We start from the raw sequence: 144,179 nt of genomic DNA, 5'->3' as shown, positions 1-144,179 counted from the left end.
GGATTTGATGTTGGCTGCATCTGGTTTACAGATGAAGCACACTTCCACCTGAATGGATCCGTGAATAAGCAGAACTGGCGATTTTGGGGTTCCGAAAAGCCATATTGGTGTGAATCGAAACCCCTGTATTCTCCTAAAGTTACTGGGTGGGCTGCAGTATGCAGCAGATGCATTATTGGCCCTTTTTTCATTCGAGAAACGGTCACTGGTGCACGTTACGTTGCAATTTTGGAACAATTTGTCGTCACACAGCAAGCGTTAGAGGATCGACCAGGTACTGAATGGTTTATGCAAGATGGAGCCCGACCACATCGGACCGAACAAGTGCTTCGCTTTCTTGAGGAATATTTCGGGAATCGATTCATTGCTTTGGAATATCCCAAATTTACTGGCGCAGGCATGGATTGGCCTCCATAATTGCCGGATTTGACTCCCTGTGACTTTTTTTTGTGGGGCACAGTGAAAGACATGGTCTACCCGAAGCATCCCGCCACGCTGGACGAGGTTGAATCGGCGATCTCTATGGCATGTGAATCCATTTCGGTTGAGACACTACGAAATGTGATGGAGAATTTCATTCTCCGTTTGCGCCACCTCTGTAGTGCCAATGGTGAACATTTTGAAAACATTGTGATGTGATTGTTTGCAAAGATTGTTTTCATACGATTATTTCACTTATGTATGCTGATATGAGCTGTACCGCGTACAGCGCCATCTGTTAGCATCTTTTGTAACTTATTTCAAACTGCTGTATAAACTTCTTACAGCTTTCACAATAAACATACCGTTTACTGCATTCCTCTATCGATCTTTGTTTCCGAGATATTTAATTTTGAAATCAGGGAGTCCTTTTCTGGACACCCTGTATGTTTATACTACTCAGAAGTTCGTTATGTTGAAACGTGTGGTATGCTCGTATTATTTTTGGATTAATTTGTCCTTGAAAATTTGAGATTTGACATACTATGTGGTGTCTAATGACCAATAAGTCCTTTATCTTGTCAGGAAATGAGTAATGGGGGCGTGAGTCCGTGCGCGTGGTTTCTTCTAAATAGCGATGTGCTAAAGCAAGGCTGGTACCTTGCAATGCAACCACAAGAGAAGACAATCGCTGAAAGCTGCGTTGGCGTACACATGGCCAGAGAAGTTTCGCTACCCTGCCGCAGCTGCTCTTCTACGTACACCCAGCATAGGACCGCTCAGGCCAGTCCACGACCATCGAGTAAGACGACGGCATCGACCCCCTGGTAGGCTGGTTGTGGGATCAATTTATTTGGCAGAACTTCACATAAAAGTTATTGTCAAAACTACCAGCGAGAGACTCATATTTCGTCTGTATCACGTGATACGTTAATGTTCAGAGACAGTTGTAAATAGACATGACATTCTTGTGGAAATCGATTATGCGAAGTTGACATTGTTATAATAAAATGAACTAATATTTTATGGGTTATAGTATCCACTAGGCCGCCTCCCGGAGCAAAGCAAATAACCCACTGTTGTACCGACGAGTGTATTTTCGTCCAGTATAACCAATGGCAGCGAGTTCGGTATTTTCTATAGACTTGCCTTGCCCGCTAGTAAAGTGTGACAGTGTGCACGTGCCTTAGTTGCTTGGGGTTTGTCTTGCTGCTAATTCCATTTTTCTCTGTTGCTTATCAAGTGTTTAACCATGTGTGACCCGTCATAGGCAACGACCCTACACGAAGTTGTTCGGTTTCAGGGGCAGCAGATTGAACGACTGCTGCTCAGTGTACAAAAGGCGACTTTCCTCCTCTCCCAGCAAGCAACACCACTACCGCCGCCAGTCGTTGGACCTACGTTTCGTCCATTCAGTGGTACAAAAGAGGAACAGCCAGAAAATCAAGTGCAGTTTACGAAAACGGACTCGTGTCAGATTCGTACCTTAGCTCTGTTAAAACGTGCATTTCCTTCCTGTCCACATGCTAGTAACGTTTTTCGGTTTATAGCATACGTAAATAAAATCTACAATATCCATGAACATGTGATAAAACAGAAAGAAAGGACACATGTGCAGTCAGTATGGCCATTATCGTATATAAGACCGCACAGTTGGACAAACTCACTTCTGACATAACATAATATATTACGAAAATTATTTTTGCTAATTTGATAAGAAAGTCCCACAACCTTTAAGGACATGTGAAGATGAGAAAAAAGATCTGGTTCAAAATGGCTCTGAGCACTATGGGACTCAACTTCTGAGGTCATTAGTCCCCTAGAACTTAGACTAGTTAAACCTAACTAACCTAAGGACATCACACACATCCATGCCCGAGGCAGGATTCGAACCTGCGACCGTAGCGGTCGCGCGGTTCAAAAAAGATCTGGATACAGTGGGACACGAACACGCTCCGAAAGGTCGACCACATGGCTCCCTGACCAATTACGCTATACTTAACTGCAGCTACGAATGACCTTGTATTTCATGTTCTGTTCTTTTGATTGCTTTAACCACCAATGTTATTAATTATAACTAGTCCTACCGAAAAACCTAGCGAGGTGGCGCAGTGGTTAGACACTGGACTCGCCTTCGGGAGGACGACGGTTCAATCCCGCGTCCGGCCATCGTGATTTAGGTTTTCCGTGATTTCCCTAAATCGCTCCAGGCAAGTGCCGGGATGGTTCCTTTGAAAGGGCACCGCCGACTCCCTTCCCCATCCTTCCCTAATCCGATGAGACCGATGGCCTCGCTGTCTGGTCTCCTTCCCCAAAGAACCCAACCCAACCCTCCTACCGAAAACGACGCGTTTTTAAATGAACCTTCAATGTGGCGTTGCCTTGAAACGGCGTACTTTCTCAGCGCGTAAGCTAGCTCGTGGTGAGACATGCATGGAAGAGCTTTTTGATGTCTTGCGGGAAAATGGAACCGATGTGCTCCAGAGCGTCACTGAGTGGCACTTTCGTAAATAACGAAACAACATCAAAGCTGACCAGTATGTCGTTTGGTGCAAGTTTCACGTGGAATGGCGATTTCTACGAACAACTGGAAGGCGTCGCCATGGGTAGTCCTCTCAGTCCAGTGGTGGCCAACTTCTTCATGGAACAATTCGAAGCACAGGCACTGGACTCGGCGACTTGCAAACCTAAGGTGTGGTACAGGTACGTCGATGATACTTTCTTGGTATGGAGCCATGGTGAAGAACAGCTCGGTGGCTTCCTGAGACACTTGAACAGCCTCCATGCCAACATAACATTTACCATGGAAGTAGAAAAGGACAAGAAACTTCCATTTCTAGATTTGCAGGTCACGAGGAACGGCGAAAACCTGGGACACAGCGTGTATCGAAAGCCGACACACACGGACCGATACCTGCACAAACTGTCAAACCACCACCCGAGCCAGAAAACAGGCATGATTAGTACGCTCGTAACGAGAGCAGGACGAATATGTGAGCCGCAACACCTCAAACGAGAAATGCAACACCTGGAAACTGTTCTGAGGAGCAATGGGTACTCCACAAATTACATTAGAAGTGTAACAGAGCCAAACACTCGGCGAAGTTAGGAACCAGAAAAAGAAATGTCGGGTACGGCCTTTCTGCCATACATTCCCAGAGTGACGGACAGAATCGGCCGTATATTGCGCAAACATGGCGTAAAGACGATTTTCAAACCGACAAGGAAGATCATGGAGTGTCTTAGATCGGCGAAGGAGAAAAGAGACCCACTTGCAATGTCGGGAATATACCGTATACCATGCACATGCGGAAAAGTTTATGTCGGTATGACTGGACGATCAATTAACACCAGGATCAAATAGCATAAGCGACATTGCAGGTTGGGGCAGGTGGAGAAATCGGCCGTGGCAGAGCACGCACTGAATGAGACCGACCACGTAACAAAATTCGCTGACACGGAAGTTCTGGCTGTAGAGAAGCACTATCACACGCACTTGTTCAGAGAAGCTGTAGAAATACAAAAACACGCGAACAGTTTGAACAAGAAAGAGGAAAGCCTTAAGGTAAACGGATCCTGGCTTCCCGTACTGCAGCGAACGACCGTCGCAGGTAGCAAGAGGAGAACCGCACCGGCAATGACCGCGGAGAAGCCCTCGGACGTTGGCGCGCCAGGTACATACAGTCTGCGGCCGCGAGCTCGGCTCCAGTTCACCACTGGCAATGGAGGGTGAAGCTTCGACAATGCCAGCCACTCGTGCTGGCGAAAGGTCAGAAAAATCAATAGATGAACGTCGGCCGAAGAACCCGAGACAGAAGCCCATAGGCAGTTTGTCAACAAGTGGCCACGAAAGCCTTAACAATTTTGTATTTCCTAGCTGTGTTGGGAAAGAAACAGAGCTCCAAGCCCTAATAGAAAGCACCGAAGCTCATATAGTTACAGGTACAGAAAGGTGGGTAAAGCTGGAAATCAGCTGGAATTTTTTCAAACGATCGAACAGTGTTCGGGATGGATCGAAAAATACAGTTGGTGGTGGAGTATTTATTTTTGTGAGAAGCGGTTTGCCTTGTAGTGAAACTGAAGTAGATAGTTCATGCGAAATAGTATGGGTAGAGGCTACACTTGACAATCGGACTTAACTATTAGTTAGATCGTTGTACCGACCCCCCCCCCCCCCCTACTCATAAGATATAGTTGCTGAAAAGTTGAAAGAAAACTTGAATCTCATTTCAAATAGCCACCCCACTCATACAATTATAGTCGGTGGTGATTTCAATCTACCCTCGATATGCTGGAAAAATTATATGTTCAAAGCCGGAGGCTGGCATAAAACGCCATCCGAAATTGTGCTGAATGCTTTCTCAGAAAATTATTTTGAACAATTAGTTCATGAGCCCACTCGAAGCGTAAATGGCTGCGAAAGCATGCTTGATCTCCTAGCAACAAAAAATCCTGGGCAAATAGTGAGTATCGTGACGAATACAGGGATTAGCGACCACAAGGCAGATGCTGCTATGCTGAATACCGGAACACCTACAACCATCAAAAAGAGACGCAAAGTATATCTGTGTAAAAAAAACATAAAAATACTCTAAACGTCTTTTAAGAGACAGTCTTCATTCCTTCCGATCTGATCATATAAGCGTAGAAAAGTTGTGAAATGATTTCGAAGAGACAGTATCGACAGCAATTGAGAGATATGTACCACATAAATTAATAAGTGATGGTACTGATCCCCATGGTACACAAAATGGGTCAGATAGCTGTTGCAGAAGCAGCGAAAAAAGCATGCCAAATTTAAAAGAATTCAAAATCCTCAAGACTGGCAAAGTTTTGCAGAAGTTCGAAATATAGCGCTTACTTCAATGCGAGATGCTTTTAATAATTTCAACAACAAAATTCTGTCTCGAAATCTGGCAGAAAACCCAAAGAGATTCTGGTCATGCATAAAGCACACCAGTGACAAGACGCAGTCAATACCTTCACTGCGCGACAACAACGGTGAAGTCACTGATGACAGTGCCACTAAAGCAGAGTTATTAAACACGGTTTTCCGAAGTTCCTTAACCAAAGAAGACGAAGTAAATATTTCTGAATTCCAATCAAGAACAGCTGCCAAGATGAGAAACATAGTAGATATCCTCAGTGTAACAAAGCAGCTTAAATCACTTAATAAAGCCAACACCTCCTGTCCAGATCGTATAACAGTCAGATTCCTCCCAGAGAATGCCGATACAGTAGCTCCATATTTAGCAATTATATACAACCGCTCGCTCGCAGGAAGATCTGTACCTAAAAACTGGAAAATTGCTCAAGTCACACCATACCCAAAATGGGAAGTAGGAGTAATCCTCTGAATTATAGGCCCATATCACTAACATCGATTCGCAGTAGGGGTTTGGAACATATACTGGAATCGAACATCATGAAGTACCTCGAAGAAAACGATTCATTGACACATAGTCATCACGGATTCAGAAAATATCGTTCTTGCGAAACACAACTAGCTCTTTATACTCATGAAGTAATGAGTGCTATTGACAGGGGATGTCAAATTGACTCCATATTTTTAGATTTCCAGAAGGTTTTCGACACCGTTCCTTACAAGCGTCTTCTAACCAGACTGCATGCCTATGGAATGTCGCCTAATTTGTGCGACTGGATTCGTCATTTCCTGTCAGAGAGGTCACAGTTCTCAATAATAGACGGAAAGTCATCGAGTAAATCAGAAGCAATATCCGGCGTTCCCCAAGGGGGTTTATAGGCCCTCTATTGGAATGGATTGGGTTGTTTGGGGGAAGAGACCAAACAGCGAGGTCACCGTCTCATCGGATTAGGGAAGGATGGGGAAGGAAGTCGGCCGTGCCCTTTCAAAGGAACCATCCCGGCATTTCCCTGGAGTGATTTAGGGAAATCACGGAAAACCTAAATAAGGATGGCCGGACGCGGGATTGAACCGTCGTCCTCCCGAATGCGAGTCCAGTGTGCCCTCTATTGATCCTGATCTATATTAACGACATAGTAGACAATCCGAGTAGCCGTCTTAGATTGTTTGCAGATGATGCTGTCATTTACCGTCTTGTAAAGTTATCAGATGACCAAAACGAATTGCAGAATGACTTAAATAATTAGATAAGACATCTGTATGGCGCGAAAAGTGGCAATTGGCCCTGAATAAAGAAAAGTGTGAAGTTATTCTCATGAGTACTAAAAGAAAGCCACTAAATTTCGATTACGCGACAGGTCACACAAATCTGAAGGCTGTAAATTCAAGCCGGCCGGAGTTGGCCGAGCGGTTCTAGGCGCTACAGTCTGGAACAGCGTCACCGCTGCGGTCGCAGGTTCGAGTCCTGTATCGGGCATGGATGTGTGTGATGTCGTTAGATTTAAGTAGTTCTAAGTTGTAGGGGACTGATGACCTCAGAAGTTAAGTCCCATAGTGCTCAGAGCCATTTGAACCATTTGTAAATTCAACTAAATACTTAGGGGCTACAATTACAAATAACCTAAATTGGAACGATCACGTAGATAATATTGTGGGTAGAGCAAACCAAAGAATGCAATTCATTGGCAGAACACTTAGAAGGTGCAACAGGTCTACTAAAGAGACTGCTTACAACACGCTTGTCCGCCCTATTCTGGAGAATTGCTGTGCGGTGTAGGATCCGCGTCAAATATGACAGACAGATGACAAAGAAAAAGTACAAAGAAGGGCAGCTCGTTTTATACTATAGCGAAATAGGGGAGATAGTGCTACAAACATGATACGTGAAACGGAGTGGAAATCATTAAAACAAAGGCAATGAAATGATAATTAAATGGACACCCTAGCTGCAAACAGGCGTTGAAATACTTCATTGGGGACATGTTGAAAATGTGTGCCCCGACGGGGGCTCGAACCCGAGAAAAGCGGGTAAGTGCGCCTGCAGGGACTTATCCCTTGTACGCTCCCCGTGAGGCCCACATTCCCAACATATCCATACCACTACAGTCGTAGTGCGCCTAATAAATGTTTGCCCATCATACTCATTACTCGTGGCAGATTAATCTAGCAAGTCCCGTACGAGTTCGGGCATGGCGTGTGCGTTCGCACAAGAAGGTCAATGGCCAGGAAGCCATATTTTAACTATATATGACGGTAGTATCTGTTCCGGCAGGCGCACTGTTCTCTGTGCCCTCGGTGGCTCAGCTGGATAGAGCGTCTGCCATGCAAGCAGGAGATCCCGGGTTCGGGTCCCGGTCGGGGCACACATTTTCAACATGTTCCCAATGAAGTATATCAACGCCTGTTTGCAGCTAGGGTATCCATTTAATTATCATTTCATTCTAGCAAAGCTGCATGGTCATCGACGGTAGCTGTTCTTTCTGGAACAGATAGTACCGTCATATATAGTTAAAATAGTTTTTCATTACGGCGGGTTCTTCTCATGAAATTTCAATCACCAATTTTCTCCTCCGATTGCGAAAACATTCTGTTGGCACCCACCTACATAGGGAGAAATGATTATCACGATAAAATAAAAGAAATCCGGGCTTGCACAGAAAAATTTAAGTGCTCGTTTTTCCCGCGCGCCGTTAGAGAGTGGAACGGTAGAAAGACAGCTTGATGGTGGTTCATGGAACCCTCTGCCAGGCACTTTATTGTGAATAGCAGAGTAATCACGTAGATGTAGATGTAGACAATAATAGAAGTATTTGGCAATTAATAACAAAATAAACAGAATTTTTCCAAGAGATAATTTTTACTTAAAATTGGGAAAGTACAAATAACAATAAGAACAATAATAATAAGAAACCTAATCTAAGCAGATACAATATTTTGGAAGACTAATCTTATTCGGCCCAGCGCTACACAGCCGGTAACTGACCAAGAACAAATGAACAGAAACCACAAAATACAGAATTTTAGCTCGCACTAGCTTTATAAGTGGGCAACTACAATAATACAGTAATAATGCAATAATAATAGAATAATAATAACTGAACAACGTTTACAGGAAGAGTTACATTATACTACCAAGAACCTCCACTATCTACCCACTAACCTTATGCACAGCATGACTACACTAGCTACTTAACGTAGTAAGAACAGACAGCAGCAAAACACCGAAAATGTATAAGTATATACAATGACTCAAACTTGACCTATGCATGAAAGCAAAACACAGTACAGAAATCTCTTAATGCACAACCTGTAATGGTTATACATTAGTTGCAAACATTGAATGGCTTCACAAGAAAGCTTTACACCTGTCACCTGCCAATCGTAAGACGTGAGTCACAAAAGCACAACACTTTGTGCTCTGTACAATAAAGCAATAGCTAACCACCAGTGTTCAGTGTCTCTGGTTCAGGCTGCTACCTTATTCTGAAAAGCACAACACTTTGTGCTCTGTACAATAAAGCAATAGCTAACCACCAGTGTTCAGTGTCTCTGGTTCAGGCTGCTACCTTATTCTGGACACCGGGAGAGGACAGTGCCCGCTCTCAAAATGCGTCATGTCCACATACAACTTGGCCACATCTCGTGTTGAACCTTCTCACGCTCCACGCGATGGTTCGCAACACGGCACCCCACGTTCCAGATTCGTCCTCTTTCGGTTTTGCTTCTCGACCACCATCGAACTTCTGTTCCTCTCTGCCGAGCTGCGACCCATAGCGGAAACAGGTCCATCAGTGCTGAACCCAAAAGGAGTTCGACCTGCCCCAACACAGCCGGGCGCCACCCCGCGACTTGTCAGCCTATAGCCACTGCGGCCTTAGGCTGTTGTAAGTAGGCTGTTTAGGTTTTTATATTGGTGTCACCATGTAGCGCTCTGTATGAAAATCACTGGCTGTGCTGTGTGCAGCCTATGGCTGGTTGGCATTGTTGTAATATTCGCTACTCTAGTGTTGGGCAGTTGGATGTGAACAGAGCGTAGCGTTGCGCAGTTGGAGGTGAGCCGCCAGCAGTGGTGGATGTGGGGAGAGAGATGGCAGAATTTTGAGAGCGGACGATCTGTACGTGTGTCCATCAGAACGAGTAAATTTGTAATACTGGATACCATGAACTTTTTAAAGTAAATACATTGTTTGTTCTCTATCAAAATCTTTCATTTGCTAAATATGTCTATCAGTAGTTAGTGCCTTCAGTAGTTAGAATATTTTATTTAGCTGCCAGTTTTGGCGCTCGCTGTATTGCAGTAGTTTGAGTAACGAAGATTTTTGTGAGGTATGTGATTCATGAAAGGTATAGGTTATTGTTAATCAGGCCATTCTTTTGTAGCGATTATTGAAAGTCAGATTGCGTTGTGCTAAAAATATTGTGTGTCAGTTTATTGATGATCTGAATAAGTAAAGAGAGAAAAGTCTGTGCACGTTCAGTTTTGCTCAGCTGTTTGAAAATCAAATAACGTAAGGGCTTTATAAGCACAATCATTCATAAATTTTTCTTAGGGGAGGTTTCATATGTCGACCCTTAGCCGAAGATACCTCACTGGAATCTTCAGATTTTTTCTTGTAGTTTGTGTAATTAGTGTAGCTTTTGTTTATTGCTAGCGCGTAACTGTAGAGAGACTCTTCTTTGTTATTGTAGTCTTTCATTGTTGTACAGTAAAACAGTTGTGGCATGCATGTAGATTTGCACTAAGTATTTCGCAGCTGCGCTTGCGATTAACTAGATATTATTTTCAGTGCTATTTTAATGTGTTTTCTTATTTTACTCTTCAAATTGTGCTTTTATGTGTTACCGTGTGAAATATTGTGACAATTATGGCGTGTGAGAAACGTAATACTAGGCTCCAAAGTAAACCGAGAAATGACAGTGAAGACGAGAGTAGTGTGTTAGCGCCTCCTTGTAATGAATTAACTAATGTTCAACATTGTAACTTGGTAATTGTGCATAGGGAAATGGAGCGGCGGCAAATAATGGTGTAGACAGTGAAACAATTAGTGGCCAGGGAAGCATTATCGATCGATCGGTCGGCAACAGTTCGCCTCAGGATTCCGAAATGACAGGATACAATCTTGCAAATACTGTAGATTCAGGTTTTGCGTCATTACCCGTATCGCAATCAAGTCAAGACACATTTTCTGCTTTCCAAAATGCGAATGTTGCCTGTTATGCACTGCCGATAATCACAAAGGAACATGTTCCAGACACGAATACATTGTTATTGCAATTCACGCAACGAATGGAACAAAATCAGGAACAAACACAGCAACAGCTACACAAGTTAGGCACAATGGAACAAAATCTTCAAAAGTTAAACGCAATTGAGCAAACGCTTGAACAAACTCGTAAAGATTTAACTGCTGAGTTACTTAAAATCGAATCGAAATGTCAAAAAGTCTGTAATGACGTAAAGACACAAATTTGTGAGCATTTTCAACCTACGTTTTCGCGTCATGAAAATGCATTACAGAATCACGAAGCAGCCATAAAATAACTGCAAACTATTGTTCATGAAAATCGCACCTTGCAAGCTAAAATTGACTCAGTTGCATCTACCGATTCGGTTACGCAACTTGCAAAAACTCAAGGAAACTTAAAGGTCATGGTAGATACGCTTTCAACACAAATGGACAGTCTGAAACTTGGATCAGAAAAACACACTGAGGAAATCAGTTCATTATCGGAGAAAGTAGCCGAATATTCGGATCAGTTCACTAACTTATCTACAAAGGTAGATGATGAACTGAATGACACAAGACCGGTAGCCATCACTGACACAGTAGAGTATGAAAAAATTAGAAAATTCAAACAAAATCAAAATCAAATCAATACACAGTACAAAAGAGAAATCCGGGAAGTACAAGATCAATTGGCACAAGTAATACAAGAATTACATATTTCAGAGGAGACTCGCGCTCCAACATGGGAAGAGGGACTTAGAAATACGGAAAAGCCACAAAATAATAACACAGGGCATTTTGGAAATTATGAAAGAAATTGGCAAGGTACACCGAATTTTGAGATGGAACTGCCGAAAAGAAGTAACAATGACCGATATGATGATTTTGACTATAAGCTGTTCATTATTACACGTAAATTCAAAACATTGAAGAATTCTGGCAACGACATTCATCCACATGCATGGCTTCATCAGTTCTCTCATTGTTTTGCTTCCAACTGGTCATTGGAGCACAGGTTAGAATTTATGTGTGGCTACTTAGAGAATGAACCAGCTCTAAGAATGCGATCGGTCATTCACGATTGCCACAGTGGAGGAGAATTTTATCATGCCTTCCTCTCAGCACATTGGTCTCAAGCTACTCAAGACCGAGTAAAAAATAGCATCATAATGATGAAACATTTCAAACAATCTGAATTTTCCAGTCTTGTGAAATACTGTATATTGAAGACATGGTGCACAACAATCAGTACCTGTCAAACCCATACAGCCCCTCAGAACTCATCCACATTAGCTTAATCAAATTGCCTGAACATTTACGACATATTATTTTGGCAGGACGTTGCAAAGACGACATTGAAGCTTTTCAGGGACTCTTACAAGAATTGGAAGTCGACACTGACAACCGTGGTACGCGAAAACAGGAACACAACAATTACAGGTCACATCTGTCACAATTCCGCGATGAAAGAAATAATAACTGGACACGACAAGGCTATTCTAACAACGCAAATCGTGACCAAAACAGACACCACCCATATGACAACCACTGGCAGAGTAATAATACTCTCCGTGGTAATGATTATAACAGAGACTATCAGAGAAACACACAATATGGGAACCAGCATAATTATTATCAAGTGAGACAGAACAATTTCAGACGCAACGGTCCACCGCACAGTTACGATTCCGGCATAAATTCTCCACCACATGACCGACTAGAAAGAAACTATGGAAACTACCGACATGACGACAGACAATATAATCATAACGACAGACCTGAATTTCATTAGAATTGGCGGGACTCAAACAGTGCAGGGCCCTCTCGACAAGGTGAATTTGTAGAAGTTAGGTCTCCAAATCCCAATAACGACGCGCGCCAACAAAGAGATAGGAGGCAATGACTCACACCGCTGGCAGCCACAAAACGTGCTTATGAAGCTGACGACGTAGCTGCGGTGAATAGTAATTACGTAAAACTGGAAGACATTAGGGACATCTTACTCCAGGAACACGACGTAAAATGTAACAACGTTGCATATCCTGTAATTCACATTACAGTAAATGACGTAAAATTTACGGCAGTACTTGACTCTGGCAGTCCCATTTCAGTAATTAGTGAAACAGCCTTTAGCAAATGCAACAAATCGAACGATTGACCCACACTTCCATTACGTAAGATTAAATTACAAGGTGCGATCGTTGGAAAAAGTGTAGATGTACGCCAACAAACAAACTTAGAATTCTTTTGTCAAAGCCACAGTTTCTCTATGAACTTTCTTGTTGTTCCATTACTGCCGACGGAAATTATTGCAGAGCGCACCTATGTTGTGGCATTGTAGCTATCGATACCACATGCACATATACAGATGGCAGTAGTATCGGGCACACAAGCTATAAGAAGGCAATGCAATGGCCGAGGTATCATTTGTACTCACGTGATTCCTGTGAAAAGATGTCCGACGTGATTACTGCCACATGACGGGAATTAACAGATTTTGAACACGGAATGGTAGTTGCAGCTTGATGGATGGGTCATTCTATTTTGGAAATCGTTAGGGAATTCAATATTCAGAAATCCACTGTGACAAGTGTTTACTGAGAAAAGCAAATTTCAGGCATTACCTCTTACCATGGACTAATTAACGACCGAGAGCACTGGCGTTTGCGTGGAGTTATCAATGCTAACGCCGAGACCTTTCCGCGGTGGTAACACAGTTTCCCGTCAGATCATCAAAGTAAAGCGCTAGCACTTGAATGGGTCACAGTCCGGGTCTGCCGAGTGCTGTTGATAAGCGGAGTGCCCTTGTGAGGCCAATTGAGGAGCTCTTTGATTGAGAAGTAGCGGCACCAGTCGCGAGAACTGACAATGGCTGGGAGAGCGGTGTGTTGACCACAAGCTCCTCCATATGTGCATCTGGTGACACCTTGGGACTGAGGATGCCACGGCGGTCAGTCGGTCTCTTCAAGGCCTGTTCAAACGGTGTTTGTTTGTTTGCTTTTGTCAGTGCTAACAGACAAGCAACACTCTGTGAAATAACGCCAGAAATCAATGTGGGTCATATGACGAACATCTCCATTTGGACAGTGCGGCGAAATTTGGCGCTAATGGGCTACGGCAGCAGACGATCGACGCGAGTGCCTTTGTTTGTTAAGGTGGCTATAATTTCACAACTTACAAGCACTCATCTAAATACTTTGTCGGGAACTACAACCACAATTAGATATCAATTGATAGGTTGTACATTGTACATATGAATATTTAAAGGAGACTGACATTGTCATGTACACCTTGTAAATAATTGTTACCACTTATTGCATGAAAGGTGACTGTGTCTTTATTATCATACTAGTAGAGGTTGGAACAACAATGGAAATGAAACGGCAGGCGGAAATCATGCCCTGGGTGGAAGGCCCACACAGGTGTGTTGGTCCTGCTTAAACACAGGAAGTAGCAAGAGGGATGTTGTGACAGCTAAGCTCTGGGGCACAATAGAGTCGCGACCGGTCAGTTGCAGCCGGATGGGAAGCATTATACTTCGGCAAATACGAAAATCTTGGACGCAGCTGAGAGGAACGAGGAAGCGTCGCCTTGGAAACGACGCAGGCTGTATTTTTACTCAGAAGCGTACCATTGTATGAGTATAGGATTTTCCTCGGAAACTTTCGGCGCTGGACGACAAAAGACTAAAATATGATTGGTCGGCGTTTGGAAGAATCTGTAGAGAGGGAGAAGAGTCCGTGGTTTCGGGAATATGATTCGTTTTCGGAATTACGAGGGTGGGGAGCCGAGCCTTGCTGGGAAGACAGCGATGGAGAGACGTGGTCTTCCGTCGTGAGCGCCCGTGTGTGACAGTCGCTCGATATCTTCTTTGTTGGTGCAGACGGACCCGCTGCCTTTGCTCTCAGGAGAGTTTATAGTTAGAGCAGTTCGGCACTGTACTGTTGCGAACCTATACGATTCTGGACTTCACCTCCAGGTTGGAAGTCGTCGTTGAGTACGCAACGTTCAGTAATTGACGGCAATGCTTCTGCCTATACTTACTTTGAGACGAAATCTGAACTCCGTCCTTGTGGCTGGGTGTTCGCGTTTCTCGTCTGTAGAACACAGAGAGGAGAAGACAGTATCAGTGTATATTAGTCAGACGACCGCCTTCTCCCATCCTAGTACTTGGAAGATTTCATTTTGTGGCTGGAGTTCTTCCATCGACACAGATGTGTACGAGAACCAGGACGCTGATACAGCCGACTCAGTACCTACGGTGATATCGCAAATTGCTTCGGCTTATTAGGGCTATAAAAGCTAAACAGCTGTGATTACGATGGACCTTGCCCTTGATGGGGAGGCTTGCGTGCTCAGCGATACAGATAGCCGTACCGTAGATGCAACCACAACGGAGGGGTATCTGTTGAGAGGCCAGACAAACGTGTGGTTCCTGAAGAGGGGCAACAGCCTTTTCCAGTAGTTGCAGGGGCAACAGTCCTGATGATTGACTGATCTGGCCTTGTAACACTAGCCAAAACGGCCTTTCTGTGCTGGCACTGCGAACGGCTAAAAGCAAGGGGAAACTACAGCCGTAATTTTCCCAAGGGCATGCAGCTTTACTGTATGATAATGGCGTCTTCTTGGGTAACATATTCCATATTCCGGAGGTAAAATAGTCCCCCATTCGGATCTCCGGGCGGGGACTACTCAGGATGACATCGTTAACAAGAGAAACTGGCGATCTACGGATCGGAGTGTGGAATGTCAGATACCTTAATCGGGCAGGTAGGTTAGAAAATTTAAAAAGGGAAATGGATACGTTAAAGTTAGATATAGTGGGAATTAGTGAAGTTCGGTGGCAGGAGAAACAAGACTTCTGGTCAGGAGAATAAAGGGTTATAAATACAAAATCAAATGGGGGTTATGCAGGAGTAGGTATAATAATGAATAAAAAATAGGAGTGCGGGTAAGCTACTACAAACAGCATAGTGAACGCATTATTGTGGCCAAGATAGACACGAAGCCCACGCCTACTACAGTAGTACAAGTTTATATGCCAACTACCTCCGCAGATGACGATGAGATTGATGAAATGTATTATGAGATAAAAGAAATTCGTCAGATAGTGAAGGAAGACGAAAATGTAATAGTCATGGGTGACTGGAATTCGAGTGTAGGAAACGGGAGAGAAGGAAACGTAGTAGGTGAATATGGATTGGGGGTAAGAAATGAAAGAGGAAGCCGCCTGGTAGAATCTTGCACAGAGCATAACTTAATCATAGCTAACACTTGCTTCAAGAATCATAAAAGAAGGTTGTACACGTGGAAGAACCTTGGAGATACTAGAAGGTTTCAGATAGATTTTATAATGGTAAGACAGAGATTTAGGAACCAGGATTTAAATTGTAAGACATTTCCAGGGGCAGATGTGGATTCTGACCACAATCAATTGATTATGAACTGTAGATTAAAACTGAAGAAACTGCAAAAAGGTGAGAATTTGAGGAGATGGGATCTGGATAAACTGAAAGAACCAGAGGTTGTAGAGAGTTTCAGGGAGAGCATTAGGGAACGACTGACAAGAATGGTGGAAAGAAATACAGTAGAAGAAGAATGGGTAGCTTTGAGGGATGAAATAGTGAAGGCGGCAGAGGATCAAGTAAGTAAAAAGACGAGGGCTAGTAGAAAACCTTGAGTAACAGAAGAAATATTGAATTTAATTGATGAAAGGAGAAAATATAAAAATGCAGTAAATGAAGCAGGCAAAAAGGAATACAAACGTCTCAAAAATGAGATCGACAGGAAGTCCAAAATGGCTAATCAGGGATGGCTAGAGGACAAATGTAACGATGTAGAGGCGCATATCACTAGGGGTAAGATAGATACCACCTACAGGAAAATTAAAGAGATCTTTGGAGAAAAGAGAACCATTTGTACGAATATCAAGAGTTCGGATGGAAACCCAGTTCTAAGCAAAGAAGAGAAAGCAGAAAGGTGGAAGAAGTATATAGAGGGTCTGTACAAGGATGATGTATTTCAGGACATTATGGAAATGGAAGAGGATGTACATGAATATGAAATGGGAGATATGATACTGCGTGAAGAGTCTGACAGAACACTGAAGGACCTAAGCCGAAAAAAGGCCCCGAGAGTAGACAACGTTCCATTAGAATTAATGATAGCCTTGGGAGAGCCAGCCCTGACAAAACTCCACCATCTGGTGAGGAAGATGTATGAGACAGGCGAAATACCTTCAGACTTCAAGAAGAATGTAATAATTCCAATCCCAAAGAAAGGAGGTGTTGACAGATGTGAAAATTACCGAACTATCAGTTTAACAAGCCACGGCTGCAAAATACTAACACGAATTCCTTACAGACGAATGGAAAAACTGGTAGAAGCCGACCTCGGGGAAGATCAGTTTGGATTCCGTAGAAATGTTGGAACACGTGAGGCAATACTGACCCTACGACTTATCTTAGAAGATAAATTAAGGAAAGGCAAACCTACGTTTCTAGAATTTGTAGACTTAGAGAAAGCTTTTGACAATGTCAACTGGATTACTCTCTTTCAAATTCTGAAGGTGGCCGGGGTAAAATACAGGGAGCGAAAGGCTATTTACAATTTGTACAGAAACCAGATGGCAGTTATAAGAGTCGAGGGGCATGAAAGGGAAGCAGTGGTTGGGAAGGGAGTGAGACAAGGTTGTAGCCTATCCCTGATGTTCTTCAATCCGTATATTGAGCAAGCACTAAAGGAAACAAAAGAAAAATTCGGAGTAGGAATTAAAGTCCATGGAGATAAAATAGTTTGAGGTTCGCCGATGAGATTGTAATTCTGTCAGAGACAGCAAAGGACCTGGAAGAGCAGCTGAACGGAATGGACAGCGTCTTGAAAGGAGGATATAAGATGAACATCAACAAAAGAAATACGAGGATAATGGAATGTAGTCGAATTAAATCAAGTGATGCTGAGGGTGTTAGATTAGGAAATGAGACGCTTAAAGTAGTAAATGAGTTTTGCTATTTGGGGAGCAAAATAACTGATGATGGTAGAAGTAGATAGGATATAAGATGTAGGTTGGCAATGGCATGGAAAGCGTTTCTGAAGAAGAGAAATTTGTTAACATCGAGTAAAGATTTAAGTGTCAAAATGGTTCAAATGGCTCTGAGCACTATGGGACTTAACTTTTGAGGTCATCAGTCCTCTAGAACTTAGAACTAATTAAACCTAACTAAGGACATAACACACATCCATGCCCGAGGCAGGATTCGAACCTGCAACCGTAGCGATCGCGCGGTTCCATACTGTAACGCCTATAACCGCTCGGCCACCCGGCCACTCTATATATCGAGTATAGATTTAAGTGTCAGGTAGTCGTTTCTGAAAGTATTTGTATGGAGTGTGGCCATGTATGAAAGTGAAACATGGACGATAAATAGTTTGGACAAGAGGAGAATAGAAGCTTTCGAAATGTGCAGAAGAAGAATGCTGAAGATTAGATGGGTAGAACACATAACTAATGAGGAGGTATTGAATTGAATTAGGAAGAAGAGCAATTTGTGGCACACCTTGACTAGTAGAAGGGATCGGTTGGTTGGGCATGTTCTGAGGCATCAAGGAGTCACCAATTTAGTATTGGAGGGCAGGGTAAAAATCGTAGAGGGAGACCAAGAGATGAATACACTGAGCAGATTCAGAAGGATGTAGGTTGCAGTAGGTACTGGGAGATGAAGAAGCTTGTACAGGATAGAGTAGCATGGAGAGCTGCATCAAACCAGTCTCAGGACTGAAGACCACAACAACAACACAACGATAAACTCGACTGTTATCCGTGGGAGAGGTGGGTGGGTTCACAGCATTTCTGAGCAATGTTAGTACGTGGTGCAATGTTCCCTCACTCGAATGCAAATTTGAACCTGTCGTGGCATAAAATCGACCAGATCACTAAGCCATCCCTGGTCCAAATTACCCACTCTTTAATGGTGAGTGTAAGTCACACAGAGATTGTGATCATTGTAGACGCCCAAAAGCAGCTCGCTTCATGTCTGGCGGATAGGCTGGTCTCCCTGTTGTGGTGATCCTAGCATGCTAAAGGAACATCTTCACGAGAAACGCACGATGAGCACGAGGGGTTTCATTCATCAAGATGAAATTGTAACCTAAATATTGGATTGGCGATACGGTCCTACTATTGACTGCAGAATCTCGTCCCTGTATGTAGAGTTGTAAGCCTGTCCTCGACAACAATAACAGGCGGACGGTGGTCACATGTAATGCCATCCCCAGAGCATCGTTCCATCACCACCCTATTGCACATGTGGGACACAATGTTGGAGGCTTTCGATATTACCGGTTTGTCTCCAAAAATTTTATCTGCGATTGCCAGGGACAAACAGATACGTGTTTCGTTCATAGACAGCACTCAATGCCTTTCCTGCAAGGTGCATTATTCGTGATTTCTTGACAGTCTGTAACGGAGGCCATGCTGTGTTGCACAGCTTGCCTTGGTCATCAGGGAGAGAGATTCGCATCATGCAATTGTTTCCTAACAGTTTTATGCGATACAAAATATCTTGGAGCCTCTTCGAATGCTGGCGTCAGATCTGGAGCACTCAGCTAAAGGTTTCTTTGAATCAAAACACGTAGGTATCCTAGAACACATTCTAAACTCAAGGACTATGAAGTCCTAGGAGGAAAGATAGCCCAATGGTGAAAACGCTAAGTTTGTAATCTATACTTATTTTGTTCAAACCCTGTTACCCCTGCGATTTTTAATTGGTTACAGGCAAAGAATTTTTAGCTTAGGAGGCCAATGACAATTATAGAGTTGTAAGTACCGTATTCATAGTATTGTACACATTTCTGTATACGGATTTCAATACTCTCTGGAATAAGGCAAGAACAAACAGTCTCCACCAACTTTCGCATTATAAATACGCCTCAGTTTGAGGATGAAATAACCCCGCGCGATTAGCCGAGCGGTCTAAGGCGTTGCAGTCATGGACTGTGCGGCTGGTCCCGACGGAGGTTCGAATCCTTCCTCGGGCATGGGTGTGTGTGTTTGTCCTTAGGATAAAGATTTTCACAGCTATAGAGACTCAACATAGGCAAAATTCTTACGCAGTTAGATGGAAAGATCGACCCGGCTGAAAAGGTGCAGTCTTTGTTCTTAAACCTCTTCCTACCTGAATAATGAGATTTTATCGTTGGGGAAATTTACGAACGTTATTGCGTAAGATGTTCAACTACGTGACCGGCTGTCATTGGTTGTTTGGGGAGTGGAAGGACTGAGCAAAGGAGAAACTGAACATCTTTCATAACAACAACACAATTTATTAAATTGACCAGTGCTGCGGTAGAGATAACAAGATAACAATTTTGACAAAACAATCACAAAAACCTTCTGCTTCAATGCAGGAAGTCCACTTCTCAATGATACATCTGGAGCCAAATTCAAACCCTTACGTTGCCCACTAGTCTGAACGAGCCACAGCACACACCAGTCGAGTAACGCAAGCACTGTGCACGTCCAGGATACACATACACCAGAAAGCCAAGTACATGGCCCAACTCTGTTAATACAGCAAACCATTTAGAAATGAAAATATGTTGCCTTAAGTAGGTCTTCTAAAAGAACCTCAGTATTAAGATGATGTCATATACACTGACGGAAAAACCAAGAAATAATTAATTTAGAGCAATGAAATTTTGAGATAACATTTGTCTAGGTAACGTATTTAAGAGATTAAAATTGCATGACCACAGAATAACGTAAGTCCGAATAAGCCATTGCAAATGTGAAATGGTGGTAGATTAGTAACCAGTGTAGCAACCATAATGTTGGTTGCAAGTATGTAGATAAGTGCTGGCATAAGCTGTTGCCAGCACACTGGTCGGCAAAGGTGTAGCGGGAGGGTCAAATGGCTCTGAGCACTATGGGACTTAACATCTGAGGTCTTCAGTCCCCTAGAACTTAGAACTACTTAAACCTAACTAACCCAAGGGCATCATACACATCCATGCCTTAGGCAGGATTCGAACCTGCGACCGTAGCAATCGCGCAGTTCCAGACTGAAGCGCCTAGAATCGCTCGGCCACACCGGTCGGCAGCGGGAAGATCAATAGTAGGCGCTGGATCGAGTGGGCCTATCACGAGAGAGGCCAGAGACACACCAACAAGCATCATGCCGCCAACGTCCTCTTGACAGCAAGTATTTAGGCCGCAGCCGCTGACCTGAGGGCCTCAGTTGCTCACGTGGCACTGATGCACTAACTCACACTCCAGTGTAGCGTCTGTCGGTCCACTCATGCAGTGGTATATTTTATCGTTGGCTATGACAGTACATAGCGTCCAGATTAGTGACTACAGCAAGTTTACCGATATTGTCTTCAAGAGGACTGTTACTGATGAGCTTGTACCACAAACATGGACTCCCTTCAAGTTAAATAGCAGCTTCATGTAAATAAGGAACCGTGTGGGTAGAAAGAGGATACTGGGCATCCATAACATCATCCTCTCCCTTGCTTCCTTGTGGTGCAAGACTCTACAAGACGTGCATGCATTACGTTGTACAGGGGCCAGATGTCAGTTTGTGTGATGGAGTTCCATACCTGCTGCACTTCGTCGATCAATGTAGGGATGGTCGATGCTGTTTGTGGATGAAACTGGAGATGTCGTCCAATTAAGTCCACATATGCTCAATTGGAGACAGATATAGTGACAGAGCAGCCCAAGGGAACATGCTGACACTCTGTAGAGTGTAGCGGTATGTGGGCTTGTGTTATTCTGTTGGAAAGCACCCCTGGAATGCTTTTCATGAATGGCAGCACAACACGTCGAATCATCAGATTGATGTACAAGTTTGCAGTCAGGGTGCGTGGGACAGCTAAGAGTGCGCTCCTGCTGTCATACGAAATCGCCCCCTACAGCGTAATTCCAGGTTCAGGTTCAGTGTGTCTACCACGCAAACAGGTTGGTTTCAGGCCCTCAACTGGCCTCCTCCTACCTAACACGGCCATCACTGACACCGAGGCAGAGCCAGATTTTACCGTAAAACACAAAAGACTCCCACCCTACCCTCCAATGATCTCTAGCTTGGTACGACTGAAGTCGCAAGTGGTGGTGGTTTGGGTTCAGCGAAATTTAGGCAACAGGGCGTCTGGTTCGGACCTATCCGTGAAGCAATTGATTTGTAACAGTTCGTTGTGTCACTGTGGTGCCAACTGCTGCTCAAATCGCTGCTGCAGATGCAGTACGATGTGACGGTACGTCACATAAATGGACATTTGGAGAAAGGGAAAGAAGGTTTTTTTTATGAGACGTGTGAATTATAAATTATTTCAAGACTGTGTACGTGTGCGCGATGTATAACAAATAGTAAAGAACGTAAATTATTATTATTAAAACACAAATATCAATGTAATTAACAAAACACAGTTTTTTTGGTATAATCTCTGTGTAACACAGGCCATGAAGATCAGAGACAATCGTTTGATTGAACGATCTCTCCTGTTTTGTTTCGTCTAGCGGTAGGCCGTCACTGTAGTGCTGTCTGATAATTAACGTAAGTTTTATCTGTATTTTGAAAAAAATATAATAGAAATTGTTATTAGGAAGTGTGTGTTATTGACTTAGTTGTCACCTCTCATGATCGCAACCATTAATTATAATTAACCAAGTTTTTACAGAATTTCGCAGTGCAGGGAGCTCATCTCCCCTAACAGGATTTAGTCGGTCATTACGCTGACTGTATTGTTTAATTAAAATATCATGTCGTAATATTAAATGTAAATGCGAGAGACTTCTCAATTTTGATCTTTCATTAATTTCAAAGTTACAAAGAGTCAAAATAGATTTCGTTTATTAATATTTAGAATACTGACTGAGTTCAGTATGTTTCATTTTGGCCGCCTAACGGCAGACGAGATTCTCTCCAGTTTTGCCTTGCAAATAATGAATAAAAAATATTCCAAATCCTTACATTCCGCAATATCTCAGTTAATCTTTATGTAATTTGGTACATAAATAACCAGTAGCCCCTGAGACTCATATTAATAATTACAGTTTGCGTAAGAATACGCATATTTTCTTTTCTAAATAGCAGCGCTCACGCAAACTATTTATTAGAAGGCGGTGAGTCGCGCGCCGTTTTTTGAAAAATATTATATCGTACGTACTTCGGGGCAGCCGATGTCCGTACGAGCGTTATCGCGGTGTAAGTTAATTAAAAGTCTCATGCTAGCCCATAATATTTAAAGCCACCCCAACCCAAAATCATAAAATATATAATTATAAAAAATAAAAATATACACTTATACCGTGAGAACGATGTGCCAGAGCCGATCGAACACGATGATCTTCCCTTCCGGTAGTTCCACGGGCTGTCCGGAGCCCAGTATTCTTGCGAGGGTACATTCCCGTGATCACTACTGCCAACAGTCATGTACAGTGGTTACATTCCTGCCACGTCTTTCTACGATATCGCAGAAGGAACATCCACCTTCTTGACTAACATCAACTTACCACGTGCAGTCTCAAAGGTGACGACCCGATGTGCAACCTTGTAGTGACTTTACTAGCGCCACTCTTATGTGACTGACGCGAAATTTCAGTAGGGCTTTCAGATGTAGAAACACGCCTACCAACCTCTTATTATGTCGCACAACTCCTTCTTGGTGTTGCGATTTTTTTTCTGTCAGTGTAATACAATCAAAGCCCTTCCTTAACACTAATCAAGAGAATTCGAGGAACAGGTGTGTGCGAAGTTCACAAGGTAACGCCGCATCTCTACAGTTAAATTAATGAACCATAACAGTTCAGTAACGTCCGGGACAATCAACAATTAAACACAACTTATTAATGGGGCCATAATTTGCTGACCAAGCAGCAAAACGTAATTGGCGGGACACAAACTATTCTCAACCTGGAAGTAGTGTTGCATAAAAAAGTGCCACCCTCCTGTCCAGTGGAAGAGAGGTGAAAACAAGCGAACGTGTGTCTCGGTTTATCTGTAGCTACTCGGCCGTTTCTGAGAAAAGGAGGGTCAAAGTTTTTGTGGTAGTTTACATGCCTCTTTAACGCGTGGTCAGTTTAACCGAAGCGGTGACGCAGTGAGTGGTGACGCGGCTTCACACTTTCGCGTCCGGTGTTCGAAACACGTTTATTGTTTTTATTTTATTTATTTATTTTTTCGTTCATTCACCCACGTCCGTGGAGGGTTCGTACTCGAACGTTTCCCAACGGACGGTGGAACAACGTTGTGCGCTTATTCGTCTACTATCTGCCGGTCTGGTGACAGAATTAAAAAAAAAAAAAGAATGAGGAAATTATTTGAAATTGTTCCCTGTAGTGTATCTTGATTCATCGTCAATTGCTGGCGCCAGGTTCCGGAAAAATTACCCATTATGCGTGGTTTTCCACGAAATTATTGCCAACACGTTCTTCAGCAGTGTTAACGACGTTTCTATTCCGAGTGCGATTCATACGAAGAAATGTCGCTGTAGCGAACCTGCCTTGGCGCGATGTTCGTAGTGTTCGAAATTTCCGTGTTTCCAATATTTCTACGATCGGTATCAAAAATGGTTCAAATTGCTCTGAGCACTATGGGACTTAACATCTGAGGTCATCAGTCCCCTAGAACTTACAGCTACTTATACCTAACTAACCTAAGGACGTCACACACATCCATGCCCGAGGCAGGATTCGAACCTGCGACGGGAGCGGTCGCGTGGTTCCAGCCTCAAGTGGCTAGAACCGCTCGGCCACAGCGGCCGGCTGATCGGTATCGTCCAAGGGAATGCGCCAATTCTTACTGAGGAATAAACATAAGAATGGAATGTAAGAACCAATATAAGAATTGATATAAGAATGAAATGCAATAATATGAGAGTTTAAAGAAGATAGTAACCCGCCAAAAAAAAACAAAAAACCATACACATACATATTATGCAATAAATGTATAATACTTATTGTGAAACACAGTGGTGATTATACAAGTATGTAACGCCCTTGTACCCTACGGATTTTGGTAGACAAACGAAAGAAAATAAAATGAAATCAGATAAAAAACAATAATCGTGTTTCGAACATGGGGCGCAAAAGTGCGAAGCCGGTACGCTATGCACGGCGCTACCACTTCTGTTAAACTAACAGCGCGCTATGAGCCATGTATGTGCCTTTAAAACTTTGACCGCCGTTTTCTCAGGAACGGTCTAGCATCTACAGATAAACTGACACACGTGTTCGCTTATTTCGATTCCTCTCCCACTGAGCGAAGTTTCTGAGAAATCAGTTGATGGCACTTGCCTTGTTCTCCTCGCGAGTAAATGTTGTCAAATATCTAATAAAATATTGCAGACATAATGACTTAACTAACGCAAATAGCGTCCACAAGCACTTTGCACCCATTTGTTAGAAAAAAAAGGAGAAGATGAAATGGCTAATTCAAATTATATTCAAGATTACAATTTCCAGAATGAGATTTTCACTCTGCAGCGGAGTGTGCGCTGATATGAAACTTCCTGGCAGATTAAAACTGTGTGCCCGACCGACACTCGAACTCGGGACCTTTGCCTTTCGCGGGCAAGTGCTCTACCAACTGAGCTACCGAAGCACGACTCACGCCCGGTCTCACAGCCTTACTTCTGCCAGTATCTCGTCTCCTACCTTCCAAACTTTACATGTCTCCGCAATATCCTTTCTTTCAGGAGTGCTAGTTCTGCAAGGCTTCGCAGGAGAGCTTCTGTAAAGTTTGGAAGGTAGGAGACGAGATACTGGCAGAAGTAAGGCTGTGAGACCGGGCGTGAGTCGTGCTTCGGTAGCTCAGCGTGTTCGGTCAGGCCGGTTGGGCTCTACAATAAAAAAAAACTGAGTGGAAGGATCAAACACCGAACTTTAACAGGATGTCTTGCGACGTCCGCAACGACCAAACACAACGATCAATAACGAACAAAATGCAAAAAAAAAAAAAAAAAAAAAAAAAAAAAAAAAAAAAAAAAAAAAAAAAAAAAAAAAAAAAGTTGGTAGAGCACTTGCCCGCGAAAGGCAAAGGTCCCGAGTTCGAGTCTCGGTCGGGCACACAGTTTTAATCTGCCAGGAAGTTTCAAGATTACAATTATTCAAGCCCAAGCTAGTTGAAGGACAAATAAGTTAAATTTTGAAAAGGAAGTTAGATAAAATTATACAGTACAAAAATGAATTAAAGACTTAAAAATAAGCGCAAAAGAAAGATGCAGAATATGTGCCAAGAAATGTCAGACAGTAACCGAAAGTGAAAATCTTAGCGAATGATAAGACAATCTCACTATATGCCAATTCTTAAGTTTCGTGGAACTATCTACAATCGACAGCTTGAGTTCTTGCTCCTGCTTGTAAGAGGCGAACCCTGCATTTTACAATAGATATTTATAACTTCCCGTCTTTTGACGGAGACCTAATACAGAAAACTATGAACCTGCATTCATCTAAGACAGACTTAGTCACTCTGTAGAGTTCGCGAAGAAACCATCCAATTATTTTGTTCTGTGGTTTCCTTTCGTTATCTCTCATACTCTTTAAATCATAGCCTAGTAAATTTTAGGCATGCTTATAGACTTTGTACGGTCGCTAGTGTTCATTGGGATAGCTGGCACGGTAGCTCAGCGTGTTCGGTCAGAGGGACAGCTGTCCTCTGGAAAAAAAAAAACTAAGTGAACGGATAAACGATGAACTTGAACAGGTGTCATAGGACATCCGCCCCGAACAAAACTACGAATAATGAAAAAAAAGTGTCTGCGGACGAGTGGGTAAGCGCCAACATTTTTTAATTCCCACGTAATTCTAACAACAGATATATTATGAGTGTGGAAAATATGGATATTTAATTTATTGTGATTGTGAAAATTGTGGTTATTTAATGAATAATTTATTATTTTCCTTACCTTTATCCCGAAAAAAGGTCAATTTTTTCCTTAAGGAGATTGGAAATAAAAAATGATACATGAGAACTTTGAAATCAGTATACTTAATTTATATGTATTATTGGATGTACATTTGTGACAAGTGTAATATATACACTGACGTACCACAACACTGGGACCACCTTCTTAATAGCTTGTTTGACCGTATTTGGAACGAAATACATCACTGATCCTGTGTATCAGGGATCCGACAGTTTGTTGGTAGGTTTGTGGAGGTATGTACTTAAAAACTTTGTGTTCTGCCTTACGGCAGGTCTTGTCATGGGGTAGCTTCGTCAGAAAGGCCCTACGCATGAGCATCTTGGGAAGTGATTCCATTGGTGGTTACCCGTTGCCTTCCACTGATGATAATGAAGTGATAGTGAGGACAACACAACACCCAGTCCGTGAGTGGAGAAAATCTCCAACCCAGCCGGAAATCGAACCCGGGCCCCTTGGCGTGACAAGCCGCCGCGCTGACCACTTTTTTCTTTTCTTTTTTTGAATCTCATTTTGTTCTCTTTTGTTCGTTGCATCTGCTCGGGGCGGACGTCGTAACATATCCGTTTAAGTTCGTTGTTGGCCGATTAACTCAGTTTATTTTATTACAGAGGGCAGCTAACCCTCTGACCGAACATGCTGAGCTACCGTGCCGGCTAACCACTCAACTATCGAGGCGGCCAGAAGTATATGGCATTAAATGTTAACGCAAACTTCATGAAAATCGCGTAAATAACGGGCCGCGGGTTTGCGTACGCTGTGATGGCTCCAGGTAGCGACTCAGATGCGTTCCTTTGGATTTACATCATGCAAATTTAGTCACCGATACACCAACGTCAGTTCACTATAACGCTTTTCACAACTCTGTAGCAAGGTTCCGGCTCTGAGACAAGGACAATTATGCCGCTGAAAGATGATATCGCCGAACGGTTCTAGGCGCTTCAGTCCGGAACCATGCGGCTGTTACGGTTGCAGGTTCGAATACTGTCTCGGACATGGATGTGTGTTATGTCCTTAGGTTAGTTAGGTTTAAGTAGTTCTAAGTTCTAGGGGACTGATGACCTCGGATGGTAAGTCCCATAGTGCTCAGAGCCATTTGAACCATTTGATGACATCGCCGTCGGGGAAGACATGAAACATATAGGGATGCAGGTGGTTCGCAGCTGTCAGCGTTTCTTCGGTTACTATCACAGGTCCCATGAAAGCGCAGGAGAATGCCTCCCATACCATAATAGTGCTAACATGAGCCTGCGTCCTTAGCGTGCTGCACGTTTCGAGCATCCGTTCACCTCGAAGATGGCGTTTGTGTAGCAAAGTTGTGATTCACTCGAAGAGCCGACACGTTTCCAGTTATCGACGGTCGCATTCCGATGGTCCCGTGCCCACTGCAGTCGTAACTGACGATCTCGTTTGGTCACGTAACTACATAGGGGAAGTCTGCTCAGAGCTCCACGTTCAATAACGTACGATGAACAGAGTGTTCAAGAACACTTGCGCGTCTACCAGCGTTGTGCTCTTTCGGCAGCGATTTCACAGATAACCATCTGTCCCAACTTATAGAGCAGACAAGCCTCCGAACCCCACGCTCTGAAACGCCGTGGATGTCTAACCATTTAGCGCCTAGTGGCACTTTCACTCTCCTACCTCTTTCCATAGATGGTCACGGCGGTAGCACACGAACATTTAACCAGCTTTGCCGTTTTCGAGATACTCGTTCAGAGACCCTGGGTAATAATAACATGCCCTTTGTCAAAGTCGCTTATCTCTATGGATTTCTCCGTTTGCAGCCCACATCTTCCCTAGAGTGATTCCCCCGTCCGTATCTGCTCCGTTTACGTACTTCTGTTACCGCGCCACGAGCTCGCAACGCCAACAGGCGGCATACAACCTTTGAGGTGGGCAGTGGTCATCATATTTTGATTAATCAGCGTATAACCTATTAAGCAACGCACATCACGTCGATACTGATCGTAGAAACAAGGAAAACAATAATATTATTGCGATATATAGCGCATGTGATGGATCCTGAATTTTTCGGTGAGCATGGTGTTTTCAACGTTTCTGTTGCAAAATAAACTTGGTTTACGTTCATAAACGGTTTTCGGTTGTGACAAAAGTTTGCCGAGTATCACGCATTTCGAAGCATATCGCGGAATATTGGTGCAAAAAGCTCACAAAAAAGTAGTACCGGCAATGACATTCGAAACAGAGGCTTTACGCTTATGAACCTAAATGCTCACTTTCTCGACTGCGGACTCTGGGATATTGGCAATCCTATAATGTATAAGAGGCAACGGCCTTGCCGCAGAGGTTACACCGGTTCCCGTGAGATCACTCCAGTTAAGCGTTGTCGGGCCTGGTCGGCACTTGAATGGGTGACCATCAAGGCCGCCATGCGCTGTTGCCATTTTTCGGAGTGCACTCAGCCTCGTGATGCCAAACGAGGAGCTACTGGACCGACGAGTAGCGGCTTCGGTCAAGAATACCATCATAGCGACCGGGAGAGGTGACCCCACGCCCCTTCTATCCGCATCCTCCACGGAGGATGACACGGCGGTCGGATGGTCCCGGTAGGCCACTCGTGGCATGACGACGGAGTGCTTATAAAGTATATGAGAACGCCTAAAAATTTCAGTCTCGGTTTTCTCGAAAACGGTTCAAAGTTTCGTCTTCCTGTTTAATATGTAAAGGTCCAAGTCGTGCCCTGCACACACTGTCAGTATGAATCAACTCGGTCAGGGAAGGTTCGTGCGGTCCCGTTGTAAGAGAGCTCTGCCCCCCATCCCATAATGGTAAACGTTCTGGGGAGTAAAATCTGCGGAACACAAAAGCGTGGCGTGAACTATCGATCCTCGCGCACGGCTCAACAGTAAGCGATTTGTGAATCGAGTATTGGCCGCAATTCGCTGGTTGGAAGGAAAAGGCTGACTGACAAAGAGCTTACATTATTTTATTTCAATGATTACAAAATTAGGTGAAACTAATAATGAATTTGGCAGTGTGAGCACACTGCTAGCATCAGCATTGTAGCGCACTAAGTGGGACCTGAACTGATGCAGGGCCAGTTTAGGTCAGACATGAATAAAACTGGAAACCACTGCACTATTAAATTCTGCAAACTGTAAGCTTTGTTTCTCACGAAATTACTGCTACAATGTACTTATGGAACAGAATAACTCAACTGCGTATTCTCTGGCGAGAAAGAACAAAGAAAGCAGTATTCTCTAAATCAGATTGCTGGAACTGGTGTTCTACAGAGTTAGAATTTATGTTTGGATTCCATGTGTTATGTCGCCGATTCTGATGTGAGGTTTCCAGCTGTGCATATCTTTTATACACTGTTTAAATGGATACTACATTTAAAGTAATTTCGCATGAGTTTACTGCAACGGAAACAGTTGATCTTCCCTAATATTTTCCGCCCTATACCACTTGAAACATTTACGTCGACCAAGTCGATCACGCTATCTGGAAAGAATGACCATGACTTAACTGAAGACATTAACTTTATGAGGGTACGTCTCAGCCTTCGACATACCCATGTGGACGTCAGAATGACCTGCATTGGTTGGGCTGGACAATAATTGGACTGCACCCCATGGAGACGTATGCAGTTAACGAAACAGGAGTCGCACAAAGGCTATTTAACAAGACGGGGGTGACCCTAGCAATGAAATGAGACATGGATGCTGTGTCTCACAAAGGATAAACAGAGTATTCATCAGGCCATGAAATGAAGCTGTGCTCCACATTAATCCCTGTTTATTACGAAGTTCCCTACTCACATTCACGAATAACAAATTATTTGAGGATCAGTTCGATCTCGTAATACAGGAATGTACTTTTATTTAATTTTTTCCGACATCCATCACAGTTGCGACAATAGCCCTCTCTTTGTGGCGAGTGGTTTCGGAACATCATGTTCATTTTGAAACCATAGTCTTAAACGTAAGTGTAATCAAAGCGTCTACCCATGTCAATATGAGTAACAAATGTTCATATTCATCGTTAGAAACCATTAAATGAATTTGAACCATTACAAAATGTTTCAAATGGCTCTGAGCTCTATGGGACTTGACATCTGAGGTCATCAGTCCACTAGAACTTACAACTACTTAAACCTAACTAACCTAAGGACATCACACACAACCATGCCCGAGGCAGGATTCGAATCTGTAGCAGTCACGCGGTTCCGGACTGTAGCGCCTAGAACCACTCGGCTACCGCGGCCGGTTGAACCATTACATGAATATTACCATTTGTTATTCGTATGTACATGACTATTGTTTCAAGATGGACGTTATGGGCCGAAACTACTATCCGCAAAGAGATGGCTATTATCGCAACTGTGATGGATACTGGAAAAAATAAAAATATTTAATATCCAAGTTGAGACGTACCCTCCATTATGTTGGAACCTCATAAGCTATCAGTCGTTGACATGCGTTAATTCTAATTAACACGTGAATACATCCGCAAATATCTGGGAGTTCTGTTTAATGTGAGAAGTCCTTAATTTACACATGACTTATGGGAAGGTAACTCCATGGTCATCGCGTAGTGACTGTCTGAATTTGCCAGGAGAATAAAGGAACTATACTTGCAATTAACATTTCCGATGGTATTGTAATGGGTACGCCCGAATATCAGGTCACTGGCCTTGTCCACTGTATCTTGGTCGGCTTATCACGTCCTCCGCTGAACTGGAAAGAAAATTAGACAAAAAACCGTCACAAGGAAGACTTCCACTCCTGGCTATCAGTGAGTTATTCACTAGACTCGTTATCGATCTTAGTAAGAGACGGGAATAAAGTTCAGACAGTAATGTTCTAAATCGAACCTTTACTTTCGATACCACGTGAGGCCCATCAGGCTGGCAATTGACTGTCATGTATCAAATGTCTCCGATTTTGGAGCTGTCTTTTAGCGTCAGTTTTAGCTTTCTACAAGCGTCATTACTAAGTGGAAGTAAATGAAACAATGCAATGCGATTTTGTCATCAAGTGGGACGTATTGACGTGGAAGTAACGTACTTAATAAACAATTGAGAAGTATTCTATACATATGGAAGTAACTACATTTGCCGTGCGGGGTAGCCGTGCATTCTAGGGTGGATTGTCTCGGTTAGCGCGGCTCTCCCCATCGGAGGTTCGAGTCCTCCATCGTGTGTGTGTGTGTGTGTGTGTGTGTGTGTGTGTGTGTTTTGTCCTTAACGTTAGTTTAAGTTATTTTAATTAGTGTGTAAGCCTAGGAATCGATGAACTCAGCAGTTTGGTTCCATAGAACCTTTCCATAAAAAAACTGTATTACCTGTTATACGGAAACAGCTTCTAAAAACGACCAAAAAGCCATAAGTGCTTCTTGTAAGTACACCTGTAGCAGCAGGTGAATGAAGAAAGTGCTATAATAACAGCAGTAACATAACTATCTGGTAACTTCATACTCTGCGGCGGAGTTCCTCGAACTGAAGAATTTATTTAAATGGCTTCGTATCAGAGCTATGATTGCAAGAAGCGCAGAGCAATGGACTAGCATAATTTCTGTTTCACAAGCTTACTGATAGTTAACCAGTTAATAATGAGCTGGTTTTTCTTCATTCTGTCTAATTGTAAGCTTTTTAATTAGAGCGTCAGAAATAAACCTAACCAATTAGCAGATAAAACGACGCATAAACCATGAGTGAATTATGCGATTTGAGCAGGCATTGAGCATAGCCTGGGCATGTGGTGAGTATGGACGCGACCGAATAAAAATTTCAAAGCCAGGAAAAGAAGTCTGGAATCCGCTTCCATGGAGTCAAAGAGTCAGAATTCTCATACAGTACCGTGTATCTTCTGTTACAACCACCATGAGCCTGTCAAATGTATGCTTCAGTGGTCTGATGGACTGATTCTAGTTTGATAGGCACAAGATACAGGTGGGGCTACTAAAAGTGGCCAGGGCAAGTGGATACGATTGGAAGTGAATGTATGCATATAACCACACCCAGTGAACTGCATACCACGTGTACGCCCGCCACGTGATTCACGCTGTTTCACAGAATAGTGCGGGCTGTGTAAGTGTGAATGGAGCAGTGCAAATGAGACGATGGTACTCACAGTGGAGCAGGTGGTGTTCGTTGTGTAAAGTCACGTGACAGAAGTCATGAAAGCGCTGTGGTCAATTGTTTGCTGAGAAGTGCCAAAGTTCCAGCAAATAGTGACATGCAGCGCTTGGTCCGGAAATTGTGTCAGACTGGATTTGTTTTCAGAAAGTCAAGAAACATACCGGAACGTACGCGCACAGCAGAAAAAGTGGCTGCAGTGCATCAGAAACTGCTTCAGAGTCCTACGAAATCAACCTGACGCTTGTCGCAAGAAACCAACATAGCAAGTCCATAATGCGGACGAATACTCCACCTGGACCTGCACACGCACCCCTCTCGAGCGTTTGTGCTTCATGCATTAAAACAGCACATGCTCCACATCGCCTCCAGTCTTTTGACTAGCTGTTCACTGAGATTGCAATGAATGCCTTAGAGGAAGATCTGTTCGTTATGTCTGAAGAAGCCTGGCTTCACCTGAGTCAACTCACAGAATCACCGGTTCTGAGCAGCGGGGACTCCGCGTAACTTCCACGAAACGCCACTGCATGATCACCGTGGCGTGTGGCGTGCAGCGTCTGCACGCCGCAGTATTGGTCCCATCTTCATTATACGCTGACTTCGGCGTGTTACACTGCCAATATTTTGAAATCATTTATGGCAGCATTAACGGAGGAGGAAAAGACCTACAGCTACTTCCAACAGGATGGGGCAACTGCCCATATTGTGCCGCTATCAACGCCATCGTCCGCGCCACCACTTAAATTTCCCGCCGCGATGGGCAACTGCACAGAATCGCATCTCTGCTGGACGAATTCGCACCTGAACGAGGGCGTTGCCGTGGCCAGCCGCAGATCTCTCCGAGAACAGGAAGAACTCTCTTGGTTTGGAGTTTAGACCACCGAGTGGAGAGGTTTCCATCGGGGTACACAGCAATGATGCCGTGTTGGACTCTTCACCGTGCTTTTGGTCAATATTAGCGGACAACTGGCCGGAGTAAAGGAAAGACTGTTGTAGCGAGGTGTGCATAGGAATTGCGGAGTTTGTGGGAATCCTGCGTTGACACGTGACACAGGAAACTGAATAAAAGCAAAGCTAACTGTATTTGACGGATTGTTTATCTTCTGCCATTATACTTCAGGCAAGGGATACGTGTGGGCGCGTGGTATTTATGGATGTTTGCTTGTTGTCATTTTCTTGTAACTGGTTTAGTTTAAGGAGCGTGCTGAGTGTGAGTTAGGTGTTTGTAGTTGTGTTGCTTTACATCATAAGCTAAATTCTTGACAAATATTCATTGGCAAGTTCCCTGTTAACAATTGTGGGTGGCTTATGCCCAACTTCATAATTTTCCTGTCGGTCTATATCTCCGAGTATTTGTTCTTCGTTTATGGACGACAATCCGTTGTGTCATCAGGTTACCTTCCATTAGGAACGTGGGTGCACTCAGCGACTGTGATATGATTTATAAATTATAGAGCGTAGCTATGAGTCGCTCTTTTTTCCAGGTTTTATTTGGCAAATCCAGATTTCGGCTAATGCCTAGCCATTATGCACTATTTTCTAGTCTCAATGCATGTCAGTTCCCTGCTGTTAGGGTGTCATTCACAGTTCTTTGAATACTACTGTATAATGAAAGTAGGCTGTATGGAGACCACATTGCTCCATTGTTTTAATTTTGCTATAGAAGCTTGGTAATTTCTGAATGAAAATTCACTTAGAGGAGCAAGAAAAGTGTTCAAGCGTTCTTGGACTGTGCTAATGGCCAAATTTTAATAAATTTTTTTAGTGATGTGTAAATATTTCTGTATTTCCTCTCAACCCAGCACTACTCACACCTCTTGGGATTGTATCGTTGCTACACATACAACCGTGCGAACCTTGGAGCACGTTTACACAATTCTCACGCTTGACAGTTTGAGGGTCACTCTGGTCGCGGCCCTAGGTCCCACCCATGTCACCTGATCTGTCAGTGTGGGGAGCCCTCAAGTCTAAAGTATATCGGAACAACCCTCACGGTTTCAAGAAGTACAGCAGAACATTTTGGACGAGATTGCAGCTACTCCCGTAGTGAGACTTCGATCCACATTCAGCAGCTTGCTGACCAGGGCTAAAATGTGCCAAGAGACGAATGTTCACTTTCGTCGTCTGCTATAGTCAGATTAGTAGTGTATTTCCTTTCGTCTGCTGTGTTTCTTTGTACGCTGGAATTCTGTTCTCCGGGCCACCTGTATTTGCCCCATCCTGTTTTGGTTCAATTCCCATTTCTGACATCCGTCTTTAACAGGCGCATACCTTAACCGCCAGTACTGCCAAAAAACATCAGCTTGCCATTTAGTTCGGAATCCACATTAAAACATACACCAGAAAGCCAAGTACATGGGCCAACTCTGTTAATACAGCAAACCATTTAGAAATGAAAATATGTTGCCTTAAGAAGTCTTCTAAAAGAAGCTCAGTATTAAGATGATGTCATATAGACTGACGGAAAAACCAAGAAATAATTAATTTAGAGCAATGAAATTTTGAGATTACATTTGTCTAGGTAACGTATTTAAGAGATTAAAATTGCATGACCACAGAATAACGTAAGTCCGAATAAGCCATTGCAAATGTGAAATGGTGGTAGATTAGTAACCAGTGTAGCAACCATAATGTTGGTTGCAAGTATGTAGATAAGTGCTGGCATAAGCTGTTGCCAGCACACTGGTCGGCAAAGGTGTAGCGGGAGGGTCAAATGGCTCTGAGCACTATGGGACTTAACATCTGAGGTCTTCAGTCCCCTAGAACTTAGAACTACTTAAACCTAACTAACCCAAGGGCATCATACACATCCATGCCTTAGGCAGGATTCGAACCTGCGACCGTAGCAATCGCGCAGTTCCAGACTGAAGCGCCTAGAATCGCTCGGCCACACCGGTCGGCAGCGGGAAGATCAATAGTAGGCGCTGGATCGAGTGGGCCTATCACGAGAGAGGCCAGAGACACACCAACAAGCATCATGCCGCCAACGTCCTCTTGACAGCAAGTATTTAGGCCGCCGCCGCTGACCTGAGGGCCTCAGTTACTCACGTGGCACTGATGCACTAACTCACACTCCAGTTTGGTGTCTGTCGGTCCACTCATGCAGTGGTATATTTTATCGTTGGCTATGACAGTACCTAGCATCCAGATTAGTGACTACAGCAAGTTTACCGATATTGTCTTCAAGAGGACTGTTACTGATGAGCTTGTACCATAAACATGGACTCCCTTCAAGTTAAGTAGCAGCTTCATGTAAATAAAGAACCGTGTATGTAGAAAGAGGATACTGGCCATCCATAACATCATCCTCTCCCTTGCTTCCTTGTGGTGCAAGACTCTACAAGACGTGCATGCATTACGTTGTACAGGGGCCAGATGTCAGTTTGTGTGATGGAGTTCCATACCTGCTGCACTTCGTCGATCAATACAGGGATGGTCGATGCTGTTTGTGGATGAAACTGGAGATGTCGTCCAATTAAGACCACATATGCTCAATTGGAGGCAGATCTAGTGACAGAGCAGCCCAAGGGAACATGCTGACACTCTGTAGAGTATTTTGGGGTACAACAGCGGTATGTGGGCTTGTGTTATTCTGTTGCAAAGCACCTCTGGAATGCTTTTCATGAATGGCAGCACAACACGTCGAATCATCAGATTGATGTACAAGTTTGCAGTCAGGGTGCGTGGGATAGCTAAGAGTGCGCTCCTGCTGTCGTACGAAATCGCCCCCTACAGCGTAATTCCAGGTGCAGGTTCAGTGTGTCTACCACGCAAACGGGTTGGCTGCAGGCCCTCAACTGGCCTCCTCCTAACTAACACGGCCGTCACTGACCCCGAGGCAGAGCCAGCTTTTACCGTAAGACACAGAAGACTTCCACCCTACCCTCCAATGATCTCTAGATTGGTACGACTGAAGTCGCAAGTGGTGGTGGTTTGGGTTCAGCGAAATTTAGGCAACAGGGCGTCTGGTTCGGACCTATCTGTGAAGCAATTGATTTGTAACAGTTCGTTGTGTCACTGTGGTGCCAACTGATGCTGAAATCGCTGCTGCAGATGCAGTACGATGTGACGGTACGTCACATAAATGGACATTTGGAGAAAGGGAAAGGAAGTTTTTTTATGAGACGTGTGAATTATAAATTATTTCAAGACTGTGTACGTGTGCGCGATGTATAACAAATAGTAAAGAACGTAAATTATTATTATTAAAACACAAATATCGATGTAATTAACAAAACACTGTTTTTTTTGTATAATCTCTGTGTAACATAGGCCATGAAGATCAGAGACAATCGTTTGATTGAACGAGCTCTCCTGTTTTGTTTCGACTAGCGGTAGGCCGTCACTGTAGTGCTGTCTGATAATTAACGTAAGTTTTATCTGTATTTTGAAAAATATAATAGAAATTGTTATTAGAAATTTGTCACCTCTCATGATCGCAGCCATTAATTATAATTAACAAAGTTTTTACAGAACTTTGCAGTGCAGGGAGCTCGTCTCCCCTAGCAGGATTTAGTCGGTCATTACGCTGACTATTATTTAATTAAAATATCATGTCGTAGGTGGCAGGGGTAAAATACAGGGAGCGAAAGGCTATTTACAATTTGTACAGAAACCAGATGGCAGTTATAAGAGTCGAGGGACATGAAAGGGAAGCAGTGGTTGGGAAGGGAGTAAGACAGGGTTGTAGCCTCTCCCCAATGTTATTCAATCTGTATATTGAGCAAGCAGTAAAGGAAACAAAAGAAAAATTCGGAGTAGGTATTAAAATCCATGGAGAAGAAATAAAAACTTTAAGGTTCGCCGATGACATTGTAATTCTGTCAGAGACAGCAAAGGACTTGGAAGAGCAGTTGAATGGAATGGACAGTGTCTTGAAAGGAGGGTATAAGATGAACATCAACAAAAGCAAAACGAGGATAATGGAATGTAGTCGAATTAAGTCGGGTGATGCTGAGAGAATTAGATTAGGAAATGAGACATTTAAAGTATTAAAGGAGTTTTGCTATTTGGGGAGCAAAATAACTGATGATGGTCGAAGTAGAGGATATAAAATGTAGACTGGCAATGGCAAGGAAAGCATTTCTGAAGAAGAGAAATTTGTTAACATCGAGTATAGATTTAAGTGTCAGGAAGTCGTTTCTGAAAGTATTTGTATGGAGTGTAGCCATGTATGTAAGTGAAACATGGACGATAAATAGTTTGGACAAGAAGAGAATAGAAGCTTTCGAAATGTGGTGCTACAGAAGAATGCTGAAGATTAGATGGGTAGATCACATAACTAATGAGGAAGTATTGAATAGGATTGGGGAGAAGAGAAGTTTGTGGCACAACTTGACCAGAAGAAGGGATCAGTTGGTAGGACATGTTCTGAGGCATCAAGGGATCACCAATTTAGTATTGGAGAGCAGCGTGGAGGGTAAAAATCGTAGAGAGAGACCAAAAGATGAATATACTAAGCAGATTCAGAAGGATGTAGGTTGCAGTAGGTACTGGGATATGAAGAAGCTTGCACAGGATAGAGTAGCATGGAGAGCTGCATCAAACCAGTCTCAGGACTGAAGACCGTAACAACAACAACAATATTAAATGTAAATGCGAGAGACTTCTCAATTTTGATCTTTCATTAATTTCAAAGTTACAAAGAGTCAAAATAGATTTCGTTTATTAATATTTAGAATACTGAGTGAGTTCAGTATGTTCCATTTTGGCCGCCTAACGGCAGACGAGATTCTCTCCAGTTTTGCCTCGCAAATAATGAATAAAAAAATATTCCAAATCCTTACATTCCGCAATATCTCAGTTAATCTTTATGTAATTTGGTACATAAATAACCAGTAGCCCCTGAGGCTCATATTAATAATTACAGTTTGCGTAAGAATACACATATTTTCTTTCCTAAATAGCAGCGCTCACGCAAACCATTTATTAGAAGGCGCGCTGTTTTTTTGAAAAATATTATATCGTACGTACTTCGGGGCAGCCGATGTCCGTACGAGCGTTATCGCGGTGTAAGTTAATTAAAAGTCTCATGCTAGCCCATAATATTTAAAGCCACCCCAACCCAAAATCATAAAATATATAATTATAAAAAACAAAAATACACACTTATACCGTGAGAACGATGTGCCAGAGCCGATGGAACACGATGATCTTCCCTTCCGGTAGTACCACGGGCTGTCCGGAGCCCAGTATTCTTGCGAGGGTACATTCCCGTGATCACTCCTGCCAACAGTCATGTACAGTGGTTACATTCCTGCCACGTCTTTCTACGATATCGCAGAAGGAACATCCACCTTCTTGACTAACATCAACTTACCACGTGCAGTCTCAAAGGTGACGACCCGATGTGCAACCTTGTAGTGACTTTACTAGCGCCACTCTTATGTGACTGACGCGAAATTTCAGTAGGGCTTTCAGATGTAGAAACACGCCTACCAACCTCTTATTATGTCGCACAACTCCTTCTTGGTGTTGCGATTTTTTTTCTGTCAGTGTAATACAATCAAAGCCCTTCTTTAACACTAATCAAGAGAATTCAAGGAACAGGTGTGTGCGAAGTTTACAAGGTAACGCCGCATCTCTACAGTTAAATTAATGAACCATAACAGTTCAGTAACGTCCGGGACAATCAACAACTAAACACAACTTAATAATGCGGCCATAATTTGCTGACCAAGCAGCAAAACGTAATTGTGGGGACACAAACTAGTCTCAACCTGGAAGTCATGTTGCATAAAAAAGTGCTACCCTCCTGTCCAGTGGAAGAGAAGTGAAAACAAGCGAACGTGTGTCTCGGTTTATCTGTAGGTACTCGGCCGTTTCTGAGAAAAGGACGGTCAAAGTTTTTGTGGTAGTTTACATACCTCTTTAACGCGTGGTCAGTTTAACCGAAGCGGTGACGCAGTGAGTGGTGACGCGGCTTCACACTTCCGCGTCCGGTGTTCGAAACACGTTTATTGTTTTTATTTTATTTATTTATTTTTTCATTCATCCACCCACGTCCGTGGAGGGTTCGTACTCGAACGTTTCCCAACGGACGGTGGAACAACGTTGTGCGCTTATTCGTCTACTATCTGCCGGTCTGGTGACAGAATTAAAAAAAAAAAGAATGCGGAAATTATTTGAAATTGTTCCCTGTAGTGTATCTTGATTCATCGTCAATTGCTGGCGCCAGGTTCCGAAAAATTATCCATTATGCGTGGTTTTCCACGAAATTATTGCCAACACGTTCTTCAGCAGTGTTAACGGCGTTTCTATTCCGAGTGCGATTCATACGAAGAAATGTCGCTGTAGCGAACCTGCCTTGGCGCGATGTTCGTAGTGTTCGAAATTTCCGTGTTTCCAATATTTCTACGATCGGTATCAAAAATGGTTCAGATTGACTGAGCACTATTGGACTTAACATCTGAGGTCATCAGTCCCCTAGAACTTCTACTTATACCTAACTAACCTAAGGACGTCACACACATCCATGCCCGAGGCAGGATTCGAACCTGCGACCGGAGCGGTCGCGTGGTTCCAGCCTGAAGTGCCTAGAACCGCTCGGCCACAGCGGCCGGCTGATCGGTATCGTCCAAGGGAATGCGACAATTCTTACTGAGGAATAAACATAAGAATGAAATGTAAGAACCAATATAAGAATTGATATAAGAATGAAATGCAATAATATGAGAGTTTAAAGAAGATAGTAACCTGCCAAAAAAAAAAAAAAAACCATACACATACATATTATGCATTAAATGTATAATAATTATTGTGAAACACAGTGGTGATTATACAAGTATGTAACGCCCTTGTACCCTACGGATTTTGGTAGACAAACGAAAGAAAATAAAATGAAATCAGATAAAAAACAATAATCGTGTTTCGAACATGGGGCGCAAAAGTGCGAAGCCGGTACGCTATGCACGGCGCTACCACTTCTGTTAAACTAACAGCGCGCTATGAGCCATGTATGTGCCTTTAAAACTTTGACCGCCGTTTTCTCAGGAACGGTCTAGCATCTACAGATAAACTGACACACGTGTTCGCTTATTTCGATTCCTCTCCCACTGAGCGAAGTTTCTGAGAAATCAGTTGATGGCACTTGCCTTGTTCTCCTCGCGAGTAAATGTTGTCAAATATCTAATAAAATATTGCAGACATAATGACTTAACTAACGCAAATAGCGTCCACAAGCACTTTGCACCCATTTGTTAGAAAAAAAAGGAGAAGATGAAATGGCTAATTCAAATTATATTCAAGATTACAATTTCCAGAATGAGATTTTCACTCTGCAGCGGAGTGTGCGCTGATATGAAACTTCCTGGCAGATTAAAACTGTGTGCCCGACCGACACTCGAACTCGGGACCTTTGCCTTTCGCGGGCAAGTGCTCTACCAACTGAGCTACCGAAGCACGACTCACGCCCGGTCTCACAGCCTTACTTCTGCCAGTATCTCGTCTCCTACCTTCCAAACTTTACATGTCTCCGCAATATCCTTTCTTTCAGGAGTGCTAGTTCTGCAAGGTTCGCAGGAGAGCTTCTGTAAAGTTTGGAAGGTAGGAGACGAGATACTGGCAGAAGTAAGGCTGTGAGACCGGGCGTGAGTCGTGCTTCGGTAGCTCAGCGTGTTCGGTCAGGCCGGTTGGGCTCTACAATAAAAAAAAACTGAGTGGAAGGATCAAACACCGAACTTTAACAGGATGTCTTGCGACGTCCGCAACGACCAAACACAACGATCAATAACGAACAAAATGCAAAAAAAAAAAAAAAAAAAAAAAAAAAAAAAAAAAAAAAAAAAGTTGGTAGAGCACTTGCCCGCGAAAGGCAAAGGTCCCGAGTTCGAGTCTCGGTCGGGCACACAGTTTTAATCTGCCAGGAAGTTTCAAGATTACAATTATTCAAGCCCAAGCTAGTTGAAGGACAAATAAGTTAAATTTTGAAAAGGAAGTTAGATAAAATTATACAGTACAAAAATGAATTAAAGACTTAAAAATAAGCGCAAAAGAAAGATGCAGAATATGTGCCAAGAAATGTCAGACAGTAACCGAAAGTGAAAATCTTAGCGAATGATAAGACAATCTCACTATATGCCAATTCTTAAGTTTCGTGGAACTATCTACAATCGACAGCTTGAGTTCTTGCTCCTGCTTGTAAGAGGCGAACCCTGCATTTTACAATAGATATTTATAACTTCCCGTCTTTTGACGGAGACCTAATACAGAAAACTATGAACCTGCATTCATCTAAGACAGACTTAGTCACTCTGTAGAGTTCGCGAAGAAACCATCCAATTATTTTGTTCTGTGGTTTCCTTTCGTTATCTCTCATACTCTTTAAATCATAGCCTAGTAAATTTTAGGCATGCTTATAGACTTTGTACGGTCGCTAGTGTTCATTGGGATAGCTGGCACGGTAGCTCAGCGTGTTCGGTCAGAGGGACAGCTGTCCTCTGGAAAAAAAAAAACTAAGTGAACGGATAAACGATGAACTTGAACAGGTGTCATAGGACATCCGCCCCGAACAAAACTACGAATAATGAAAAAAAAGTGTCTGCGGACGAGTGGGTAAGCGCCAACATTTTTTAATTCCCACGTAATTCTAACAACAGATATATTATGAGTGTGGAAAATATGGATATTTAATTTATTGTGATTGTGAAAATTGTGGTTATTTAATGAATAATTTATTATTTTCCTTACCTTTATCCCGAAAAAAGGTCAATTTTTTCCTTAAGGAGATTGGAAATAAAAAATGATACATGAGAACTTTGAAATCAGTATACTTAATTTATATGTATTATTGGATGTACATTTGTGACAAGTGTAATATATACACTGACGTACCACAACACTGGGACCACTTTCTTAATAGCTTGTTTGACCATATTTGGAACGAAATACATCACTGATCCTGTGTATCAGGGATCCGACAGTTTGTTGGTAGGTTTGTGGAGGTATGTACTTAAAAACTTGTGTTCTGCCTTACGGCAGGTCTTGTCATGGGGTAGCCTCGTCAGATAGGTCCTACGCATGAGCATCTTGGGAAGTGATTCCATTGGTGGTTACCCGTTGCCTTCCACTGATGATAATGAAGTGATAGTGAGGACAGCACAACACCCAGTCCGTGAGTGGAGAAAATCTCCAACCCAGCCGGGAATCGAACCCGGGCCCCTTGGCGTGACAAGCCGCCGCGCTGACCACTTTTTTCTTTTCTTTTTTTAAATTTCATTTTGTTCTCTTTTGTTCGTTGCATCTGGTCGGGGCGGACGTCGTAACATATCCGTTTAAGTTCGTTGTTGGCCGATTAACTCAGTTTATTTTATTACAGAGGGCAGCTAACCCTCTGACCGAACACGCTGAGCTACCGTGCCGGCTAACCACTCAACTATCGAGGCGGCCAGAAGTATATGGCATTAAATGTTAACGCAAACTTCATGAAAATCGCGTAAATAACGGGCCGCGGGTTTGCGTACGCTGTGGTAGCTCCAGGTAGCGACTCAGATGCGTTCCTTTGGATTTACATCATGCAAATTTAGTCACCGATACACGAACGTCAGTTCACTATAACGCTTCTCAGAACTCTGTAGCAAGGTTCCGGCTCTGAGACTAGGACAATTATGCCGCTGAAAGATGATATCGCCGAACGGTTCTAGGCGCTTCAGTCCGGAACCACGCGGCTGTTACGGTTGCAGGTTCGAATACTATCTCGGACACGGATGTGTGTGATGTCCTTAGGTTAGTTATGTTTAAGGAGTTCTAAGTTCTAGGGGACTGATGACCTCGGATGGTAAGTCCCATAGTGCTCAGAGCCATTTGAACCATTTGATGACATCGCCGTCGGGGAAGACATGAAACATATAGGGATGCAGGTGGTTCGCAGCTGTCAGCGTTTCTTCGGTTACTATCACAGGTCCCATGCAAGCGCAGGAGAATGCCTCCCATACCATAACAGTGCTAACATGAGCCTGCGTCTTTAGCGTGCTGCACGTTTCGAGCATCCGTTCACCTCGAAGATGGCGTTTGTGTAGCTCTGAGCACTATGGGACTTAACATCTGAGGTCATCAGTCCGCTAGAACTTACAACTACTTAAACCTAACTAACCTAAGGACATCACACACAACCATGCCCGAGACAGGATTCGAACCTGTAGCAGTCACACGGTTCCGGACTGTAGCGCCTAGAACCGCTCGGCTACCGCGGCCGGTTGAACCATTACATGAATATGACCATTTGTTATTCGTATGTATATGACTATTGTTTGAAAATGGACGTTATGGTCCGAAACTACTATCCACAAAGAGATGGCTCTTATCGCAACTGTGATGGATACTGGAAAAAATAAAAATATTTAATATCTAAGTTGAGACGTACCCTCCATTATGTTGGAACCTCATAAGCTATCAGTCGTTGACATGCGTTAATTCTAATTAACACGTGAATACATCCGCAAATATCTGGGAGTTCTGTTTAATGAGTAGTCCTTAATTTACACATGACCTTTTTTTTTTTTTTGGTCATCAGTCTACTGACTGGTTTGATGCGGCCCGCCACGAATTCCTTTCCTGTGCTAACCTCTTCATCTCAGAGTAGCACTTGCAACCTACGTCCTCAATTATTTGCTTGACGTATTCCAATCTCTGTCTTCCTCTACAGTTTTGCCCTCTACAGCTCCCTCATGTCTTAGCAGATGTCCTATCATCCTGTACCTTCTCCTTATCAGTGTTTTCCACATATTCCTTTCCTCTCCGATTCTGCATAGAACCTCCTCATTCCTTACCTTATCAGTCCACCTAATTTTCAACATTCGTCTATAGCACCACATCTCAAATGCTTCGATTCTCTTCTGTTCCGGTTTTCCCACAGTCCATGTTTCACTACCATACAATGCTGTACTCCAGACGTACATCCTCAGAAATTTCTTCCTCAAATTAAGGCCGGTATTTGATATTAGTAGACTTCTCTTGGCCAGAAATGCCTTTTTTGCCATAATGAGTCTGCTTTTGATGTCCACCTTGCTCCGTCCGTCATTGGTTATTTTACGGCCTAGGTAGCAGAATTCCTTAACTTCATTGACTTCGTGACCATCAATCCTGATGTTAAGTTTCTCGCTGATCTCATTTCTACTACTTCTAATTACCTTCGTCTTTCTCCGATTTATTGACATGACATGACTTATGGGAAGGTAACTCCATGGTCATCGCGTAGTGACTGCCTGAATTTGCCAGGAGAATAAAGAAGCTATACTTGCAACTAACTTTTCCGATGGTATTGCAATGGGTATGCCCGAATATCAGGTCACTGGCCTTGTCCACTGTATCTTGGTTGGCTTATCACGTCCTCCGCTGAACTAAAACGAAAATTAGACAAAAAACAGTCACAGGGAAGACTCCCACTCCTGGCTATCAGTGAGTTATTCACTAGACTCGTTATCGATCTTAGTAAGAGACGGGAATAAAGTTGTTCTAAATCGAACCTTTACTTTCGATACCACGTGAGGCCCATCAGGCTGGTAATTGACTGTCATGTATCAAATGTCTCCGATTTTGGAGCTAGCTTTTAGCGTCAGTTTTAGCTTTCTACAAGCGTCATTACTAAGTGGAAGTAAATGAAACAATGCAATGCGATTTCTGTCATCAAGTGGGACGTATTGACGTGGAAGTAACGTACTTAATAAACAATTGAGAAGTATTCTATACATATGGAAGTAACTACATTTGCCGTGCGGGGTAGCCGTGCATTCTAGGGTGGATTGTCTCGGTTAGCGCGGCTCTCCCCATCGGAGGTTCGAGTCCTCCATCGGGCATGGGTGTGTGTGTGTGTATGTGTGTGTGTTGTCCTTAACGTTAGTTTAAGTTATTTTAATTAGTGTGTAAGCCTAGGAATCGATGAACTCAGCAGTTTGGTTCCATAGAACCTTTCCATAAAAAAACTGTATTATCTGTTATACGGAAACAGCTTCTAAAAACGACCAAAAAGCCATAAGTGCTTCTTGTAAGTACACCTGTAGCAGCAGGTGAATGAAGAAAGTACTATAATAACAGCAGTAACAGAACTATCTGGTAACTTCATACTCTGCGGCGGAATTCCTCGAACTGAAGAATTTATATAAATGGCTTTGTATCAGGGCTATGATTGCAAGAAGCGCAGAGCAATGGACTAGCATAGTTTCTGTTTCACAAGCTTACTGATAGTTAACCAGTTAATAATGAGCTGGTTTTTCTTCATTCTGTCTAATAGTAAGCTTTTTAATTAGAGCGTCAGAAATTATCCTAACCAATTAGCAGTTAAAACGACGCATAAACCATGAGTGAATTATGCGATTTGAGCAGGCATTGAGCATAGCCTGGGCATGTGGTATGGACGCGACCGAATAAAAATTTCAAAGCCAGGAAAAAAAGTTTGGAATCCGCTTCCATGGAGTCAAGGAGTCAGAATTCTCATACAGTACCGTGTATCTTCTGTTACAACCACCATGAGCCTGTCAAATGTATGCTTCAGTGGTCTGATGGACTGATCCTAGTTTGATAGGCACAAGATACAGGTGGGGCTACTAAAAGTGGCCAGGCCAAGAGGATACGATTGGAAGTGAACGTATGCATATAACCACACCCAGTGAACTGCATACCACGTGTACGCCCGCCACGTGATTCACGCTGTTTCACAGAATATTGCGGGCTGTGTTAGTGTGAATGGAGCAGTGCAAATGAGACGATGGTAATCACAGTGGAGCAGGTGGTGTTCGTTGTGTAAAGTCACGTGACAGAAGTCATGAAAACGCTGTGGTCAATTGTTTGCTGAGAAGTGCCAAAGTGCCAGCAAATAGTGACATGCAGCGCTTGGTCCGGAAATTGTGTCAGACTGGATTTGTTTTCAGAAAGTCAAGAAACATACCGGAACGTACCCGCACAGCAGAAAAAGTGGCTGCAGTGCATCAGAAACTGCTTCAGAGTCCTACGAAATCAACCTGACGCTTGTAGCAAGAAACCAGCACAGCAAGTCCATAATGCGGACGAATACTCCACCTGGACCTGCACACGCACCCTTCTCGAGCGTTTGTGCTTCATGCATTAAAACAGCAGATGCTCCACAGCGCCTCCAGTCTTTTGACTAGCTGTTCACTGAGATTGCAATGAATGCCTTAGAGGAAGATCTGTTCGTTATGTCTGAAGAAGCCTGGCTTCACCTGAGTCAACTCACAGAATCACCGGTTCTGAGCAGCGGGGACTCCGCGTAACTTCCACGAAACGCCACTGCATGATCACCGTGGCGTGTGGCGTGCAACGTCTGCACGCCGCAGTATCGGTCCCATCTTCATTATACGCTGACTTCGGCGTGTTAGCCCGCATCTCGTGGTCGTGTGGTAGCGTTCTCGCTTCCCCCGCCCGGGTTCCCGGGTTCGATTCCCGGCGGGGTCAGGGATTTTCTCTGCCTCGTGATGGCTGGGTGTTGTGTGCTGTCCTTAGGTTAGTTAGGTTTAAGTAGTTCTAAGTTCTAGGGGACTTATGACCACAGCAGTTGAGTCCCATAGTGCTCAGAGCCATTTGAACCAATCGGCGTGTTACACTGCCAACATTTTGAAATCATTTGTGGCAGCATTAACGGAGGAGGAAAAGACCTACAGCTACTTCCAACAGGATGGGGCAACTGCCCATACTGTGCCGCTATCAACGCCATCGTCCGCGCCACCACTTAAATTTCTCGCCGCGATGGGCAACTGCACAGAATCGCATCTCTGCTGGACGAATTCACACCTGAACGAGGGCGTTGCCGTGGCCAGCCGCAGATCTCTCCGAGAACAGGAAGAACTCTCTTGGTTTGGAGTTTAGACCACCGATTGGAGAGGTTTTCATCGTGGTACACAGCAATGATGCCGTGTTGGACTCTTCACCGTGCTTTTGGTCACAATATTAGCGGACAACTGGCCGGAATAAAGGAAAGACTGTTGTAGCGAGGTGTGCATAGGAATTGCGGAATTTGTGGGAATCTTGCGTTGACACATGACACAGGAAACTGAATAAAAGCAAAGCTAACTGCATTTGACGGATTGTTTATCTTGTGCCATTATACTTCAGGCAAGGTATACGTGTGGGCGCGTGGCATTTATGGATGTTTACTTGTTGTCATTTTCTTGTAACTGGTTTAGTTTAAGGAGCGTGCTGATTGTGAGCTAGGAGGTGTTTGTAATTGAGTTGCTTTACATCATAAGCTAAATTCTTGACAAATATTCATTGGCAAGTTCCTTGTTAACAATTGTGGGTGGCTTATGCCCAACTTCATAATTTTTCTGTCGGTCTATATCTTCGAGTATTTGTTCTTCGTTTATGGAAGACAATCCGTTGTGTCATCAGGTCACCTTCCATTAGGAACGTGCGTGCACTCAGCGACTGTGATATGATTTATAAATTATAGAGCGTAGCTATGAGTCGTTCTTTTTTCCAGATTTTATTTGGCAAATCCAGATTTCGGCTAGTGCCTAGCCATTATGCACTATTTTCTAGTCTCAATGCATGTCAGTTCTCTGCTGTTAGGGTCTCAGTCACAGTTCTTTGAATACTACTGTATAATGAAAGTAGGCTGTATGGAGACCACATTGCTCCATTGTTTTAATTTTGCTAAAGAAGATTGGTAATTTCTGAATGAAAATTCACTTAGAGGAGCAAGAAAAGTGTTCAAGCGCTCTTGGACTGTGCTAATGGCCAAATTTTAATAAATTTTTTTAGTGATGTGTAAATATTTCTGTATTTCCTCTCAACCCAGCACTACTCACACCTCTTGGGATTGTATCGTTGCTACACATACAACCGTGCGAACCTTGGAGCACGTTTACACAATTCTCACGCCTGACAGTTTGAGGGTCACTCTGGTCGCGGCCCTAGGTGCCCACCCATGTCACCTGATCTGTCAGTGTGTGGAGCCCTCAAGTCTAAAGTGTATCGGAACAACCCTCACGGTTTCAAGAAGTGCAGCAGAACATTTTGGACGAGATTGCAGCAACTCCCGTAGTCCGACTTCGATCCACATTCAGCAGCTTGCTGACCAGGGCTAAAATGTGCCAAGAGATGAATGTTGTTCACTTTCGTCGTCTGCTATAGTCAGATTAGTAGTGTATTTCCTTTCGTCTGCTGTGTTTCTTTGTACGCTGGAATTCTGTTCTCCGGGCCACTTGTATTTGCCCACCCTGTTTTGGTTCAATTCCCATTTCTGACATCCATCTTTAACAGACGCATACCTTAACCGTCCAGTACTGTCAAAAAACAACAGGTTGCCATTTAGTTCGGAATCCACATTAAAAGATAAGTGCCATTCGCTACCGGTTAGTTTAGTTTGGGTCACAGAGGTGGAAGTCACGGCAAACATACTTTCACTGTAAACTCACTAGAAATTCTCTTTAATGAACCAATGTTCATTTTTAACTTATTTTAGGAGAATCTTAAGGCGTTGGAAATTTTAGGGCTTGACAGGGATTCGAATTCAGATCCCACTTTCGCTGTAGTTGACACTTTCAGGACAATACAGTTCTAATGTTTCACTGCGTTCAGCAATATTGCAAATTCCTCTAAGGTTCCACGAAAGACAGGTACGAGTTCGAACCATAGTCCAGTACTTAATTTGAAGCTCTAGCACGTGCATACCGAACCGCTGGCGAAAACCAGTTTTCATTTACCAAATCTATTCATCTGTAGCAAATTATAACAAGAGGTGCTGGTTTCAGCTCAAAGTCAAACTTTTCACCACGTTTCAGGTTCAGAGTCTCCAATCCTAGCTACGGGTGAATGAGATTTTGATGGTTAACGTGTGTGACCACGTGTGCGTGAATGGACTCCCAGCTAGCACAGAACTTTAAGACTAATGTAACGAAAACACTTGCAGATTTCGATACTGGTGAAGAAACTCGATATGTAACGTCGATCCATAGAAAACGGTGATAAGTACTGGGTTAGAATCCCCATCGGAAAACATGTAACGATATTTCAGTTTCAAACATATGCCCGCTTTGTTACTGAAAATATATGCGAATTGCTCCGTTGACAGCGGCGAGGTAAGACTCTTGATATAATTCCTGCTTCAGTACACAAATTGTCATTTATTTCCACGTTCAGATTGGCTGAATGATACTAGTGGAAGCTTCTATATTTCAGGTCTCTTATGCCTACCAAGCATTGATCATTGCCGCGATCGAGTCTTAGTCAAACACCAGAGTTTTATTAAGGTAGCTGGGTTTGAATAGAGATAGAAAAAAGTTTGGAATGCCATTTAGAGTTCAAACACGTGCGCAAGTAACTATTCATGAATGTCTTAGATATTTAGTGTCAGCCTGAGTTAAACAACAAGGGCGATTGATGACTACCGAACTGCGCAGATCCATGTACCATCATCACAAGTGCAGTGAAATTACTGATACGCTGTAAATGTTACTGTTCACATACAGCACTTTCCACTATTGAAGGCTTCATTTCAATTAGTTCAATAACCATTTTGTGCAAACTTACTTGTGACTAGAATGATGGTTAGTAGGCGGTTGATAAGTTTTTTAGATAGAAAAAATACTTCGAGTTGTCATAAAACTTTGAGAGTCTAGATATTTTATCAAAATCTCTTGTCCATAAAAATATTGATGACTCAGGATTCTTGAATGATTTGTGAGGTACGAGTTAGTTGGCTCCGATTCAATTGAGTATGGAAATTGTTACGGAATGTCGCTTACTCCAGTTAACTTAAGCACAAAAGTGTAAAGAACCGTTCCTTCTCTAACAATGTAGTTCTTAAAATTTGCAACACCATTGTATAAATTTACGTTTCGATTTATTGTGATACGGTTCGTCACCTCAGTAAGACTGCTAGTGTAGTGCAGGAGACTACACAATTAACCCAAGTACATACAATAACTGTCTTTATTAGAGTACTCAAACACAACTTAGTACTGTTATATTTGAACACAAATAACATTCCTAGAACAGCTAACTTCCAATGAATAAGTCCGAAACTTAACATGCAACCCAAGTCCATTAGTTGTTCTTACAAGCATGAAGCTACAAAGTTCGAGATTACCTCCTGGAGGTCCACTGTACTGCCAGTGGTACAACTTGTGGTACTCCATTAACTATTCTATGCCTTCTTTACAGTTGTGTCAAGTGAAAGGTGAAAAGTGTGAGGAACTAGTAAAGTGCATACACACACACACACATATATATATATATATATATATATATATATATATATATATATATATATATATATATATATATATATATATATATATATATTTACACATATACACATATATACACACATATACACATATACGTATATATACACTCCTGGAAATGGAAAAAAGAACACATTGACACCGGTGTGTGAGACCCACCATACTTGCTCCGGACAATGCGAGAGGGCTGTACAAGCAATGATCACACGCACGGCACAGCGGACACACCAGGAACCGCGGTGTTGGCCGTCGAATGGCGCTAGCTGCGCAGCATTTGTGCACCGCCGCCGTCAGTGTCAGCCAGTTTGCCGTGGCATACGGAGCTCCATCGCAGTCTTTAACACAGGTAGCATGCCGCGACAACGTGGACGTGAACCGTATGTGCAGTTGACGGACCTTGAGCGAGGGCGTATAGTGGGCATGCGGGAGGCCGGGTGGACGTACCGCCGAATTGCTCAACACGTGGGGCGTGAGGTCTCCACAGTACATCGATGTTGTCGCCAGTGGTCGGCGGAAGGTGCACGTGCCCGTCGACCTGGGACCGGACCGCAGCGACGCACGGATGCACGCCAAGACCGTAGGATCCTACGCAGTGCCGTAGGGGACCGCACCGCCACTTCCCAGCAAATTAGGGACACTGTTGCTCCTGGGGTATCGGCGAGGACTATTCGCAACCGTCTCCATGAAGCTGGGCTACGGTCCCGCACACCGTTAGGCCGTCTTCCGCTCACGCCCCAACATCGTGCAGCCCGCCTCCAGTGGTGTCGCGACAGGCGTGAATGGAGGGACGAATGGAGACGTGTCGTCTTCAGCGATCTCCTACACTGGCCGTACACCACTGGTGATCATCGAGGGGACACTGAATAGTGCACGGTACATCCAAACCGTCATCGAACCCATCGTTCTACCATTCCTAGACCGGCAAGGGAACTTGCTGTTCCAACAGGACAATGCACGTCCGCATGTATCCCGTGCCACCCAACGTGCTCTAGAAGGTGTAAGTCAACTACCCTGGCCAGCAAGATCTCCGGATCTGTCCCCCATTGAGCATGTTTGGGACTGGATGAAGCGTCGTCTCACGCGGTCTGCACGTCCAGCACGAACGCTGGTCCAACTGAGGCGCCAGGTGGAAATGGCATGGCAAGCCGTTCCACAGGACTACATCCAGCATCTCTACGATCGTCTCCATGGGAGAATAGCAGCCTGCATTGCTGCGAAAGGTGGATATACACTGTACTAGTGCCGACATTGTGCATGCTCTGTTGCCTGTGTCTATGTGCCTGTGGTTCTGTCAGTGTGATCATGTGATGTATCTGACCCCAGGAATGTGTCAATAAAGTTTCCCCTTCCTGGGACAATGAATTCACGGTGTTCTTATTTCTATTTCTAGGAGTATATATATACACATATATACACATATATACACATATATACACATATATACACATATATACACATATATATACATATATACACATATATACACATATATATACATATATATACATATATATACATATATATATCTGACGACTTTATACTTTAGTTTTTCTTTAAGTGTAAGTTGTTTTAGGTCAGAAATACCTGCTTAAAAGAATTCATGTTCCTACTCAAGCATTCTGAGCACCCTGCATCACCCTTTGAAGTAAAGTCATTGTCATCAGGTTACCTTCCATTAGCAACGTGGGTGCATTCAGAAGCTGTTATCTGCTTTATAAATGATAGAGCACAGTTTTCCTTTTTTGCAGGTTTTATTTGGCAAATCCAGATTTCGTCGACTGCCTAGCCATTATCAATGCATTATTTTGAAGTCTCAACGCATGTCAGTTGCCTGTTCGGGTTTCATTGTTCTTTGAATACCAATGTGCTACTGTGATATTATCCTTACCGAATTACCACACCTGCTGATTATGCTACCCGTGACACCATGCCGTACGAAGGGCTATCTTCCGGCAGGCGCCGGGCTACTTAGTACGTTTGGTTACCATCAAGAACTGTTCTCTAGTGATCTCATTCGGTAACTTTTGTATAGTGAGCTGTACCGAAAAGATTAGAGAATCTGCAAGAAAGTCACGTTAAGGGGACTGCATGCAAACTAGCGAACTGCTTTTCATGTCTTTTCAATACTTCCAATACTTCAGCACGACAGTACATTTTCTTCTCGTTAGTTTGCGATTGAAAAAATCTCGTTGGTAACGCCTATACCGCAGTTTGGACTTTCTGGTAAGTCAACAGAAGTATTCATATTTAGCTTTATTGTTTGAAAATGCCCTAATTACTGTACAAGGAGCATAAAGTTATTAGATCAATTTGTACAGACTAAGTTAAAATTTCTAGTATCCTTTTCAGTGTGGAAGTCCAATAACAAATCCACATACAACTAAGATGATTTTTTAGATTACATTTTTTAGGCTAGTTGTGTAACTATTATGTCTGCAGAAAAGATGTTACGTTTACGTTTAAGCACAGTACTAGTCCAAGTAGTCAATTTTGACGAATATTATCAAGATTCATTTGCAGTCGTATCTCATCATGCACTTATAGGCAACATGAAGGATACCAACAGTTTAATATGAATAACAGTTTACAGTACGACCGAGCGTGGTACTGGTTTCATTTATACTGTAGAATTTCGGAAGCAGCTTGATATGTCCGTAACGAAATTCGAAATCTATTTAACAATAGCATTTAGTTCTCTTATTGCAGCATATAGCTACTGAAACTTTTTGTTAAGGTCGGGTTCCTCAGTTATTTTGCATAAAGTACCCTTTTATACTTCTGTCATTCGGCCATATGATATGAATGTGCTAAATACTTTATATTTCGAAGGTGTAACTCCGTGTTCTATTACTGTCATTTCATATTCTGAGATAAAATAAGGAACGTATCAACTATTTTCGTAGAATCTTAGCCATATCACAAGCAGGAAAGTTCTTTGAGCAGTTCCACAAAATCGGTTGTGGACGTGCCGAGGGTAACCAATAATCTTTATTTTTATTATACGGAAGTACTTTATTTTTTGTTTAGGCTATCTAAAAACGGATTGTAGCAGTATAGTATGTATTCTCTGAACTCGTCACTAGGACGAATTTTGGCTGTAGATGGAGGCAATTACTGTAACGTTGTAGATTTAAAGCAAGTATGACCAGTATGGGAAGGGACAGGAATGGGGAGAATGATTTAAGTGTGAAGATTTGCTAACCAGAGCAGAGTTTAATGGATTTCCAATTTAAAGACATGCTACAACTCACTATATGCATATGTCTAAAATATTTTAGAATTTGTTTTCTTGGGTCACCCGTATACGAAATCAAGCTTTCGTATGGAACTATATTTAATATGGATCATTCAGTTTGAACTTTGGTATATTAAAATTCCCCATCCCTAGAGGTTAAAATACTAATATCAGAACACTTGGCTCTCATCTAAGGCTAATACAATTTCTCATTTATACTTTCTCATTAATAATGGCACAATTTTATGCGGAAATATTTTAAAATAATTTCGGTCCAAACAGATTGAGGAGGAGCGACGCCTTTGGGGCTTTCGAGCTTGCTTTCTTCTTTTTTCTGCTCGTGGCATCTTCTGAGTGAGAGGTGTCCTCAGCAGCCAGCGTGTCCTTCGAGGACACAGATGGTACCGATGGTTGTGGTGGGGGTGGAGGTACGACGCTCATGGCCGCCCTCTCCGCCGCCTCGGTGGACAGATGGTGCTCAGGAGAGGCCGATAGCTGTGGCTGCATCACGGTCCGCGCTGTCCGTTTTCTTTTCTCTGCAGTTATCGTCGGCGGTTCTTCAGCCTGTGGACATGTTAGATTACGTGCGGCTTTGTGTGTGAGCTCAGCACTCAAATACAGTAGTGGAAGTCTATAAGAGCAAGGTTCCTACAAAAGGAGTACAATCTTTGAGGCACATATGTATGAAATTTATTATGATAGTACTAGATACAGGTAAGACAATCATGATGGAATTTCACAGTTTCGTAACAATTAACAAAATAAGGCGTCTACATTGCCTGGATGGAAACTGGTATAAAGGCAACCTCTGCCCGGTTGTATCATTGCAGTGTTAGTACTTTGTGTAACTTCCGTTTTTCCTAATTACTTCAAATTCTCTCAGCATTGACCTCATTATTAGTAGTTCTAGCAGTGAAATTGTCACCCGTTCTTTTCGTATCGCTCTTTTCAGCTCAAATAAGGCCTCAAACTACCTTCTATTGCGATAAACACGTTTTGGAAGTAATTAACGAAAGTCTTCCAAGAGGTTCAGATCCGGGCTACGCGCAGGCCACGGCAAGACATCGTCATCTATCTTCCGACGAATTTTTGTTTAGACGAGGAAATCGCACAGATGCATTCTCCTGTTGAAACTTTGAACTTTCGGCACCTAAGTCCTCATATATTGAAGTCCGTTCGGTCTGTAGCATCGTAGTGTGCAGATTAAAGTCCATTATAGTGTTCAGCCAGGCAATGCGTGATTTACCTTTACCGCAGAAGACTACGCAATTCATATTTCCACCAGCGAAATTCTGTTCTCCCTTACTGACTACTGTCTTCTCATAGCATGGCAATAATATGGAAATACATCTGACCCATCTCATCACTGAATATTACTATCCCATTCTGAAATCCATGACATGTTTTTCAGCAAACTCCAATGTAGCCTACTGATGTATGGATGGTAGAACGGACTGTGCAGTCGTTTCCTGAATGCAAGATGTTTGTCACGTCAAAATTTGTCGTACACGTCTGGCAGTTCCTGGTAACTGTGAATAAGCAACAAGGTGAGATTAACAGGTTGCGCCCGCCGCCGCCCCCCCCCCCCCCCCCCACTCCCTTTGTGCAAAATTTGCCGTTCAGATAGCTCAATTTTCTATCTTGGCCATATTTCCTGCTATTTCCGTGTCGTTCGCCTATCGCAGTTATCAATCACCTTACTTATAAGTTCACCTGTTTGATGATTTGACGATTAGAGTGACTCATTTCCTTGTATGTGCTGATTTTTACTTCATTACATGATAACGTTTTCCTAGTGGCTTTGTCACAATCGTGGTTTATGTACACAACAAACACTGTTCACTAATGGTGTGTTTCCTATCAGTAGTAAAGGGATGTACTCACATTAGCACTGCACATAGACTGCCTTTATGCCAAATTGCAGCCCCCTACAACCTTAGTCAGTGGCTGATTGGTTGCATGATTTGGAGGGGAGGGATCAAACATCAATGCAATGAGTCCAATGACCTAGGATGGAAGAGAGCAAGGGAGGAACACCACAAACAGCACAGTCCAGTTAAAAAAAAAAAAAAAAAAAAAAAACCACACACACACACACACACACACACACACACACACCATAATCAAGATACAGTGGGGACGACACCAGGTGAAGACAAAAAAGGAGAAACAGATCAGCACAATGGACCACATAAAAATGGAGGGGTAAGGTGGGAAGAACCTAGTTGGTGCAGAGGCAAGGTCAAGGCCTCTGCAAGCAACCTCTACGCTACCTGCGGGACTCGCTCGACTGGAAGACTCAAGGTACAAACCCATTTCACTAAGAAAACCAATAACGTACGTAACTATGCAAGGGTCGTGCTCTGACACCCAATACAAGGAAGCGGGAGGGCGTATTTAGTCTGTAGAGCTCTGCAACTACAGAGGTGGGCGGTAGCACATTGCCGAATAAAGAAACTACGAGTCAACCTAGTACAACCAGTATGAAGACGGCGGAGAATGGTAGATTCCGGCCAGAAGAGGCAGTAGTAAGAACGTCTCATGCACAAAGTTTATTAGACGAGGGGGTAGCCTACCAAGAGTTAGTCCACAACTGGACAAAAAGGGATTTTATGTAAATCTGGTTGGGGGGGGGGGGGGGGGAGAGGGAGTCAGAGTGGGGAATAAGTGGTCGTCCCTCAGCAAGATGATAGCAAGTTCATTGCCTGCAATGTGTGTTCAGGAACCTAAAGGAAGTCAACCAAATAAACATCACATAGATCAGTGAGTAGGTTGTGGATGGCAGATACCAAGGGTTGGTGGGAAACACCGAGCAACAGGGTGGATGGCACTTGTTGGGTCTATACGTAACAAAACTCGCGTGAGGAAACAATTTTTATTAAACGGAGGTCCTGATAGACGACCATTAATTGTGCAGTAAACACTCCACATGTGGCAAGTAAGAGATGGCATTCTGTGCCAACAGAAGTTGTGATGGCATATGCCGCATTATCAGCAGATGTAGATCCATTCGTGTATAAATCAATGGCATCCTAAAACTCCCAGAAGAGCTTTTGAAACCAACAACGAAACGCCTTTGGAGCGATGGACGCTTTCAGTCCCCAGAAAAAAATACACCCTAATCGGTGGCCGTGGAACTAACCGGTAGCGGGGGTTGGTCGGAGAAAAATGTGGAGAAGAGGATAAGGAGTGGCGACGGAAATTGTCATGGGGAAAAGTGAGGTGGAGCCCAACGAGTAAGTCCACCTGAGGGCAGGCAGCAGGTTGGCGACAGCCCGAATCTGCCAGGAGATTAGAAGATTAAGAGGGAGCAGGGGGGTAGGGTATCAGAAGGTGGGACTGCCAAATCAAAAGCAGAATGATCCCAGCATTAACTGTAAGACTATTGACAGGGCTAGTACAAAAGACATTGGTGGCTAAACGTACACTATGGTGGTGAACTGGATCCAAGAGGAACAACGAGGAAGGGACAGCTGATCAATAAACAACAGCATACTCCAGACATGACAGAACCAATGTCTGGTAAAGGTAGAGAAGACTAATGATCCACAACTCAATAGGTCTGGGAAGCGAAGCGAAGAACATCGACTTTTTTAAAACAGACAATGGATAAAGTGTAACCAAGTAGGCTTGTTGTCAAAAGCAGATCCAAGAAACGCAACTGGTGGACCAGTCACTTGTTGGGCGTCGAGCTAGAATTGTGGATAAGGATGGCCTATAGTATAGCGACAGAAATGCATCAACCTGTTCTTAAGAGGTACGTGAGTGTCCACATGGAAGCACACACTGGAGCTGTCGTTCTGCAGAGTCCACCGAATAGGAGCTAACCGAAATACAGAAATTCACATGAAGAGCAGGGGTGACCTACGTTTCGATAGATGCCCCAAGTCGATTGAGAGAGATTGTGAAAAGGATAGTTAATACCGAAGACGCCACTCAGAGCGCAAGGAGGATGTGATGGCGCCAAGCTGTGATTCAGACATTGCAAAGGCCGAAGAAAACTGCAGCAAGATAGCAGCACTGAGAAAGTCTTGCTGAAGTGCGGTTTCTGATCAAAGTAGATGATTGCTCGGAGACTGTCCCTCCTGAAAACTGCATTGGTAAGAAAAGGTTGCGAGATTCAAGGGCCCAACTGAGCTGACGAGCCACCATCTGTTCAGATAAGTTACAGATGACATTGGTCAGGCTGAAGCGCTGGTAACTACCGAAGGTCGACGGATCGTTGCTAGGCTCAAGGACAGGAACCACATTACTGAGAGGCCAAGCTGTCATAGCAGGCCTCTGGCGTGAGAGACGCTAGTGTAGGTGTCCTGGGACGGAGATCCATCACTGGCAGGCCCTGAAGAAGGGGGTGCACTTCTTCAGCTGGGAGGAGGGGAGCAGCACATGGAGTCGAGCGCGTGCGAACTGTAGGGGAGGGGGAGAAACAGAGGGCTGGGGTAAGGATGAGGGGAAAGGCTAGAGAGGCAAAAGTAGAAGACATCGATACTGGATGGGGTCGGTCACATTTTTGACGAGTCTCGGTAGTAGATAGACTATCAAGGGACTTATCTTTTCTTTCTTGTGAGGTGGGCAGTCTGGTGGGCTTTGAAGGGGCAGTCATGACAATTTACACACAAGTAGTGGAACACAAGCGCCTCCCCATGGAGTGGGTGTCCACTGTCATTACACAATGTCCGCCATGCAGTGAGAAGACACATGCGCAAAACGCAAGCACTGAAAGTACCTTATGGATGGCGGTATGTACGGCTTTAAGTCACATCACTAATACATAACCTTGACCACCCTCCGGCATCTCTCTTGAAAGCCAGAATAGAGGCTTCCATATTTGTGAGGGTTAATAGATACCAGGATGTGCTTAGACTAACAAGGACGAAGAGCTGCAGATTGGGGGCAGAAGAAGTCTTTATAAACAGTGGGCCTAACCGCATCTTAAATAGAGACTCCATTTCGCCAAAGTTGTCCGCGATATTTTTCCGCTTTGTGGCGGCCCTAGCGCAGATCAACAGGAAAGAGTTTCATCCCAAGTCGGCAAGACTGGCCCCCTCCAAGGGTGTAGCCAAGGGAAGGGAAGGCTGCAGGTTCGTATGAAGCAGCATTCAATGATTTGTTACGACTAGGAGAGCGGTTTGAGAACAGCCGGATTTATACACCTTGACATGCTTCATGCATCAAGCATCCTCCTGAAACCACCCACTCTGCTGACAGTTCACCAGCGCGTTTTGCCGTCAGAATGGAAACCGACCGCCTGTAAACGCAAGCCATCGGCTGATAACTTTAAGAAAGCACCACACTCAGAACGTTTTGTTGCTTAGACAAACCTTCTGCTTCAACAGGTAAGAGAAAGAAACGTTAATCCACACTGGAGCATGAAAAAACATGCTCTGGCCGCAATTCTCAAAGCACGAGCAAACAAAATTGTCAAAATCCAGATAATGTGGTGGATCGAAGTAGAAAACAGTGAGAACTGAAGGGGTGCATTTCCAGGCAAAGAGAAGCACCTCACTGGTCCGCGTTTGCTGCTCTCCGGTTCATCAAGACTGGCGAATACCAACTGTCAAGACGCGGCCGTCTCCGCACGTCATTCCGTCAAACAACCTTACAGCAAAACTCCCCCACTGACGGCCCGCAGCTCACTCCTTAACGGAACCAGCAGAGGGCTTTTTCTATGCTCTGAACTAGTACGATCTCTGACTTTACCCGCATCGATACAGATACACGGACGATTAACAAGTTCAATCGAGACACTTATCAAAAGCAAACCACGTTAAGCCGGACTAAAATCAGATTGAATAATTTATTGATTAAGAGGGGTTATGGCACCAAACGGTGGGGTCATCAGTCCCGTGATTCCAAAGAAACTAGTATCAGAACTAACCTGCTTGCAACTCTCAGCCGCAGGTTTAATTTTTTTCAATCATTTGCTCCAAATTAGGCTATAAAGTGCTTCTCCAATACTAGGGCTCTCCCTGGATTTATACATTGATACGCGAGTTGTAGGAAGATTAGAATGATACCTCGACTGAACTGGTACTTCTTAATCCACAACAGCAAGCTTTTAACACGATTCTCATTGAAAGAATTTATTTTTGGCGCTGTTAGAATAACATCTCTAAGTAATCCATACCCTTAACGGTGGCTTCAAAACCTACTGCTGGAAGCGCGTTCAACAATTCATCGTTTTAGGGCACTGGTTTATTGAAATTATTGACTGAGGCAAGAGTTGTGGCCGCAGAACTCTAAAATGCCAGAAGCACTGAATTCTCTAGCGATAATGACTTCTGATTTAAGACTCAGCTTTCCACTATCTACTTTAAGAAGTCTTAGTGCTACCGGGACTGAAAACCCTATTCCATATAAGATTGACATGTGTATATGCGGGAAGGCGATATCTCCACGTTGGTGACATCACATACTGGGATAACAAAGCATTTTTTTACCATCAGGCCAAAGAAGTAGTTGCAGTAGGGCACACAATAACTGAGCTCCAAATACGGGACTATTTAGAGGCATGATGCTTTCCATGTAAATGGGCGCAGACATACCTAGTCTAGAACTTAGTAATAATATGCGTGGCAGCTAAGTGATGTGTAAATTCGTCTGATCATAGGGTACGAGGCTGTTTTCGAGTACACTACCTCTACAGATATCCCTATTTGATTAATGGAGTACAGGTGTAGACACACCTTAACAGTAATTACGTGTGAAGTGTGAAGTGTAAGGCGTTCCAAACCTATTTTTGCAAACTTGGTAGAGTATATTTCCGCAATGGGAATAGGTAGAAACGTGCTGTTTGCGGAACTATCACGTATTATTATCTTTCCTTTCTCAGACGTTATGTCTGGTCAAAAATGGAAAGTGACGCGGACCTTGATCAAGCGTGACTTCCTTTTAACTGTACGGTATACGTTATATTGCATTTAGGAACCTTCGGGTGATTGAATATGTATCAATAATTACGGATTTCTGTAGTTGTATATACAAGTTTGGATGTAGCTGTATTGCATTGATGTACTGGTGCATATTGTGTGGTATGACTACTGTAGTTGATAGTATAATTGGTATAATGTCAACTTTATCCTGATGCCACATGTCCGTGACTTCCTCAGCCAGTTGGATGTATTTTTCAATTTTTTCTCCTGTTTTCTTTTGTATATTTGTTGTATTGGATATGGATATTTCGATTAGTTGTGTTAATTTCTTCTTTTTGTTGGTGAGTATGATGTCAGGTTTGTTATGTGGTGGTGTTTTATCTGTTATGGATCTGTTATGGTTCTGTTCCAGTATAATTTGTATTCATCATTCTCCAGTACATTTTGTGGTGCATACTTGTATGTGGAGACGTGTTGTTTTATAAGTTTATGTTGTAAGGCAAGCTACTTTTGCTACATTGTCATGTCTTCTGGGGTATTCTGTATTTGCTAGTATTGTACATCCACTCGTGATGTGATCTACTGTTTCTATTTGTTGTTTGCAAAGTCTGCATTTATCTGTTGTGGTATTGGGATCTTTAGTAATATGCTTGCTGTAATATCTGGTGTTTATTGTTTGATCCTGTATTGCAATCATGAATCCTTCCGTCTCACTGTATATATTGCCTTTTCTTAGCCATGTGTTGGATGCGTCTTGATCTGTGTGTGGCTGTGTTAGATGATACGGGTGCTTGCCATATAGTGTTTCCTTTTTCCAATTTACTTTCTTCGTATCTGTTGATGTTATGTGATCTAAAGGGTTGTAGAAGTGGTTATGAAATTGCAGTGGTGTAGCCGATGTATTTATATGAGTGATTGCTTTGTGTATTTTGCTAGTTTCTGCTTGTTCTAGAAAGAATTTTCTTAAATTGTCTACCTGTCCATAATGTAGGTTTTTTATGTCGATAAATTCCCTTCCTCCTTCCTTTCTGCTTAATGTGAATCTTTCTGTTGCTGAATGTATGTGATGTATTCTATGTTTGTGGCATTGTGATCGTGTAAGTGTATTGAGTGCTTCTAGGTCTGTGTTACTCCATTTCACTACTCCAAATGAGTTGGTCAATATTGGTATAGCATAAGTATTTATAGCTTTTGTCTTGTTTCTTGCTGTCAATTCTGCTTTCAGTATTTTTGTTAGTCTTTGTCTATATTTTTCTTTTAGTTCTTTAATATTTGTATTATTTATTCCCATTTTTTGTCTGTATCCTGGATATTTATGGGCATCTGTTTTTTTCCATCGCTTCTATGCAGTCGTTGTGGTTATCCAATACGTAATCTTCCTGTTTAGTGTGTTTTCCCTTGACTAAGCTATTTTTCTTACATTTGTCTGTTCCAAAAGCCATATTTATGTCATTGCTGAATACTTCTGTTATCTTTAGTAATTGGTTGAGTTGATTTGTTGCTGCCAGTAGTTTTAGATCCATGTATAGCAAATGTGTGATTTTGTGTTGGTATGTTCCAGTAATATTGTATCCATAATTTGTATTATTTAGCATGTTGGATAGTGGGTTCAGAGCAAGGCAGAACCAGAAAGGACTTAATGAGTCCTTGGTATACTCCACGCTTAATCTGTATTGGCTGTGATGTGATATTTGAATTTGTTTGGATATTAAGTGTGGTCTTCCAATTTTTCATTACTATGTTTAGGAACTGTATCAATTTAGGATCTACTTTTTATATTTCCAATATTTGTAGTAACCATGAGTGGGGTACACTATCAAAAGCTTTTTGGTAATCAATGTATGCGTAGCTTAGCGACCTTTGTTTAGTTTTAGCTTGATATGCCACCTCTGCATTTATTATTACTATTATTATTGACTTTTTTTTTCTCAGACTTAAGTCTGGTTAAAAATGGAATGTGACGCGGACCTCGGTCAAGCGTGACTTCCTTGTAACTGTATGGTATATGTTATATTGCATTTAGGAACTTTCGGGTAATTGAACATGTATCAATAATTACAGATTTTTGTAGTTGTATATACATGTTTGGATGTAGCTGTATTGCATTGATGTACTGGTGAATATTGTGAGGTATGACTCCTGTAGTTGATAGTATAATTGGGATAATGTCGATTTTATCCTGATGCCACATGTCCTTGACTTCCTCAGCCAGTTGGATGTATTTTTCAATTTTTTCTCCTGTTTTCTTCTGTATATTTGTTGTGTTGGGTATGGATATTTCAATTAGTTGTGTTAATTTCTTCTTTTTATTGGTGAGTATCATGTCAGGTTTGTTATGTGGTGTTGTTTTATCTGTTATAATCGTTCTGTTCCAGTATAATTTGTATTCATCATTCTCCAGTACATTTTGTGGTGTGTACTTTTATGTGGGAACGTGTTGTTTTATTAGTTTATGTTTTATGGCAAGTTGTTGATGTATTATTTTTGCTACATTGTCATGTCTTCTGGGGTATTCTGTATTTGCTAGTATTGTACATCCGCTTGTGATGTGATCTACTGTTTCTATTTGTTGTTTGCAAAGTCTGCATTTATCTGTTGTGGTATTGGGATCTTTAATAATATGCTTTCTGTAATATCTGGTGTTTATTGTTTGATCCTGTATTGCGATCATGAATCCTTCCGTCTCACTGTATATATTGCCTTTTCTTAGCCATGTGTTGGATGCGTCTTTATCTATGTGTGGCTGTGTTAGATGATACGGGTGCTTGCCATGTAGTGTTTTCTTTTTCCAATTTACTTTCTTTGTATCTGTTGATGTTATGTGATCTAAAGGGTTGTAGAAGTGGTTATGAAATTGCAATGGTGTAGCTGATGTATTTATATGAGTGATTGGTTTGTGTATTTTGCTAGTTTCTGCTCGTTCTAGAAAGAATTTTCTTAAATTGTCTACCTGTCCATAATGTAGGTTTTTTATATCTATAAATCCCCTTCCACCTTCCTTTCTGCTTAATGTGAATCTTTCTGTTGCTGAATGTATGTGATGTATTCTATATTTGTGGCATTGTGATCGTGTAAGTGTATTGAGTGCTTCTAGGTCTGTGTCACTCCATTTCACTTCTCCAAATGAGTAGGTCAATACTGGTATAGCATAAGTATTTATAGCTTTTGTCTTGTTTCTTGCTGTCAATTCTGTTTTCAGTATTTTTGTTAGTCTTTGTCTATATTTTTCTTTTAGTTCTTCTTTAATATTTGTATTATCTATTCCTATTTTTTGTCTCTATCTTAGGTATTTATAGGCATCTGTTTTTTCCATCGCTTCTATGGAGTCGCTGTGGTTATCCAATATGTAATCTTCTTGTTTAGTGTGTTTTCCCTTGACTATGCTATTTTTCTTACATTTGTCTGTTCCAAAAGCCATATTTATATCATTGCTGAATACTTCTGTTATCTTTAGTAATCGGTTGAGTTGTTGATTTGTTGCTGCCAGTAGTTTTAGATCATCCATGTATAGCAAATGTGTGATTTTGTGTGGGTATGTTCCAGTAATATTGTATCCATAATTTGTATTATTTAGCATGTTGGATAGTGGGTTCAGAGCAAGACAGAACCAGAAAGGACTTAATGAGTCTCCTTGGTATATTCCACGCTTAATCTGTATTGGCTGTGATGTGATGTTATCTGAATTTGTTTGGATATTAAGTGTGGTTTTCCAGTTTTTCATTACTATGTTTAGAAACTGTATCAATTTAGGATCTACTTTGTATATTTCCAAAATCTGTAGTAACCATGAGTGGGGTACACTATCAAAGGCTTTTTGGTAATCAATGTATGCGTAGTGTAGGGACCTTTGTTTAGTTTTAGCTTGATATGTCACCTCTGTATCTATTATCAGTTGCTCTTTACATCCTCGTGCTTCTTTGGAGCAGCCTTTTTGTTCATTTATAATTTTGTTCTGGGTTGTATGTGTCATTAATTTCTGTGTAATGACTGAAGTTAATATTCTGTATATTGTTGGTAGGCATGTTATGGGGTGATATTTAGCTGGGTTTGCTGTGTCTGCTTGATCTTTAGGTTTCAGATAGGTTATTCCATGTGCAAGTGTATCAGGGAATGTGTATGGGTCTGCAATGTAACTGTTAAATAATTTAGTTAGATGTGAATGTGTTGAGGTGAACTTCTTTAGCCAGTAATTTGCTATTTTATCATTTCCAGGGGCTTTCCAATTGTGTGTAGAATTAATTGCTCGGGTGACTTCATGTTGCAAAATTATCACTTCAGGCATTTGTGGTATCATCTTGTGTGTGTCTGTTTCTGCTTGTATCCACCGTGCATGCCTGTTATGTTGTACCGGGTTTGACCAAATGCTGCTCCAGAAGTGTTCCATGTCTGTTATGTTTGGTGGATTGTTTATTTTAATGTGTGTGTTATCCATTGTTTGGTAAAATCTCTTTTGGTTTGTGTTGAATGTTTGGTTTTGTTTCCTTCTATTTTCACTTTTTTGTATCTTCTAAGTCGTTTGGCCAATGCTTGCAATTTCTGCTTTTTTTCATCTAATTGCTCTATTGCTTCTTGTTGCGAGATTTTACCTAACCTTTTTCGTTTTTTGTCTGATATTTCATTTCTTATAAATTGTGTTAGCTGTCCGATGTCTTTTCTCAGTTTTTCTATTCTGATCTGTAACCTGTGTTGCCATGCTGGTTTTGTGCGTTTCTTCTGTGTGTTGGTTTGTTCTGATCTCTGCCTAGTGTGTATATTTAGTGTAGTGAGTGCTCCTATATAAACCAGTAGTTGTAACTCTTCCATAGTTGTGTTTTCATTTATTTTGTTGTGTATGATTGTGTTGATAGTTTTTATTGTTGTTTCGACTTGTGGGTTATTTGGCGGTCTATGCAAGAATGGTCTAATGTCTGTATTTGTGTCTTTGTATTCTATATATGTCAGCTGAAATTTCTCTTCTATATCTAACACGTGTCTCTCTTCGTGTTCTATTTGTGCTTGTTCTGGTGGCTGTCTTAAGGTTTCGTTTTCCTCTGATTGTTTAATTGATGCGTCTTGGTCTTTGTTTGTTTGCTCTGGGATGTTTGAGTCCATTACTGTGTTTTCTTCCTCTTCTGATTGCACATTATTTTGTTCCAGTATTTGTTGTACTTGTTGTTTGATGTTTTCTAATTCTGACTGGGGTATCCTGTTATTTTTGATTATTACACGGATCTGATCAGCTAGTCGTTGTTCTGTTAAAAATTTTAATTCCGGGTATCTGGTAATAAATGTTGTGTATACTTGTGATCTGTATCCAGTTGTGTTGGTTCCTAGGTTTGTTGCTTGGTAATAACAGAACATGAGGTGTCGATTAACTTCATCTGACCATCTCATCCTCTGTCTTTGTTTTCCTTCTAGGGTGGTTGCAGGAAGCATATCCTGCAAAACACCTCTATTCGGATTTAAATCCTTTTCCAGTTGGCTAGCTGTGTCGTTACCATTGTGGGCGGGCATAGGGTTCAAGCGTCGTCCCCGACCATGACGGCACTTGTCCGAGGCTTCTTTAGTTCTGTCCTGAACCAAGTAATCACACTAAAAGGGGGGTTAGCCCTATTAGTGGTTTGTTCTTTTCGTCGCCTTTTACGACTGGCAGAACATACCGGAGGCCTATTCTTTTCCCGGGCCTCCACGGGGTCTATTATTATTACTATTATTATTACTATTATTATTACTATTATTATTACTATTATTATTACTATTATTATTACTATTATTATTACTATTATTATTACTATTATTATTACTATTATTATTACTATTATTATTACTATTATTATTACTATTATTATTACTATTATTATTACTATTATTATTACTATTATTATTACTATTATTATTACTATTATTATTACTATTATTATTACTATTATTATTACTATTATTATTACTATTATTATTACTATTATTATTACTATTACTATTATTTATTATTATTATTATTATTATTATACACCAGAGAAAAACCGAAGGCAAACTTAACCATGCGAAAGACGTCTGGTAACTCCAGAGATGAGGAAGGTGGAATGGCAGGTTTCGTGCAAAATGCTAAAAGACTGGGGCAGTTCAGCAAAATATGGACCACCGTGAGGGGAGCGCCAATCTACAGGGGGGTGGGCTCATTGTGGAGTAAAAAATAGTGTTTTTCCTGTCTGGTATGGCCGATAGAAGGACGTCAGATGGTAGAGGGTAGATTCCCGCTGGGAGAGGCAGAGGGAATAACGCTACATGGTGGTAGTATTCTTGATTGGATGAAGTTTATTACACTGGGAGTAGCCTCCCGAGAGGCAGCCCACGATTGAGCAAAAAGGGATTTGTCGAAGTCGCAAATCCGCACCCAGAGGGGTCATCTAGAAAGGGGATACTTGGTCACCAGATGGTTGATTGTGGTTTGCTTTTCCTGGAAACCACACTGATAGGAAAAAAGACCTGACGACTTGAGAACCCAGTATAATAAGCGAGCAACCATCCTTTGAAGCAGTTTGCAGATCACATTGGTGAGGCTAATCGGTCGGTAGTTCTCCAAGGACCTTGCATTTCTGCCTGGCTGAAGTACCGAGACAATACTACCTTACCAATGACAAATAGCTTAAGACCCTGAGTAGTTGCAGCCTGTAAGTGACATTCATGTTTTTATCACCTAATCATGAATTGAATCAGCTTGAATTTATTGAGCTTGGCGGGGGTAGAGAAGGGGGGATATGATGGTGTCGAAACCGTTTCTACAGTAGATAGATACCGAGTTAAAGATACCAGTGCTGTTGCTAGCTGTATCTCACGGACCCTTCCAAAGACCTCTCTGAAGGCCAAGACCCAAAACAGTATTTGCTCGTTATTGGCCTAGAAGACTGAAGCTTGGTCCACACGTGAGATGGTGGATCCATTCCAAGGGAAGAAACACAGGACTCCCAGTATTCCTTTTCATTAGGTTAGAGAGCGAGCTTTTACAAAATGCTTAACACTGCAGTAATGCTGTTGACCATCGTCTAAGCAGGATGTTGGAAAGTAATCTTTAGAATGAACACACTAAATTTACAAGGCGAGTCTGGGACGAATGTCACCTGAAATACTGCGGGGCTCTTCGGCGATTCTGAGTATGTATTTCAGTGTCTTTGGTCCACCAGCAGCCAGTGGTGGAGGGGAAATGTCCGAAAGATCAGACACCATATCCATGTAAGTATTTACAATTCGTGTGGGCTCATGAACTAATTGTTCAAAGTAATTCTCAGAGAAAGCATTTAGTACAATTTCGGAAGATTTTTCTGTCTACCACCGGCACTGAAGATGTATTTTCGCCAGCAAATCGAGGTTAGATTGAAATATCTAATTGTAACTATGAGCGGCATACTTATTTGTAATGAGATTCAAGTTTTCTTTGAACCGTTCAGCTACATCATCTGAGTCGGGGGGTCGGTAGGAGGAGCCAATTGTTTTCGTACGGCTGTTGAATGTAACATTTATCCATAGTAATTAGCAGGAACTATCGATTTCAACTTTACTACAATATAAAACCTGGTAGAATTTTGCACAGAACATAACAATCATGAAAGAAGGTTGTATATCTGGAAGAACCCTGGAGATACTAAAAGGTATCAGATACATTACATAATGTTAAGAGATTTAGGAACCAGGTTTTAAATTTTAAGACATTTCCAGGGGCAGATGTGGACTCTGACCACAATCTATTGGTTATGAACTGTACATTAAAACTGAAGAAACTGCAAAACGGTGGGAATTTAAGGAGATGGGATCTAGATAAACTGAAAGAACAAGAGGTCGTACAGAGTTTCAGGGAGAGCATAAGGGAACAATTGACAGGAATGGGAGAAAGAAAGACAGTATAAGAATGGGTAGCTCTGAGGGATGAAATAGTGAAGCCAGCAGAGGATCAAATAGGTAAGAAGACGAGGGCTAGTAGAAACCCTTGGGTAACAGAAGAAATATTGAATTTAATTGATGAAAGGAGAAAATATAAAAGTGCAGTAAATGAAGCAGGCAAAAAGGAATACAAACGTCTCAAAATTATTTTTTTTTCTTTTTGTTTTTTGTTTGTTTTGGTTTTAGGGCGCAAAACTGCTATGGTCATTAGCGCCCAGTCCGTGACTTAGGAAACAGCAAAAAACCGAAAATGGAAACCAACAGCAATGGGAACGAAAGTCATAAAATTGGAGAAACTAAAAGCAGAAGGAAGGCTTAAAAATCCACTACAGAAAGGGGTTGGTTGTCCCCAAAAAAAAAAAAGCTTCAAATGACTGATGTCATTTCACTGGCACTATAACTCGAGAACGCGATCGGCTGAGCGCGTGTCATCTGCTAAAATCGACGATATATCAGGCGACAGCTGTAGACGGGAGCGTAACGGATTAAAATAGGGGCACTCAAAAGGTGTCTTACCGTCCACAGCTGAGAGCAGTGGGGACAGAGTGGGGGAGGATCGCCGCCTAAAAGATGTCGATGGCTAAAAAGACAGTGCCCTATCCGGAGTAGAGTTAAAATTACCTCCTCCCGACGACGCGTTCGGGAGGAAAAGGTCCAAGCATAAGGAAGAGCTTTCACGTCCCGCAATTTATTATGGGGAAGTGTCGACCAATGTGCGTGCCATAAAAGAACAACACTACGACATAAAACGCTCCGTAGATCGGCGACAGGAACCGAGTGAATAGCTGGCCGGAGAAGAGAGACTGCAGTCTTGGCTGCAATATCGGCCGCCTCATTTCCACAGATACCAACGTGTCCCGGGAGCCAGAGGAACGCCACCGAGACGCCCCCCAGGTGGAGCAAGCGCAGACAGTCCTGAATCCGGTGGACCAGAGGGTGCACAGGGTAAAGAGCTTGGAGACTGAGGAGAGAGCTGAGAGAATCGGAGCAGATAACGTACTGTATCCGCTGATGGCGGCGGATGTAGTGGACAGCCTGGAGAACAGCGTAAAGCTCCGCAGTACTGGTCGGGAAGCCGAAAGTGATTTGGGGTGTCGCCAACAATATAGGCACTCCTACACCTAACGATGTTTTCGAGCCATCGGTGTAAATAAATGTGGCTTCCGTCATTTGTGCACATAGAGCAGCAAATGCCCGACGATAAACAAGTGAAGGGGTACCATCCTTGAGAAATCGACAAAGGTCACGGAGCAGGCAGATCCGGGGACGGAGCCAAGGCGGTTCTGTACCCCAAGTTGTCAAGAAGGTTTTAGGAAAGTGGAAGGAAAGAATGGAGCAGTTGACGGAAGCGGACTCCCGGTGGTAGTAGGGAGGAGGGGCGGCCTGCATACCCTACATCGAAGGAGGCGTCGAAAAAAATGTCATGGGCTGGATTAGCAGGCACGGAAGACATATGGCTAGCATAACTACTCAGAAGGACTGCTCGCCGATTGGACAGCGGAGGTTCAGCAGTCTCAGCATAAAGGCTTTCCACAGGGCTAGTGTAAAAAGCTCCAGACACTAAACGTAATCCACGGTGGTGGATAGAGTCGAGACGCCAAAGAATAGACGGCCGAGCAGAGGAGTAGACTATGCTTCCATAGTTCAATTTCGAGAGCACAAAGGCGCGATAGAGGCGGAGAAGGACCACTCGGTCCGCTCCCCAGGAGGTACCATTCAGGACACGGAGGGTGTTAAGCGATCGCAGACAGCGAGCCGAAAGATAGGAAACGTGGGAGGACCAGCACAGTTTTCTGTCAAACATAAGACCCAAGAATTTAGCGACGTCTGAAAACGGAAGGTTGACAGGACCTAGATGTAAGGAGGGCGGAAGAAACTCCTTACGTCGCCAAAAATTGACACAAACGGTCTTACTGGGTGAGAAACGGAAGTCGGTTTCGATGCTCCACGAGTGGAGGCGATCGAGACGTCCTTGAAGACATCGTTCAAGAAGGCTGGTCCGTTGAGAGCTGTAGTAGATCGCAAAATCGTCCACAAAGAGGGAGCCCGAGACATCAGGCAGGAGACAATCCATAATTGGATTTATGGCAATGGCAAACAGTACAACACTCCGCACGGATCCCTGGGGTACCCCGTTTTCTTGGGAGAAAGTACGGGAGAGAGTAGTGTTCACCCGCACCCTAAATGTGCGCTCTGCCATAAATTCGCGAAGAAAAAGGGGCAGCCGACCTAGAAAGCCCCAAGAGAACAGTGTGCGGAGGATGCCTGTCCTCTAACAGGTATCGTATGCTCTCTCCATATCAAAAAATATTTCTACTGTTTGGCGTTTCCGGAGAAAATTGTTAATGATCTAAGTGGAGAGAGCAACAAGATGGTCAACTGCAGAACGATGCTTTCGGAAACCGCATTGGGCAGGTGTTAAAAGACTGCGGGATTCCAGCCACCAAGCTAAACGGTAATTCACCATACGCTCCAAAACCTTACAGACACTACTCGTGAGAGAAATGGGGCGATAGCTAGAGGGGAGATGTTTGTCCTTTCCAGGTTTCGGAACGGGAACGACAACAGCTTCCCGCCATCGTCTGGGAAAAGTACTGTCGGTCCAAATTCGATTATAAAGGCGAAGGAGGTAACGCAGACTATGGGTTGATAATTGCAGCAACATTTGGACGTGGATACCATCCGGTCCTGGGGCGGAGGAGCGAGTAGAAGAGAGTGCATGTTGGAGTTCCCGCATGGAGAAAACAGTATTGTAGCTTTCGCGATTTTGAGAGGAGAAAGGAAGAGGTCGCACTTCCGCTGCACGTTTCTTCGGGAGAAACGCTGGCGGGTAATTTGAAGAGCTCGAAATCTCAGCAAAGTGCTGACCCAATGAGTTAGAAATTGCGACGGGGTCCACTAATGTATCATGCGCGACAGTGAGCACAGAGACCGGGGAGAAACTAGGCGCGCCTGAGAACCGTCGAAGCCGACTCCAAACTTCCGAGGAGGGAGTGAAGGTGTTAAATGAGCTAATAAAGAATTTCCAGCTTGCCTTCTTGCTATCGCGGATGACACGACGGCATCGCGCACGGAACTGCTTATAGCGGATACAGTTGACCAAAGTAGGATGGTGCCGGAAAACGCGAAGAGCACGTCGCCGCTCACGTATTGCGTCACGGCATGCCTCGTTCCACCAAGGAACTGGGGGGCGCCGGGGCAATTCGGAGGTGCGTGGTATTGAACGTTCCGCAGCTGTAGGAATAACGTCGGTAATATGTGTAATCTCAGCGTCGACGCTGGGAAAGCGACGGTCATCGAATGTCGCTAGAGACGAAAAAAGTGTCCAATCAGCTTGGGCAAACTTCCAGCGTCGCGGGCGCATATATGGCAGTTGAGGCTGCAGTCTAAGGACACATGGAAAGTGGTCACTCGAGTGTGTGTCATCAAGGGCGAACCATTCGAAGCGCCGAGCTAGCGGAAGAGTACCGACCGCAAGGTCCAAATGAGATAAATTTGTCATTGAGGCAGACAAAAATGTGGGGACCCCAGTGTTGAGGCAACCTAGATCCACTTGGTGGAAGACGTCTAGCAATAGAGAGCCATGTGGACAAGGATGTGGAGATCCCCAAAGCAGGTGGTGGGCATTGAAGTCCCCAACCAGCAAATAGGGGGGTGGAAGCTGACCAAGAAGATGAAGGACATCAGCTCGTGCCATTGTTGTGGACGATGGAATATATACAGTACAAAGAGAGAACGTGTATCCAGAAAGGGAAAGACGGATGGCGAGAGCTTGGAAGGAAGTGTGTAAGTGGATTGGGTGATAATGGAGAGTATCATGGAGAAGAATCATTAGTCCTCCATGGGCTGGAGTGCCTTCAACAGGGGGAGATCATATTGGACGGACTGAAAATGAGGGAGAACAAAGCGGTCATGGGGTTGCAGCTTTGTTTCCTGAAGACAAAAGATGACCGGCGAGTAGGATCGTAAGAGGATCGACAATTCATACCGATTGGCTCGAATGCCGCGGATATTCCAGTGGATAATGGACATAGGGTGAACAGAAAATGGAGGAATGTGACCAAGGTTGCTGTCAACTCAACGACTGCTCAGAGCTTGCGACCGACAGCATGGAATGGCATTCAGCCGAAGGCAGAAGATCCTGATCCATAGGTTGTTCAGGAGCAGCTCCTGCCACCAGCGATCGGCCGGTTGATCGGCCGCCCGCAGTGCGCCTCGGCGACACAGAAGATGGCCAAGGGCGATTTCCGCCAGGTGGTGCTGTAGATGGGACACGCCTTGGCCGAGGAGGAGGTTTCTTTGTAGCCTTCTTGGAAATATGATGTTTAGATGGAGGAACCGAAGGTTGGGAAGTTGGGGTACGTAAAAAATCTTCAGGAGTATGCTCTTTTTACGAAGTTTTGGTGTCTGACTTTTGCGCTCGAGATTTAGCAGAGCCCGATGAAGGCTGAGCCATAGAGTGGGCAGGCGAAAGTGGTGAGGTTGAACGGGCGATCTTTGCGCTGGCCGATCTGACGACCGTGGCACTAAAGGTGAGGTCGCAAGTCTGCGTGGCCGCCTCCTTTGTTGGCCGAGGAGAAGCAAGGCCAGTGCTGTATTTTCCTGTCTGAGGCACGGCGGGCTGTCGACTGGCGAATAATTTTCGAGCAGCAAAGGTCGACACCTTTTCCTTCACTCTGATTTCCTGGATGAGCTTTTCGTCCTTAAATACTTAAAAACGGGGCAATCTCGAGAGGAAGCAGCGTGGTCACCCATGCAGTTGATGCAGCGAGGGGATGGAGGTGGACAAGCACCCTCATGGGCATCCTTGCCACACGTAACACATTTGGCTGGATTGGAACAGGACTGGTTGGTGTGATTGAACCGCTGACATCGATTGCAACACGTAGGGTTTGGGATGTAAGGGCGAACGGAAATTATCTCATAGTCTGCTTTGATTTTCGATGGAAGTTGAACTTTGTCAAATGTCAAGAAGACAGTGCGGATTGGAATGATGTTCGTGTGAACCCTTTTCATAACTTTATGAACAGCCGTTACGCCCTGGTCAGACAGGTAGTGCTGCATTTCTTCGTCAGACAACCCATCGAGGGAGCGTGTATAAACAACTCCACGCGAGGAATTTAAAGTGCGGTGCGCTTCAACCCGGACAGGGAAGGTGTGGAGCAGTGAAGTACACAGCAATTTTTGTGCCTGGAGGGCACTGACTGTTTCTAACAACAGGGTGCCATTCCGTAATCTGGAACAAGACTTTACAGGACCTGCAATTGCGTCGACACCTTTCTGAATAATGAAAGGGTTGACCGTGGAGAAGTCGTGACCTTCGTCAGACCGAGAAACAACAAGGAACTGTGGCAACGATGGAAGAACTGTCTGTGGCCGAGACTCAGTATACTTACGTTTGTGAGCAGACATAGTGGAAGGTGAGAAAACCATTGCGGAAGAATCCCCATGATTACCGGCGCCTCCGATAGCGCGCTCCTCCCTTGTGGGGGCCCTCTCTGAGGGCACTCCCGCCTTAGGTGATTGTTCACACCTCAGGTCACACCTCCCGACAAACGGACAGAGGGACCAATCGGCACTTTTGGAAGGTATCAGCTCGGGTAATCACCCCTCCCTGGGCCTGGCCGTTACCATGGGGTACGTACGTGTCCTACCTGTCTACCCGGGGCAGGGAATTACGCGTTACCCCGTCACCGGCTACGCACATAAATGCGTGGGTCGGCTTTCAGACACGCACAGGGAGGAAGAAAAGGGAAAACAAAGAAAGGGAAAGGAAAGAGGAGAGGTCTCAAACGCCGCAGCGGAGAAAAGGGTAAAGAGAAGAGGTAAGGAAAAGAGAAGGACAAAGGAAGGATGAGAACATACAAGCAGAGAAGGCGAAGAATGCGGTACATTTATGAGCGTCCGTCTCCAGACGTAGGCACAAACCATACTCCCAGAGGGGGAGAAAGGGAAGGAAAGAGCCAGAGGTGAGGGAGGAGGGGCGAAGATGGCGGAGAGGGAAGGATGCGGAAAAGGAAGGTGTGCAGCCCGGAAAGGAAGGAGGGCCACATTAGCTCGGGGTCCCATGCTCGCTACGCACGTATCCACAAAAGAGTTGTGGACCCCCTGGGGGTCTCAAAAATGAGATCGACAGGAAGTGCAAAATGGCTAAGCTGGAATGGCTAGAGGACAAATTTAAGGATGTGAAGGCTTATCTCACTAGGGGTAAGACAGATACTGCCTATAGGAAAATTGAAGAGACCTTTGGAGGAAAGAACCACTTGTATGGATATCAAGAGCTCAGATGGAAACCCAGTTCCAAGCAAAGGAGGGAAAGCAGAAAGGTGGAAGGAGTATATAGAGGGTCTATACAAGGGCGATGTACTTTAGGACAATATTATGGAAATGGAAGCGGATATAGAAGATAAATGGGAGATACGATACTGCGTGAAGAGTTTGACAAAGCACTGAAAAACCTTAGTCGAAACAAGGCCCCAGGAGTAGGCAACATTCCATTAGAACTACTTACAGCCTCGGGAGAGCGAGTCCTGACGAAACTCTACCATCTGGTGAGCAAGTTGTATGAGGCAGCCGAAATGTCCTCGGACTTTAAGAAGAATATAATAACACCTATCCCAAAGAAAGTAGGTGTTGACAGATGTGAAAATTACCGAACTATCTGTTTAATAAGTCACAGCTGCAAAATTCTAACGCGAATTCTTTACAGACGAATGGAAAAACTGATAGAAGCCGACCTCGGGGAAGATCAGTTTGGATTCCGTAGAAATGTTGGAACACGTGAGGCAATACTGACCGTACGACTTATCTTAGAAAATAGAATAAGGAAACGGAAACCTACGTTTCTAGCATTTGTAGACTTAGAGAAAGCTTTCGACAATGTTGATTGGAATACTCTTTCAAATTCTGAAGGTGGCAGGGGTAAAATACAGGGAGCGAAAGGCTATTTACAATTTGTGCAGAAAGCAGATGGCAGAGTCGAGGGGTATGAAAGGGAAGCAGTGGTTGGGAAAGGAGTGAGACAGGGTTGTAGCCTCTCCCCGATGCTATTCAAATTGTATATTGAGCAAGCAGTGAAGGAAACAAAAGAAAAGTTCGGAATAGGTATTAAAATCCATGGAGAAGAAATAAAAACTTTGAGGTTCGCCGATGAGATTGTAATTCTGTCAGACAGCAAATGACCTGGAAGAGCAGTTGAACGGAATGGACAGTGTCTTGAAAGGATGATGTAGGATGAATATCAAGAAAAGCAAAACGAGGATAATTGAATTTAGTGTAATTAAATCGGGCGATGCTGCTGGAATTAAATTAGGAAACGAGACACAAAGTAGTAAACAAGTTTAACTATTTGAGGAGCAAAATAACTGATGATGGTCGAAGTACAGAGGATATGAACTGTAGACTGGTAATGGCAATGGCAAGGAAAGCGTTTCTGAAGAGAAATTTGTGAGCATCAAGTTTAAATGTCAGGAAGTCGTTTCTGAAACTATTTGTATGGAGTGTAGACATGTACGGAAGTGAAACCGTGAACGATAAATAGTTTAGACAAGAAGAGAATAGAAGCTTTCGAAATGTGGTGCTACAGAAGAATGTTTAAGATTAAATGGGTGGATTGGTTAACTAACGAGGAGGTACTGAATAGAATTGGAGAGAAGAGAAATTTGTGGCACAAATTTACTAGAAGAAGGGATCGGTTGGTTGGCCATATTCTGAGGCATCAAGGGATAACCAATTTAGTATTGGAGGGCAGCGTGGAGAGTAAAAATCGTAGAGGGAGACCAAGAAATGAATACACTAAGCAGATTCAGAAGGATGTAGGTTTCAGTAAGTACTGGGAGATGAAGGTTGCACAGGACAGTAGCATGGAGAGCTGCATCAAACCAGTTTCTGGAGTTAAGACGACGACGACGACGACGACGACGACGACGAAGACAATATGAAGTACTACCAACCGATAACACACCACCACCTACTTTATTTAATCTATACTTTCTGCACACGGTTTGCGCGTCTGTAAAAATTTCGGCAGAGTTTGTCTCCGACTTTAGCCAGCTTTCTGTTCCTATAACGATTTCAGCTTCAGTGCTTTCTATCAGCGCTTGAAGCTCTGGTACTTTTCCAACACAGCTACGACAATTTACAGCTGCCATACCGAATGTTGCTTGGTCGATTCTTGTTTCTTTTCCCTGTACCTCTTTTTTGATCTTTCCCGAGACTGTCTAACCTAAAAACCCGCCCAGTCCACGCCACTCAGCGCTTGTGTGTAGTAGACATCTGACCTATTTAGCGGTACCAGAAACCTTTCCACCCTATGGCGGAAGTCAAATCTGCTGCCTACACGGTTGCAGAACCGTCTGAACCTCTGATTCAGACCCTCCACTCGGTTCTGTACCAAAGGCCACGTTATCAACGCTGGATGTTGACGCAGTGGCAGAGCGTTGCATGGTCTGATAAATCCCGGTATCTTCAGCATGCAGTTGGGAGGGCACGAATTCGTTATCTTCCAGGAGACCAGCTCCTTGTCACCTTGCATTGTGGGACAGAGACACATGGACACCTATGGGTCGAGTGGAGCTCGTGAAGGCATCATGATGGCCAAGGAGTATCGCACACTGCACACCACGTACAGCCCTTCATAACTATCGCTTCTTCCCACAGCAGTGGCCATTTTTGTAAGGTAATGTGCTATGCCGAAAGGTTTGGAGTGCGATGGAATGGTTCGACGAACACAGTGGCGAGGTCCAGTTGATGTGGTGATGCTGTTGCTGATCTAGTTGTTCTAGAGATGGCCATGGTGCCAACAGTAGTCGATACTAACCTCTCTTTTGCGTGTTGCACGTTTTTCTACTTCAGTCAGGGTCGACGACGAGTCGGACGAGGGCGGCCTCGTCAAGGGTTCCAGAGGCGGCAACGACGTTGATTCAGTGCCTGATGATTGCTGGAACATACATGCGATTAAGTTCAGTCTGAGAAGTCACTTTAATTTTCGCCTCGAGTAATTGATGTCAAAAAGGGCGTAATGTGAAGCTAATATTACTCAGTAATTTCTAAAATCACTAGGAGAAACGTTAATCGAACGGCTATTCAAATTTATTTGTAGAATCTGCGAGTGTAGAAACATACCATTAGACTTGCTTAAGAGAATTCCGAGAATTGTGTAAGCAGCTCAGTAAGAACTACAGGTTGGTCAGTGTAACAGCTGAAGCAACCGATGTGCAAATAGTGATAATATACAGAGTAACGGAAAATAATGTTGACGAGTTGTCAGATTACGTTCACAATATCCAAATCGATAGCGATTCCGCCAAAAGGCAGTTACAAACTTTTTAGAAGATTAGTATGTATTTAGATACACTGACGGAAAAAAATCAGAACACAGAAAATAACGCAGAACAATAAAATTTCGGGAACACATTTTTCGATTTAACATTGTTAAGTGATTAACGTTGCACCACGGGTTACTGTAACCGCGAAGTAAGCCATTGCGTATGTGAAAGGCTGACAATAACTGTTGTAGCCGCCTGAATGTTTAATGAAAGCATGCAAACGTGCTTGCACTGTGCTGCACAGGTGCTGGATATCAGCTTGTCGAATAATATTCCACGCCTGTTTCACTTTGTAGATCAGTACAATGAGTTAATGCTGTTCGTTGATGACGCTGTCGTCCTATTATGTCCCACATTTACTCGATTGGAGGCATGACTTGTTATCGAGCAGGCCAAGGCAACATGTCGACACACTGAAGAATGTCGGATTGTAACAAAGGTATCTGGGCGAGCATTATCCTCTTGCAAAACATTCCCTGATTTGCTGTTCAAGAACAGCAGCACAACAGGTCGAACCACCAGATTGCACGTGCAAATCAGGCTGCTCCTGCTCTTTTATGTAATCGTAACCAGGCTAGCCCAGTTTGCCCAGTTTGCCCACATACCCTCAACTGGCCTCCTCATAACAAGGCTATCACTGGCACCTGAGGCAGAGCCAGTTTTCATCATAAATACAACCGACCTCTACCCTATCCTCCCATAAGCTCTCAGCTGACATCACTAAGTCGCGAAATGCGGTAGTTTGGGGTCTGTGGAATGCATAGTACAGGTCGTACAGCTCGGAGTTATCCCTAAAGTAACCTATTTTTAACAGTGCAGCTTGACATTGCCAGTGGGGAGAGACGGAGGTCTTAATATGGTTTATTAAATAAAAAATTTTAAAGTAAAAACTTTAAATGTGTACCCCGCAATTTTCTATCAAAGTTCGATTACTTCGTTTCGCTTGCTGGCTGCAGCCATCTTCAGAACTTCAAAATATGGAAAAGCGGTGGATAAGCGTTGGAGAGCAGCATTAGCTGTAGTCATGCAACATGAATTCGTAAGTACGTGGGTGAGTCAAATGAAAACCTTAAATATTTTTTAAAATATTTATTATGCTCAAGCTGTATCACTTTTCAACAATCTCCCCACGCTCAATGCAAGTCCTCCAGCTTTTACGAAGTGTATAAATCCCTTTACAAAAAAATTCTTTTGGCTGTCCACGCAACTACTCACGCACCGCGTGGCTACCTCTTCATCAGAACGGAACTTCTTTCCTCCCAGTGCGTCTTTGAGTGGTCCGAACATATGGAAATCACATGGGGCAAGGTCTGGTGAGTATGGTGGATGAAGAAGACACTCAAAATGCAGGTCTGATTGTTGCATCTGTTGTACGGGCAGTGTGGGGCCTTGCATTGTCAAGTTGCAAAAGGACACCTGCTGTCAGCAATCCACGTCGCTTTGATTTGATTGCAGGCTGCAGATGATTTTTTAGGAGATTTGTGTATGATGCACTGGTGCAGTGGGCCCTCTAGACATGTAATGCTCCAAAATGACGCCTTTTTCGTCCCAAAAGGGAGACAGCATAACCTTCCCTGCTGATGGTTCTGTTCGAAACTTCTTTGGTTTTGGTGATTAGGAACGGCGCCATTCCTTGCTCGCTCTCCGTTTCCGGTTGGTGGAAGTGAACCCAGGTTTCGTCCCCATTAACGATTCTTGAAAGACGCCATGACCTCGTTCAAAGCACCGAAGAAGTTCACAATCATCAACACGTCGTTCTCTTATTTCAGGAGTCAGCTGCCGTGGCACCCATCTTGTAGACACTTTGTGAAACTGGAGCACATCATGCACAATGTGGTGTGCTGATCCATGACTAATCTGTAAACATGCTCTAATGTCATTCAGTGTCACTCGGCGGTTTTTCTTCCCTATGGCTTCAACTGTTGCCATGTTCTGTGGAATCACAACTCGTTGTGCCTGACCTGGACGAGGAGCATCTTCCACTGAAGTCACCATTTATCAACTTCCTACTCCATTCATAGACTTGCTGCTGTGACGAACATGCATCACCGTACTGAACCTTCATTTGTTGATGAATTTCAAGGAGCTTCACACCTTCACTATGCAAAAACCGAACAACAGAATGCTGTTCTTCCCTGGTGAAAGTCGCAAGTGGGGCGGCCATCTTTATACTGATGGAAAATGGAAATGAAGTCCCATGCTTCTTTACAGAGCGTAGGGGAACGATGCTGAAGACCCGCACTGCCTTACTAGGCAAGGTCCTAATGGAGGTAGTTTGCCGTTGCCTTCCTCCGACCGTAATGGGGATGAATGTTGAAGACGACAACACCACCCAGTCATCTCGGGGCAGGAAAAATCCCTGACCCCGCCGAGAATCGAACCCGGGACCCCGTGCTCGGGAAGCGAGAACGCTACCGCGAGACCACGAGGGGCGGACCTTTATACTGATACTGCGACGGTATGTGTGCATCTGCACTATGCTGCCACCTACAGGCCGTTCTGCACGCTGAATGTAGCACGCTTACCAACTTACAGGATAACGCCGCGTAATTTCGATTTGTTATTACAAATTTAAGGTTTTCATTTGACTCACCCTCGTACAAAAACAGTAACACTACGTAGTTATAAAGTGTCACCGTGGGCAATCCAGATTGTAAACAGTAATTTCGCAGATTGACGGTCATATAGGTAATTGTCCAGTTGCTTGCGTAGAAGCTGGATCAAAAGCACGTTATCTGACGATAATACGTGTTATACTGTTGCAAGCTGTGAGCTTTTGAGCCAATTTCTACTCATGAAATTTGACTATTTCCTGTATGACTGTCGATATGAGAAATTACTGTCTACAACATAGCTTGTTCACGGTGACGTTTCCAACTACGTACTGTTACTGTTTTAGTACTTACGAATGCATGTTGTTGCATGACTACAACTAACTATACGTTCCAATGCTTATTCACCGCCCTTTCATGTTCTGAACGCTGTGAATGTGGTTGCAGATAGCTTTAATTGTGATAGGAAAATTGCAGGCTAGGCATTAGAAGTTTTTTAAGAGGGTAATCCCAAAAGTAAGGTCTATTTTTTGTAAGTACTGAACTCTGTGTGGCAGTTGGTCACACTGTTATGAAGAGTGCTTCACGCGGTGTGTGTAAATATGCGCACACCGCGCTGAGGCGCTCGGTCTTGGCTCGGCAGCCGTTGAGAATGGAGCTCCCGCTGGATGTTACCGCCAAGTGCGAATTGCGCGCAGTTATTCGGTTTTTGAACGCAAAGGGCGCTGCGCCGATTGAAATCCATCGCCAAGTGACGGAAGTGTATGGTGAGTCGTGCATGGTTCAAATGGCTCTGAGCACTATGGGACTTAACATCTATGGTCATCAGTCCCCTAGAACTTAGAACTACTTGAACCTAACTAATCTAATAAGGACATCACACAACACCCAGTCATCACGAGGCAGAGAAAATCTGACCCCGCCGGGAATCGAACCCGGGAACCCGGGCGTGGGAAGCGAGAACGCTACCGCACGACCACGAGCTGCGGACGTGAGTCGTGCATGGATGTCAAATTTGTTCGTAAGTGGTGTAGCGAGTTTGCAGCTGGTCGGACCGAAATTCACGACGAAAAAAAGAGCGGGAGATGGCCAATTCTGAGGAGACAGTGTTGAAGGTTGAGTAAAAGATGCGTGAAGATTGGCGGATCACCCTGGATGATTTCTGCACGTTGGTTCCCGAGGTTTCCCGAAGCACCGCTCACAGAATTTTAACGGAAACATTAAATTAACGGAAGGTGTGCGCGAGATGGGTGCCACGCATGCTGACTGAGGACCACGTGCGGCAACAAGTTGATGCTTCCGCGCGTTTCTTCACCGCCTTGCAGCCGAACAGGACAACTTTCTGGACTCAGTTGTCACGGGTGACGAAACCTGGGTGGTGAAGTGAAAGAAGAGGTTCATAACTTTCTGAGCAGCATGGCGGCGAGCTGGTATGATATGGGCATACAAAAACTGCCACAGCGTCTACAAAAATGCGGCGACAGAAATGGTGATGACGAAAAATAGCTAAATGTTCAAGCTGTAAACTGATGTAAACCGTTTTAGAAATAAACAGGTCTATGTACTTATAAAAAATAGGAGACCTTACTTTTGGGACTACCCTCGTACTTTAAAAAATACGAAATAAACTATTTGTAAAAGTTTGTTATGTCACAATCAAATGGCTGATGCACTTTGAGTACGAAGCCTTAGACCCACACGCCGTGCACGATGGCTTCCCTCTCTGTAATACCCCGTGGCCCTCCGGAGCCCGGTCTTCTCCAGACCATTTCTTGACAATCTCTGCCAGCAGTTAGGTACATTCCTGGCGAGACTGCCTGCAAAATTGCCTCAGGTATACTCAGCTTCTAGTAGCCCTATTACACGATCTCGTTCAAACTCTGACGTGTTGACAATGGCGCTTTTGCCGCCTTAAAGTCATTCCAGACTAACAACTCATCACGTCCAATCTCAAAGGCAACTATCGCTCACGACCGTTACAGCGTGTACTTAGAGCAAACCTGGCTTCTACCGTAGTGGCGTTTCTAGCACCACTATGATGCAACTGGTGTTAAATTTTAACAAACATCTTACAGATATAGGAAAACGCCTACGTGTTTCTTGGTGTTGTGAGTAGTTTTCGTCAGTGTATTTGCACCTACTGCGACGTTAAAAAAATTGACATTTCATCACGTTACGTTACGAACTAGAACATGTAGCTGCAAGGGTGTTTCGGAGGAAAGTTAAGTTACGTACCTTCTCAACTCTCACCGGGATGATTCCAAGTTGTTGCGCTGCCGTGTACGGGATGTTGAATGGCCACGTACTCAGAAAGCTGTGCGTGGTATCCTGGAACAGAAATTTACCACCTTTCAACAACTCACACGCCAGGAAGTATTTTACTGCTATGTGCAGAACATAATCCTAAGAAAGCATATATGTTAACCAAGAAGCGCTCATACCCAACTGGGCATTGTGATGTAACAGTTAGCCGGACGTACACATGCCAGGAAAAAGCGAAATACCTACTAGAGGTAGGGCGTTCATATTCAAAGGACATGTACGCAGAAATGATTAGCATTTAGGTCACCTCGGTTCAGCATGTGTCCCGTTGCCTAGTACGCACATGGCTCACAACGGGCCCTGATTTGTTCCATACCTGATGGTATCGACACGTGTAAGGCACGAATGGCGTCCTATGGTATACTTATCCACGCTGCATTCAAAACGGCTCTAAGTACTATGAGACTTAACATCTGAGGTCATCACTCCCCTAGACTTAGAACTACTCAAACCTAACCAACCTAAGGACACGCCCGAGGCAGGATTCGACCCTGCGACCGTAGCAGCAGCGCGGTTCCGGACTGAAGCACCTAGAACCGCTCGGCCACAGCGGCCGGCTACGCTGCATTCACCTGATTCCGAAGTCCATCTTACGTTTAGTGAAAAAAATACGAGCTTACGGAATATCGGACCAGGTTTGTGATTGGATTCAGGATTTCCTAGAAGAAAGAACACAACATGTCATTCTTAACGGTTCAAAATCTGCAGATGTAGAGGTAATTTCGGGAGTACCGCAAGGAAGCGTGATAGGACCTTTATTGTTTACAATATACATAAATGACTTAGTTGACAACATCGGTAGCTCCGTGAGGCTATTTGCAGATGACACGGTTGTCTACAAGAAAGTAGCAACATCAGAAGACTCGTACGTACTCCAGGAAGACCTGCAGAGGATTAATGCATGGTGCGACAGCTGGCAGCTTTCCCTAAACGTAGATAAATGTAATATAATGCGCATACATAGGGGCAGAAATCCATTCCAGTACGATTATGCCATAGGTGGTAAATCATTGGAAGCGGTAACGACCGTAAAATACTTAGGAGTTACTATCCGGAGCGATCTGAAGTGGAATGATCACATAAAACAAATAGTGGGAAAAGCAGGCGCCAGGTTGAGATTCATAGGAAGAATTCTTAGAAAATGTGACTCATAGACGAAAGAAGTAGCTTACAAAACGCTTGTTCGTCCGATTCTTGAGTATTGCTCATCAGTATGGGACCCTTACCAGGTTGGATTGATAGAAGAGATAGACATGATCCAGCGAAGAGCAGCGCGATTCGTCATGGGGACATTTAGTCAGCGCGAGAGCGTTACGGAGATGCTGAACAAGCTCCAGTGGCGGACACTTCAAGAAAGGCGTTACGCAATACGGAGAGGTTTATTATCGAAATTACGAGAGAGCACATTCCGGGAAGAGATGGGCAACATATTACTACCGCCCACATATATCTCGCGTAATGATCACAACGGAAAGATCCGAGAAATTAGAGCAAATACGGAGACTTACAAGCAGTCGTTCTTCCCACGCACAATTCGTGAATGGAACAGGGAAGGGGGGATCAGATAGTGGTACAATAAGTACCCTCCGCCACACACCGTAAGCTGGCTCGCGGAGTATAGATGTAGATGTAGATGGTGCACCCGTCGTTTCACCATATCCCATACATTTTCGATTGACGATAAGTCTGGTGATTAGCGGGCCATGGCAAAAGGCTGATATCCTGTGACACCAAGAAGGCATGTGCCCATCAAGCAACATGAGGTCGTGCATTGTCCCGCCAAAAATGGCTACGTTTCCCAGGAGGTCATTCACTTAGGTCACGCTGGTCACAGTGCCCTGGACACGCACTAAGTGCGATTTTTTTGTTTATCCAATAGCACTCCACACCGCAACACTATCTGATGCCCCTCCTGTCCCGAGTGACGACGTTCCATGCATCATTGCCGTCTAGCATGTTTGTTCACATTCGTCGAAGGTAGGCTGGTAAGTGAACGACGCGCCTTGCGTAATAAAATGGCAATAGACTGTCACGTGTTACACTGTTCCACTATTTCTCCAGAGCTGAGGATGACTTAGATCTATCCTGCAATGTCATTCGGATGTGGTGCCGATCTCTGTGGGTGCTTTGGGTGGTCCGACCTGACACATTGAAAGGTCTCTGTTGGATTCCTTTCATGTTAATTTCTTAAATCTGTTGTCATTTACGGCATAAATTCCTCTTCTAAATTTACTGTGGTGTTTCTGACTATCTGGGCGGAGACTGAGCAGTGAAACGTGTTACTTTTACACAAACAAGAACGATCTGTCACACTACTACACTTTAAAACACAGTTTATATGTAATTCATGTCACACAGTCTCATACAGAACCTACATCCGCTTTCTTTTATATACTGTATATGATAAGATACTGTCATCCCCCTTTCCTTCTGTGTGAGAGGATGAATGAGCAAATGTATTTCTAGTTGCATGCTTAAGGGTAGCAGACAAGCCTGTCTGCTAGAGAACAGTAGGACCAACGTCGGAACAGGTAGCTACGCTTTCTAAAAGCAAAGAGGTTTCTATCCTTAGTATGGTCCTGTCCGTCCCTTGTCATGTTGGTACAGGAAGCTGCCCCTCTGGCCACTTCCATTTGTATTTGGGAGCCACCCTCAGGAAGGGACCACGGCAGTCTGTCCGTGGCGAGCGTCTGAAGTGGTAAAATCTCCAGCTAAGCGCTTGTCTGCTAAGTCCGTAGGACAATGGATTTCTCAAGTTCAGCCTAACTGAATATTTAATCACCTTTATTTCAGGTTTAGCTCTAAAATATCTAATGTTATCTTAAATTGCAACGCAGTGTATTTCGAGTGTGAAGTTCAGAATATTTTCCAGTAGTTGCTTTGTCACTAATTTGTGAGTAAAGTGGAACCACGTGTTGATCAGTAACTAAGAACATCAATCTTAAATGCGAGTGTGCGTGAGTTTATAACATCTCTTCTTGACAATATTTTTCAATATAGCAACTTTTTTTATGTTCAACCCACATGTGGTGTACTTTGTGAGACCACTACCACGTGCTTATGTAATTGACCCATCAGGTTAATAGTAAGACGTTAGTAACCAGTTCGAGGTTTTTCTTTTGTAAATTGCTTTTCGATCTAATTTATTTTAATTATCGAAACTATTGTGGAGTTCCACGCTTTGTATAAACCAAGTTGACCACGTGAAGCATGTGTTGTAATCATCAAAGTAGCGCTCAGCTATTCTTTTCGGGAAGATTTCACAGGGAGTTAGTATGAATTTAGTATACCAGTGTGTGGTAATTACATGACAGACAAGATTGTGCTACGAACTTCACTTCTTTGGGTGAAAATTGAATCGGTTGGTTGTGGTTAATTTCCTCTTGCATATGTTTCAACGTTCTTCGTGTGTTATTTTATGAATGCAGTGTTGTATGCAGTGTTGTATGCAGTCTCCCAGTCTTGGCTCCATATTTGATGTGTTCCGTAAGATTACAAACCCACATTTTCCACAATCCTAAATAAGGCACCAGTTTAGTTATGAATCAAATTTAATATGCTGAAATTTCAATGATCAATGTTAAAATAAATTTCCAAATACAAACTGATTTCTTTTTATTTAAATTCTCTTTTTTATATATATATATCACTGGTTGTCGTATGACTATTAAAAGATTATAATTAATGTTAGTCTGGTTGGGAATTTGGTAAGCTAGACTGGATACCTGGTGAAACAGTTGCGCAGTAATGCAAGGTTAACTTCCTCAGATAGCTCACAGCTTTTAAACCGCTTTTATTGTCTATCAGTTCCGCTTTCTAAGAAAATTAAAGCAACAACGTTACAACATATCATCGTGTACTACGGCCTTCCGTGAACACTTCCACACACACACAAACTGTTGCACTATTGAAATACTTCGTCCCACACGAGCAGCAACTTTCCGCATGGATGCACTACTTTCTCGTGCCAATAATGTGTCCTCTATCAAACTCTGATTTGACGAAACAGCTCTTACGCCTGCGATGCATCCTGCACATCTCAAGTCACACTGATCCATTACCTTCTGTTTATGGTGACAACGAGAGCCGCAGGCACATTTTAGTGTTAGGTGGTGTTGCACCGTTATATGTACATTACTGGCCATTAAGATTGCTACACCACGAAGATGACGTGCTACAGACGAGAAATTTAACCGACAGGAAGAAGATGCTGTGATATGCAATTGATTAGCTTTTCAGAGCATTCACACAAAGTTGGCGCCGGTGGCGACACCTACAACGTGCTGACATGAGGAAAGTTTCCAACCTATTTCTCATACACAAACAGAAGTTGACCGCCAATGCCTGGTCAAACATTGTGATGCCTCGTGTAAGGAGGAGAAATGCGTACCATCACATTTCCGACTTTGATAAAGGTCGGATTGTAGCCTATCGCGATTGCGGTTTATCGTATCGTGACATTGCTGCTCGCGTTTGTCGAGATCCAATATGCAGAATATGGAATCGGTGGGTTCAGGAGGGTAATACGGAACGCCGTGCTGGATCCTAACGGCCTCTTATCACTAGCAGTCGAGATGACAGTCATCTTATCCGCATGGCTGTAACGGATCGTGCAGCCGCGTCTCTATCCCTGAGTCAACAGATGGGGACGTTTGCAAGACAACAACCATCTGCACGAACAGTTCGACAACATTTGAAGCAGCATGGCCTATCAGCTCAGACCATGGCTGCGGTTACTCTTGACGCTGAATCACACACAGGAACGCCTGCGATGGTGTACTCAACGACCAACCTGGTTGCACGAATGGCAAAACGTCGTTTTTTCGGAAGAATCCAGGTTCTGTTTACAGCATCATGATGGTCGCATCCGTGTTTGGTGACATCGCGGTGAACGCACATTGGAAGCGTGTATCAGTCATCGCCATACTGGCGTATCACCCGGCATGATGGTATGGGGTGCCATTGGTTACATGTCTGTCACCTCTTGTTCGCATTGACGGGACTTTGAACAGTGGACGGTACACTTCAGACGTGTTACGACCCGTGGCTCTATCCTTCATTCGATCCCTGCGAAACCCTACATTTCAGCAGGATAATGCACGACCGCATGTTGCAGGTCCTGTACAGGGCTTATTTGGATACAGAAAATGTTCGACTGCTGCCCTGGGCAGCACATTCTCCAGATCTCTCACCAATTCAAAACGTCTGGTCAATGGTGGCCGAGCTAGTCACTACTCTTGATAAACTGTGGCATCGTGTTGAAGCTGCATGGGCAGCTGTACCTGTACACGTCATCCAAGCTCTGTTTGACTCAATGCCCAGGCGTATCAAGGCCGTTATTAAGGCCAGAGGTGGTTGTTCTGGGTGCCGATTTCTCAGGATCTGTACTCCAAAATTGCGTGAAAATGTAATCACATGTCAGTTCTAGTATAATATATTTTTCCAATGAATACCCGTTTATCATCTGCATCTTCTTGGTGTAGAAATTTTAAGGGCCAGTAGTGTATGTTGACCAACTCGCGGGCCGACGTGGTTCAAACGATCATCATTTCTGCAGAGCGTACTAATGTTCATTTCCTGTGAATATGAACGTCCTACTTGTGTGTTGAACAGAAGTATCAGATTGGCAGACGCTGAGCGCAGTATCTGGAAGTGTCATCGTGGTCTAGGGGTAGCGTTTCGTTTAATTATCAAGATTTACTGAATTCCAGATTCCGTCTCTGCCCTTGCGTAAATTCTGAATAAAAACCAATATTAATGGGCGCCGAATATTTCCGGCGTAGTAAGTCGGCTCGTCAGAGGGTGGACTAGTGAGAAGGGGCTCAAGGGCGCACACTTTACCTTGGAGTGGGAAACTGCCACCAAAATGGCGGAAGAATCAGCGATGAGACCATTAGAGTATGTAAAATGAAATACTTTGTCTCACTTGTTTCCTGGTTGAACATTTAAATTAGCGAACTATTAAACAGGATTGTTATTTATCACTTACTACTATTTTCATAGATGAAAATGAGAAATGAAGCTAGGTGATGCAATGTTCTATAGGTCAATAAATGTCTAAGACTGCATTTTCTAGTGTACGCAATATTATACCTATAGCAACTGAGGACGAATGGGTGCAAATAATATACTCAAAGTCGTTGCAAACTTCAGGTAAGCTGCTTCGTAGACGTTCTCGTCTATATACCGTTCTATTCGTCATACTATTAATTTAATATTAATCTTTGAAAACGTCTTATGCAAGACGTTTCGTTAGCAATGAACTGTTTTTCCACGATTCTTTTTTTTTTTTTTGTTGTGGTTTTAGGGCGCAAAACTGCTACAGTCATTAGTGCCCGGTCCGTGACTTAGGAAACAGTAAAAAACCCAAAATAGAAACCAGCAGCAGTGGGAACGAAAGGAATAAAATTGGAGAAACTAAAAGCAGAAGGAAGGCTTAAAAATCCACTACAGAAAGGGGTTGGATATCCCAAAAAAAACTTCAAATGACTGACGTCATTTCACTGTCACGAATGAACTCTAGAGCGCGATCGGCCGATCGCGTGTCATCTACTAAAATTGAAGGTATATCAGGCGACAGCTGTAGACGAGCGCGTAACGGAGTAAAATAGGGGCACTCAAAAGGTGTCTTACCGTCCACAACTGAGAGCAGTGGGGACAGAGTGGGGGAGGATCGCCGCTTAAAAGATGTCGATGGTTAAAAAGACAGTGCCCTATCCGGAGTCTAGTTAAAATTACCTCCTCCCAACGACGCGTTCGGGAGGAAGAGGTCCAAGCACAAGGAAGAGTTTTTACGTCCCGCAATTTATTTTGGGGAAGTGTCGACCAGTGCACGTGCCATAAATGAACAACAAGACGACATAAGACGCTCCGTAGATTGGCGACGGGAATCGATGGAATAGCTGGCCGAAGAAGAGAGACTGCAGCCTTGGCCGCAATATCGGCCGCCTCATTTCCGCAGATACCAACGTGTTCCTGGAGCCAGAGGAACGCCACCGAGACGCCCCCAGGTGGAGCAAGCGCAGATAGTCCTGAATCCGGTGGACCAGATGGTGCACAGGGTAAAGAGCTTGGAGACTGAGGAGAGAGCTGAGAGAATCGGAGCAGATAACGTACTGTATCCGCTGATGGCGGCGGATGTAGTGGACAGCCTGGAGAACAGCGTAAAGCTCCGCAGTATAGACCGAACACTGGTCGGGAGGCCGAAAGTGATTTGGGGTGTCGCCAACAATATAGGCACTCCCTACACCTAACGATGTTTTCGAGCCATCGGTGTAAATAAATGTGGCTTCCGTCATTTGTGCACATAGAGCAGCAGATGCCCGACGATAAACAAGTGAAGGGGTACCATCCTTGGGAAATCGACAAAGGTCACGGAGCAGGCAGATCCGGGGACAGGGCCAAGGCGGTGCTGTACCGCAAGTTGTCAAGAAGGTTTTAGGAAAGCGGAAGGAAAGAGAATGGAGCAGTTGACGGAAACGGACTCCCGGTGGTAGTAGGGAGGAGGGGCGGCCTGCATACCCTACATCAAAGGAGGCGTCGAAAAAAATGTCATGGGCTGGATTAGCAGGCATGGAAGACAGGTGGCTTGCATAACGACTCAGAAGGACTGCTCGCCGATTGGACAGCGGAGGTTCAGCAGTCTCAGCATAAAGGCTTTCCACAGGGCTGGTGTAAAAAGCTCCAGACACTAAACGTAATCCACGGTGGTGGATAGTCGAGACGCCGAAGAATAGACGGCCGAGCAGAGGAGTAGACTATGCTTCCGTAGTCCAATTTCGAGCGCACTAAGGCGCGATAGAGGCGGAGAAGGACCACTCGGTCTGCTCCCCAGGAGGTACCATTCAGGACACGGAGGGTGTTGAGGGATCGCAGACAGCGAGCCGAAAGATACGAAATGTAGGAGGACCAGCATAGTTTGCTGTCAAACAAGACCCAAGAATTTAGCGACGTCTGAAAACGGAAGGTTGACACGTCCTAGATGTAAGGAGGTTGGAAGAAACACCTTACGTCGCCAAAAGTTAACACAAAATGTCTTACTGGGAGAAAAACGGAAGCCGGTTTCGATGCTCCAAGAGTGGAGGCGATCGAGACATCCTTGAAGACGTCGTTCAAGAAGGCTGGTCCGTTGAGAGCTGTAGTAGATCGCAAAATCGTCCACAAAGAGGGAGCCCGAGACATCAGGCAGGAGACAATCCATAATTGGATTTATGGCAATGGCAAACAGGACAACACTCAGCACGGAGCCCTGGGGTACCCCGTTGTCTTGGGAGAAAGTACGGGAGAGAGTAGTGTTCACCCGCACCCTAAATGTGCGCTCTGCCATAAATTCGCGAAGAAAAAGGGGCAGCCGACCTCGAAAGCCCCAAGAGAACAGTGTGCGGAGGATGCCTGTCATCCAACAGGTATCGTATGCTCTCTCCAGATCAAAAAATATTGCTACTGTTTGGCGTTTCCGGAGAAAATTGTTCATGACAGAAGTGGAGAAAGCAACAAGATGGTCAACTGCAGAACGATGCTTTCGGACACCGCATTGGGCAGGTGTTAAAAGACTGCGGGATTCCAGCCACCAAGCTAAACGGTAATTCACCATACGCTCCAAAACCTTACAGACACTACTCGTGAGAGAAATGGGGCGATAGCTGGAGGGGAGATGTTTGTCCTTTCCAGGTTTCGGAACGGGAACGACGATAGCTACCCGCCATCGTCGGGGAAAAGTACTGTCGGTCCAAATTCGATTATAAAGGCGAAGGAGGTAATGCAGACTATGGGTTGATAAATGCAGCAACATTTGGACGTGGATACCATCCGGTCCTGGGGCGGAGGAGCGAGAAGAAGAGAGTGCATGTTGGAGTTCCCGCATGGAGAAAACAGTATTGTAGCTTTCGCAATTTTGAGAGGAGAAAGCAAGAGGTCGCACTTCCGCTGCACGTTTCTTCGGGAGAAACGCTGGCGGGTAATTGGAAGAGCTCGAAATCTCAGCAAAGTGCTGACCCAACGAGTTAGAAATTGCGACGGGGTCCACGAATGTATCATGCGCGACAGTGAGCCCAGAGACCGGGGAGAAACTAGGCGCGCCTGAGAACCGTCGAAGCCGACTCCAAACTTCCGAGGAGGGAGTGAAGGTGTTAAATGAGCTAATAAAGAATTTCCAGCTCGCCTTCTTGCTATCGCGGATGACGCGACGGCATCGCGCACGGAACTGCTTATAGCGGATACAGTTGGCCAAAGTAGGATGGTGGCGGAAAACGCGGAGAGCACGTCGCCGCTCACGTTTTGCATCACGGCATGCCTCGTTCCACCAAGGAACTGGGGGGCGCCGGGGCAATTCGGAGGTGCGTGGTATTGAATGTTCTGCAGCCGTAAGAATAACGTCGGTAATATGTGTGACCTCATCGCCGACGCTGGGAAAGTGACGGTCATCGAATGTCGCTAGAGACGAAAGAAGTGTCCAATCAGCTTGGGCAAACTTCCATCGTCGCGGGCGCATGTATGGCAGTTGAGGCTGCAGTCTAAGGACACATGGAAAGTGGTCACTCGAGTGTGTGTCATCAAGGGCGAACCATTCGAAGCGCCGAGCTAGCGGAACAGTACCGACCGCTAGGTCCAAATGAGATAAATTTGTCGTGAAGGCAGACAAAAATGTAGGGATCCCAGTGTTGAGGCAAACTAGATCCGCTTGGTGGAAGACGTCTAGCAATAGTGAGCCACGTGGACAAGGATGTGGAGATCCCCGAAGTGGGTGGTGGGCATTGAAGTCCCCAACCAGCAAATAGGGGGGTGGAAGCTGACCAAGAAGATGAAGGACATCAGCTCGTGCCACTGGTGTGGATGATTTAATGTATACAGTACAAAGAGAGAACGTGTATCCGGAAAGGGAAAGACGGACGGCGACAGCTTGGAAGGAAGTGTTTAAGGGGATTGGGTGATAATGGAGAGTATCATGGAGAAGAATCATGAGTCCTCCATGGGCTGGAGTGCCTTCAACAGAGGGGAGATCATATCGGACGGACTGAAAATGAGGGAGAACAAAGCGGTCATGGGGACAGCTTTGTTTCCTGAAGACAGAAGATGACCGGCGAGAGGACCGACAATTCATCCCTATTGGCTCGAATGCCGCGGATATTCCAGTGGATAATGGACATGGGGTGAACAGAAAATGGAGGAATGTGACCAAAGTTGCTGTCAACTCAACGACTGCTCGGAGCTAGCGACCGACAGCATGGAATGGCATTCAGCCGAAGGCAGAAGATCCTGATCCATAGGTTGGTCAGGAGCAGCTCCTGCCACCAGCGAACAGCCGGTTGACCGGCCACCAGCAGTGCGCCTCGGCGACACAGAAGACGGCCGAGGGCGATTTCCGCCAGGTGGTGCTGTAGATGGGACACGCCTTGGCGGAGAAGGAGGGGAACTGGGTTTCTTTGTAGCCTTCTTAGAAGTATGATGTTTAGATGAAGGAGGAACCGATGGTTGGGAAGTTGCGGTACGTAAAAACTCTTCACGAGTATGCTCTTTTTTGGAAGGCTTGGTGTCTGACTTTTGGGCTCGATATTTAGCAGAACCCCATGAAGGGTGAGCCATAGAGTGGGCAGGCGAAAGTGGTGAGGTTGAACGGGCGATCTTTGCGCTGGCCGATCTGACGACCGTGGCACTAAAGGTGAGGTCGCAAGTCTGCGTGGCCGCCTCCTTTGTTGGCCGAGGATAATCAAGGACAGTGCTGTATTTTCCTGTCTGAGGCACGGTGGGCTGGCGATGGGCAAATAATTTTCGATCAGCTAAGGTCGACACCTTTTCCTTCACTGTTATTTCCTGGATGAGCTTTTCGTCCTTAAAAACGGGGCAATCTCGAGAGGAAGCAGCGTGGTCACCCATACAGTTGATGCAGCGAGGGGATGGAGGTGGACAAGCACCCTCATGGGCATCCTTGCCACACTTAACACATTTGGCCGGATTGGAACAGGACTGGCTGGTGTGATTGAACCACTGACATCGATAGCAACGCGTAGGGTTTGGGACGCAAGGGCGAACGGAAATTATCTCATAGCCTGCTTTGATTTTCGATGGAAGTTGAACTTTGTCAAATGTCAAGAAGAGAGTGCGGGTTGGAATGATGTTGGTGTCAACCCATTTCATAACTCTATGGACAGCCGTTACGCCCTGGTCAGACAGGTAGTGCTGAATTTCTTCATCAGACAATCCATCGAGGGAGCGTGTATAAACGACTCCACGCGAGGAATTTAAGGTACGGTGCGGTTCCACCCGGACAGGGAAGGTGTGGAGCAGAGAAGTACGCAGCAATTTTTGTTCCTGGAGGGCACTGTGTGTTTCTAACAACAGGGTGCCATTCTGTAATCTGGAACAAGACTTTACAGGACCTGCAATTGCGTCGACACCTTTCTGAATAATGAAAGGGTTGACCGTGGAGAAGTCGTGACCTTCGTCAGACCGAGAAACAACAAGGAACTGTGGCAACGATGGAAGAACTGTGGCTGAGACTCAGTGAACTTACGTTTGTGAGCAGACAGTGGAAGGTGAGGAAACCATTGCGGAAGAATCCCCCATGATTACCAGCGTCTCCGATGGCGCGCTCCTCCCTTGTGGGGGCCCTCACTGAGGGCAGTCCCGCCTTAGGTGATTGTTAACACCTCAGGTCACACCTCCCAACGAACGGACCGAGGGACCAATCGGCACTTTCGGAAGTTATTAGCTCAGGTAATCACCCCTCCCTGGGCCTGGCAGTTACCAGGGGGTTCGTACGTGTCCTACCAGTCTACCCGGGGCGGGGAATTACGCGTTACCCCGTCACTGGCTACGCACAAAAATGCGTGGGTCGGCCTTCAGACACGCACAGGGAGGAAAAAAAGAGAAAGGGAAAGGAAAGAAGAGGGGTCTCAAACGCTGCAGCGGAGGAAAGGGCAGAGAGAAGCGGGAAGGAAAAGAGAAGGACAGAGGAAGGACGAAGACTTGCAAGTATAGAAAGCAAGGAATTTTTAACAGTTTAGAGCGTCCGTCTCCGGACGTAGGCACAAACCATACTCCCAGAGGGGGAGAAAGGGAAGGAAAGAGCCAGAGGTGAGGGGGGGGCGAAGATGGGGGAGGGGGAAGGATGAGGAAAGGGAAGGTATGCAGACCGGAAAGGAAGGAGGGCCACATTAGCTCGGGGTCCAGTGCTCGCTACGCACGTGTCCACAAAAGAGTTGTTAACCCCCTGGGGGGTTCCACGATTCAGTGCACGCTACTCCTTCCACTTGGTGCAATGGTGCACAGTGCTGAGGTTTTAATTCCAAGAGGAACATTTATCTCATTTTCGGTGGTGGTGGTTAGTGTTTAACGTCCCGTCGACAACGAGGTAATTAGAGACGGAGCGCAACATCGGGTTAGGGAAGGAAATTGGCCGTGCCCTTTCAAAGGAACCATCCCAGCATTTGCCTGAAACGATTTAGGGAAATCACGGAAAACCTATATCAGGATGGCTGGAGACAGGATTGAACCGTCGTCCTCCCGAATGTGAGTCCACCTCGCTCGTTATCTCATTTACGACAAATGATTGTTAGTTTTAATTGTGTGGAACTTTTAACATTACCAAACGTCCCATTTTCCAGAAAAACCTTTCACAGTTTCCGCTAGTTTTTCTGTATATTGTGCTAGCGCAGCTACTTACGTTTATGTCGACCAACTGGGTGCGGATGTTGCACGCTTCCTCAGCCTGAATCTCTTCCAGCTCGATGCGTTCTCTTTCGAGCCAGCTCACCTGTTGAGAAAGTAATAATTCTTCGCACACATATCTTTTTCCACTGAACGACATTGTAGTTAGTCTGGCTCTTATTACTCTCTGCTGCTCATTCCAGTGGGAGGATCTAGACACATACCAACGCACATACAACTGCTATTAATAAAATTTAGTATGTATGATTTATAAAAAACAATCTTTTCAAGCATCGTTGGATTACAATTCGATTTAGCTTATAAGAAAAATATATATGTTTTTAGTTCAATGGATGATATTTGAATAGCTAATTATTTCTTGTTGATCTAGAAATATCTTGAAGTTCAATATATTCACTAATTTCTATTTTCTTTTCAAATAAGACTGAGAAGACAATCTGTATTCTAAGAGACGCCCATTTCTAGTATCTCTGACGAAGTTCAGGAACTTTGTGTGTTCATGTAAAATGCCTAAGTCGCGAGAAAAACGAGATACGTACGTTGGACTTCACACAGGTCACGTAACTTCCGAAATATTTCCAAACTAAACCATCAAAAAATACAATAAAAATTTTAAATATTCTGAATGTTTCTACAGATTTGGTGTACTGTGAACAATTCGCCTTCGCTAAATACTATTCCTTCCACCAGATCAGCAAATCTGCAATACGCGTCGTAAATACAACATTAGCTACTCGTTACGCTGTATTATTTATATTAGTCTCGGACAGAGTCTATCACACATGATTTCACTAATATTCAACTCCGTTCTGGTAAATGTTCTCAAGGACCTTCCTTATCTCTTCATTACTTCATTTCGTACCATCAGATTTGTCAGTGTGTATGAAATTATTTAACGCATTCAGTTGGACCCTCAATTTATGGTAGTACCAGACTATCAATAATTCCATTCATAAGGAACTTTCAGAAATTAACGTTGGCAGCAGTGCTACGAGCTAGCACATAATGTGCAACATGCTTGACTAAGTATTTGTGGAAAGTGTGGTTCGAGGTCAAAGTGTACAAAGAATAGATAGCAAGTCGTCAGGCTCTGAGCACTATGGGACTTGAGGTCATCAGTCCCCTAGAACTTAGAACTACTTAAACCTAACTAACCTAAGGACATCACACATATCCATGCCCAAGGCAGGACTCGAACCTGCGACCGTAGCGGTCGCGCGGTTCCAGACTGTAGCGCCTAGAACCGCTCGGCCACCCAGGCCGGCAGCAAGTCTTCACGAACGACTTACGTACATAAGACATCAATGTTGTAATAAATGTTTTCATCTCACCTTTTAAGGCTTTATCTTTATGAAGTTTATGAAGAACTATTTCCTATGCATAAGAATCCAGTAGTACTGTTAGTAAGTCGTTCCCTTCATAATTATTTTTGAAATTTTTTTCACTCTTCTGGCAACCTTAAGGTGAAAACCGTGTTACGCTTTAAGAGCCTTTACTTTTGATAGGTTTCCAGTAAATCAGGGCTTCACAACATACGTGCTCGCGGAGCAAGCAATGAGCAGCAAGGCGCGAGCACGGAGCAGCGCGAGCACGCTACCCCCACTACCGGACCAGAGCGTAGAGTGGGGAGTCACGTGGGGCACACAACAGCTGCCGCCAGTCAATGTAAATCCGCGGCCACCTGCAGGGATATCACTCACGAATTATTACTGCCACAAATGAAACAAAGGAGGATGTGCACGTGTCACATAATTTTATTAGCTTAGTGTATGCCTCTACATTCGTATTAATTTGTGAACTGTTACACAATAAAAGGTGTCACTGAAGTGTGGGATTATCTGTTATCTTGTACTTTTTGCCCTTTATAATAGCGTTATGTTCGGAGTAATTGTTCTTGTGCATTGTAGGCGCAGTGTGCAGTTTAAATTTCGATCAGACAATGCGTTTCTCAGGTGTGTCTTGTTACTTTTCATTGCAGAGAACAGTTTTTCAGAACCATACGTGGACCGAACATTGATATTATTGGAGCCGCCAGTTTGAGCGAATGAGGAAATCTATCCTGAGGGAAATATCTATAGAATTCCAAAATGTTTTTCTTGTTCTGAAATTTGTCTGTCGCACTGCGGGTCAATAATTTCTAGTTGCAGCTCAGGACAAATTTCTTCAATATTCGCTGAATATGGACAGGAGAACAGATCAAAATCACTGTCTTGTGCTGTCAGATCTTGAAAGCGTTTATCAAATTCTTCCGTAAGGGCAACTAAACTATGAATAACGTTCACAGTCTTTGTGAACATCTTGCATGGATGATAATTTAGGAAAATGAGGTAGCTTTCCTGTTGCCAGCTGACGAACCCAAAGGGTCAATTTCATTTTAAAAGCTCGTATTCGATCTATGAAATGAGTAAATAGCAGTTCTTTACCTTTTTGTGAAATGTTCAAAACATTCATTCAGATGGCTAGTTAAATCTGCTAAGAACGCGAGATCACATTTCCATGAAGGCTCTTTCAATTCAGGAACACACATTTATTTCCATGAACATATTTATCTAATCTAATAGGCAAAAAAATCTATTTAATAATTCGCCACGAGTAAGCCAGCGGACCTCGCTGTAATAAGGCAGGCTACCATACTGGCTTTCTACATCCTCAAGAAAGCTTTTAAATAGTCTGTGTTGTAGCCCATGCTTCCTTATATAATTGGTTGTACAAACAACAACACTCATAAAATTTTTGGAGTTATACTCTTTGCACACAAGTTTTCCTGGTGGATCGCACGGTGAACGCCCCTTATTTCATTCGGCACGGTCAGTTTCTGCATTTTCTCCTTCAACAGCGCAACGAAACCTAATTTTTTCCCTGTCATCGCTGGTGCACCGTCTGGAGACACTGAAACTAAAGAATCCCACGACAATCCTATATTTTCAACACTTTCTTCAACACTACTTAAAATATCACCTCCAATTGTAGTGTTCTTCACGGCTACTACATCGAGGAGCTCCTCCCTCACCTGAAGATCTCTATTAACACCTCTAATAAATATGACAAGCTGCGCTGTTCCAGTGATATCAACACTTTCGTCCAGAGCTAGAGAATACGCCATAAAATCTTTATAGATATTTGCAAGCTGGCTCTGGACGTCGTCTGCCATGTCCTGTATGCGACGCATAATGGTCATGTTAGATAATGACACAATCAGAAACTGTTCAACTTGAGATGGACACAAATGTTCCGCTGCAACTACCAAGCATTCTTTTATTAAATCGCCATCAGTGAAGGGGCGCAGGGCTTTTGCTAAAAGCAAAGCAATTTTGTAACTCACTCTAAGAGCTGCCTCAGTTGATTTTTCTTCGTCGTCCAGATCTTCTTTGGATAGCTTCCTTTTAAGTTTAATAGCTTACTGTGCACGATCTGGTCCATCACATTTTCCACTTCCGTAGTCTTTCGCGTGGTACGACATATAATGTCGCTGCAAATTAAATTTCCTAAAAGAATTCAGCGTTTTGTGACATACTAAACATTTTGCAACACCATCTTTTTCTGTAAACAGATACAATTCCTCCCAATGGGGGTTGAAGTGCGAAAGCATGGCTGGGGTTACACAACGGCGACTTGACATGATTCTTAACCAGCGAAGTGACTGTTAGAGCTGATCGTAGTACTTTAAACGTTACACAGTCGGCCCGAATTCAATAGGCACGCTGCGGCCCTATTCAAACGTGCGCGCGCATTTCCCCTCCCACCCCTCCCTCCCTACTCCGCAACCTTGCACCTGCTCGCGAGCACGTGCCCGAGCAGACGCGAGTACTCGCGCTCAAAACCGGCCAGTTGTTAAGCCCTGCAGTAAATCCTTCCGTGCATTTGCGGTCTTACCAGTTCCCTGTTCTCCGGCAGCTGGACGTCCAGGTACCTCTCCGCTAGAGCAGCTCCAGTCCTGACGACCATCAGCCCCACAACGAGGGGCATCATGAGGTACCACGCGAAAGGCAACGGCTGACGACCTGAAACAATGTAAATGACGTTGTCCAACAGTTTCTTCTTCATGTTATTCATCATCATAGATTAACCACTCAGCATGGAGCACAAGATGGAATTTAGATATGAAAAATTGCTGAATTTTGAGCGAGGTTTTCTGTTTTGTGGCATTAAATGTCTTAAGGAATCAAAGAGACAGACGTGTTCTGAAAAAGGTTGCTCTTGTTAGGAGCTTATGCAGTGGGAACTACGTCCTTTGTGTTTGGATCGGGTGATTATGTTTCTCTGATCGTGACGTGAGGGTTAGGTTCACGTCACTTTTTCTTAAATTTCTGTGAAAGTGGTCCTCGACACCTCAAGTTTCTTGATAACTTTAAACGGAAAGTCACGGTTGTTGTCACGGAGAATAGACCATAACTGTTACCGACTAGAAAGGAAGACTGAAAAGTTTTCCCTGCTATGTTGCAACAGTAGGAGTACGTGGTGCGGTAACAGGTTTCCCCTATGCTAAAGCTCTCCAAGTACGTATAGCTCTGCAAGCAGCGCAGTGGCCACAGTTTTTATTTGCTGTTAGAAAAGTGTTTACGGATTTTTCTTTAAACCCTGGACAATGAGATAGGCAGTAACTATTAATCTGTTGGGATACTTCGGTATTGCAGATGTGCCTACTGGAGAAGAGTGTGTCATTTAGGAACAAATAAAGCAACAGTTTAAAGAAGAGAACGTTGTAGTAGCGGACGTTACTACACCTTCAACAGATGAAGAGGCATCAGATTAAGCAAAAATCATAGTGCCAAGGCAAGGGGGTATGAAGTAATGTCACCCGTAGCGGATTTCAAAGAAAACAGCGATTCGTCTTATTACCCATCACCTTCATGACTACTAAGTTGTCTTAAGGGTATCTAGCTGATGTGTATAATACAGAGACAAAAGATGAAAATTTTGGTCCTCCCGTGTATGTCTTCCTGGATTAACAACATATGATACTGCGACTGAAAATTACTGCAGTATTGACACAGAAAAGGAAAAAACAGGACTGTGACAAACCTTTCTGGAAACAGACTGAACTGACGTTATTCGTCAAACCCAAAAATTATTGAAGATATAGTAAATCGTGAATTACTTTCATTTTATAGCAAAGCGGCAGGAAAACGCAGTAATACATGACCGCACATTGAGACTGAGCACTGAAAATAAGGGAACTGACTCTTACAGTTCAAAGTTTCCAACTCCTGGGTAAAGAAATTTAAATGTAAGAATTAGATTGTCTTTCGTAAAAAAAACCCGAAAGTTATCAAACGGTTGGTTGAATGGGATGCCGATATTTAACAAAAAGCTTATCAATTCGTGAGAGAAATCAGGTCTCACTGAGGAAAACCGTCTATCACCAGATGAAATAATTAATGCTGACCAAGATTTAATAATTACGGTCTGGACGGACTCCCACTGTGTACGGGAAGTAAGCATGTCTTTGGTGCTGATGAGTTCATAGCGGCAACCACACACTTATCGTATGATGTCTGCGCTTATGATGGATGGTAAACTGAAACCCCATTTGCATGTCGTTTCATCGGACCCCACCGGTCTTTTTCCTGCAAATATGAATTAAACTTAGCGAACATCGAGGCGTTTGCTAACAGATATGCTAATATGACGAAGATGGTCCTAAAAGTCTTCGTAGACGAAATAATTTGGCCCGATGTACAAGAAATAATTTAAGGCCTTCGTTTGAGCCCTGGAAAGCAAAGACGACTTCTACAACCCAGCACTTACTGAAAGCGTTTAATTCATTGAAAAGCTGATTGAAGCAAAGATCACAGGCACTGTGCAACTTTCCGACGTTTCCTTCTTCCGTCCATAGAAAAATTTTGCTAAATTTATCACAGATACAATTATGGTAGCTTCTGACAGTGGCTTTAACATGTGGTAGAGAGACCACCTCTTACGTCTTTAGTCGCTCGTGTATTTCCAGTTCACGGTGGTAAGTTTCTCCAACTTAAATTTGTTTTTTTAATGCGGCTACACCAAATGCTCTCCTAGCGTATTTTGAACACTCTTAATACTGCTTCACGGAAGGATTAACGGAAGAGTTTCCGTAAGAGAAGTGATCAATCTGCTTTTATAAAATGTGTAGACTGCGAGAACAGATCGTGCTGTTATTGCTGACTGGCACAATTTGTTCAAATGGCTCTGAGCACTATGGGACTTAACATCTGTGGTGATCAGTCCCTTAGAACTTATAACTACTTAAACCTAACTAACCGAAGGACATCACACACATCCATGCCCGAGGCAGGATTCGAACCTGCGACCGTAGCGGTCACGCGGTTCCAAACTGAAGCGCTCAGAACCGCACGGCCACACAGGCCGGCTCAATTTGTTACCTCCGATAATGTAGCCAAGTAGGTAAACTGTTATAGATTATTTCATGTCTTTGACTATTTCTTCATTTCAGCAATGAATAATTCATACGTTTAGTATTTTCATCGTAGCTTTGACGAAATATCTCCTGTTCTCCCAGTCTACAGTAACTACAGTTTTTGTGATGAGTATTTTATTGCTCTATTAACTACTTTATGTATGACTGTAATTTGCTCTTCCATATATATCGTGAGTTCCCTTGTCGATACGACCGCTAAGGGCTTCGCTATTAGCACCCTATTTCAAAAGCTATTGCCTTGCCAGAAATTTTTATTGTGCAAGTCTCTTCCGCTCAAGGTCACACTTCACACAAAAAGCTTGATAAAAGATTAGCAAACAAAATTTATTTTAGGCGTGTAAAATTCCTGGTACAGCCGGACCGAGATTCGAATTTGAGGCCTTTTCTTTTCGCGTTCAAGTGCTCACCGACAGACATTCCTTCAAGCACGACTCACTACCCGTCCTCTGTGTCAGTTTCGTAACGGCACACGCTGTTGAAGAGTGATACATTCTATATTGGATGTTAATTCCTCTTGAGAAATTCTTTTTTCGCTACAGCCTCCTTACATTCTACATAGTATCTGCTTTAGCGATCTGTTGTGCTGCTGCCCAAATAGCAAAACTTATCTACTGCTTTCACTTGTAGTGTCCCCACAGAAAATACCCTCTACCACGCATCAATTAATCATTTTCAATCAAACCATTCACATTCATTCACTTTGGAAAAGTTATCTGATCTGATTTTCTCTTAATATATGCGGCGACAGCTCGACGACGCAATATTTTCTAGTGCGTTTATTCTTTGAAATAACAGATGCATATATGCATTCTCCATGGTTGTTAGGAGTGGTAACTAGGGCAGCTTCTGGAGTATCTGCTGAGGGATTGACGTGTTTCTGAGAGATACATATTCTGCTTTTCTTCTCGCTAAAGCGAGCCAATTAACATTTGTACCGCTAGCGGTTTGTTTGAAGAGAAAAAGACTGTAAACGGAAAATTAAGGCGTGGAATCACCGGAGATCTGGACATGTAATTGAGATGGATTTAATACACAATTTCCTTCATAAATAAGGTTTGTGACTTTTGTTCTGGAGTGAATGAACGAATGAGTTCTTTCTGAATCATTTGATGATCACATTGGCCCTGTAATTAGTGGGGAAGTTTCAGCTGTGTCGAAGAGAACCTGCAATCACAGTCTGTGTGAAATCGTCCAAAAAGGCTTCGTACACATCTGGAATTCGCAATCTTTCGTAAAACGAACAAATTGTCCAAACGATTGATTCTCCCGTCTGACTGCAGTGTTTAACAGTAACAATAAATGTAAAGATATCTTACAGCAAGCCAGCCGCTGATTACCAAGACGAAGGACTCCACCACAGATCCTATTTGGCTGATTTCATGTAATGAAATATTGTATTAAAAACTGTACATAGATAAAGGAGAGAGAGAGACAGCGAATGAAAATAGAGATAATACTAATAATCCTCCATTAGTCTAATTTTTCGCCTGTCTTGTCACGGATCAGCCAAGAACTGGGAGGGCCTTACTTTACTGTATAGATTTGTGTGTGAAGGTGAAGGGATCTTAAAGGCAACAGATATACGTCTATACAGACAAGACATTACACAGAGATAGCGGCTAGCTGCGTTCATCATCTATTCTTAGATAAAGAGACGGCAACTTAGTATCCGAACATTTAAAAAAGGTTAAAAACTGTCTTTTCTCAGGACAACCTGATTTAATTTAACTACGCTACCGTTATTTTACTTTTGTTGGCAATATTCAAAAGGACGCTGTCCATTCAGTACAATTCCTCTTCCAAACTATTTATGAAAATTACAATAGTTACGAAAGCTATTTGTAACAGCTTACATGGAAATATTAAAACCGCCGCCAACAACAGTGTCCCGGATACTTGTTCCAATATTTAGTGTGGAGGTACAGAGACTAGGGAACTCTAGCATGCGACACGGAAAGCCACACTGTTGCTTTTTGAGAAACAAGTCATCACTCCACAACTGGTGGACTGTTGCTGCTGACTGGCCACAGCTCATACAGGTCCTGTCAATCAGAGCCGTCGATTCTGATCATAATACCTCGCAGCGTGGGTTGCCACAGGACGAGAATATTAGACAACACGACCTGACATTTCTTAATTAGTCTGAAACAATGTGCCTACAGTCCTGTTCGAATTTTGTGCGCCGTTTGCGGTGAAACTTGACGTCAATTGTACGTCAACTCCGAATCTTCATCAGGCCCAGGAATCGACTACTACTCACCACCTCGTAACAGCAAAGTGTTTCTCTCTCTGCCCCTAGAGGCAACAAAGTAACCTGATACTCTGCTCTCACTCCTTCGGGTGTGAGCCCACCAGAACTGCCATTTTTGGCCTTTCTGAGATCGTGTACATTATTTCACCAATCTGGAAATTCCCAGCAGTTTTATTCTGGAAGATTCGGCGTCGTTTTTCAGAAGATTTTTGGGTGCAGTCCTACCAAAACTCCTCATTCCAAAAGCTTTAGTGCCGACCTTTGGCAAATCGCAGCTCCCATATACTGCAGAAGACTCATCCATGCAGGCGCCCCGTGGATACTTCACGACATGATTTATCTTACAGGAGACGTCACTTGCGTGGGTCGCCCGGTTCCTTCAGAGAAAACTTGTTATTCATATTCGTCACTGCAGCGGTGGATGAGGGGGGGTCCACTGAACTCCCCATGAAAGCGCTTTCTTCCGTGAGCGTGCTAATTCTATGAAAGAAGGACGCACCTTCAGCCGCAGTGAATGGGACAGGTGTTGCAGCTCCCAAGGGACTCAGGCAGCCCGTGTTTACCTTCCACCGCCCGGTCCGATCCCTCATCTCGCCCACTGACGGCAATTCAGGGCAAGCAAAAAACTGCAAGGGCCAAGTTTTCGCTTCCCATTAACTACCAAGAGAATGATTTCGACATGAATTTTACAATTAAAAGAAATCCTCTACAATCATCACACACTCCCACAGGTAACACTGCTCCTTTGCGTATACATCGGAAATGAAATGAGCGTAAGGCATTGTTGGCCGGGAGGCCGCATTCGGGGAAGTTCGGCCGCCAAGTGCAAGTCTTATTGCAGCCGACGCCACACTGGGCGACTTGCGCGTCGGTGATGAGGATGAAATGATGAGGACAACACAACACCCAGTCCACGAGCGGAGGAAATCTCCAACCCGGCCGGGAATCGAACCCGCGTCCGCTTGCACAGAAGGCAAGCACGCTACCACCCAGCTAAGCAGGCGGACGTATACATCGGAAAAACCGATCATTTAGATCTACCATAACTAAGAATTTTTACTTCTGAATTTTACAAATCAGATATTTGTTCATTATCGTTAATGAAACGTACTAAATAGTTCAAATGGCTCTGAGCACTATGGGACTCAACATCTTAGGTCATAAGTCCCCTAGAACTTAGAACTACTTAAACCTAACTAACCTAAGGACATCAGACACACACCCATGCCCGAGGCAGGATTCGAACCTGCAACCGTAGCAGTCCCGCGGTTCCGGACTGCAGCTCCAGAACCGCTAGACCACCGCGGCCGGCAAACGTACTAAAACAAGCAAACAAAAGTATAATTAATAATTTAATCAAAATAGGATGTAACATTTAAGTCACGCTAGGCAGATCATACATTTTAAGTGAAATAAATGACAGTAAATAAAATAACGCAATGTGCCATTTACATTACGTTTAGGCAACAGCATTGGTTTTGTGAGATAAGGCACGAAACACCATGCACAAACGAACATCACATTTGCAACACGGTGTTCGAGTTCCTTTGCTGTTTTATGCAGCGCAGCGTAGTCTTTTTCCGTGGCATCGTAGCTACCACATTTTGTCGTCGTATCTGATGCCATGTAGCACTACCTTGATACGGATTTCCCGCAGGACGATCAGGGCGTCTCTGGATTGTTGCATTGGAACTCCGATAACATTTCACAATATAGCTCCGAAATTTCAGTTGTGGCCTATTCATACCTTTCTATAGAGAAGCCACGCATTATGTACAGACACATCCAGTACCATGTGAAAATGGTAACCACCATCTCTTCTGATGCTATTTATATAATGCTGTATTTTCGTCCATTCTGCCTATGTCACCCATATTTTTGTTGTATTCTCCAACATGTGGTCGCATTACAAGTATTCTTTTCTTCTCTTGCCTTGAACATCGGCTCAGAGCTCATTGGATTGATCCCATGGCTGGTCGAAGCAATTGTTACTGCAGAATTATCTAGCCAACTGGTAACAATCAATCAATTTTCCTTGCCACCCTTGTAATGAAATTTCCTCTCTTATTCCTTTTGAACATTGTCTTGGAGGGTAAAAGATGACATTCTATAAGCAGACGATTCTCATGATTAGTGCCGGATGCACCATAATCTCGTTCTTTTAGGTGAATCAACAATGTTGGTGGTGTCAACAGATTTTCAAAATGAAACCTGTAGGGCAGATTTTTCTTTTTATCAAGAAGAAAATAATTTGTACCAGAGGTGCAGCACATTTTCCAAATGTGCTCTCGTGCGCTTCGTTCCTCTGTGGATCAGTTCCTTCGCATATTTGAAAATCCACTATATAATCTTAAATCATGTCTGTGTTAGGCACCATGCTTTGTATTCAAATCTAATGCATTTGTGTTTCAGAAATTGTTTGCATCAGTGCCTGCCAAAATACTTTAGCATACTTTTCTCATAATCAAAATCTTGCTAAGGCCGAAAGTGGAGAGAAAACGCTTTTTTTTATTATATCTGTTAATAGGCGAAGTTTCCGCATTTATAGTTTACATTGATTTGTGTGTTATCGCATGACAGTCTCCTAATTGTTTCTTATCTGCCTCTTCATGTTGTGCACCATTTCATTTCTCATGTCCAAACCTGAATCCCAACATCATCTACTAGGTATAGGGTTATAGACCGAGAGAATTAGAATTCCTAGAAAACCCTCTATCTCTGTGTGTAATCTGGGCACATTTTGTAAATTCAGTATTGAGAAATTTAATTATTTCATCATTCCAAAACAGTCCAAAGCATTTAACTGGAGACAAGTTCTGTATTTTCTGCGATCAGACTCAGGAAAGGAAGCGTTGACATTTTGCAGATCCTCTTTTCTACAATCTCTTATTACACTTTTCGAGATCTGTAGCATTTCTGTTTGATCTGAAACAACATTTCCTGGTTATTCATCATGAGAGCGATTGTTTCACGTCCACCACCTAACCTGATTTTGTCTGTCAATATCGCTTCTGCACCAGCATCTTCAGCCGAATCTACGTTAGCTTCAGGATGCTGAAATATATCCGTTGGCTCTTCTTCCTCCTCAAGAGTAGCCAGGATTTAATGCGCAAGCAGGCCTCAGAGAAAGAAGGAAACATTGGATGGACTGTTCTGCCTAGCGTAACATACTTGCAACACACAATTAAAAACTGGATTTAGAACCATAATAATGTATTGCATTTTGTGGATAACTTATAAATTTCAGCACCTTTAACATTATTAAGCAGAAGTTTCAAAAATTTTCTGGTGCGGTATATTGATTCAGAAACTAGTACTTACTCCAAGACAACCTTATTCAGAGTGTCTTCAGTAAATGAACAACCAGACACTTCTTCCTGGTTTCTACTGGCAGAAACTCTTAAATATCAACAATAGAGCTTCTATAGATGAGAAATATACAATAGGCATTTCAAATCAAATGGTTCAAATGGCTGAGTACTATGGGGCTTAACTTCTGAGGTCATCAGTCCACTAGAACTTAGAACTGCTTAAACCTAACTAAGGACATCACACACATCCATGCCCGAGACAGGATTCGAACCTGCGACCGTAGCGGTCGCGCGGTTCCAGACTGTAGCACCTACAACAGCTCGGCCACTCCTGCCGGCGCATTTCAAATGCCTGTATTGTTGCCAACAAGAGAAAACAATGGTGGAATTGTACGTGACATGTGTCACGCTCGGCAGGAATGGGTTAAGCATGATGAGTGAGAAAGAATGGAACAAGAGGCCGACTATAGCCTGACATTTCACCACCAAAAATTCCATTACCACCACCTCCCTCTGTCCACCTGCTCCTCCCTTTCTCTGTTCATTTCTCCCTACCTACCCGTGTCCATTTTCTCCTTACCTGTCCATCTATTCCACCCCTTCCCCCTCCACATTACCATCTCCACCCCAACTGGATGTTGCTGGTTCTTATTTCCATACTTTTTCTTCACAGATACCAAGTAATACGTACCAAGTTTGGCTGAATTCTACCTTGGGGTTTACATGGAGATTTGAATGAATGGCTCTGAGCACTATGGGACTCAACTGCTGAGGTCATTAGTCCCCTAGAACTTAGAACTAGTTAAACCTAACTAACCTAAGGACATCACAAACATCCATGCCCGAGGCAGGATTCGAACCTGCGACGGTAGCGGTCTTGCGGTTCCAGACTGCAGCGCCTTTAACCGCACTGTCACTTCGGCCGGCTTACGTGGAGATTTCTGCCCATGACTTTGGCTGCATACAGTGTTGTCACCTATTTCATATTTGACATACAGCTATTACCTGCTGCTGTGCTCACATATCTGTGGTTTTCTTATGATTCAGTAAGCAAGCTACTGTTCATGCAATAAGGAAAATCCTCACGTGTCCACTCGTTTAGGTAAGCATAGCTCGTGATGTGTTACCACTGTCTCCCTCCTAAGATCTCCCAATGCACGGTGTGCAGTGTCACTGCCGAGCTGTGCGTACAGAGGGGCGGAGGTAGGAGCGCACGTCTATGCTTCGCGCTGTTAAAATAGTGTGGAAGTATGGATTAAACACATTTAAACATTTTATTCATTACTTTGAATCCTATGGCGTAGCACATATCAATCAATGAAAGTTTGGAAGTCACTACAGTCAGAAAAATGCACAATGAAACATTGTGTTGCGCTGCGCTGTGCTGTGAAGAGTGATAGAGATACATTACTATGTTTTCTGTGAAACTTCCATAGTTAAGGATTTTTTTATTCTCTATTTGATTCTGTTCTCGCGAAGCTAAATAAAGAAATTCTGCATGACTTTACGTCTGTGCGTGTTATTTGCATATTATTTATAGCGAATAACTTCATAAAAGAGTTTTCACAAATATGATTAAGTTACGAAGTCAAAGATTAAATACTTTCCCTAATCCTCGTAACGCTCTCCAACTCATTAAGTATCTTTTACTGCACTCTTTCTTCCTTCTTTAGACTTCAAGTGATCTCAGACTTTATTGAAATGTGTGCAGCAGTTTAGTAACTGAGGTGTCGCGTATGATACAGCAGTTTTACTGCACGAAGGCGAAAATTTTGTCAGCGATAAACCTTTCCTTTCATCTCTTACGTAGTGATGTCTATGTGGAAAACATTGTAAATGTTTGAAATTGTTAAGTTTGTTGCTCGTCAGTAAGTGCTCCCGTTCTCAAATACTGGATGAATAAAATATGCGTGCTCGCACGTCGTGGTCTACAATTTTGTTCACTATCAATCCAACCCCTTTGGTAGGCAGTGCTTCTTACCCCCAACAGTGGTTATTTTCAGGCAGTGCGTGATATGTGAAACAAGATTCGCTAGAATCGGTCTAGGGGTTTCAGAGGCAATGCTGAGCCTACGTACACACAAACACGTCTACAATGTGCTGATATCTTTTTCTTTGATCCAATTTTGATGAACTAAACCAGTGTGGTGCCAAAGACGGTTTTCATGTTGTCTGAGGGAACCCCATGATAATTCGTCTACTAGTCTTTGAGATTAGCGTGTTCAGAGACAGACACGGTGGTTTTACGTAATTGTAGCATAGATTACCTCAATAAAATTTAGTTTCGTATTTTAGTTTATGGAAAGATTTTGTCGATTCAGCTGCAATATTAACGACTAAAATGTTCACCAGCTCGACTGCGTGTCACGGAACTGCTATACATGGTTTTACTAAGTTTCGATGTCTGTTCCTTTTTCATCTGACTTATCACTATCTTGGTCAATGTTGTACAAAGAGCCACCGTAATATGGCCTTTGTGGCGACAACCGGTAGTGGTAACTAAAAAATGAAATAGGAAAAGGTGCTGTCATATTCGTAGTAATACAAAAGTTGCCGAACTTTCATCACAGTGTCCCATACGCGTGACTAGTGGTTTGAGGGAAGATTAGACGCAAGAGGCCCGACACGCGTTAAAATCTGAACTGGCTTACTGCATCGTGACGATGTAACTACACATCTCGCCTAATGTAACCCCTCAGTGTTTCCTATTCATCCAGCAAACTGGAGAAGTCGAAAGGGCAGGGACTTGAGTCAACAGAAGAGATTCATTCTGAATATAAGCTAATTCTGAACAATCCAACCAGTAGACTTCTAGCACCGTTTCTAACAATAGGAAAAATCGCTGGGAGCGTCTCATGCAAACTCAATGAGACTACGTTGAAAGTATTCCATGACTTCGCTGGATTGCAACCTGGAAACATTCAGTTATCTTCAGGTGAGTGTTTGGCACTAGAGATTGCTAGTTCATATTGTTTTATTGATTCATATTTTATTTTTAACATTTCTTGGTGGTATATTAGTTCTATTTACATTAGAAGAATTGCACCAAATGAAATATTTCAACCGCTTTATATCAAGAACCGTCGCGGAGACGAATGAGCAAAGGCAGTCGCCACATTAGCGACCTCTGCCTAATTTCGCGCCCTCTTCTAATACTGCTCCATCCCTTGCGCGTAGGCGCTTGTGTAATGGTGATACTACATGCGCACTATCGAAATGCAGGCTCGCTGAGCTACTATTACTTGTCAAATGAATAGAATCAACTGTCTCTAGGCTTATCAGTGATAACATTTCTATCTGAAAATACTAAAGGAATCACCGGGTCCCATGCCCTATCCAGTTGAAAGCCGCCATGATTTAGAAGATCTGACAAACGTATTTCCTAAGATTGCTTAATGACTGCATCCCAGAAAGATCTCGTAGCAGAATAACCCATGGAATGTGCTATCCAGATATTACGCTCGACTATGGCTGTAGCTATGAGACATGTGGCTTTCGTGTTCAACGAATCTTTGACGCGCTCTGAGCGTTGTCTGACCAGTGCAAGCTTGGCTGCACCGGCAAGGTATTCTACAGATTCTATCCCTCAACAATCCCAGATCGTCTTTTGCCGAACTGAGAACAAGTCTGCAGATGCGCGGAAGGTTACTTTGACAAAATGTTGCCTTAAGATTCTGCATAATTTCGACGATATATTGCCGACGTATAGTAGAAACTTTCTAGTCCTCTTAATCTTGCGAATGGTAAAGTTTCTTCTTCCTTAAAGCTGTACTAATGTGGGTAATATCTACTACTTTTGAACACACAGTGTAGGCGTTCAAACCCCCTTTTCAAGGCTGTCTATCATACATATTCCCTGTGCAACGATCGAAGGACGCTCATAATTTGTGCCAGGTTGTGGCAGCTGGACACCTGGAAATAAAGGTCCGTATATGTGGACTTACGGTACACTGGGAACTCAAAGAATCCAACCACTTTCAGCCTGACGAAGACACCCATAAATGGAGGACAGCCGCTCTTCACTTAAATAGTAAACTGGATATTCTCGTTGATTGAAGTCAGGCGTTGCAGAAAACATTACATTCTTCACCGTGGAACTACACTACGAAAGTATAATTTACACAACGCCACAACACTTGGGTTTTAAGCCCGCCGAATCAAGTACCCTCTCCTCAGTCTTCCACAAAAATTTTGAGTCAATCTGCTCAAAATATTCACAATTTTATAAAAAGTAGGTTGAGGAAAGGGCATGATGAAATAGCTCTTATGTCAGCTTCGACCTTACTGCTGAGTGAATGAATCCAAGAGAGGAACCCAAATGAAGAGTAAGAAAACTTAAGTCGAAGTGATTTCAGTCCCTTGATAAAATCACTGGAGTTGTGAATATGATGCAAGCGCTTCCCCACAAAAGGTCTCAGTAAGGACGCAAGATATACAGGTAAATATTATGTCGGAGCTTCGACATGGCTCGCAATAGATGGATAGCCATCTTTCAGAGACCATATAATCTTGGTGGAATAGAGCAGTGAGATTCTATCTTTCCGCAACATTTTCAGAAGGATGAACAACGCTGATGTTTTTCTTTCCACTAACCCTGTGGCGTCTGTGTCTTCCGGTAAGTTTTTTCACTAACTGTAAATTTGAGGTGACAGAAGTCATGGGATAGCGATATGCGAACTGGTGGCAGTAGTATCGCGTACACAACGTATAAAAGAGCACTGCATTAGCGGAGTTTTCTTTTGTACTCAGGTGATTGCTATGGAAAGGTTTCTGACCTGACTATCGCCACACGACGAGAACTAACAGACTTTTAATGCGGAACGGTAGTTGGAGCTAGACGCATGGGATATTCCATTTCGGAAATCATTTTTGAAGTCAGCATTCAGAGACTTAGCGCAAAGAGTGCTCCGATTATACCAAATTTCCGGACAACGCAGTGGTCGCACATAACGACCGGAAGCAGCAGTTTGCGTAGAGTTGTCAGTGCTAAAAATCAAGACTGCCTGAACTGCCCATAGAAATTTGTGTGAGGCGTACGACGAACGTGTCTGTTAGGACAGCGCAGCGAAATTCAGCGTTATGAGCTATGGGAACAAAGATCCGACTCTAGTGCGTTTGCTAACGGCATCGCATCGCCTGCTGCGGCTCTTCTGATCTCGTGACCATGCTGTTTGGGCCCTGGAAGACTGGAAAACCGTGGTCTGATAACACTAGTCCAGATTTCAGTTGGAAACAGTGTAAGTAGGCTGTTTATGTTTTCTTATTGGCAACGTTACGTAGCGCTCTGTATGAAAATCACTGGCTGTGCTGTGTGCAGTCTGTGGCTAGTTTGCATTGTTGTCTGCCATTGTAGTGTTGGGCAGTTGGATGTTAACAGCACGTAGCGTTGCGCAGTTGGAGGTGAGCCGCCAGCAGTGGTGGATGTGGGGAGAGAAATTGAGGAGTTTTGAAATTTGTAAGACTGGATGTCATGAACTGCTATATATATTATGATTTTTCAACACTATTAAGGTAAATACATTGTTTCTCTATTAATATCTTTCATTTGCTAACTATGCCTATCAGTAGTTAGTGCCATCCGTAGTTTGAATCTTATTTAGCTGCCAGTAGTGGCGCTCGCTGTATTGCAGTAGTTGGAGTAACGAAGATTTTTGTGAGGTAAGTGATTTGTGAAAGGTATAGGTTAATGTTAGTCAGGGCCATTCTTTTGTAGGGATTATTGAAAGTCAGATTACATTGCGCTAAAAAAATATTGTGTGTCAGTTTAAGCACAGTCATGGATAATTTTTCTGAGGGGACGTTTCAACAGCTGTTTGATTTAGTGTGGCGAAGACCTGATGAAGCCATGGACCCAAGTTGTCGAAAGAGCACTGAATGTAGGTGTTGGCTCCGTAATGGTTTTGGTTTTGTTTTGCTTTAGGGCTCAAAAAACAACTGAGGTCATACGCGCCCAAGCCAAAACTGTAGAACACGAAGACAGAGGAGTTAAAAACGACTTTACGTCAGTCCCAATTGACATAATACAAGAGAGCTAAAAACATGTGCGTGAAAAAAAAAGAGCTAAAAGATACCATACAGAAACGGATGTCCAAAAGTGAAAATTAAATTGCCTTCGCCATATTGCTTTGACGGATAAAAAGTATGACGCGGTCAACAGCCCGCGCGTCATTTGCTAAAACGGCCGATAATCAGACAGCAAACCCAAGCAGAAACGAAAACGGTTAAAAATGGGCATTCCATCAGGAAGTGGCGGACAGTTAAAACTTGGGTGCAATGTGTACGGAGTGGTGGGGTGGCGCCGCTTAGCAAATGGCAAAGGCTAAAAAGATAGCGCCCAATACGCAAAAGAGTTAAAATGACCTCCTGCCGGTGGGAGGGCCGAGAGGTTCGTCAAGCCGTTGAGAGAGGCTTAATAAGCCTGAGTTTATTCCCGTGAAGGGAGGACGATTGGCGGTGCCAAAGAGATACCAACTCCTGCCAGACACACATCGGAGGCAATGTAGGTACTCGCGGGCTGAGGTACGACGACTGTAGCCTTGGCAGCGGTGTCAGCAGCCTCGTTTACTGGCAGACCGAAATGACCAGGAACCCACACAAACATCACACTGGCTCCAAGTGTGAGCAAGTGATAATTCTCCCGGGCCCGCTGCACTAAGGGATGGGCGGTGTACAGCGCACACAGACTTCGAAGGGCACTGAGTGAGTCTGAGCAGAGGACACAGTTGAAAAGGCTTTCTCACCGGATGTCCCCCGTTGCACGATACCTCCACAATGGTGTACGCTATGTTTACATGGAATGGACTGCGTCCTTTGGGCCAGCTGAACGGATTACTGATGGTTATGTTCGGGTACATTGAGACCGTTTGCACTCACATAACGATGGAATTTTTATGGATGGCAATGGGACATCACAGAGCCGAAGTTGTTCGTTGGTTGAGTTGAATTTTTAACATTTCAGAGAATGCTTCCAGAATGAGATTTTCACTCTGCAGCGGAGTGTGCGCTGATATGAAACTTCCTGGCAGATTAAAACTGTGTTCCGACCGATACTCTAACTCGGGACCTTTGCCTTTCGTAGGCAAGTGCTCTACCATCTGAGCTACTGGCAGAAGTAAAGCTGTGAGGACCGTGCGTGAGTCGTGCTTCGGTAGCTCAGATGGTAGAGCACTTGCCCGCGAAAGGCAAAGGTCCCGAGTTAGAGTCTCGGTCGGGCACTCAGTTTTAATCTGCCAGGAAGTTTCATTTCAGAGGATGATTTGGCCACACATATTGCCCGATGTGAATCCCATTTAAAATTTATGGGACATAATCAAGAAGGCACCGTCAACACTCGGGTGGCTGTGGACGACTATAGAGACAGCATGGCAGTATTTGTTTGGGACTTCCAACTATTTGTTGAGTCTATGCACTACGCCAGGCAAAACGAGGTCCGACACGATATTACAAAGCATCCCACGAACTATCACTTTAGTGTGGATCTCACGTATTTATTAGCTGGAAGGAAGACCTTATCAGGATCTTTTAGCTCGCGTAGTGCGGCCCTGAAGGTGATGTGGAAATTAAGATTTAAGTTAAGTTTCCCGATTTATACGGGGAATATTTGAAATTTGGGGGAGGGGTGTGTGCCATGTGTGGGTTCTTATGATTATCACCAACACGTGAATTGAGTCGTTTTACTCTGATTCATAGCCGAGGATGACCCGTATTTCCCCACCTGGGAAAGACATGTCACAGTGCAGAAACGTAAAGGTAGAGAGTGGAGTCTCACCAGCAGCTTCATCCGTGGCGGACCCGGCCCAGATGGTGGCGCGCTCGACCGTGGTCAGGGTGTAGCCCACGGCCTCGAGCGCGCGCTGGCCCAGCGGCCGCGCGGCGAACCACCGCAGTAGCTTGGTGAGCAGACGCCGGCTCGCCCGTAGAGAGCGCAGGCTCATCTCGAGCGCGGAAGGCAGCGGCAGGGGCGCCGCCTCCTCCAGGGGCACAGCTGAAAGTGCATTTTAAAGTTTTTAGGCATGTATTCTTCTATGCTGCACATTGTATTTTATATTTAGTACTACGCTGAAGAGCCAAAGAAACATACACCTGCGTAATATCGCGTAGGGCCGCAGCGAGCACGCAGGAATGCCGCAACACGACGTGGCATGGACTATGTCTGAAGTAGTGCCGGAGGGAACTGACCATGAAAATCCTGCAAGGCTGTTACTAAATCCGTACTAGTACCAGGGTGTGGAGATCTCTTCTGAGCATCACGTTGCAAGGCATCCCAGGTATGCTCAATAATGTTCATGTCTGGGGATTTCGGTGGCCAGCGGAAGTGTTTAAGCTCAGAAGAGTGTTCCTGGAGCCACTCTGTAGCAATGAACATGAATGGATGCAGGTGATGAGACAGAATGCTTACGTACGTGTCAGCTGTCGGAGTCCTATTGTAAGAGGTCCATGATTAAGGAAATTGTTGCTAGCGCACTCGAGCAGAAGTAATTTCGATGGATTGCTCACGCGCTGCCTGCGATATGTAAGCTATAAGAGAATCTCAGACCAGAGAGCAGTAAGTTGCTGCTAGCGAGCAGTCGTGTGTATAGAGTTGGCTGGGCCGGTCGTGGGGAGCGATGGCGGAGCCTGAGCATTGTAATGTAAGGTAAAAAGCAGCCTCGCCCATATGTAGTATTGTTATATCAAGTCCCATGTAAATGTTTTAAAAATCTCTTAATCTTTCTCATGAAAAGTAGCTTTTGACAATCATTCATTTCAATTTAAAGAATTTACTAATTTCTCCAATCCTTGGTCATCCCGATTATTGAAAAGTCAGTTTCTTTTTATACATGACAAATCTATCGGCCACCACTGCACCCGGCTGTGCCAGGAAAATTTATTATAAGAGCAGATACATATGCGTTATCCGGCGACTTCATTGAGGTAAGAATTTTCATTTTTTAAAATTCAGAATGACTTTCAGGGCCATGACGCAGCGCTGCTGACGTCCAGAATTTACCAGTTTAAATTCACAGTCAATTATTGAAAGGTTATAAGTGAGTCACATTATTATTCCTAGGCTACGGAATAATGAACTGTTGGAAGGTTACGCTGAATGTGAATGAATTATATAATTATATTTTTTACTGTTGGGAGGTTTCGGAACTTATCTGTAGGGAGATTACACTATCTAGACGTATCAGGGGTCCAGTATCACTCCAACCGCACACGATCCACACCATTACAGAGCTTCCACCAGCTTGAACAGCACCCCTGCTGACATGAAGGGGCCATGGATTCACGAGTTTTTCTGCATACCCGTACACATCCATCCGCTCGATACGATTTGAAACGAGACTCGTCCCACCAGACAACAGGCTTCCCGTCATCACTCCAATGTCCGTGTTGACAGGCCTAGGCTAGACGTGCAGTCATAAAGAGTACTCGAATGGGCCTTGGTTCCGGAATGCCCTTATCGATGTTTCGTTGAACTATTCGCATGCTGACACCTTTATGCCCCAGCACTGAAGTCTGCAGAAATTTGCGGAAGGTTTGCACTTCTGTCACGTCGAACGATTCGCTTCAGTCATCATTTCTTCCGTTCTTGCAAGATCTTTTTCCTGCTGCAGTGATGTCCGAGATTTTATGATTTACCTGATTCCTGATGTTCACTATACACCCGTGAAATAGTTTTACGCGAAAATCCCCAATCCATCGCTACCTCCGAGATGCTGCGTCCTACCGCTCGTGTGCCGACTATAACACCACATTCGAACTCGCTTAACTCGTGATAGCCCGCCATTGTACCAGCAGTAACCGATCTAGCAACAGCGCAAGACACTTGTCTTCTAGAAGCGTTGCCGACCACAGCGCCGCATTCTGCCTGTTTGCATATCTCTGTATTTGAATACGCGTGTCTACACCAGTCTCTCTTGCGCTTCAGTGTACGTATACTGTGATAGGCGATTCACGGGAAAAGGTTTCCAAGAAGACTATGCCGCACGACGGGACCGAGCAAGGTGGCGCAGTGGTTAGCACACTGGACTCATTAGGTGGAACGACGGTTCAAACCCGCATCCGGCCATCCTGATTTAGGTTTGCCGTGATTTCCCTAAATCGCTTCAGGCAAATGCCGCGGTGGTGCTACATATCTAGTGACCTCGTTGTCGACGGGACGTTAAACACTAACATTCTCCTCTTCTGCACGACGGGGATAAACAGACTTTGAACACTGAACGGTAGTTGGAGCTAGACTCGTGGAATATTCCATTTCGGCAATCGTAAGGGAATTCAGTAATCCAAGGTTCACATTGGGAAGAGTGCGGGGAGTACTATTTCAGGTGTTACCTCTCGCCACGGATAACGGGACGGCCGACGGTCATCAGTTAACGACCCGTAACAGCGCCGTTTGCTTAGAGTTGTCAGTGCTGAAGACAAGCAACGCTGCGTGAAATAACCGCAGACACCAGTGTGAGACGTACAACGAATGTATCCGTTAAGACACTGCGGAGAAGTTTGGCAGTGCTGCGCTACGGCAGCAGACGACAGACTCTAGTACCTCTGCTGACAGCACAACAAAGCCTGCAGTGCATCTCCATATCGGTTGGACCTGAAACTACTGTAGAACAGTTGTAAGTCAGTTGAATCCAGATTTCAGCTGGTAAGAGCTGTTGCTAGGATTCGAGTGTGGCACAGACCCCATGAAGCCATAGATCTAAGTTGTGAAAAAGGCATTGAGCAAGCTGGTGGTAGCTCCACAATGCTGTAGTTGGTGTTTACATGGAATGGATTGGGTCCTCTGGTCCAATTGAACCGATATTAACTTTATGGTTATGTTTGGCTACTTTGACTATTTGCAGCCGTACATGAACATCTTCCCTGACAACGATGCATTAATATGGTTGTAATATGTTCTAGGGGATATATTAGTGACCGCTGAGTTTAACATCGAGCATGATCTGTATGGCGGCCAGTTCTTTCTTGCCCTACATGTGCATGAGTTTTAACTTCGGGCATGGTCGTGATAAGTGAGTGCCAGCGGTCATACCAATGTTAGCTCGTTTTCCGTATTCACGTTGGTAGGTCTTTGTGATATCCAACACTTCTCTTAATAGAACGAATTGATTGTTTTACTGTTTTCTATTTTATTACTACTGTGATCTCGTGCTTGGGCATTAACGTTTAAGCATTTCTTCTTACCTTTAAGCTTACTTTCGTGAATTTGTTTAATGATTTCTTTTGAACAGCTGGCTTTTTAGTCAGATTAAATCTTTTGTTTCGTCATTTCTGTGAAACGATTAACCAGTTAATGTTCGTTTTAATTACGCAGTCATTGTAACACACATTTTGTTTGGTGTCTAGGGCGGGGTTTGTGACGGGCCTTGGGAAATTATTTGATGCTTAGTTTTGCCTGAATTAAATTTGTTTGCCCTCGGCTTCCCTAGTTGGTCGTGGCGTTGGATCCCCGGCGTGTTATCCACTACCCGACGATTCACTAGGCATTGTTGTTGTTGTGGTCTTCAGTCCTGAGACTGGTTTGATGCAGGCATGGTGAATTTTAATGGTAATCCTGAACTTCAGACTTTTCAAAATAAGGGCCACCTTCCACGTTTGAAGTTTACTATGTAATGGATGGTTTTCAAATTGATATGGTAAAGCTCTTTCTGTAATACTAGTGAAGTCAGATTTGGCCAGTTCACATCTGCGCTGCCGAGCTACATTTTTATGGAAAAAAACTTTTCTAAAGCGGCACTGCTTGTCCTCAAAAAGGAAAATATTTCAAGTTTGGTCCTTTTGGGTCGCCGTTCTGAAATCAGTCTGACAGTTGCTGTTGATTTATGTCATTGATGTTTTATGTATAACTTGTTAAATAAAGGATACTAAACTACTGTGAAGCAAGAAATGGCCAGCCATAAACTAACTGCACCACCTTCCTCCCGCCCGTTGTTTTATCCTGGGGCGTCCATTGAGATTTCATCATCTGCCCTCATACCGAACATGCTGGTTATCATACGCAATGCACCCTTACACGCACCCCAGACAGGGACAATTAAGTCGACTGAAATGTGGTGTGCTTTGTCAGCCACCACACTTCAATATATGAGCAAGGACAGCTCTAGACACAATCAGTGCGGTTACACATTTCCGAACCCCTGCAGGACTTTGCGAATGCTACGAGCTGTTGGGTTAATAGAAAGGGGCGCTACTTGCTCGTAAGAGATTGGCTGTGAAGCGTATCGTAATGGTTGAGACGGTTGAGGCAACAGTTCTAGGTAAGCTGAGCATCCGGGCTAGAATGCCGGTCCGTCACATATTTGCAGCCTTCACAACTGATTTATTTCAATGCCAGTAAGACGGCTGAAAACCTGTTTTTCGTAATGTTTTACAGTAAAGCCCGCGTGGGGCCCCTTGTGCAGGTAATGAAAAAACTCGTCATGCTACTATGTTGTAGTTCGACACACTAGTAGAACTCACTGAACGTGGGGAATTACGATCACAATCACGGTTAGTTAAAGACCCAAGGGATCGCTTGGAAGGACAAGCTAAGAGGGCTTCCAGATGCATTCCTAGTGCAAAAATCCTAATTAGTAACGTAAACAACCTGTTTACAAAATGCTCAAACGTGTGTGAATTACTAAGAGACCAAACGTTTGCTGTCATCGGTCCCTGTAAAGGAAAAGATATGAATGAAGCAATATAAACCAATTTTTAAGTAAGTGCAGAGAAGACCAAGCGAAATGCCTGCAGGAAGACTGCGAAGAAAATATGGAACAAATGGTCAGCGGAAGGACATGCAGGAAAAAGGATAGTCTAAACAACCTTCTGTGATCATGAAAGTACATGCATTAGCAGTAATATCGCGAGTGATTCCACTGTTAGACGAGAGAGTGGCTAAGTGGACGGAGGGCACTGGTGCACTGGAGGTTTGTGAAGCGGGAAGAATTGCCTGATAAGATACACGCAATCGAAGTCAATATGGAAGACTTGGGTCATCCAGCACCACAGTCAGTATAATATATCTTCGGAAGACAAATCACATAAAACTGAAGTCATAGAAACCATTCCTTCTGACGTTTTAAAATCAGAGGAGCGGGGCGCGGGCAGTAAAAAAGCAAACTATTCAAATTTGTGTGCAGAATCTGTGAAATTGGAGACATACTAATATCTACATAGTTAATGCAGATACATGTTTATTAAAGATTAACCCCTTGCTGAGATATTAATCTTCCATCAGTTGTTGACTGTAATAATGACAGGCCACCATTAATGCAGATAATTCCATGTATTCCATAATGCTCGTATCACCTAAGTTGATCTAGAATGAAAAAACAATCTTTAAGGCAACCAGTTTGCCTTTGAAAACGTCGTGACCTTCGAGGAAAAAAATTTTGCACTTTTACAGTATTTATAAGATTATAAAAAGTGTTCGACAACGTCAAATGGGTCAATATATATGTATGTACAAGAACGAGAGTAATAAACGCCTAAGACGAAGGGAAGTGCTTGGAACGAACAAGGCGAAAGGCAACCATGTCACCTGTTCCTATTGTTCAACCTGTACGCCGAAGCAGCAATGTCGGAAACGAAAGGACGGTGAATGGATGGACAGGAGAAACTGTCTTCACTGTTGATATACCTATCGCAAGTTAAAGTGAATGAGAAATACACGAGGTTTTAAAACCGGTTGAAGTTTGATGAGTTCACATCATGGATTCAGTGTAAACCGAAATGTAATGTCTAGCAGGAATGACTTTAGCTATAAGCTTATCAGAGGATGGGGGCAACGAAGGAGATGTGAGATAGGGCAAGTCACGTTCATATTCGAGGCTACTTCAAGTTGTTATACCCTAGCATTGCGAGACGACTGGAAGCGTAAGTAGGCTGTTTAGGTTTTTGTTTGTGAGCTCTGTATGAAGATCACTGACTGCTGTATGCAGTCAGTGGCTGGTTGGCATTGTTGGAATATTTGCTATTGTAGTGTTGGGCAGTTGGATGTGAACAGCGCGTAGCGTAGCGCAGTTGGAGGTGAGCCGTCAGCAGTGATGGATGTGGGGAGAGATAGCAGAATTTTGAGAGCGGACGATCTGGACGTATGTATATCAAAGAGTAAATTTGTAGTACTGGATATCATATATATTATGACTTTTGAACACTATTAAGATAAATACATTGTTCTCTATCAAAATCTTTCACTTGCTAACTATGCCTATCATTAGTTAGTGCCTTCAGTAGTTAGAATCTTTTATTTAGCTGGCAGTACTGGCGCACGCTGTATTGCAGTAGTTCGAGTAACGAGATTTTTGTGAGGTAAGTGATTCATGAAAGGTATAGGTTATTGTTAGTCAGGGCCATTTTTTGTAGGGATTATTGAAAGTCAGATTGCGTTGCGCTAAAGACATTGTGTGTCAGTTTAGTGATGATCAGAATAAGTAGAGAGATATGTCCGAGTACGTTCAGTTTTGCTCAGCAGTTTGAAAATCAAATAACTTAAGAGGTTTACCAGCACAGTAATTCACTTTTTTCTAAGGGGAGGTTACATATAGCGACCCTTAGCCGAGGATACATCACTGGAATCTTCTGACTTTTTCCTTGTAGTTTGTGTAATTAGTGTAGCTATTGTTTATTGCTATCGCGTAATTTTAGAGAGAATCTTCTTTGCAGTTTTAGTTTTTCATTGTTGTACAGTAAAACAGATGTGGCATGCATGTAGATTTGCACGAAGTATTTCGCAGCTGTGCTTGCAATTAGATATTTTCAGTGCTATTTTAATATGTTTTATTATTTTACTCTTCAAATTGTGCTTTTCTGTTTTATCGTGTGATAATGTGATAATTATGGCGTATGAAAAACTTAATACTAGGCTCCAAAGTAAACTGAGAAACGACAGTGAACACGAGACTAGTGTGTTAGCGCCACCATGTAATGAATTAACTAATGTTCAACACTGTAATTTGGTAATTGTGCGTAGGGAAATGGACCGGGCGGCAAATAATGGTGCAGACAGTGAAACAATTTGTGAACAGGGAAGCATTATCGATCGATAACAGCTCGCCTCAGGAAACCGAAATGACACGACACAATCTTACAAATACTGTAGATTTAGGTTTTGCGTCCTCGCCGTTTTCTCAAACAAGTGAAGACATTTTCTGCTTTTCAAAATGCAAATATTTCCAGTTCAAATGCACTGCCGAATAGCACTGAGGAACATGTTTCAGACACCAGTGCATTGTTGTTACAATTAATGCAACAAATGGGACAAAAGCTTCAAAAGTTAGACAGTGCAACGACACCAGAGAAACACAGCAACAGCTTCAAAATTTGGACACCATGCTTGAACTAACACGTGAATGTTTAACCGCTGAGTTACTTAAAATCGAATCGAAATGTCAAAAGTCTGTAATGACGTAAAAACACAAATTTGTGAGCATTTCCAACCTATTTTTTCGCGTCATGAAAATGCATTACAGAATCACGAAGCAGCCATAAAGGAACAGCAAGCTAAAATTGACTAAGTTGCATCTACCGATTTGGTTACACAACTTTCAGAAAGTCAGGAAAACAAAGGACACAGTAGATACGTTTCCAACACAAATGGACACACTGAAACTTGGTTCAGAAAAACACACTGAGGAAATCAGTTCATTATCGGAGAAGGTAGCCGATCTTTCGGATCAGTTCACTAACTTATCTACGAAGGTAGATGATCTGAATGGCAAGACCCGTAGCCTTCACTGACACAGAAGAGTATGAACAAATTAAGAAATTTAAACAAAATCTAAACCAAATTAATACGCAACACAAAAGAGAAATCCCGGAGGTACAAGATTAGTTAGCACAAGTAATACAAGAATTACTTATTTCAGAGGACACTCGCGCTTCAACACGGGTAGAGGGACTTAGAAATACGGAAAAGCCACAAGATAGTAACACAGGGCATTTCGGAAATTATGAAAGAAATTGGCAAGGTGCACCGAATTTTGAGATGGAACCGCCGACACGACGTAACAATGACCGATATGCGACTCGCCGACATGATGATTTTGACTATAAGCTGTTCATTACTACACGTCAATTCAAAACATTTAAGAACTCTTGCAACGACATTCATCTACAAGCGTGGCTTCATCAAATATCTCATTGTTTTCCTCCCAACTGGTCATTAGAGCACAGAAAAATAAAAAACCATATGTAACCTACCTTTAGAAAAATTAGTGAAATACTGTGCTGGTAAACCTCTTACGTTATTTGATTTTCAAACAGCTGAGCAGAACTGAACATACTCAGACATTTCTCCACTTATTCTGATCATCACTAAACTGACATACAATATTTTTAGCGCAACGCAATCTGACTTTCAATAATCCCTACAAAACCTGTACCTTTCATGAATCACTCACCTCACAAAATTCTTCGTTACTCTAACTACTGCAATACAGCGAGCGCCAATACTGCCAGCTAAATAAAAGATTCTCACTACTGAAGGCACTAACTACTGATAGGTATAGTTAGCAAATGAAAGATTTTGATAGAGAACAAACAATGAATTTACCTTAATAATGTTCAAAAGTCTACATATAAGTGTCAGTTCATGACATCCAGTCTTACAAATTTACTGTCTCTGATGGACACGTCCAGATCATCCGCTCTCAAAATTCTGCCATCTCTCCCCACATCCACCAATGCTGACGGCTCACCTCCAACTGCGCAACGGTACGTGCTGTTCACATCCGACTGCCCAACACTATAATAGCGAATGTTGCAACAATGTAAACCAGCGACAGACTGCACACAGCACAGTCAGTGACTTTCATACAGAGCGCAACGGGGCGTCACCAACTTAAAAACCTGAACAGCCTACTTACAGAAGTTAACTTGGGCAGGAATTGATAGGATCATGTACATTGCTAGTGCATGCGGGATCTTTATAGTGGCTTCCCTTCAGAGTATCGTCTGGAGTTGAAGTAGCAGGAAGTTTGGTAATTTAACAGTCAATCTTGCAGTGGATATTTGGGGCTTGGAAGCCAGGTGGAGCCATTAGAGGAACATCTAAGCACTTACCGGGGACAGAACACTGATCCAAAAATTTCTCGCATTGATGTGCGGACAATGCATCCGGCCGAAGTGACGGAAGTTTGCCGAAAGTCAAATTGATCCATGGTGTGACCGGCGAACGGGCGTGTCACAAGCGGGAATTTATCGAGACTTCGTGGCTATCAGTGAGCCTTAACGATTCGTCTAACATATCGCCGGGGCATGACTTTACATATTTCGTGCCTGCAATAATTAATCACAGGCGCAACACATCGCTACGCTGCAGACGCTTGCACCACGAGCGTCACCTCAGATAGTGCTACGCTTCGAGTAAGGGGTGCAGTATTTCTGCTCCAGCTTGATAAGAAACAGTCACAGTCTCGCCACTTGTTCATAGCTGCACCAGCGAGTGTAACATCTTTTTAGAATCAATCTATCAATGTCTATTCAGCGTTACAAAATTTCAGATTGCGTTATCCATGTTTTGAGCCATGGTAAATAGTTTATTAAGACAAACCTTAGTCTCTGCCAACCAATGGCCACTAAGTGGAGTGTAAACTGTTCCTTGCACCTATGTGTTGCCAACAGCTCATTATATGTCATCTCGTTGAAGTTGCGTTTGTCCTATTTTATGATCAATAAACTTTTGCCATACATTTTTTATTAAAGATTAACCCCTTGATGAGATATTAATCTTCCATCAGTTGTTGACTGTAATAATGACAGGGCCACCATTAAATTATTTCAGTATTTTTATTTAGATTCTGATAAAAGTGATAGCTTCCAATGCCGGCTAGCAACGACACTAGCCGAGGGCAGAATCATTATAGGAGACGCATGATCAGTTAGACAAGTGGGAGACTTGACTTAAAGCGCTTGCTGTTTGGTCGTAAGCTTACAGTCGCCTGTAGCCTTTAAAATCAAGCGGCAAGGTCAGTGTAGTCTTGCAGATGAATGAATTCCGTTATCTCTGGAGAAGGACAACGGATGAAGCAAGGACGAAAAAGAACTCGTTAGTACACACGAAGAGAACTTTCCTGGTCAAAAGAGGTCTACTAATATCCAACAATTGCCTCTGTGAGGAATAAATTTCCGAAAATGTGTGTTTTGGGGGGGGGGGGGGGAGGGGGGGATGTGAACAGTTAAGCGTTAAATATAAGCCTACTCAAGCATGTTGAAAATTAAGTGAGCTGATAAGGTAAGAAACGAAATTTCTCTCAATTTGCGATGAGAGGAACACGTGGGAAAGCTGATTAGAAGACAACACCTGGCAGGACGTGTTAGGAACTTGAACAGCAACTTTCATAGTGCTACAGGAAGTGTGAAGGGACAAAAGTAGAGGAAAGACAGATTGGAATATATCCATCAAATAGTTTACGACACTGGCTGCAAGTGCTAATCGGATGAGGTTGGATGCACGAAACCAGCCGTAATAGTTGGATGTCAACTCCTCCCCAAAGAAATTTCTACATTTGCAGTGGGGAAGTGTAGTTTCCAGTATCGACATTACGGTGTCTGGCAACTGTTCGTAATGGAAATAAGTTTCTTCGTGCCCCATGAATTAGTGCAGTGGACTAGTCATTTGTGTCATGATGTGAGGAAATACTTTTAGGTATCACTATGTTTTCAGGTATAACGGCCAGTTTCAAATGCTGGAACGTATTGCGTTCCAAGCTTACAGAGAAACTAAACAGGAGGGTTACGTTTCCTGTAGGCAGCGTTTCTCATGTGACGCAACCTGAAGGAAGGATTGCTAGTGTGATTCTCGTTAAAAGAGGAAGTAGATAACTATAGCAGAATTTGAGTGTCGTTCTTTGCATTAGATATGACAGTTCAGCTGAGAGAATGCAGTCATAAAATGTATGTTTGAGGATGAAACATTTTAGTCCAATATCATGATGCGGCTGTGCAAGTCCCAGAAGACGGAAGATGTGGCTAATGCAGCAAAGGCCACGAGCATAAGCTCTACCACCAGGAAAATTTCGACATGGGAGCCGCGTATTTCAGGAGTCCTATGAAATCTGTGCCATGCCTTATTTAGCTGGTTTCTTGCCTCCGTCGCATTACGCGAAGCCTTCGAACATGTATTCTTGGAGAATTAGCGTTGGCCATGGATTTTTCATCCGGACGTAATGGGAAACAGCTGTATCCATGGCTCATGTATTTAACGTAAGATTATGAAGGATGAGCTTAAATCCGGTCCCGCAAAAATTTACATTGCCATCATTCCATTCTACAGCTGATGATTGTCCTTATTCGAAATTTTGAATACATTTATTGTAAACAATTTGTTCTGACGAGGTTTCATTCAATCTTTCTGAATATCTGACTGCTTCCATTTCACATATTAGGGCCACAAAGTGTACATTAATTCCACTAGTCCCTCCTACACGTGAGTGTGATCTATACAGAAGGTGCAACAATTTTTAAAGTTAGTTAATAATTATAATCCAAGAGTTTTCTAGGGGACAAGGGTACGCAGCATACTGTGAACAATACCTACACGTTAAGTACTGTTTTCACTGACAAAATATTTCCGAAGAGTTGTGGTTCCACAGGTTTGGTTTATTAGGTTATCGTTTTCACGCTGTGCTCAAAACACGACTCTTCCCGAATTGCAGACAAATTAAACAACGAATCTGGTGACTTCATACGTGACGACATGTTTAGAAACATGTATGTTAAGCGCGCGATTCAGGCTACTTTCAACAATTTTTCCAACACCTTCATCTCATAAGACAACGTCCCTTCGGAACTCAAAGCTTTGTCTAATTTCTGAAGTTTAAGACCATGTGTTGATGGATCAAGTCCTAAGTGGTGTCACGCCGGTAGCGACACAAGAACACGGAAGAATATGGGACTGGAGGGGATGGATAGATCGAGCACTAATGATTACGACAGAGTCATATCGTAACGTGGGGCGTTGTACGGGATGATACCGTGATGTTACAAACTTTCAGGGATAATGGTTAAGGGTAGGTAAATGTATCACTTTTAGATAGTTACCCTGCTCCAGAAACGACGAGTTAAGGTACAAAAGAAAATCATTCAAACAGCTCAGAGTGGACCTTCTGTACAGCAAGCTCTCTTTCCGTATTTTGAGAACAGGTATTATGTGGGCACTGTATCTTGACAGTTTTAGGTGGAGATAGTTTGAACCGTACCAATAGAGGTCGGGCCTAAACTACTACGGACAACCGCAGCAAGAAATTGCGGCTGTAGCCACTACCGAATACTTTCGTTAATCCAGTTTATTTTGTATTGTATTGTGGATTGTATTATTTTGTAAGGAGTGTAGGGACTAATCCTGGTGCATAAAGGGAATCGAATGCGTCCCTCACCACAAGAGAAGGAATCAACGGTCTCTATGACCGTTACATTAGTTCTACTTTCGCAGAAGCCCAGGAGGCGGACTTATGATGGCAGCGGAGAGGGAGGCGGGGCTTATTCCCTCCTCCCCCCTCCCCGCCCCAGCCAGTCAAAGTTCTTGTTTGTTCACGGTCACAGCCGGCTGCCAAGACATACTGTCCGCTTAATACAGCGGTGTCCAAAAAATGTATCTACTGTTTAAAAGTTCATAACTGCCAACCTAATTGACGGAGTTTTCTCATCTTCGGTAGTGTAATAGTTTGTAGTTCCGGCAATCGCCACACAAGGGTTGTATTGCATTGTTTTGTCAGATGACAGTCGCCAGATAGTGTTTTGTTCTTAGTTGCACCTAGTTACTCGAGTAAACATGGCTGGCTCAAGGCTTGCACTCTATGAAAGAAAGTCAGTTTTGAAATGGTATTTAAACTACGGAAACAATGAGGTTCTACGGCAATGGCGAAATGAGTATCAAACAGAGCCACCCACTCGTTTAACGATTCGTCGCATTCGAGACAAATTTGAAGCCGAAGGCTGTGTTAAAGATGGAAACAAACAACGATCTGGACGACCTGTAACAGTAACAAGTCCAGCTAACTCCCGTCATGTGTTACAATAATTCAGTCGCTCACCTCAGAAGTCTGTGAGACAGTGTGCCCGTGAAACTGGAGTGAGTCACTCAAGTGTTCGGCGAATTTTGAAGACAAAGTGGAAATGCTACATCCCACGATTGCTGCACGCAATGAACGAGGACGACCCAGATCGTAGAATGGAGTACTGCGAGTGGTTTACTAACATGGTGCGCAACGATGAATTTGCAGAGATTATTGTGTAGTCTGATGAAGCATAGTTCACACTCAATGGTACAGTAAATCGCCACAATTCCATCTGCTGGGCTGCCGAAAATCCGAACGTCCATGAAGACAAAGCTGTGAATTTGCCAGGAGTAAATGTGTGTTGTGGGTTGTCTTACCGCGGCTTGATTGGGTCATTCATCTTTGACGGCAGTTAGCGGTGAGGAGTAGCTTCAGACATCCTTTCTACCTGCCATCCGAGACTTGTATGGAGACGAAAGAGTTTACTTTGAACAATATGGTGCCCCAGCCCACTACCAAAATTGTATTAGGGCGTATCTCGACGAAAATCTACCTGTAAGATGGATAGCCTCTAGAGGTGCTGTGGAGTACCCACCACGTTCCCCAGACCTAACTCCTCTGGGCTTTTACCTGTGAGGAACACTAAAGGACGTCGTTTATGGACAAAAGCCACGCACATTGGATGAACTTTCAGAATCCATTGTACATTCTTGTGCAAATATCCAACTGAACACGTTGCAGTCAGTAGTTCGTGCTGCAGTTCGGCGGCATCTTTTGTGTGTGGATGTTAATGGTGACCATTTCGAACACTTACAGTGATATCTTTAAGTAGGACTTTAAGCTACACTTTCACCAAAAATGAAAACTCCAATTAGTTTGCAAGTTATGGACTTGCAAATAGTGGACGCATTTTTTGGACCCCTCTGTAGTATGCACCATAACAAATTTTCTAGTAGGCACGGGCTCGAAAATGCATACTTTAAGATCTGTGAGCACTTTTTCAGTAGAAATGCTTTTTTCAACAGGAAAGATGAAAAAGCGCTCTTAAGGTATACATTTTACGGCCCACGTTTACCGGACTTTTTCCTTGTTTTCGTTCACACAACCCACTCTGCAAGTTGCCTACCACATAATCTCAGCAACAACAGTACAGTGCTGGTAGATGTGTTTCACTGCCAGATCAGACCGATCTTCACTTTTAACTTTCCATCTCGTTTGCAGACCAGGGCACCTTACCTCAAATTGTTTCGTACACTCTTTCCATCATCGATTCAAGTTTACAAGGTCACGGAATCACATTTTATGATTTCCGTGTATCCGTTTCCTAGTTAGTAAAACAGCACCTCCGTTTGTTAACAACTTCGTAGTCATTTAAGATGAAATTATGAAGGAAGTTTGAAAGAACTAAATCGAACGCAGCGTTATTAAGGATGCAGTCATATCGGCTGTACTGTACTGAAAGAATAGTACGTAAGACAATGAAACTAGAGTTTCACACACTGGAAAAGACGTGGCCATTTTAATGACACTGAACTCGCCCACATCCGGTTCCTACAGCTTAAATAAAGTGAACGTGCTAATGGTAGCAGTGGGGGGGGGGGGGGGGGGGCGGCGGCAGTGAGACTGCGTGCTGTCAGTTGAGCTAAAAAATGCTGTATATGCGTCTACGAAGCAGGCAACACAGCCATCACCTGGCGCTAGATGAACAACCAAGACTGCCTGGCGGGTAGTCCCAACTATAGTCGGTGAAACTTCACTTATTTCAACGTAAGTAAACAATTAAGCCGTTGAATTACAAATTAGGTACATCTCCTATAGTGTAGTCATGTATGATGGTAAGGACGTCACCAATATACAGGGGCTGAGATTAAAGTCTTGTCGATGAACGGACTTAAGCCGAATTTCGGATCCTTACCGAATTCGAAAGGAGAAGCGGGGGGGCGGGGTGGCGACCGCGTATCTAGGATGGTGCACCCCCTCCCCCAGAACTATCAGAACTATATTTCTTAGAATTCTTTGCAACATAGTTTTCAGACCTAACAGTCGCGAAAATTCTCGCTATTTTAGTTTGTCTTAACAGGTTAAGAAAATGTCTGTTTACTCTAGAGAATTGCGATTGCGAGACGGCACGATGATACAATACATCTGAGTTTAGCCGTAGTCGCCACCGCCACCACAACCCCCCACCCCCTTTCTCGCTCCCGATTAATATTAGTACGTAATGTCACTACCGAGCTACACTAAGATTAAAAACATGCATATTACGAATATTTAAAATCGTACGTAGACCACTACCCACTAGCCTGTGAATCACGTGACTACGAGAAATGTTGATACTATGAACCGTAATACAAAAATATTACTTGTTCGCGTTGTGATACTGTATGTAAGATCAGAATTCAAAGAATGGATCAAGAAACCGCCAAAACCTGCCGTATTTTTTTTTTTACTGACAAGCAGATTACATCGCACCATTTACAGGGAAAATCCCTTGGCGTCAAGTACGTGACCAATCGTAACATCTGCCACATAAATGCAGTTATTGTCTTTTACGCTTTCCCATCAGTAACGGTAAGACAATAGGTGCCTATTCAAGTGAGACGCTGAAACAGTTGTGGGGCCGACGCAGAGGAACATTGCTTCAACCTCCTCAGGCTAATGCAATGGTATCCGTGACTGACCGCCTGACAAAATATGTTGTCCGTGAAGAAACACACGGTACAGCTGCTTTGGTGGTTTCGCGATGCCGTTGTTTAATTAGGCACAGTCACGCCGCACTGTTTACTGAAAATAAGGTCACAATGGCAGAGAGCAGCTTTCCTCCGGATGTCCGATAAGCAAGCAGCAAAACCATGGAGTCTAGACTCCATGCAACGGAAATGAGAAAATTAGTCTTTCAGGGGCAGCTCCCACCTGGTCTTACATTTCACACACTTCAAGGAAGTTAATAATACCTGGACTAGCTGCCGACAGTTTGTATTTTCAGCCATCGCTATCTATTTTCACAATGTTATGTTAAAAGACACCCTGCTTTAAACCAGAAGCTGCAAGTAATATCCGATTTCCCGACGGTATTCTGAGAGAACCCGTCGTTAGTGGCAAGTAACAAGCCTGTCCGTTTATCCGTTATGAAATCTCAAAATTAATACGTACGATGTTTGATAGGGACACAGTATGTGCCACTAACGATGGGCTCTATGCCTGAATACCGACCTAGCAAATATTTTAGATACAATGAAATGTCAAGTACCTACATGGTGCGGAGCCCTGAGCAGAAAACATTGATATTTATTGGTTTATTACAGCGGCTGCGATTCCTACCTAAGAGAGTATGAAGTATTTGTATATGGCTTCTCCGCCGCCGATTTTACAAGCTTTTTCCATCCACTACACAAAATACAGATTTGTACCGTGCCCAAGCATAGAGTTTGGTCGTAATCTTACACGAAGTGAAGTTTGAGAGTAAACTTTATTCTTCTAAGTTCTTTGACTACCAGAATCGCACATTACGTAAAAACCGATTTAAAATATGAAATTGTTTTAAATGCCCCAGCTTCATAGTTCCTTACTTTCCTTAACTGAGGATTAAATTTCCTAGGTTTAAGCCTGGGGGGGGGGGGGGGAGGGTTTGGGGGATTAAAGGGACCAGACTACTACGGTAATCGGTCGGTTTAAGCCTTAGCAGATGTTACATGTTACAGTGAATTAACGGAAGTGAACTTGAAGTTATGGCTTCTGTGATGAAGACGAATTACTGGTTGCTTGGCACGTACCTGTAGCGAACGTCGGCAACTGAAGTTCAGGAAACTCGTCGTCACCGCTGACATCTTCCTGCTGCTGTCTATTTCGGTCGTCTGATGGAACCGCCATTGATCTACACAGGAACGGAACTACATTTCAGTATACTTCCGAAAACTAAAGCACATTTACTAGAGAATCTTTTGATTAACACTACTACCACCACCACAATGTCGTGTTAAGTAGGAAACGAATGTTTTATGTTTAACGCTCTTTTTTTTTATAATGTTATCAGCAAATAACTTTACACTAGACATATAGTTGCTTTCGTATCCTTACTTTTTACAACTTTACATTCGGATGGATGGACAATTTCAGACAACTATAACATGTGTAACCGACAACTTTAAAGTTAGTTAACATAAATTAATTTCCGTCTACGTGGTTTATTCAAATTGGCAGAAGGAAAAAAAACATGAAGGTGAAGAGCATAATATTCTTTTACTTCATAACATCAAAAATCTGAAAAAAAGGTAAAAAATGGCAGGCACGTGTGTGTGTGTGTGTGTGTGTGTGTGTGTGTATGTGTATACAAGCGATAGCGCTATAGTCACGTACAGACAACTCAACAGCAACGGCTCGGGCGCTAATGACCATAGCAGTTTTGCGCCCTAAAACAAAACAAAAAACAGCAACGGCTATCGACAACCAAATATTCCATAACTTCTCTTACAACAGATTCCAAGAGTTCAAATTAACCACAAATGCTGTAAGAAACGTTAGTACGGAATAAGCGTAGCAAGGTCGAAAGATATAAACCAAAGTTTTGTTCCTATGTAAGAAAAATTAACGGAGGTCCAATTCTGAAAACTGCTCGTGAACTGGAACTGTGAAAAAACTTGCTTAAGGACGCTCGATACTAGAACTTCAGTATGAAGTTTACATATCTGAGTGGTGTCTGTTCTATCGGACAGAGAGCGTGACTGCTCCACGACGGTTTCTTCAATGCGGGATGCAATAATAGCCTGTAGTTCGAAATCGTACAAGAATCAGTTTGCAAGGAAGAAGTTAATGGACGGAGGACGCTTCATTGTAGCGTTCGATAGGTTGAGAATTTGAGTCTGACGGAAAGCGTGCCCGGTTGGCCGACGCCCTTAACGCAACCGATCCAGAGAAGCGAAGCATCCGGCTTCGAGTCCCGGTTGAGCAAAAATTTTCAAATTCCACCACTGCATTACCACAACGCCCTGTGCGGCTCGACGTCACGATTTCCCCACCATCATTTCCCGTTACTTCCCCACATTATATTTCATATAATTAGAAATACGAGGTATTGGTAATAACAGTTTGAAAATGAGTGACCGTTTTCAGTATTTAATAAGCGTCGAAAGTCTTGTATGTTAACCTCCATTTCAACTTAGAGCTCAAAAGAGAGGACAGTTACTTACCGGTTGATAACAAACCTGCTATCGCTGACGAACTTCGGAGCAGAAGTGACTTATTTTGTCGCGCCCCTCTAATACAACAGAGCAACAGTCACGCCCTCTGAGGGCAGACGGCGCTAACATTTAGCACAGCTAACGGATGTGGCTCGTGCCTAAAGGACCCTACACATGCACCGACCGATCGACCGACCGACCGACCGGCAAATTGGACGTGTGTAGACGTTTTCACCGACCGACCGACGAACTTTTCTTGTCGGGGTGTCGGGTGGGCAGGACTACATGACACCCAACTCCATCACCATTCCTTACAAGAAATTGTGCCATGTATAGCGCTGTTGTGCCAACCGACCGACGGAAGTTCGTCTTTTGTCGACACGCGTAGGATTAAATGCTGTTCTAGTATTCATAACAGAGTGTGAAGCGGTCGAAACTTTAAGGATAGAGTTGCATATGTCTGAGTTGCATAAGTCTGGTCCCTTTAATCCCCCAACCCCCCCCCACCCCCACCCCCCCGGCTTTGTTGCATATGTTTGTGGGACACAGCGTGCGAAGAGTATAGCAATATAGCTGCTAGAAATGAAGCACTTTTTCCATTTTTTAACGAATGCGTAGTGGTTTCGTGTGTCACGACCTCCTCTAGTTCTGTTTTTAGGTTTTATTCCCGTTACTTATAGGAAATGAGATCTAAAAATTGATATATCGACACTGAATGGACATTAATTCATCAAATACACTCCTGGAAATGGAAAAAAGAACACATTGACACCGGTGTGTCAGACCCACCATACTTGCTCCGGACACTGCTATAGGGCTGTACAAGCAATGATCACACGCACGGCACAGCGGACACACCAGGAACCGCGGTGTTGGCCGTCGAATGGCGCTAGCTGCGCAGCATTTGTGCACCGCCGCCGTCAGTGTCAGCCAGTTTGCCGTGGCATACGGAGCTCCATCGCAGTCTTTAACACTGGTAGCATGCCGCGACAGCGTGGACGTGAACCGTATGTGCAGTTGACGGACTTTGAGCGAGGGCGTATAGTGGGCATGCGGGAGGCCGGGTGGACGTACCGCCGAATTGCTCAACACGTGGGGCGTGAGGTCTCCACAGTACATCGATGTTGTCGCCAGTGGTCGGCGGAAGGTACACGTGCCCGTCGACCTGGGACCGGACCGCAGCGACGCACGGATGCACGCCAAGACCGTAGGATCCTACGCAGTGCCGTAGGGGACCGCACCGCCACTTCCCAGCAAATTAGGGACACTGTTGCTCCTGGGGTATCGGCGAGGACCATTCGCAATCGTCTCCATGAAGCTGGGCTACGGTCCCGCACACCGTTAGGCCGTCTTCCGCTCACGCCCCAACATCGTGCAGCCCGCCTCCAGTGGTGTCGCGACAGGCGTGAATGGAGGGACGAATGGAGACGTGTCGTCTTCAGCGATGAGAGTCGCTTCTGCCTTGGTGCCAATGATGGTCGTATGCGTGTTTGGCGCCGTGCAGGTGAGCGCCACAATCAGGACTGCATACGACCGAGGCACACAGGGCCAACACCCGGCATCATGGTGTGGGGAGCGATCTCCTACACTGGCCGTACACCACTGGTGATCGTCGAGGGGACACTGAATAGTGCACGGTACTTCCAAACTGTCATCGAACCCATCGTTCTACCATTCCTAGACCGGCAAGGGAACTTGCTGTTCCAACAGGACAATGCACGTCCGCATGTATCCCGTGCCACCCAACGTGCTCTAGAAGGTGTAAGTCAACTACCCTGGCCAGCAAGATCTCCGGATCTGTCCCCCATTGAGCATGTTTGGGACTGGATGAAGCGTCGTCTCACGCGGTCTGCACGTCCAGCACGAACGCTGGTCCAACTGAGGCGCCAGGTGGAAATGGCATGGCAAGCCGTTCCACAGGACTACATCCAGCATCTCTACGATCGTCTCCATGGGAGAATAGCAGCCTGCGTTGCTGCGAAAGGTGGATATACACTGTACTAGTGCCAACATTGTGCATGCTCTATTGCCTGTGTCTATGTGCCTGTGGTTGTGTGATCATGTGATGTATCTGACCCCAGGAATGTGTCAATAAAGTTTCCCCTTCCTGGGACAATGAATTCACGGTGTTCTTATTTCAATTTCCAGGAGTGTATATTGTTTCATTGTTGTATTAAATAAATCCAGCGTATATTTATGTCCTCTTCTATGAAGAGTGAAGAGTTTTTTTTCAGTTCTAACACATTTCTTTTGTGTTTTTTGTTGTATTTATTAGATGATGTGAACCACCACCATGTGTAATTGTTTGTTCTTGGAATATGAAATGAGTTTCTTAAACTTACGGCCATCTTTAATAAATAAATTAATAACCGTTATATGAATGTCTTTTGTTTTATTTAGTTTGATTTACCATGATGTATTTCCTTAGCCAACTTTAAATCATGTTACAGATTTCAGGAATCATTTTAGTTAATAATTGTGGGGGTACAACAGTAGTCAATTTTAGGTCCCCTTAACTTCTACCATTGGCTAGAAATCGTAATGTAGCTCACAGCCTCTCCTCGCAGCTTACAACATCTCTCATGACTGTATCCCTTTTCGTTAAGACTGGTTTGATGATGTTCAGCAGCTCCGGAATGCATGATTCATCCTTTCTTATATAGTAACAAAAATCATCGGCTCCCAAATGTTTAAGTAAGAGAACGTGGGTGAATTTGTTTCCTGCATTAGCCACTTCTGTGCCTACGGCTTTCTGGGTCATTTGGCCTTGTTGCTTCTGAGACAATACAGGCAAAACCTCGTTTTCTTTCTGTGTGAAATGGAGCGGGATATCATGGAACATAATTCAATGAACGTAAGCTAAGCAAATGACAAAAACACGGCGCAACTGTAATTTGCCACAAAATTGGTCGGGCGATAAACTGGTGCGTTTGTAGGGGCGTTATAGATGTATGTATCGCGAGACAAAAATTCAAGGAAGAACGGACTTTGTTTCTCTTGGGGGTCACATCAAGCCTAAGCCCTATTACCTCTGCCTTTGAAACTGTGACTGCTTCACGAAGTTATACTGCTGCGGGGTATAGCTATCTATGACAACAATGATTTAAATTGCAAAGTAATGCATCAGTTACGTACGTGTGTAGGATGACACGTTTCACGTATTTACACCCAGTTGAAGTGTTGTAAGAGTGTGGATGTGACGGCTGTGTGTTGGTGTTTTGCCTCTATTCCTGCAGTCGTTTTTTATGTTCTGGAAGACCAGAAAAAGAGGTCGTAAAATTTTAGATTTTCTTGTTATAGGCTAATTTTCTGTGTATCTGCTTATAGGTAATGTGCTTCCTTCAACGCGCAGAAATTCACAGTTCGCGAACGCACGCAGGCGCACACCATTCACAATGTTTGTTTACAACAAATCGTAGCATAGCACAAACATACTCACAAAAGACGTAATTGCTGCAGGACGTTGTTTAAATCATTATAGACAAAATTGCAGGCTTTCCAAAAACATCGTTTCAGATGGATGAAATTAAATTATCCATGATTAGTGAAGATTTGTCGAAATCTGTTACCCTATGCGTGCGTGATTTATTCTGGATTTCGGATTTGGTAACTGAACTATTACAGCACACAAAGAGAAATACCGAAGTCTGGAACGCAACTTTTTTCTAGTTTTCCTTAATGATGACGAATTTGGATTAACGCCATCTGCAGATTAACCACAAACTCGAGTATTTGCAGAAATTCCATCACCTCGTAACTCTCACTTGATGAAGAGTCTTAAGTCCGTGAGCTGTGTACAGAGTGCAATTGTGTATTCAAGTTTTTTCTCCATGTGACTGTTTTGAGCTGTTGGATTTTATGCAGTTGTCCAGTTTTGTCGGTACTGTGGAGACGTTGGTGATTCAAACGCGCAATGTCTAAAGAAAATTAAAAAAAAAAATGAAAATGAAAATACAGTAGCGATAAAGTGTTTCCTATTCATCATTAAGAAAAAGATCATTGCGTGCGTCTAAAAGCAATTTTTCTGTTCTCATAACAATGAACTCGTTCTTTGTTCTTAAACACAGTGTGTCCCAGGAGCAATGATTAATATTCAGGGATATGACAGGAAGTATCATTCGAAGCAAAAAAGTCGAGTAAACATGGTCTCTAAAATGCATACCTTAAGAGCTTCGAGCACTTCATCTTCGATACTGTGAACAAATCTCTTCTACTGCAAGTTCTTTGCTTTCCATATTTTGGGAGGAGATAGTGTGGTCAAAAACAAGAATTGTCTAGCGAACATGGGCTCTAAAATGCATATCCTAAGAGCGATGAGCACTTTCAATAGGAAACATGTATTTCATAGTTGCGAAGATGAACAATGGCTCTTAGCTCTTAACATATACATTTTAGAATCCAAGTTACTAGAGTTTTTTTTCTTGTTTTGGTTCATACTACTACATCTCAAAATAAAGAAAGGAAAGAGCTTGAAATAGAAGAGATTTGTTTCACAGTGTCAGAGATGTAGCGCTCATAGCTGTAAGATATGAATTTTACACCCCATGTTTACTAGGCTTTTTTCCTTAGAATGATCATTCCTATCATATCTTTGAATACTGACTATTCCTCCAGTAGACAATGAACCTTTGCATTCAAGACAATTTTATTACGTGCGTACCTTAAAATCAGTGAGTTTGTATTATGAATGGGATGATACGGGTTTTAATCTCACACCCTTCCGAAGTAACAAATTCTAAACAATAATTTGGCAAGTATTGCAACTGCACGATACTGTTTCCACAGAGACGTACAGCAAGATTTGGGATATTTCAAATTCGTAATGGCTTATTCCTCTTTCCACGGTTCATACGTGGGATAATTCGTAATGATTTGGTAGTTGGTAATATGTTACAAAATTGACAAGCTCTGCAGCAAAAGACAGATGCCGGGCTAAAATGCCAATCCAAATTTCATTTGTAGCGTGTAATCAAGACAACTACACCCAGCGAAGGTAATGTAACAAAGTCGATATAATTGACGTACGTCAGCTCTGCATTGGATTGTACTGGCCTTCCAGACGATTTAACTTTACACCGAGATGCGCTCAGTTGCCTGTAGTTCGTATGGCGACGTAGTTAGCTGTGTGCATCTGTAGTTGAATTAAATCTGTTCACAAGACTTCAGCAAACAGTGATATCTGTCGTTGTACAACTACATCGACAATGATTTATTTTATATTTTGGACACACTATTCATTTTCTGTGTTTCTGTGGATCCTGTGTTGCGCTACTTGAAAATACTGAACAGTTCAATTTTATGCTAGCTTTTTGGAATTTCCCCTTAAAGATGGGACGTGACTTCCCATTTTGAGTCATAACGAGTTTTCTGGCTTTCACTTCGCCTAGTGTACTGTACATTCAACAGCTGCAAGTCTATTACCTCGTTCTTTTAGATGTTTTTCCAAAACATTTACTAAATCTTAAATACTGGCTTCCGTCTGGCTTGAGGCAAAATATCGAAATCAGTCCTAGTTATACAAAATTCGAACGATCATGTAGGCTCAGTTCTAACCAACCCAAGAGCTTAAGGTTTTTATTATTTTATGCTTGGACTCCGTAAAATGAGGCCTGCCTTTGAAAGACAGCTTAAAATAGTTGCACGGTGTGGGATCCTTATCAGATAGAACTTACGGGGGACATCGGCGAACACAAATAAGGGCATCACGAATGTTTGCCTAGCAAGAGAGATTAACGGAAGAACTGAGAATTTTCAACTTTTAGACTCTTTAAAAAATAAAGACCTAGCGAAATTCAAATTGGAACAAATTATGAACCGGTTTCCTCGCCGATAGCTGCTAATATTGTTCCAGCTCACTAGACCATGTTAGTAAAATTAATTAATAACATCTAGTACAGAAACATTAAGCAGTCATTCCTACCTGTCTCTATTCGTGACTGGAAGGTTGCGATGCGACAAAATTAGACTGAAAATACTCTCTGCCACAAAATTTATAGCTATTGGATTATTTTTAAATGTTAGGTGGTGGTCCAGTTTGGTATATTCTTCATCCGCCCATTCGAATTCGACAACACGACTCGAAAATAGTGCTCCATAGTGAAGTTCCGAAGCGTATAGTGAATGTGTAGAGTGAGGTCTGAAATGATCAAGTTTTTAATATCTTTGAATGTGCTGACACCGAGAATATTCCCACACAAAGTCCTTATATTCCCGCGGTGATCCGAATATTTTTGGAAGGTTAAAATACTGATCGTACAACGTCAAAGATGCGACTGGTCAAACCTGACGGGTTGTACTAGTATCGCGTTACTCATTATTCCCGCACAATATTAGTGCGCTAATACGAATGTGATATTACAGGCAGTACGGCACGATCATTGTTCGAAATCATCCCTGGAATATGGGGAAGTAATAGATAGAGACTTCTAAGAGACAGCAAGAGACGTAGATTTAAATTAAGAGTCTTCATCGCTGCTGTTTCTAGGGTTTTCTGCAATCCATATGTTGTCGTCTTCGCGGGAGCTTGGTCACGTGAAGAACTCTATGTAGGGGCGACGTTCGCTACCCAGTCATACTGAATGTGTGTTCAGAATTGCCGTCCAGACTTCACACTGTATGCTTACGTGAACTTTGTCTAATTTGAAGAAAGCCAGGTTCTTAGTTAAACGCTGTTACTATTGGATTCACGAAAAGTGCTTGATGACTAATATTTTTAACATGCGACTTCTCAGAATAACATCTTTTGCAAATATGTCTAACAGCAAATGCACGTGCGATTGTACCTTTTTTTTTGCATTGCTCACTTGTCTGAGTTTTCTCAAGCACGTTGTAAGTACTTGCACTCAGCAAACTTGTTAAGGGTTTCGTGGCCACTTGTTGACAATCTGCCTATTGGCTTCTGTCTCGGGTTCTTCGGCCGACGTTCATCTAATGATTTTTCTGACGTTTCGCCAGCACGAGTGGCTGGCATTGTCAAAGCTTCACCCTCCATTGCCGGTGGTGAACTCTGGCGAAACGTCAGAAAAATCATTAGATGAACGTCGGCCGAAGAACCCGAGACAGAAGCCAATAGGCAGATTGTCACTTGCACTCAGAATGTACTTCCGTTTCTGATGTGATATTGGCCTTGTACTATTTCTGTTTACGCTTTACAGTTTGTCTTTTGTGTAAATTTGCCACAGTTATCTGATGATGATCACTCGAAACGCGTCATAAGTAAAGTTTTTAGCGATCAACACGTTTCCATGGTAATACAACATGCCAAGTATGTATGGTCGCATATCTTACAAATTGGATGACTTCATCAGTCAAATCGAATCATATTAGTATTGGTTCGAGAGAAGTGTTGTTAATTTCAGGGAGTTTTTTGTCACTGTTAGAAATAACAGTCCAGTCTTTGACGAGGTAATTTCTGAAACTTAACAATACTAAATCCTAAGCTTTTTTGTATCTTTCAATCCTACCCATTAATAAGACGGTCTCGGCTGAAATTGGTTCTTTTCAGACAAATCCCAGCATGTGTAGAGTAGCAGAGAGGTGCTAAGAGTATTTGGGAAAGCAGTAATGTGTCAAACTCTTTCTAGACCTAATGACGATCCGCCCACGTCTCTATGGCAGTTGTGTGTGGTAAATTCATCAAGAACACAATGTAGCCAAGATCACGATATACCACGTGTCAAGAACCCCCCCCCCCACACACACACACACCTCTAGCGTAACTGTGTGGCATAAAAATGACAAGAAAATAAAGGTCACCCATCTAGTGTGACCATTCCTGCACCAAATTGTCCGCCCCGGCAGCTCAGTGGGCAGTGCGGCGGAAAGTTGTGCAAAGGAGCGCGGATTCGATTCCCGGCTGGGTCGGAGATTTTCAGCGGGGTGGCGCAGTGGTTAGACACTGGACTCGCATTCGGGAGGACGACGGTTCAATCCCGCGTCCGGCCATCCTGATTTAGGTTTTCCGTGATTTCCCTAAATCACTCCAGGCAAATGCCGGGATGGTTCCTCTGAAAGGGCACGGCCGACTTCCTTCCCAATCCTTCCCTAATCCGATGAGACCGATGACCACGATGTCTGGTCTCCTTCCCCAAACCAACCAACAACCATCGGAGATTTTCTCCGCTCCGGGACTGGGTGTTGTGTTGCTCTCATCATCATATCATCCCCATCGAAGCGCGAGTCGACGAAGTGGCGTCAACTAAAAAGGCTTGCACCAGGCTACCGGTCTACCCGACATGAGGCCCTCGCCACACATTTCATTTCATTTCAGCACCAAATTCAAGGTCAGCTACCCTCACTGGTCTTGTTCAACACGATGACTGGTGGGAAAATCAAGTTCCCCTCCCCTCTCACATATTATCAGCGTTATCTCACTAGTCTACATCTCTACATCTACATCTACATCCATACTCCGCAAGCCACCTGACGGTGTGTGGCGGAGGGTACCTTCAGTACCTCTATCGGTTCTCCCTTCTATTCCAGTCTCGCATTGTTCGTGGAAAGAAGGATTGTCGGTATGCCTCTGTGTGGGCTCTAATCTCTCTGATTTTATCCTCATGGTCTTTTCGCGAGATATACGTAGGAGGGAGCAATATACTGCTTGACTCCTCGGTGAAGGTATGTTCTCGAAACTTCAACAAAAGCCCATACAGAGCTACTGAGCGTCCCTCCTGCAGAGTCTTCCACTGGAGTTTATCTATCATCTCGGTAACGCTTTCGCGATTACTAAATGATACTGTAACGAAGCACGCTGCTCTCCGTTGGATCTTCTCTATCTCTTCTATCAACCCTACCTGGTACGGATCCCACACTGCTGAGCAGTATTCAAGCAGTGGGCGAACAAGCGTACTGTAACCTACTTCCTTTGTTTTCGGATTGCATTTCCTTAGGATTCTTCCAATGAATCTCAGTATGGCATCTGCTTTACCGACGATCAACTTTATATGAGCATTCCATTTTAAATCACTCCTAATGCGTACTCCCAGATAATTTTTGGAATTAACTGCTTCCAGTTGCTGACCTGCTATGTTGTAGCTAAATGATAACGGATATTTCTTTCTATGTATTCGCAGCACATTACACTTGTCTACATTGAGATTAGTTGCCATTCCCTGCACCATGCGTCAATTCGTTGCAGATCCTCCTGCATTTCAGTACAATTTTCCATTGTTACAACCTCTCGATATACCACAGCATTACCCTCAAAAAGCCTTAGTGAACTTCCGATGTTATCCGCAAGGTCATTTATGTATATTGTGAATAGCAACGGTCCTACGACACTCCCCTGCGGCACACCTGAAATCACTCTTACTTCGGAAGACTTCTCTCCATTGAGAATCACATGCTGCGTTCCGTTATCTAGAAACTCTTCAATCCAATCACACAATTGGTCTGATAGTCCATATGCTCTTACTTTGTTCATTAAACGACTGTGGGGAACTGTATCGAACGCCTTGCGGAAGTCAAGAAACACGGCATCTAGCTGGGAACCCGTGTCTATGGCCCTCTGAGTCTCGTGGACGAATAGCGCGAGCTGGGTTTCACACGATCTTTTTCGAAACCCATGCTGATTCCTACAGAGTAGATTTCTAGTCTCCAGAAAAGTCATTATACTCGAACATAATACGTGTTCCAAAATTCTACAACTGATCGCCGTTAGACATGTAGGTCTATAGCTCTGCACATTTGCTCGACGTCCCTTCTTGAAAACGGGGATGACGTGTGCCCATTTCCAATCCTTTGGAACGCTACGCTCTTCTAGAGACCTACGGTACACCGCTGCAAGAAGGGGGGGCAAGTTCCTTCGCGTACTCTGTGTGAAATCGAACTGGTATCCCATCAGCGGCCTTTCCTCTTTTGAGCGATTTTAATTGTTTCTCTGTCCCTCTGTCGTCTATTTCGATATCTACCATTTTGTCATCTGTGCGACAATCTAGAGAAGGAACTACAGTGCAGTCTTCCTCTGTGAAACAGCTTTGGAAAAAGACATTTAGTATTTCGGCCTTTAGTCTGTCATCCTCTATTTCAGTACCATTTTGGTCACAGAGTATCTGGACATTTTGTTTTGATCCACCTACCGCTTTGACATCAGACCAAAATTTCTCAGGATTTTCTGCCGAGTCAGTACATAGAACTTTACTTTCGAATTCACTGAACGCCTCTCGCATAGCCCTCCTCAAACTACATTTCGCTTCGCGTAATTTTTGTTTGTCAGCAAGGCTTTGGCTATGTTTATGTTTGCTGTGAAGTTCCCTTTGCTTCCGCAGCAGTTTTCTAACTCGGTTGTTGTACCACGGTGGCTCTTTCCATTGTGTGTTCGTCGCCACACCGTTATGAAGGGATGATCACGAAGCGCAATCAGATACCAAACAATAAGAAGCTACAGTAAATCGGTCTTCTCCTCCCACTCCTCTTGGCGAATT

The 144,179-nt window shown here is 43.6% G+C and overlaps 1 protein-coding gene and 1 non-coding gene across 2 annotated transcripts; one reads left to right on the top strand and one right to left on the bottom strand.

The window, feature by feature from the left end:
• Positions 1 to 7,593: 7,593 nt before the first annotated feature.
• On the top strand, positions 7,594 to 7,668 carry Trnaa-ugc (transfer RNA alanine (anticodon UGC)). Its single transcript has one exon. It is a non-coding gene; the product is annotated as a tRNA-Ala (tRNA).
• Positions 7,669 to 54,000: 46,332 nt separating this feature from the next.
• LOC126191210 (uncharacterized) lies at positions 54,001 to 132,451 on the bottom strand. The gene is made up of 7 exons (XM_049932011.1): positions 132,355 to 132,451; positions 115,387 to 115,602; positions 99,515 to 99,642; positions 95,637 to 95,726; positions 82,889 to 82,981; positions 77,594 to 77,713; positions 54,001 to 54,553 (listed from the first exon to the last, which is right to left on the bottom strand). Exons 1-7 carry the CDS (start codon positions 132,449 to 132,451, stop codon positions 54,248 to 54,250), a joined length of 1,050 nt encoding a protein of 349 aa, XP_049787968.1. The 3' UTR covers positions 54,001 to 54,247.
• Between the last annotated feature and the right edge of the window lie 11,728 nt (positions 132,452 to 144,179).

Source organism: Schistocerca cancellata, chromosome 6, assembly GCF_023864275.1.
Source record: "Schistocerca cancellata isolate TAMUIC-IGC-003103 chromosome 6, iqSchCanc2.1, whole genome shotgun sequence".
NCBI lineage: Eukaryota > Metazoa > Arthropoda > Insecta > Orthoptera > Acrididae > Schistocerca > Schistocerca cancellata.
This window is presented reverse-complemented; position numbering and strand designations above follow the sequence as displayed.

What these genes read in the sequence shown, in the direction of transcription:
- LOC126191210 (XM_049932011.1), bottom strand. Translation starts at nt 132,451, where the DNA reads ATGGCGGTTCCATCAGACGACCGAAATAGACAGCAGCAGGAAGATGTC. An exon ending in TGCCGGAGAACAGGGAACTG is followed by an intron (nt 95,727 to 99,514) that starts GTAAGACCGCAA and finishes CTTTCTCAACAG; the next exon opens with GTGAGCTGGCTCGAAAGAGA. An exon ending in GTGCAACACGCAAAAGAGAG is followed by an intron (nt 54,554 to 77,593) that starts GTTAGTATCGAC and finishes ACATGTCCACAG; the next exon opens with GCTGAAGAACCGCCGACGAT.